This window comes from Ovis aries, chromosome 6, assembly GCF_016772045.2.
Source record: "Ovis aries strain OAR_USU_Benz2616 breed Rambouillet chromosome 6, ARS-UI_Ramb_v3.0, whole genome shotgun sequence".
NCBI classification, from domain to species: Eukaryota; Metazoa; Chordata; class Mammalia; order Artiodactyla; family Bovidae; genus Ovis; species Ovis aries.
The window spans coordinates 70853174-70997352 of record NC_056059.1 but is presented as its reverse complement, the minus strand read 5'-3'; the positions used below and the strand labels follow the sequence as shown (position 1 = coordinate 70997352).

The 144179-nt window shown below is 41.2% G+C and overlaps 1 protein-coding gene across 3 annotated transcripts; it reads right to left on the bottom strand.

The window, feature by feature from the left end:
• Window positions 1–49582: 49582 nt before the first annotated feature.
• On the bottom strand, window positions 49583–131902 carry KIT (KIT proto-oncogene, receptor tyrosine kinase). 3 transcript variants are annotated; one of them, XM_027970729.2, is made up of 21 exons: window positions 131766–131902; window positions 96218–96487; window positions 92860–93141; window positions 91649–91785; window positions 87238–87409; window positions 82412–82601; window positions 80175–80290; window positions 65806–65920; window positions 63923–64116; window positions 62613–62719; window positions 62392–62518; window positions 62015–62119; window positions 61820–61930; window positions 60327–60477; window positions 58295–58389; window positions 57710–57837; window positions 56570–56692; window positions 53549–53660; window positions 53350–53449; window positions 52897–53002; window positions 49583–51802 (listed from the first exon to the last, which is right to left on the bottom strand). In XM_027970729.2, the coding sequence occupies exons 1-21, from the start codon at window positions 131830–131832 to the stop codon at window positions 51674–51676; spliced, it is 2937 nt and encodes a 978-aa protein (XP_027826530.2). In that variant the 5' UTR covers window positions 131833–131902; the 3' UTR covers window positions 49583–51673.
• Between the last annotated feature and the right edge of the window lie 12277 nt (window positions 131903–144179).

The window sequence follows — 144179 nt, the reverse complement described above, 5'->3', positions numbered from 1 at the left end:
CGCTGCAGCCAAGAGGGAGGCAGAAATGCAACCGGGCTGACAAGAAGCATTAGCCCCCACTTCAGGCTGGCCAGGGCTGTCTTTCAAGGAAGGAACTGTCCAGGAAATGCACTATATTTGGAAATGACCCTAAATTTAGAATAATTTGAATGATGGACTGGCTTGAGCAGGGAGAGAAAGTTTGAGAGATGCTTAAATGTATTCCATAAGCGTCGAAGGCATTTGTGGAGTATTTATCAGAGGTTCTGAAATGAAAGGCGTTTCTGAGTCCTTCTATTGGTCCAGCACCTGGGGTTTGCAAAGAGCCTCACATTAACTTTCACTTCACAAATGAGGAAATGAGGCTCAGAGAGATCAAGTAAACAGTGAATGTGTGTGTGGGTATGCACACAGTTATATATACACCCCAGGAATATACACTGTATTATACACACAGCTGACCTGTAAACAACATGGATTTTGAACTATGCAAGCCCACTTACATGTGTTTTCTTTCAATAAATATATTGGAACATTTTTTGGAGATTTGCAAGAATTTGAACAAATTCACAGACAAACTGCATAGCCTAGAAGGATCAAAGAAAAGAAAAAACTATGTCATGAATGCATAACATGTATCGAGATACTAGTCTGTCCTTATATAGGCACCAGATGAGTGATAGTTAAAATGAAATTGATAATGTTCTAGTTTTCTTATGGTTTTTTAACTTTGCTTTCAAATAATTAAACTACTGTACATATGCCTCTCTCTCTGGAGAAAGGTGAACATTAGCCTATCAGCCTGGGTTAGTGTAACAATGTTTTTAATTCACTGAAATATGACTGTATGAATATGACTATAATACTGTATGTCATACAAATTTTATAATGATTCAGTTGTCAGCATATAGGCCAGGCTGCCATGAAGCAACCATACTACTACTTCTTCATTATCAATGCGTGAATCATTTTACCTGTAAATAGACATGAACTTCTTATTCATATTATCTTTTCATTTTGATGTCTGGTATTAATAATACATATGACATCTACATTGTTTTGAATGATATAAGACAATATTGATGTGGGTAGTGACAGATGATTCCTCTTGTAAATGTAAGCACTGTAGATGTATTTTCTCTTCCTATGATTCTATTAATAACATTGTATTTTCTCTAGTTTATTTTAAGAATACAGATTATCATACATATACAAAATATGTGTTAGTTGACTCTTCATATTTTTGGTGAGGCTTCCTGTCAACAGTAGACTATTAATAATTAAGTTTGGGGGGAGTCAAAAGTTATACACAGGTTTTTGAGTGGTTGGGGCCCCTAAACTTCATGCTGTTTGAAGTACAACTGTATTTTATGTCTCCTATAGTATAGTGATATATGCATATATGTCTATATAAAGAAACATAGCATTTATTCAACAAACATTTACTGAACAATTACTAGGTCCTAGGACCTGAGTAGCTGCTGTCTTGACAAGGCTAAGAGATACAGGGATGGCTGCAGCTCTCGTAGAACTTGCAATTTAACTGGGAAGAAGGCATTCCATAAATAATTGTAATCTAAATACGTAATTAGAGTCTGTAAGTACCACAAGAGAAGGGCATGGCAACCCACTCCAGTATTCTTACCTGGAGAATCCCCATGGACAGATGAGCCTGGCAGAGCCTACAGACGAGCCTACAGTCCATGGGGTCGAAAAGAGTCAGACATGACTGAGCAACTAAGCATAGCGCAGCACAAATATTACAAATGAAAAGCACAGGGGTCCTGAGAATGTATAAGAAGAGGAGTCCGGCCCAGCCTCTGGGAGAGGACTTTGAGCTGAGATGTTGGGATGAGCAGTCACTAACTACAGTCTCTACACTATGTCCACTGAGGATATGGACGTAAAAAACACAACTGCAGTTTCACCATAGACAAGGCAGAAGGTTCTCCACAAAGTTCCAGTTTCACAAACCTCAATCCTGTCTTCAGTTCAGTTCAGTTCAGTCACTCAGTCGTGTCCGACTCTTTGTGACCCCATGAACCACAACACACCCGGCCTCCCTGTCCATCACCAACTCCCAGAGTTCATCCAGACTCATGTCCATTGAGTCGGTGATGCCATCCAACCATCTCATCCTCTGTCGTCCCCTTCTCCTCCTGCCCTCAATCTTTCCCAGCATCAGGGTCTTTACAAATGAGTCAGCTCTTCACATCAGGTGGCCAAAATATTGGAGTTTCAGCTTCAACATCAGTCCTTCCAGTGAACACCCAGGACTGATTACCTTTAGGATGGACTGGTTGGATCTCCTTGCAGTCCAAGGAACTCTCAAGAGTCTTCTCCAGCACCCCAAATCAAAAGGTAGGGCTTCATGGAAAATGAGGTTGAAGTCCTGCCAATTCACTAAAAACTAAGAATGGAATGTAACATAGAAAGGGAAATTTGCGGGCAGGCCCTTGTTTGCTGCCCTTTAAAGTTGCAAGAAGAACAAGTTCTAGCAAGAAGCACAAGTTCTGGCACCCAGAGCTCACCTAGTTTTGATATGGTCTGTTCTCTTCTCTCCTTCTTCACTTTAAATTAACAGATTCATGTCAGCTAGCCTATTCATCTTGACTATAAATAGCCATTTTTTCATATTAAATGCTCATCAGTTGTCTTCTAGATTTCAACATTTTTAAACGATATACAACACAAAGCAAGTTTTATTTATATTTGCACATGCACACACAGAGAGTAAAATAAAAGGGTGCATAGGTAAGATTAGAATCAATTCCTAGTGTTTACCACTTCAGGTCACACAAATTCTAGTTAGCTTAGCCTGGTTATCTAACTAACCTTGAGGGTCTTCTTAAGCAAATAGTAAAATCATCGTAATATCACAGCCATTTTCTCAAAAATAACGAGTTTGAATTCTTGCTGTAGTCATTCCTAAATGAAGGAGAGACTTCCTGCTCCTGGTTGCTCAGATTCAGCAGTTTCCAGGAGGCAAGGATGCCAACAATTTGGCAAAAGCAGAAAGAAGAAGAAGAAGAAAAAAAAAAAAAGGCAGTAGTACCCGCATGAAGTTTCAACACAGTGGTTGCCTTGGAGCCCATTTGGGGGTTAACTTGAGCTTGTCTCCCCAGCCCTTCCTCGCTTAAGGAGACTTGTGCTCCAATTCCAGCAAACTCCAATAAAATGGAGATAAGATGCCCTGGAGGCTTGAAGGCAGCCCTGTGGGTGTGACATAGTTTGAGTGTTGGCTCTTTTTCACTTGCCAACAGTGGGACGTTTGTTCTCGTTGTTCAATAATTAAATAGGCAGTTTGTATTTATTTAACATACAGACTCTAGCCAATTCCTGCTGACAGCTACCAAAATAACCCCACATTTCCTAGCTCGGAACGGCTCCGAAGATTGTTCACTGACTGCGGGGGCATCCCCGCAGACTGAAATTCTCCGCTGAGTCTCTGAACACCGTTTTTCATCACTTCAAACAATAAATCACTTCACAGCATGTGACCCAAAAACAAGCAGCCCAGGTTTATTGGATGAGGGTCCTTCTCTGAGGCTCTTCCTGCTGCCGGTGCTGAGCTGTCACGAAACTGTTTAGCTAGGGCACAAGAAAACGCTGACAAGTTTTCCTCATTTGTGCATGTCCACTAAAGAAAGTGAATTTTGACCTAATGATTTTAGAAAGGAAGAAGGGGTGGTAACTTGGAGCAGAAAGTAGGGAGCTTGGGAAGAAACAGGCCAATCAGGGAGTCAGGAAAGGTGACTATTGAAAGGCCACACTGGGTATCTTTGGAACAACTGACGGTAAAGTTAAGGGTCCTGGCTGGTCCCCTGAACAGGGAGAGGGAGAGAGAAAAAACTGAGTGGTGGAAGACTGCATTCTTTTCCGTGGTGAAGGGCGATGCTAAGAGAGATACTGGGAATGTGTCTGTACTGTTAAGGCTTTCCCCTGTCACGTGTGCAGAAAATGGTATTAGAGGAGACGCAGACCAGACCCCTGTTGAGGTTTCCTGGAGTTCATACATACCTGGGGTATTTAGGCTGTACATGCTAAAGAGGGATCTTTGGTAGGAGTTTAGGTGGGAGAAGGATGCTATTTGCCATGTCCTATTTGGTTATCAATCAGCCAGCAGCAGGGCAATGTATGGTACCACCACACTGTACCACCTTTCTTCTGATGCCTTTACTAAAGTGGGCCTCAAAGGGTCACACTGGGAAGGAGCAACCAAAGGTATGAAGCAGCAGTCAGGGGGAAGAAGATTCTTTTCCTTCTCAGCATTCTACCCACACCCTCTCCCTGGCTCTTGAAGGGCCCCTCTACTGTGCAATTTGCCTTTGAGTGACTTGTGACTCAATTTGCCGCTGAGTGGACTTATGGTGTCCACTCCAGTATTCTGGCCTGGAGAATTCCATGGACTGTGTAGTCCACGGGGTCACAAAGAGTCAGACATGACTGAGTGACTTTCACTTTGGGCTTCCTTTGTGACTCAGCTGGTAAAGAATCCACCTGCAATGCAGGAGACCTGGGTTTGATCCTTGAGTTGGGAAGATCCCCTGGATAAGGGAAAGGCTACCTTAGTATTCGGGCCTGGAGAATCCCATGGACTGCATAGTCCATGGGGTCACAAAGAGTCGGACGTGACTGAGTGACTTTCACTTGATGGTGCACACTGTGAAGGCCTCTGTGTGGTCAATATTAAAACTAAGCACTGAAGAGTCAAACAGCTCCACTTTGAACTATTCAACATTAGCAGCACTGCAGAGATTGGAACTCAGGTGAAGAAAACCATTCACACAAGAAGGAAGCAGCCTGTTAGGGTGACATCCGCATTTCACCTAGTATATAGTATCTGAAGAAGAAGTCTCTCTCCCTATTATCTGTGCATATCCAACAGTCTGAACTCAGTTTTCTCATCTGTAAAATGGGTCTGCCCCATTGGTTCTTATCAATGCATTGTTCTGGAGGTTGAAATGGAAGTATTCTGCCCTCTGTTACTTACCCTTAATCCTTTCCTTGTAATCCACCCTGAGGATTCATTTCGGCCTCTTCCAGAGATGTGAAACTATGGATGTAGCCGTAGAAGTTGAAGTCAATTTTTAAAAATGTTATCATTCTGTACCTCATTTTCTCATTTGTGAAAGGAGGAAAAAAAATATTTTTTGACTGTGCTGTGCAACTTGTGGGATCTTAGTTCTTCAACCGGGGATCAAACCTGAGACCTGGTAGTGAAAGCATGGAGTCCTAACTGCTGAACTGCCAGGGAATTCCTGAGGAGGAAATTTTTTAGTAAGCTCTCCAAAGTTTCTTCCAACCTCAAAGAAAAAAGGGCAGGCAGTCCATTCAAAAATATTGGTTGCAGAGTCTTGACCACCTTTGGAATGAGAAACAATGTCTAGGTAAACTCAGCCTAGTATACTAATAGAGTATATAGAAGCAGGTATTCTGGTGTTGGGTGTCTCAGGAGTTGGGGCAGAGATCCTGGCATGTTTCTGAAGCATAATCAAATGGGTGTGGATAACAGAGAAGTCTGTCATCCTGCTCATTATCTGGGGCCATATTCCTAGGAGGCTGATTCAACTATTCACAGCCAAGAAACCTCTTTTATCACAGTCTCAAGTCTCCCATCAGAAACCTGCTCCTGGCATGTCACCTACACTGCTGTAATGCTTTCAATTCCCTGGATCATGAATCAAGTGACTACTGTCAAAAGCAATGAAGTTGCTCACTGTGTATTTTCTGGAAGGGTCCCTCACCTCTCTTTGCATATGATTTCTTCTCTTCTCCCCTTCTTGCCTTACTCCCAGAACCCTCTACAATCTTTATCATTCCTTTTCTCGCCTACTTCTTTCCTTCCTCTCCATTTTCCCTTCCTCAGCACACCTCCATTTTTTATACTTCAAAGCTTCCACTGGGATTGACACAGTCTGTTTCACTCCTGTTTCCCTCCTCCTCTTCCTTCCCTGTCCCATTCCAGTTCCTCATCATGGAGGACAAGAGGACTGTGTACAAACTGGGACTGAATACAATCTGCAAAGAACTTAACAATCTAAGCCCCACAGCCACAATGCACTATATTCTAGTACAATATCAGCAGGTCACAGGATCAAATAGCATGCCCTTATTAGGATGGAGCATTGTTGTTCCCCATGGAGAATTGGCCTCTGTCGATGGAATCCTTTGATATCCACAATACAGAACTGGATAATGGCAAAGAGAAAGAAAATCACAAATTGGAGGTTATAGGAAAGAAAGCAGAGAGAAACCAAGTTACTCTAAAAAAAAGTGAGGGAAGACAAAAAGCTAAATGAGATGAAGAAGCATTTTATGGGCAGAGAGGCTGTTGGTGACTGGGCAATCAGAGTAATACGGGGTGCAGAGACTCAGGTGGAGAAAAAAGGGGAGACGAGTAGTGTCGCTAAGTTATAAGTTGGATCCTCATAACCTTTTTGAAAAAAGAGATACAGTTTAGAAACTGGGTTCCTTCTTGATTACTTTCAGCTGTTTGATCTATAAATTCTTGAATAAAAGTCTCCCTAGAAGCTGAGACAGGTGGGTGAAAGAGCCATACAGTTTGCATACCAGAGTTCATAGAAATATAGAAACTTCTGAGTTGTCTCTGAATTAAGTTTAAACCACTGAGGTTTAGAAAGAATGATATTTGCAGGAATTTCCCCTACTGTAATCTCTCATCAGATTTTTCAAAGGGCAGTCATTTCAGCAGAATAAGAAAGAGATAAATGGCAGCCTGTGCATTTGATATTTGATAATTCTTCTTCCACTGAGAAGTTAATGCTTTAGTTCTAACTTACCTGAAGTCATCAGGAGACATCAGAGATGTCAAACTCCCATGCTATGCTGAAAGGAAGTAGGTTTTAGAGGCAAAAGGAGAATTGTGTCTCTCTCTGTAGTTCAAATGGCATTTGGAAATCCAATTAATGTTTGGTTTTTAAAGCAGAATCAGTAACTGTGTTCAAAACTGCCGACTGTTCAGTTTGATAATAAAACAAGCTACTCTAAAGATGGCTTATAGTCATTAGGGAAAGTCTCGCTCTGTAGAATAAACTTTCTCTTTGGAATAATAATATTTTATGTTTTATGATTTCTTTCATCCAAGAATTTCAAAGCATTTTAAAATAGTTTGGGGTGATGGGAAATGTAATGCTTCATAACTTAAGCTACATATGTCAATACTTTGCCTGGGGACAGAAATTAATTATTCCATGGAAGTAATGTTGGTACCTAATTTTATTTCATTTATACTATAAAAGTATCATTATTAATAATTATGATAGCTATTATTTATTGAAAGGAGAATGCTTGTGTTAAATATTTTACATGCATTATCTCATTTAATCTTCATATAGATCTAAATGTCATTTCAGTATGATCTTTGAGAAAAGCACTACTTTTATCCTTCTTTCACAGATAATGTAATTTAGGTTCAGGAGGTTAAGTAATTTGTTCATTGTCATGAAGCTAGTGAAAATGACCGTGTGTCGTTAGTGGGTGAGGATTAGTTAGCGAAAGTTCTGGTGGTCGGTTTCCTTTCCACTTGTCATCTGAATCGCATTTTATGCAGCCTCTTAGATCATGAAGAAATGTTTTCCTTAATCCTAGAACTGTGTGGCTGCAATCTTTGCTGATCCTTGAATGTGTCAAGAGTTCTGTTGTCCCTTGACACCTAGCAAGTAGAGAAAACTCAAGGGTGATTAAAAATATTGTAAATGACACCCCTTCTCAACTGTCAGCCAAGTCTCTAGAATTACAACTACAAAATGTACTGTAGCCAAAAATTCCAGGATTTCAAGATATAGGGCCTTTACCTTTCCCCTGGATTGTTGTGATGTTCTCCTCTTAATTGGTCTCTCTGCTTCTACGCTTGTCCCCTATAACCTAATACTGATTGAGTATCCAGAATAATCACCTCAATATGCAAAACCAAGCCAAGTTCCCTGCTTCAAATTCCCCAAATGGTTTCTCATCATATTTGGAATAAAACCCACGGTTAAATGCTCTCCATGATCCATCCAAGCCAAGCAATAATCTGATCTCATCTTAACATCCCTGTCTTCCTGGCACACTCCATTTCAGCTTGACACACTCAGCCTTTTTCAGATCTTCAGATACACCGAGTTTGTCCTGCCCAAGGGTCTTTATACAGGCTGCCACCTCCTACTGAAACCACTCATCCCTGCTCATTTTTCCAACTCCTCCCTCCTGTTTCTCAGGACTCAAATGTTATAGTAAGTCTTCAGTGATACATACATCCCTCCCCACCACCATCCACAGACACACACCACATCGAAATTTCATCCTTGCTACATTTTCTCCTAATACCCTGTGTTTTTCCTTCATACCTCTTATTCATATTTATCATTTTTTTAGTACTTCTGTATCAAATGAGTGTCTCCACAATTGGGCTATAAGCTTCATGAAGGAAAATTCCTTATCTCAAATACAATGGAATTGTATTTGATCACCAGTGCCTGAGAACTTGTGTGTATCATGCTAGGTACTGATGAAATATTTGATATTGAGTAACTCTAAGTTTGATTCCTTATCAATCACCTAATTGCTATGTGACCTTTGGAAATATATTCAACCTCTTTTCTAAGTCTCAATCTTTTCATCTGCTAGATGGATTTCGTAATAACCTTGTCACAGGATCCATAGGGAGTAGGTACATGATAATATATACAAAATGTTTTGGAGACCATTACAACTTTTATTATAAAATTTCAAGCTTTAGATCCAGCACCATCTCTGTGGAACAAAGGGCATTGCCTCTAGTCTACTCCGCTAAACTTGCAGAAGGAGGAAAGCTGTGGACAACACGTAGGCATTTTTCACAAGGCTTGTAACTGGGCTCCAGGGCACTCAGAGGCTCCATAAAGAATGAAATTAACACAGCTCTTCCTCCAAGGAATAAACTGGTCCCTTGACTGAGCCTGTGTGTTCATGTTGCTGACTTGGGCTTCATAAACTCAGCTACCTCCTGTCTGGCCTTTTGTCCTCTTTCCTAACTGACTTCTCCTCCAAAGCACACAGCCAAATGGAAACCCACAGGGGCATGTGTATGGACAGAGCACATACCCTTGTAGGATCAGAGTGCTTGGTGATTATTTTAAGGGACAGAAAAATGGAGAAGCTCTGTGGGCACATAACGCATATGGTTCTCACCTGTGCTTAAGATAGACATCACTCTCTCAAATGCTTAAGGAAGGAAAGGCTGTGTTCAGTGTAGGATAAAACTTTTCCCAGGGGTTTTATGAAGCTCTTCTGTTTTGTTGATCTAGATTTGATAAAAGCAGTAGTATCAGTAACTATGTTAGGGGAAAGGTCAGGATGGCTAGAGTCCATCTTATATGGGAAGGATCAGAGTAGGTGGAGGTCACAAGGTATAGCATATTTGTCTTCCTTTGGCTTCTTTCTTCTCAGCAGTGAGCAGATCAGTGACCTAGGTATAAGCATCCTTGGAACCTTTGAGAAGCTCTCTAATCTATTCTAGTATTTTGAGACAGAGTGTCTCAGACCAGACTACATTCAGAGATCTTTCATTTCCCATGGTTTGTCTTCTGAAACAGGTGAGAAAATAAGCCTCATTACAAGTGGTATTCCGAATAGCTATTTGGGATTCTTAACTGGTATTATGTGACTGGTGATGGAAGTAAAGTCTGATGCTACAAAGAGCAATATTGCATAGGAACCTGGAATGTTAGGTCCATGAATCAAGGCTAATTGGAAGTGGTCAAATAGGAAATGGCAAGAGTGAACATCGACATTTTAGGAAACAGTGAACTAAAATGGACTGGAATGGATGAATTTAACTCAGATGACCATTATATCTACTACTGTGGGCAAGAATCCGTTAAAAGAAATGGAGTAGCCATCATGGTCAACAAAAGTGTCCAAAATGCAGTACTTGGATGCAATCTCAAAAATGACAGAATGATCTCTGTTCGTTTCCAAGGCACACCATTCAGTATCACGGTAATCCAAGTCTATGCCCCGACCAATAATGCTGAGGAAGCTGAAGCTGAACAGTTCTATGAAGACCTACAAGACCTTCTAGAACTAACCCCCCCAAAAGATGTCTTTTTCATTATAGGGGACTGGAATGCAAAAGTAAGAAGTCAAGAAACACCTGGAGTAACAGGCAAATGTGGCTTTTGAGTACAGAATGAAGCAGGGCAAAGGCTAACAGAGTTTTGCCAAGAGAACACACTGGTCATAGTAAACACCCTCTTCCAACAACTCAAGAGAAGACTCTGCACATGGACATCATCAGATGGTCAATACAAAAATCAGATTGACTATATTCTTTGCAGCCAAATGGGGAAGCTCTAAAAAAAAAGACTGGGAGCTGAATATGGCTCAGATCATGACTCTTTATTACCAAATTCAGACTTATATTGAAGAAAGTTGGGAAAACCAGTAGACGATTCAGGTAGGACCTAAATCAAATCCCTTCCAATTATACAGTGGTAGTGACAAATAGATTCAAGGGATTCGATCTGATAGAGTGCCTGAAGAACTATGGACAGAGGTTTATGACATTGTACAGGACACAGTGATCAAGACCATCTCTAAGAAAAAGAAATGCAAAAAGGCAAGAGGGTTGTCTGAGGAGGCCTTACAAATAGCTGAGAAAAGAAGAGAAGAGAAAGGCAAAGGAGAAAAGGAAAGATATACCCATTTGAATGTAGAGTTCCAAAGACTAGCAAGGAGAGATAAGAAAGCCTCCCTCAGTGATCAATGCAAAGAAATAGAGGAAAACAATAGAATGGGAAAGACTAGAGATCTCTTCAAGAAAATTAGGGATACCAAGGGAGCATTTCATGCAAAGATGGGCTCGATAAAGGACAGAAATGGTATGCACCTAACAGAAGCAGAAGATATTAAGAAGAGGTGGCAAGAATACACAGAAGAACTCCACAAAAAAGATCTTCATGACCCAGATAACCACGATGGTGTGATCACTCACCTAGAGCCAGACATCCTGGAATATGAAGTCAAGTGGGCCTTAGGAAGCATCGCTCTGAATAATGCTAATGGAGGTGATGGAATTCCACTTGAGCTATTTGAAATCCTGAAAGATGATGCTGTGAAAGTGCTGCACTCAATATGCCAGTGAATTTGGAAAACTCAGCAGTGGCCACAGAATTGGAAAAAATCAGTTTTCATTCCAATCCCAAAGAAAGGCAGTGCCAAAGAATGCTCAATCTACCACACAATTGCACTCGTCTCACACACTAATAAAGTAATGCTCAAAATTCTCCAAGCCAGGCTTCAATAGTACGTGAACTGTGAACTTACAGATGTCAAGCTGGATTTCGAAAAGGCAGAGGAATCAGAGATCAAATTGCCAACATCTGTTGGATCATCAAAAAAGCAAGAGAGTTCAAAAAAACCATCTACTTTGGCTTTATTGACTATGCCAAAGCCTTTGACTGTATGGACCACAACAAACTGTGAAAAATTCTGAAAGAGATGGGAATACCAGACCACCTGACCTGCCTCTTAAGAAATCTGTATGCTGGTCAAGAAGCAAAGTTAGAACTGGACTTGGAACAACAGACTAGTTCCAAATTGAGAAAGAAGTATGTCAAGGCTGTACATTGTCACCCTGCTTATTTAACTTATAGGCAGGGTACATCATGAGACATGCTGGACTGGATGAAGCACAAACTGGAATAAAGATTGCCGGGAGAAATATCAATAATCTCAGATATGCAGATGATACCACCCTTATGGCAGAAAGTGAAGAGGAACTAAAAAGCCTCTTGATGAAAGTGAAAGAGGAGAGTGAAAAAGTTGGCCTAAAGCTCAACATTCAGAAAACTAAGATCATGGCATCTGGTCCCACTAATTCATGGCAAATAGATGGGGAAAAAGTGGAAACAGTGACAGACTTCATTTTGGGGGGGCTCCAAAATCACTGCAGATGGTGACTGAAGCCATGGAATGAAAAGATGCTTACTCCTTGGAAGAAAAGTTATGACCAACCTAGACAGCATATTAAAAAGCAGAGAGATTACTTTGCCAACCAAGTTTCGTCTAGTCAAAGCTATGGTTTTTCCAGTAGTCATGTATGGATGTGAGAGTTGGATTATAAAGAAAGTTGAGTGCCAAAGAATTGATGCTTTTGAACTGTGGTGTTGGAAAAGACTCTTGAGAGTCCCTTGGACTGGAAGGAGATCTAACCAGTCCATCCTAAAGGAAATCAGTCCTGAATGTTCATTGGAAGGACTGATGCTGAAGCTGAAACTCCAATACTTTGGCCACCTGATGCAGAGAGCTGACTCATTTGTAAAGATCCCAATGATGGGAAAGATTGAGGGTGGGAGGAGAAGGGGATGACAGAGGATGAGATGGTTGGATGTCATCACTCACTCAATGGCCACGAGTTCGAGTAAGCTCCGGGAGCTGGCAATGGACAGAGAAGCCTGGCGTGCTGCAGTCCATGGAGTCGCAAAGAGTTGGACACAACTGAGTGACTGAACTGAACTGAACTGATATTAAAGGGGGAAAGGTATTTTTTCAACCTTATGAGGAACCCCAGTGTCTACTGGCCACTGGGAATGCACTCTTTCCTTTCCACCACCTTGCAACCCCATCCCAGGACTGTTCCTGACCCAGGGCCCTGTCGTCTCTTGCCTGGGCCACTGTAACAGACTCCAAAGAGGGCTCCCTGCCTCTGGTGTGGCCCTACTCTACCCTCCCCCATCCATTCTCCACTTTTCACCGAGAGTGACCTTTCTGACATGACCCAATCCTGCAGGTGGCTCTTCTGCTTCAAGCACCTCTGCAGTGGCCCATTGCCTTTGAGGTAGAATCCATGGCATCACTTGGCCTTCGAGGCCTGACTACTTCACCAGCATCAGCTCTTGTAATTCTTCTCTTCAATCACCACCCCCCACCCCCACCACATCTGCCCACCTCAATTGCCAGCCATTTTTCTCTGCCAGTAGGTCCCAAACTGGCCAGGTTCTCTCTCAGGACTCTGGGTTTTCATACATGCTATTGTCCATGAATTACAAAGTCCATCTTCTCACTGTTGTTTATTCCCAATATTTTCCCTGAGCCCTGACACTGTGCCTAGTACTGTCTTTGATAATGCTAATGAATAAACCAAAATTCCTGCCTGAGGAGATCGCAGTCCAGTAGGGCAGATAGGTGAGTAAACAAGTTAATTAAGAGTCCAAATGTGATTGAGGGAAACAGGTACAAAATGACAGGAACCCAGAGGAAGGGGCCACTAAGTTGGTCAAAGAAGAGTCAAGGAAAGTTTCCATCAGAAGGAAACTATAAGCAGAAGAATACAAATGATAATAGTTTGTTTTTATCGAACATTTCCTTAGCTCTGTGCTAAGTGCTTTGATGCTTTTGAACTGTGGTGTTGGAAAAGACTCTTGAGAGTCCCTTGGACTGCAAGGAGATACAACCAGTCCATCCTAAAGGAAATCAGTCCTGAATATTCATTGGAAGGACTGATGTTGAAGCTGAAACTCCAATATTTTCGCCACCTGATCCAAAGAACTGACTCATTTGAAAAAACCCTGATGCTGGGAAAGATTGAAGGCAGGAGGAAAAGGGGACAACAGAGGATGAGATGGTTGGATGTCATCACCAACTCAATGGCCATGAGTTTGAGTAAACTCCGGGAGTTGGCGATGGACAGGGAAGCTTGGCGTGCTACAGTCCATGGGGTCACAAAGAGTCAGACACGACTGAGCGACTGAACTGAACTGAACTGAAGTGCTTTAGGAATATTACCAAATTTACATAACAATCCAATGAGAAGGATGCTATCAGGAGGCAAGGGAACATAATGGTTTAAACACATAAGCCAGACCTTGGTTCAAACTGCCTCTTTCATGTGTAATGTTTAGGGCTTTGGGTGAGTTATTTAATGCCCAAGGCATTGCCATCATCTTTATACAGAAGACGATAAGTGTAAAATAAGTCAATGCTGATCATGTATATTATGAGAGAAGACTACATGTAAATAGCAAGGTGCCTGGCACTAACTAAGCAAGGGTCCATTGAAAGTTGGCTACTACTAATATTCTTCTTCTGGGTCTACAGAGAGTTTAAGTAGCTCTCCCAAGTTCACACAGCTAGTAAATGCCAGAGCCAGGTTACAAACCCAGAATTGTCTGAGTCCAGAGTGCGGGCTCTAATCCAGGATGTGAGCCTGTATAATGAGAGGAATTTGGGGATGAGTATCATGGAAAAAGGAAAAGGTTGTTGTATGGAAGAAATCAACACAATATTATGAAGCAATTTTCCACATTTTTTTAAATACAAAAATTAAAAATTGTTTTAAATATTAAAAAAACAAAATTAAAATTAAATTTTTTTAAATTTTTTTAAAATTAAATTTTTTTAATATTAAAAAACCAAAAGATGGTGTTGACACAGCACCAGCTTGGGAAGAGTTAGTTGGATCTGAAATCTGCAAAACAGTGCATCCTGCCTGGAGAAGAATGCTCTGAGGCTGATTCAGCTCAGGTACGCAGTGCACATGCAGGGCAAGCAGCAGCAGTTCATACTGGGCCCAAGGCTAGCTGTGCCGGGCTGGGGTGGCCTCCGGGAATGCAGAACCAACTCTCTCCTCCCTCCTTCCCTTTACCCAGGCAGCTGCTGCTACTAGGATATACCTGACTGCAAAACAGTTCCCTCCTTAAGTACCAGCTGGGCCTCTCCCTGCTACTCAGACCTGCTGTAATAGGAGCCGGAGGGATGCATCAGCGAAAGAGCAGGGCCAGACCTCCATCCCACAAACTCTAATTGCTCCAAAGGAGTGGTTACGGCAAAACCCCTAATTATCTGTTAGCCCAATGAAACAAGTTTCAAAGGGCCCACGAAGACCTATTAACCAAATGTGTAATCTGTAGTTACAAATCATCCATTGGGCAATCAATGGACATTTTAAGCCACCATTTGAAAGTTTATGCCCTTCCATGGGAAACGGTTTTCCTGAGGCCTTTTATGTTGTTTTTAAACTGAACTACACATAAAAAGTTGATCATGGGTATGGAACCATTTTTATGGAACTCACACATCAAGATGAAATATCTGATCTCTGACGAGTTTACCGAAATAAACTATGATGTTGACAACAGTCCCTGAATCATACTAAAGGCAATAGATCTGAGGCCTTCAAAACTGAAATTGAGTCTATGATAATAAAATGCTCGTTGTGACCCAAGAACCAGCAGCTTTCAGTGTGTCCCAGCCATGAAACCAGACCATAGAGTCCAGACAAAATGACTCTGGTTCTTGGGCTGAGTGACACCCCTGTGAGGTGGTTTCATTCATATATTCGTTCATTTGGCCAACAAATTGCTCCCACTGTATTGTGTATTGGTGAGGATTAGATGGACAAGGTCCTGCTCCCTTGGAGGTTATACTTGGAAGTAGCAAGAGATAAGTAAACAGATATGATAATTTCAGAGAATGGTAGCTACTGAGAAACTAAAAAAGGTAATGGGACAGTTATTACCCAGTAGGAGGCTGGAGAGGGCCTGATTTAAATGGAATAGAAGGCTGATTTTGAGAAAGTGACTTTTTTTTTAGCTGGAGACAAAATGATGGGAAGCATCCAGAGACATCCAGGCAGCAAGCTTGCCATGTAAGAGAAATAGAGGCCAATGTGCCTGAAACATAGAGAGCAAAGTGGTCTAGGATAGCAGTGGAGGGACTGGCAGGGACTAGCTCATCTGCAAATTTGTCATAGAAGGAGTTTGTATTTTGTTTTTCATGCAGTGAGAAACTACATGAGCATTCAAGTAGAGTGATGACATGGAAATATACATTTTAAAAGAACATTCTGGCTGCTGAGTGGATAATAGATTATGTAAGAGCAAGAGTAAACAGGGAGACAGCTAGGAGGCTATTGCAATCATACAGATAAGACCAAAAATAACAAAAAAAAATGTGCTTCAATTACAATGAGAATGGGGAGATGGTGAGAAGTGGCTGGATTTGGAATCTATTTTGGCATCGACTCAAGAAGACTCAGTTTATGTGGAAAATGAGGGAAGGTGACAAATGAAGACTAACTTCTGAGATTTTGATCTGAGCAACTGGGTGGATGATGAAGGTAGTCCCTAAAATATGGGAAGATAGATGAAGAGGCAGTGTCAGGAACAAAGATGCAGCAATCAACCATTCTGTTTTGAAAATGAGTTGCAGTGCCTGTTGGACTTCTAAATGAACATGTCAAATTACTCTGAATGACTTAGAGCCCAGAGGAGAGGTCAAGACTGGAGCTTTAGTATATTGAAAATCATCTTCATTTTAAGGAAACTGAGACCTCGGAAGGTCAAGGGACTTCCCTAGGACCATGTAACTTATGGGCCCCAGGATGTGGTCTCCTGATGTCCCATCTGCCACATCCATAGCCCCCAGGCCTGTGCTGTCAAACGTCCAGCCACAGAGACTTTCACTCCAGTTCTCAATGGGATACAGTTGTCTCCTGCCTTGGAAATTTATGCACAATCTATCTTCTGCATGTAGTCCTCCATCTACATCTACCACAATGTCCCCTCTTGGAAAAGCTTTTCCTGACCCCCTGAGATAGATAATATACCCCTAAAAATATGCATTTATGGTTCCTTTTATGTGTTACATGTCATAATATAATTTGAATATGCATGATTATTTGATTAACTTCTGCTTATGTACTACAATAAGAAGCTTCATGAGTGGTCTCTTACTAGTGTTTACCCAGGAGTGGGGTAATCAAGAAATATAAGTTGAAATTGATTATTGATAAATAGTGGTAATCAATTAGTATATGTTGAAAGAATGAATTATTTTTTAGAAAATTAATTGATTATTAGATAGATAGATGGATGATTTTATTATCTGGATAATGCTGGGAAATTATTTAGCTTATCCCCATCTTCTACCAGATGTGTAAAATTTAACTGAGAAAACAACAAAGATCTACTTATAGCACAGGGAACTATGCTCAATATCTTGTAATAACCTATAATAGAAAAGAATCTGAAAAAGGATATATATATATATACACACACATAACTGAATCACGTTGCTATACACCTGAAACTAACAAAACATTGTAAAAGAAATTAAAATCGACACATATTCTTTATGCTTTTGGAGATGTTAAAAGGCTAAAGATAAAGCGCTTTGCTAGCTTGAAAATAAGACATATAAATACAGGGTATTTTAAAATCCAGAGCAAATACCAAAACATCAATTAGTTAATAGCTACTCTATTTTACCAAACCTTTGCTTAGAGTTGCAAGCAAATCCATTTCAGCGGATTCCCATTTCCCTTCCCTCTATTTCTTTGTTCATTCACCTTTAGGAGAGAGAAAAACTTTTAGAAAATGTCTCAACTAAGAGTAGCCAGGAATGTCCCAAGTAATCCTCTAATAACTGTAAAATTAATTTCCAACCAGAGGTTAGAAAAGCTAACTGCATTTTTCTCTCCTGTTACTTTTTTCGTTGATGACCAAATGACCTGGGACCCAATAAAGCCTTCATAAGGCATCTGTGGGCCATGAGAAAAAGTGTCATTTGTAACTGAGCCAATTGTAACTAGTCCAGCTACTCTGCTGCAAAGATCATGTGCAGAGGGAGAGATCCTGAAACTACATGAAGAGTGAGACAAAGGCCCAGTCATCCCAGCATTTCAGCTGAGCCCAGTCTTCCTGCCATCCCTACCAAGTTACCAAAAACGTGAGAGACCGAGGCTGGAGATGTCAGTCTACCAACCCCTCAGGACTATAGGCACAGCTGACACCATATGTGAAGCAGAAAAACTGCCAAGTCAGGTCCCATAATCATGAGAAATAAAAAATTGTTGTTGCTGTTAACCTTCAATTTGTGAAGGTGTCTGTTAAACATCAATAGATATCAGAAATAGAAATTGCTACTGGGAATGAGATGCTCCATAACAAAAGCCTGAAATACATGGCTTTGAAACCAAATGGCAGGTTGATACTAGAAGCACTTTGAGAATACTTTTAGTAAAGGCTGTGTGGACACTAAGAGCGTTTTTTATTAGAGCCTAAAGAAAAGGTGAACTGTGTTAATTAGTTGTAGAAATGTTGGTGAAATTGTTACCCACTGTCACAGGGAAGACAGGAAGGGTATGTAATTAATTAGTAGGTGGTCAAGGAAATTTCCAGGCAGAATGTTAAAAAGTGTCAGCTTGTTTTATCTAGCTGCCTATGATAACATAAGAACAGAGAGTTTAACTGAAGAAGGAATCGTGCAGTTTTCATGCGGAATTTAGAGGAAACATAGAGTTCCCAAAACAGTTTTTTTCAAACTGAAAAAGGTTCCGAGAAATTAAAAAATGTTCTCAAGCAAAGATCAAATCCAAGTTACTGCCAGTTAAAAATGGCCTCAGGGTAAATTCAGATCAAACATGGGGTAAGACTTTTTGTTATGACTCTCAGGAAGATATAAGGTAGTCCCTCACAGCTCCTCCCAGCTGGAAAAAAAAAAAAAGAAACAAAAAGACTTTCATTTTTTGAGCACTGGGAAACAAAGGAAAATTTTTTGTGTGTGTAAATGGTGAGAAGAAAGAGATGCTTCATAGAAACTCATTTGGAAGTAGAAAGCAGGATGAAAAATGCTGAGAAACAAAGAGACCAAATAAGAAATAACTACCTAGGTGTTGGAGACTTCCTTCTGAAAAATATTCTGTTCTTAACTCTAGAAGAATACAGAAGATTCAGCACCTACTGTAGTATCTAATACACAGTAGACATGCAAGAGCTTTTGCCAAATGAGCGTATGAATGATTCAAAAATGGGAATAGCCTAACGCTCACAAATGGCAACCCACTCCAGTATTCTTGCCTAGAGAATCCCAGGGATGGGGGAGCCTGGTGGGCTGCCGTCTATGGGGTTGCACAGAGTCGGACACAACTGAAGCAACTTAGCAGCAACAGCAGCACAAAGACCTAGTTTCAAATCAGCGCATTGGATTAAGGTGATCCAACCCTAATCTAACTGCTTGCAGAAGCAAAGGCAAACCTTCAAAATATATAATGCAAAATCTGATACAACTGAAAGAGGAAACAGAAAGATTCACAAACACAGGGAAAGATTTTAACACATCTTCCTAGTTATTGACAAAATGAGTAGGCAAATATAAACATATAAAAAGATTAACAATGCCACTAATAAAACTAACCTAATTTATAAATATGTGCTGTATTGCGCTTAGTTGCTCAGTCGTATCCAACTCTTCATGATCCCATGGACTGTAGGCTGCCAGGCTCTTCTATCCATGGGGATTCTCCAGGCAACAATACTGGAGTGGGTTGCCATGCCCCTCAAGAAAGTAGGAGAAAGAAAATGATAAAGATAAGAACAGAAATCAATGAAAGAGAAATAATATAATATACAAGAGATTAAAAGTTGAATCTTTGAAAAGACTAAAAAATTTTATAAACTTCTTGATGACTGATTAAGAAACAAGAGATGATGTTCAAACAAATAATATCAAGAATGAAAACATGATGTCCCTTACACTTTACAGACACTGAAAATATAATAAAAGGATATTATGATCAATTTTTTGCCAATGAGTTCAAAAATTCAGATAAATTAGACAAACAACTAGAAAAACAAAACCTACCAAAACTGATCCTGGAATAAAGAGAACATGTTAACAATTCTGTATCTGTTAAAATCACTGATTCTGTAGAAAAACCTTCTAGATGATGTCTTCAGTAAATGCTTACAAATATTTAAGATATTTAAGGAAGAAACAACATCAAATTTAAACTCTTCCTGAGAATAGGGGGAAAAAAGGAAGCACTTCCCAACTTGTCTCATTAGACCAACACAGCTTTGATAGTAAATCCTAATAAGCACATTACAGTACAGGCCAGAGTGTTTCATAAATATGGACACAAAATCCAAAGAAGGTTATTAGCAAATTGAATATAAGAAAGAAAATACATCAGGACCAAGCTGGGTACATTCCAAGAATGCAAAATTGACTTAATATTTGAAAATCAATAGATGCAATTTACCACATTAATAGAACAAAGAAAGAAATAATATAAATTATCTGAATAGAAGCAGAAAAGGCATTTCACAAAATTTAAGTCATGCATAATAAAAACCTTTGCAAACTACAAACAAAAGTACACTTCCATAATTTAGTGAAGTTATCTATAAAAATCCTACAGAAAATATATCTTGAAATCAAGGGAAAGAAAAAATGCTTACTTTATTACTTTGATTCAACATTATATTGAAGATTCTAGCCAATATCATATAATGAATGCAATAATGTAATAAAATGAAATAAAAGGTAAAAGGATTGAAAGTCAAGAAATAGAACTGTCAGTATTTATAGATGATGTGATTTGTATTCTTACCCAAGAAATCTCCATGTAAATTATTATAAATAATAAGTTAAAAATTGAGTAAGATTAAAAAATAAAAGGTCAACATAAACAATTATTTGTATTTTTATATACCAGTCACAGTTAGCAAATGAATTTTTTTCAAAGATCATTTACAAAAGGATCAGAACAAATACCTAGGTATAAATATAATAAAAACTGCTCAAGATAAACATCCTGAAAATTATAAAAATTTCCTGAGAGAAATTAAAGACATTCTCAAAAATTGAAGCATATGCCAATTTTCATGAACCAGAAGATCAATATTGTAATGATGTAAATCTCCACAAGTTGATCTACAAATTTAATGCAATGTCACTCTAAATTCCAATAGGTCATCTCACTGAAATTGACAAGCCAATTCTAAATTTTATATGAAAATACTAAAGATCATGAACAGCCCCTTGAAAAATTGTAAAGAAGATCAAATTTAGAAAACATGGATTATCAGGCATCTAGACTTACTATAAGCTCTGGTAGTAAAGACTATGTAATATTTGCACAAGGATATACAAATAAACCAAAGGAACATAATTGAGAGCACAGAAGTAGATCTATACATATACGAATACTTTACTGATAATAAAATTGGCAAAGTAGAGCAGAGGGGAAAGGCAAGTTCCTTTCCGTAAATGGACCCTAGCCAATGAAATATCCATTCAGAAAAAATGCTATTAATACTTGACTCTTACCTCACATAAGTATCATTTCCAGGTGAATTCTAGTTTTAACATGAAAGGTAAAATTTTTAGAAGATAAAATATGAAAATTTTTCATGGCCTTGAAAGAGAAATAATGCTTTAAACAGAACACAAAGAGTAATAATCATAAAGAAAACAGTTACTGTATAGATTGTATTGAATCTCTGATTCATCAAAAGATACCATTAAGGGAATAAAGAGGCAAGCAACAGAATAGAAGATATTTACAATATAGAAAACTGACAAATAACTTAGTCCAAAATAAGCATAGTCCTCCTACCTATCAATAAGAAAATCTCAGAAAAAAACAATAGAACAATACCAAAAGACTTAAACAGAAATGTTACAAAAGTGAAAGGCCAAATAGCCAATAGGACTAAGGAAATGTCCTCAATAGGAAAGATGCATATTGAATCCATAATGAGACTGTGTTATTAATGCACCAGATTGGTCAAATCCTTAAATTATAGTCAGTAAATTATAAGTTTTAGGTGATATGTGGAACAATGGGAGCTCTCACATACTCCTGGTGTGAGTGAAATTAATATAACCACTTTGCAAAAATATTTGGCAAAATTTACTTAAGTTGAACATACTCAAAGACTCTGATACAGAAATTTCACTCCTGGGAGTATGCCCAACAGAGGTGCATACTTTTGTTCAAACCTGTTCATGACTGTGCTTATTGTTAATAGTCCCAAACTACCAACTCAAATGTCAATCAATTATAAAATGGATATATTGTGGTTGCATTTGTATATGGAATATTTTACAGCAGTAAGAATGAAGGCACTACATCAACAATGCTGATGAAACTTAAAATTGAGCTAAGATGGTTAAGAATTCGCCTGCAATGCAAGAGACCTGGGTTCTATCTCTGGGTTCAGGAAGATCCCTTAGAGGAGAGAGTGGCTACCCACTACAGTATTCCTGTCTGGAGAATTCTGTGGACAGAAGAGCCTGGTGGGCTGTAGTTCATGAGGCTGCAAAGAGTTGGACACGACTGAGTGACTTTTACTTTGCCAGCGTGGGACAGATGGCCTTCCTGTGCCTTCAGATGTGGGTCCTGAGATGAGCACATCATCACTCAGTAGCAGTCCAGTATGGAATGCAATTAGAAACCCAACCTTTGGGAAACATCACTCAAATCCCAAATGAGGAATAACCTACTAAAAAACAGGAGGGGAGATAATAGTATTCATCAACATCAGAGTCAGGCAAGACAAAGAAGGGCTTTGTGGAAACGTTCCAGATCAAAGGAGACCAATGAGTCACAATAAGTTCAGTTCAGTTCAGTTGCTCAGTCGTGTCCAACTCTGCAACCCCATAGACTTCAGCCTTCCAGGCTTCCCTGTCTAAATGCAATTCCTAATTCTATGCAAGAGGAGTACAACCGTGAAAAGCATGAGGTCAAAGGAACTAATAATTGAAAAACAGATGGTAGTATTCTCATGAAAGTGTTTAGGTATAAAGAGTCATAATGAACACAAATTACTTAACTAGTTCAATAAAAATTTTATATATGTATAGTGTGTGTATATATGTATATGGAGAGAAAGAAAGAGGCCATAGAAGGCAAATGGGGCCAATATTAACAACAGGTGAATCCAGGTCAGGACTGTTAATTGTGTTTTACGTACTATTCTTATTCTTGCATATTTTCTCTAAATTTGTTTTGAAATAAGAATTTTCAAAATACATTGACTTATTGGACAACTTCATTGCACTGACACTAGTTGACATGGATACTGAAGTTACAAGTGTTATGAATAAATCAACAATTAAGCAACCTGCACAGCCCATTCTATTCCATTCTGTGTTGCTGAGACATGTACCAATTCTAATGGTACAACCAGATTTCTTAAAAAAAAAAAAAAAAAAATATATATATATATATATATATATATATATATATCTCCACAGTGACCCTGTTAGACTCCTGCCAGGAGAACTAGCAACAACTTGCAAGTCCCTTTTAATATCCCTTAAGTCTGGAAAAAATGTAATGTCTGGGACACTTGAGAAATTTTCAACACCATTTATCAGTTCAATCACTGAGAAAGTCCTATGCATGAGCTGACCCTGGTATTAGGCACCAAGGCTAGTGCTGAAAAATAGAGAACATATATGCTTCCTGAACTCAAAAAGGGAACTTAAGAATGTAACAGGGAGAACAAGATGGTGGAGGAGTAGGTGGATGTAGAGTACATCTCTCCCACAGATACATCAGGAATATACCTTCAGACACAGAAGTGCATGCAGAACGCCAGCTGACAGCAGACAGGAGTACCTGACCAGCGGAAAGGAACATATAAAACATGTAAAACTTGGCAGGACGAAGGAACTAGGGGGAAAACCAGAGTGTCAGTAGGACTGGACCTGCCCTCGGCGGGTGGGGGAACGGAAGCAGGGGTCTGATCCCCACATCAGGGCGATTGTCTGAGTCAGAGGAGAAACATTAAAGGCTGAGAGTAAAACAGCTGATCTGTGGCGGCCTAAACGGAATGAGAATGACAGTCCTTGCCACAGCCACACATACCCTGGACACGCACAGGTCCCCTGGAAGGGGCAGCAGCTAGGAGCTGGAGTTTAGGGATTGTAGAGCAATCCCAGGGCGAGGGCTGCTGTTGACTGTGGAGAGACGGATCAAGGGGATATGAGGGAGGAGACTGTGGTGGGAAATGCTGGTGGAGGAAAGCCAGGCAGCCATGGAAGCAAGGTGATACTGTTGAGTTGCACGTAGTGGGTGGAGACATCACCACAGCCTCTTTCACCCCACACACCAGCATCAGCAGCTGAACAATAGAGAGGCTGGCCCATCAAACACCTGACACAATGAATCACAGAACAGGGCCCCACACAGGCTGCTCCTTCAAGTTTCTATCTGCCAAACTACAGGGTAGGACCCCAGCTGGCAGGGGCGGCGGGGGCAGCGGGGGCGGGGGAGGGCCCTCCATGTGCCTGGCATGCCAAACAACAGAGAAGGACCCCAGGCAAAGGAGCCCTCTAAGTGCCTGAACCAGCAGAGGTATGGAGAAAAACTGGCCAAAGAGGGCTTCTGATTGCCAGCTCCAAGAGGCTTGAAAAAAGACTCTGAAAGGGCCTTAACTCCTGCGGCAGAGGAAGTCCGTGTCCTTGGCACACTTGGCACAGCCAGGGTCCCTGCAAGCCAAGCATCTGTGCCACCTTCACGCCCAACTCTCACTGGGGCACAGCTGCCACAGGCAAAAAAAGGTCTTGTGTCTGTTCATGCAAGCTCACTTCGATCATGACCAGCTCTTTGGAACCCTAAAGACGGTGGCCTGCCAGGCTTCTCTGTCAGGGAGGGGGGTTCTCCAAGCAAGAATCCTGGAGTGTATTGCCCAATACCTGGTGCTTCCAGAACCCCTGCTACCCAAGCAGCTCTACCACCTCCACACCTGGCCCTCACAGGGGCAAACCCAAGTCCTCCAGGGCAGCCTCAGGAGCAAACCCCAGTGGACGGCCCACATACAAAGGTGGAAATAAAACCACAACTGAAACCCAGGGGCAGTGTGGCTAAGGAAGAAGACTCAAAACCTTCCCACCAGTACAAACTGCAGATTAAATCCATACCATCAATTAGGCAGATTCTGTATCTATGGAATATATAAAAGGACATTGAGCACTCCCACAAAAGAAAAGGCACTAGTTCTGATAGCTATGGACATTGAAGGCAAGAACACACAGGAACAGGACCAGATTAGAATCTAGCTGCCCACACAACAGGTCCAGAGATCAGCACAGAGTTGGAGGGCATCCTAGGGAGGCGAGGTGGACTGTGACTCCCCACGAGGGAAAGGACTCTGACAGCAGTGACAGCAGAAAAACATTTATTATTCTTATGTTTTGACTTGGTCCACAGATTCTTTTGTACTTTTTTTTTTCCTCAGTCTCATTTTTTATTGTTGTTAGAAACCTCTGCCTCTGAATTGGACTTTAGCAGTTCTGTGGAGTTCTCCTCTTTTTTTTTTTTTTTTAAATTTCAATTTTTAATTTTCTAAACCTATTATTATTTTTTCTACATTTATTCCTTGGTTTGCTTTTCCTACTCTTCTTTTCTCCTTTCAGTTAATCTTTAATGTATATACATCTTCGTTATCTACCTCTATGTAACTTTGCATATCTCTTCTTTCTTTCCTTTCCTCTCAACATATTTGTTAGTTTTATTTTCATTGCTTTATTCCCCATTTGGCACCTTGTGTTAGTTTTGTTTTCCAGTTTGTGCTTTAGTTAGTTTTGTTCTAACTGGTAGATAAAAATTTTGGCTTTCTTTGTTTGTTGGGTCAGTCTACTGTACTTTATGTTTGTTGGACTGTTTTGATTTTGCTTATGGGTGTATATGTGTATATTCAGTCACACTTTTTATTGTTGTTATAAACCTCTGCCTCTATGTTGGGTTTTGCAGTTTGGTGGAGTTTTCTTTTTTTTTTTTCTTTAATCTTTTTTTAATTTTAATTTTTTAAACCTGTTATTATTTTTTCTACCTTTATTCCTTTGCTTGCTTTTCCTACTGTTCTTCTCCCCTTGTATATAAATGTGTATAAATACATTTTAATGTATATATATTCTTTAATGTATATAAATATTCTTTATCTACCTCTATTTAACTTCGCACATCTCTTCTTTCTTTCTTTCCTTTCCTCTCAACATATTTGTTAGTTTTGTTCTCATTGCTTTATTCCCCAATTGGCACCTTGCTTTAGTTTTGTTTTCTAGTTGGTGCTTTAGTTAGTTTTGTTCTTAACTGGTAAATATAATTTTTGATTTTCTTTGTTCGCCAGGTCAGTCTACTGTGCTTTTAGTTGGACTGTTTTGACTTTGCTTATGGATGTATATGTGTGTATTCCATTATTTGAATTATTATTTGCCTGATTTTGTTACTGCCATTTGTCTGGGGTTCATCTTTGGTTTCTCATTTTTGGGTATTTGTTTTAATCTCACTTAATGCCATAACAAACCACTTGTGGAATCATCATTCCTGACCAGAGATCAAGACCTGAGCCTCTGGAGTGGGGGCACTGACTCTGAGACCCCAGACTACCAGAGAACTAACCCTAGGGAGTATCACATAGTGAGAATTCACACAAAGGAAACCACTTGAATTCAAGACCCAGAATCACCTAACCACCAGTAGCACTCTATGCAGGATGCCTCTTCTAAACAATAAACAAAACAAAAATACAAACCCAATCATCAGCAGACAGGATTACCACCTCACTCAGCCTTGCTCATAAGAAAAATCAAACAAACAAAAAAATTCAGCACAAATCTCACCCTATATGAAGCTTACACAAACCACTGGACCAACCTTAGGAGGGCAGAAACCAAAAGGAAGAAAGAATTCAACCCTGAAGCCTGGGAAAAGAAGACCTCAAACACAATAAGCTAAAAAAATAATGAGAAGGCAGAGAAATACTATACAAATGAAGGAACAAATTAGAAACACAGAAGTCCAAATAAACAAAGAGGAAATAGGCAAACTACCTGAAAAAGAATTCAGAATAATGATAGTGAAGATGATCAAAACCTTGAAAACAAAATAGAGAAAATGTAAGAATCAATTAACAAAGACCTTGAAGAATTAAAGAATAAACATACGAAGACAAACAATACAATTACTGAAATTGTATTACTCTGGAAGGAATCAGCCAAACATCTGAAGCAGAAGAACAAATCAGTGAGCTGGAAGATAAAATGGTGGAAATAACTTCTGAAGAGCAGAATAAAATAAAAAGAATGAAAAGAACTGAGGATAGTCTCAGAGACCTCTGGGACAATATCAAACACACCAACATTTGAATTATAGGGGTCTCAGAAGAAGAAGAGAAAAAGAAAGGGTTTGAGAAATTTTTTGAAAAGATTATAGTTGAAATTTCCCCAACATGAAAAAGGAAATAGTCAATCAAGTCCAAGAGGGACAAAGAGCCCCATACAGGATAAACCCAAGGAGAAACATGCCAAGACACATACTACTCAAACTAACAAAGACTAAACACAAAGAAAGAATATTAAAAGCAGCAAGGAAAAAGCAACAAGTAATATACAAGGGAAACCCCAAAAACTTAACAGCTGATATTTCAGCAGAAATTTTGCAGACCAGAAGGAATGATGGGATACGTTTAAAGTACTGAAAGGGAAAAATTTACAACCAAGATTACTCATTCAAATTCAAAGGATCTCATTCAAAATTGACAGAGAAATAAAAGGCTTTTCTGACAAGTTAAGATAATTCAGTACCACCAAACCAGTTTTACAACAAATGTTGAAGGGATTTGTATAGTTAAGAAATACAAGAGAAGAAAAAAAAAATCTACAAAATCAACCCCAAACAATTAAGAAAATGGCAATAGGAACATATATATCAATAATTATTTTAAATGTAAATGTATTAAATGCTCCAACCAAAAGACATAGACTGGCTGAATGGATTCAAAAACAAGACCTATATATATGCTGTTTACAAGAAACCCACTTCAGACCTTAAGACACATATAGACTGAAAGTGAGAAGATGGAAAAATATATTCCATGCAAATGGGAAGCAAAAGAAACCTGGAGTAGCAATCCTCATATCAGACAAAATAGACCTTAAAATAAAGAAGATTATAAGAGATAAGGAAGGACACATAATGATCAAGGGATCAAACCAAGAGGAAGACATAACAATTGTAAGTATCTATGCACCCACTATAGGAACACCTTAATACATAAGACAAACACTAACGGACATTAAAGGAGAAATTGAGAGCAACACAATAATAGCAGACTTTAACACCCTACTCACACCAATAGACAGATCATCAAAACAGAAAATTAATAGGGAAGCACAAGTCTTAAATGATACATTAGATGAGATGGATCTCATTGATATCTTCAGGACTACAGAAGACTACAGAAGACTACACCTTCTTCTCAATACACCTTATGCAGAAGACTACACCTTCTCAATGCACATGGAACATTCTCCAGGATAGACCACATCCTGGGTCACAAATCAAACCTCAGTAAATTTAAGAAAATTGAAATCATATCAGGCATCTTCTCTGACCACAATGCTGTGAGACTAGATATCAATTACAAGAAAAAAAAATGTGAAAATATACAAACACATGGAGATTAAACAATGCATTTCTAAATAACCAACAGGTTACTGAAGAAATCAAAAGGGGAATCAGAAAATTTCTATAAACAAATGACAATGAAAACATGACAACTCAAAGCCTACGGGATGCAGCAAAAGCAGTTCTAAGAGGGAAGTTTATAGCAATACAATCCTACCTCAAGAAATTTTAAAAAAAAAAATTGAATAAACAATCTAACTTTACACCTAAAACAACTGGGAAAAGAAGAACAAAAACACCCAAAATTAGTAGAAGGAAAGAAATCATAAAGATCTGAGCAGAAATAAACAAGCAGGAAATGAAAGAAACAATAGTAAAGATAATAAAACTAAAAGCTGGTTCTTTGAGAAGATAAACAAAATTGTCAAACCTTTAGCCAGATTCATCAAGAAAAAAAGAGAATAATCAAGTCAACAAAATTTGAAATGAAAAAGGAAAGGTTACAACAGACAATGTAAAAATATAAAGGAATATAAGAGACTATTATGAACATCTATATAGCAACAAAATGGATAACCTGGAAGAAATGGATAGATTCTTAGAAAAGCTCAATTTTCCAAGACTGAACCAGGAAGAAATAGCAATTATGAACAACCCAGTTACAAGGACTGAAATTGAAGCTCTGATAAAAATCTCCCCAAAAACAAAAGCCCAGGACCAGATGGCTTCACAGGAGAATTCTATCAAACATTTAGAGAAGAGCTAATGCCTATCCTTCTAAAACTCTTTCAAAAAACTGCAGAGGAAGGAATACTTCCAAACTCATTCTATGAGGCCACCATCACCCTAATACCAAAACCAAAGACAACACAAAAAACGAAGACCACAGGCCAATACCGCTGATGAACATAGATGCAAAAATCCTCAATAAAATTTTAGCAAATCGAATTCAGCAACACATCAAAAAGCTCATACACCATGATCAACTTGGGTTTATTCCAGGGATGCAAAGATTCTTCAATATATGCAAATCAATCAATGTGATACACCATATTAACAAATTGAAAGATAAAAACCATATGATAATCTCAATAGACGCAGGAAAAGCCTTTGACAAAATTCACCCATTTATGCACCCATTTGTGATTAAAACTAAGCATTTGACAGTGTGTATTACAATAAACTGTGGAACATTCTGAAAGAGATGGGAATACAAGACAACCTGACCTGCCTCTTCTAAATGCAGGTCAGGAAGCAACAGTTAGAACTGGACATGGAACAACAGACTGGTTCCAAATAGGAAAAGGAGTACGTCAAGGCTGTATATTCTTACTCTGCTTATTTAACTTATATGCAGAGTACATCATGAGAAACGCCGGGCTGGATGAGGTGCAAGCTGGAATCAAGCTTGCCAGGGGAAATATCAATAATCTCAGATATGCAGATGACACCACCCTTATGGCAAAAAGTGAAGAGGAGCTAAAGAGCCTCTTGATGAAAGTGAAAGAGAAGAGTAAAAAGGTTGGCTTAAAGCTCAACATTCAGAAAAGTAAAATCATGGCATCTAGTCCCATCACTTTATGGGAAATAGATGATGAAACAGTGGAAGCAGTGTCAGACTTTTTTTGGGGGGGGGATCCAAAATCACTGCAGATGGTGACTGCAGCCATGAAATTAAAAGACGCTTACTCCTTGGAAGGAAAGTCATGACCAACTTAGATAGCATATTGAAAAGCAGAGACATTACTTTGCCAACAAAGGTCCATCTAGTCAAGGCTATGGTTTTTCCAGTGGTCATGTATGGATGTGAGAGTTGGACTGTGAAGAAAGCTGAGCACCAAAGAATTGATGCTTTTGAACTGTGGTGTTGGAGAAGACTCTTGAGAGTCCCTTGGACTGCAAGGATATCCAACCAGTCCATTCTAAAGGAGATCAGTCTTGGGTGTTCATTGGAAGGACTGATGCTAAAGCTGAAACTCCAGTACTTTGGCTACCTCATGCGAACAGTTGACTCACTGGAAAAGACTCTGATGCTGGGAGGGATTGGAGGCAGGAGGAGAAGGGGATGACAGAGGATGAGATGGTTGGATGGTATCACTTACTCGATGGACATGAGTTTGAGTAAACTCTGGGAGTTGGTGACGGACAGGGAAGCCTGGCATGCTGTGATTCATGGGGTCACAGAGATTCGGACACAATTGAGCGACTGAACTGATTCAGGAAATAGTCATAGAAGGAACCTACCTCAACATAGTAAAGGCCATATATGATAAGCATACAGCAAACATTATTCTCAATAGTGAAAACTGAAAGCATGCCCCCTAAGTTCAGGAACAAGCCAAGGGTGTCCACTTTCACTGCTATTATTCAAGATAGTTCTGGAAGTCCTCACTACAGCAATCAGAGAAGAAAAAGAAATAAAAGGAATCCAAATCAGAAAGAAGTAAAACTCACTATTGGCAGATGACATGATACTGAACATATAAAACCCTAAAGATAGTATCAAAAAATTACTAGAGCTAATCAGTGAATTTAGCAAAGTTGCAAGATACAAAATCAATACACAGAAATCACTTGCACCTCTATATACGAACAATAAAAAATCAGAAAGATAAATTAAGATATCAATCCCATTCACCATTCTTATTCTTTTTATTGCAATAAAAAGAATAAAATATCTAGGGATAAACTTACCTAAGGAGACAAAAGAACTGTACACAGAAAATTATAAGACACTAAAGAAAGAAATCAAAGATGACAAAACAGATGGAGTGATATTCCATGCTCCTGGGTAGAAAGAATCAATATTGTGAAAATGACTATACTACCAAACACAATCTACAAATTGAATGTGGCCCCTATCAAATTACCAATGGCATTTTTCACAGAGCCAGAACAAAAAATATCTCACAATTCATATGGAAACACAAAAGACCCTGAATAGCCAAAGCAGTCTTGAGAAAGAATGGAGCTGGAGGAATCAACCTTCCTGACTTCAGATTATACTACAAAGCTACAGTTGCCAAGACAGCATGGTACTGGCACAAAATCAGAAGTATAGACCAATGGAACAAGATAGAAAACCCATGCACCTATGGGTACCTTATTTTTACAAAGGAGGCAAGAATACACAATACGGAAAAGACAGTCTCTTCAATAAATGGTGCTGGGAAAACTGAACAGCTACATGTAAAAGAATGAAATTAGAACACTGCCTAACACCACATACAAAGATGAACTCAAAATGGATTAAAGACCTAAATGTAAGACCAGAAACTACAGAACTCTTAGAGGAAAACATAGGCAGAAGACTTGATGACATAAATCAAAGCAAGATCCTCTATGACCCACCTCCTAGAGTAATAGAAATAAAAACAAAAGTAAACAAGTGGGACCTGATTAAACTTAGAAGCTTTTGCACGGCAAAGGAAACTGTAAGCAAGGTGAAAAGACAACCCTCAGAACTGGAGAAGATAATAGCAAATGAAGCTACTGACAAAGGATTAATTTCCAAAATATACAAGCAGCTCATACAACTCAATGCTAGAAAAACAAACAACCTAATCCAAAAGGGGGGAAAAGACCTAAATAGACATTTCTCTGAAGAAGACATACAGATGGCTAACAAACACATGGAAAATGCTCAGCATTGCTCATTATTAGAAAAATGCAAATCAGAACCTCACTGAGATATCACTTCACACCAGTCAGAATGGACATCATCAAAAAGTCTACAAACAGTAAATGCTGGAGAGGCTGTGGAGAAAAGGGAATGCTCTTGCACTGTTGATGGGAATATAAATTAATACAGCCACTATTGACGACGGTATGGAGATTCCTTAAAAAACTAGGAATAAAACCAGCATATGACCCAGCAATCCCACTCCTAGGCATATACACTGAGGAAACCAAAATTGAAAAAGACATATGTATCCCATTGTTCATTGTAGCACTATTTACAACAGCTAGAACATGAAAGCAATGTAGATGTCCATCGACAGATGAATGGATAGAGAAGGTGTGGTACATATACACAATGGAATATTACTCAGCCATAGAAAGGAACACATTTGAGTCAGTTCTAAATAGTTGGATGAATCTAGAACCCATTATATACAGTGAAGTAAGTCAGAAGGAAAAAGATAAATATCATATTCTAATGCATATATACAGAATCTAGAAAAATGGCACTGAAGAATTTATTTACAGGGCAGCAATGGACAAACAGACATAGAGAATAGACTTATGGACATGGGGAAGAGGGGAGGAGAGGATGAGATGTATGGAAAGAATAAAATGGAAACTTACATTACCATATGTAAAATAGATAGCCAATGGGAATTTGCTGTATGACTCAGGAAACTCAAACAGGGTCTCTGTATCAACCTAGAGGGGTGGGATGGGGAGGGAGATGGGAGGAGGGAGGTTCAAAAGGGAGGGGATATATGTATACCGAAATGGCAACCCACTCCAGTATTCTTGCCTGGAGAATCCCATGGACAGAGGGGCCTGGTAGGCTACAGTCCACGGGGTCGCAGAGTTGGACACGACTGAGCGACTTCACTTACTTACTTACTTACATGGCTGATTCATGTTGAGGTTTGACAGAAAACAACAAAAGTATGTAAAGCAATTACCTTTCATTTGAAAAATAAATAGTTTTAAAAGGATTGCCAGGAGAAATATCAATAACTTCAGATATGCAGATGACACCACCCTTATGGCAGAAAGTGAAGAGAAACTAAAGAGCTTCTTGATGAAAGTGGAAAAATAGAGTGAAAAAGCTGGCTTAAAACTCAATGTTCAAAAAACGAAGATCATGACATCCAGCCCCATCACTTCATGGCAAATAGATGGGGAAACAGCGGAAACAGCGACAGACTTTATTTCCTTGGGCTCCAAAATTGCAGATGGTGACTGCAACCATGAAATTAAAAGATGCTTGCTCTTTGGAAGAAAAGCTATGACCAACCTAGACAGCATATTAAAAGAAGAGACATTACTTTGCCATATAGTCAAAGCTATGGTTTTTCCAGTAGTCATGTATGGATGTGAGAGTTGGACCATAAAGAAAGCTGAAGAATTGATGCTTTTGAACTGTGGTATTGGAGAAGGCTCTGGAGAGTCCCTTGGACTGCAAGGAGATCCAACTGATCCTAAAGGAAATCAGTCCTGAATGTTCATTGGAAGGACTGATGCTGAAGCTCTAACACTTTGGCCACCTGATGCAAAGAACTGACTCATTGGAAAAGACCCTGTTGCTGGGAAAGATTGAAGGCAAGAGGAGAAGGGGATGACAGAGGATGAGATGGTTGGATGGCATCACCAACTCGATGGACATGAGTTTGAGTAAACTCAGGGTGTTGATGATGGACAGGGAAGCCTGGTGTGCTGCAGTCCATGGGATTGCAAAGAGTTGGACACAACTGAGTGATTGAACTGAACTGATAATTGAGGACACTGGAGCTCAAAGATCTTATGAAATTTGCTCAGAATCATACAACTAGTAATTAGCAGACTCAAAAGTCCAGGCAAAGCTGTCTGGTTCCAAAGCTCATCCTACCAGTTTGTATCTCCAGCCTTAACTACTCTCCTGAGTATACCTGGAATATACAGATGTCTGCTTTATATTGTCACCTGCATGATGATGGCCATCTCTAGGCACCTCTTCCATGTCAAAATGAGCATGTCCAAAATGAATTCTTGATGTTCCCCCTCCCTCTTTACCCCCAGAGTCCTCTGTTAGTAACTTTATCACCATACACCAGATTTTCTCAATGAATAACTACAGTTGCTGTTGATTACTTTCATTCCCTAATCCCGTAATGCTAATTCATCAGCAAGTCCTGTTCACTTTGTCTCCAAACTACATCCTGAATCTAGACCTCATGTACCACCTTCACTGTAAGCACACTCAAGTCAGCACTGCTCCTACAGCAGCCTCCTGCTTTCCCCTCTTGCCCCCTAACCATCCACCTAGCAGCCAGGATGACCTTTTAATAATGTAAAGCAGATCAAGTCACTTCCTACTGAAAGTCCCTCAATGACTTTCCGTTGCACTTAAAAAGCTAACTCTTGCATGACAGAGGTAGGCATCAGTCATTTCTCTGGTTATCCAGAATCCTATCCTACTTTGCACATTAGAGAAATTCCCTGACTTTGGGGTTTTGATGGGTGATAGGTTTTACATCCCACTCAAGAATGCATCAGATACTCACTTTCAGACTCTTTTGTGAAGTGAGTAAGTGACCACTTAACCAATCAGCTCTCCTTGTCCGCCATGATGGTTATCTTTATTTGTCAACTTGACTGGGCCATAGGATGCCCGGGTATTTGGTGAACCATTATTCTGGGCGTGTCTGTGAGGGTGTTTCTGGATGAGACTAGCATCTGAATCTGTAGGAGTAAAGCAGATTGCCCTTCCCACTGTGCATGCTCAGTCATTTAGTCATGTCCAACTCTGTGACCTCATGGACTGTAACCAGCCAGGGTCCTCTGTCCATGGAATTTTCCAGGCAAGAATACTGGAGTGAGTTGCCATTTCCTCTCCAGGGGATCTTCCCAATCCAGGGATTGAACCCAGGTCTCTTGCATCTCCTGCATTTGTAGGTAGATTCTTTACCACTGCACCACCTTGGAAGCCCCCTAGACTTCATTCCATCACCAAAAACTTTACTTGACCAATTGTCTGAGAAAGGAAGAATTCCTTTTCTCTGCCTGTCTTCAAGCTTAGACACTGTCTTGCAGAATACTGGTCTTCTGCCTTCAGGCTTAGACTGAAATTTATGTCATCTGCCCTCTTGGTTCTCCAGCTTGCCAACTACAGATCTTGGCACTTCTCAGCTCTATAATCATGTGACTCAATTCTTTATGATAGAACAGATGATTGGTAGATAGACAGATAGACAACTCTCATCTTGTTGGCTCTGTTTCTCTGGAGAACCCTAATATGCCCACGTACCCACCATTTGACGCAAGCTTTGGTGACTACAGGGACTCAGTGCAGATAGCAGCAGTGGCGGCATTGGCTGCCATCCAGCGGAGTATCCAGTGACAGGGATGATGGCAGGAGCACCATGTCAGTGTCCAGCTGCCGTCCCTTGTTCTTGCCACTTTTCTACACCTGTCCCTGACAATCCTGTGGGCTATCTAAGTTCCTTCCAGTAAATTCCTTTTCTGATATAATTATCCAATCATTCTCTACTACTTACTGTTACTTACAGAAGGGTTTATAAATGTGGCTAATGAAAGCTGGTCACTGCTTCCTTCTCTAGTTTCATCACATACCACCTCCCCACTCAGTCCCTACACTCCATCCCTTGGAGTCTTTTTCTCCAAACTCTTCTCATCTTGATTCTTGGGTCTTCCCTGGGTATACATAGAGGCTCCTTCTTGTTATTAAAGATTCAGCTCAGTGTATCTCTTTCAGGGAGAACTTTCCTGACTGTGTGACTTAAGGCAAATCCTTCTTCATCAAAGTGCATTTACTGATTACTTTGTTTTCTTTATTGCACTAGTAACTACCTGCAAGTTTATTAGTCATGCTTTTACTTGTTTATGGTCTATCTCGCCCATTAGAATTTATCCCAGTGGAGCAGGGACCCCTTCTGTCCTGTCAATGCTGCCTCTGCAGAACATGGAGTGGTGTCAGGCACATAACCAATCTGTAGGAATCATTTGCAAAAGAGAGAAAAGGGAGGCCCCTTGAAGGAGAGCCGTGGCGGCCAGACTTCTCAGAGGGAAGGGATCGCTCTTCATGCTTGAGCATTGATTTCTAAGTGCAGTAAACTCATGAATTTTGTCTTTCTGAGGATCCAAGCTTTGCCCCCTCAGGGTGTCAGCAGGGGGTGGTTCTGTCCATGTGGATTGCTGCCATTTAAACCCTGAAAACCGCTAGAGTGTTTGACAGTAAAAAGTTAACAGGCCAAAAGCTGCAATCACCCCGAGCTACAAATGTCATCAAGAGAGCCCTGGCTGTGTTGTCAAGAAAGGGCACCCGGGGGTACTTTTCACTGAGAAGCAACAATAACAACAAAAGATTTATTTCTTTGCTCTGGTCTGTCTTCATCTCTTCCTATGCCTTTTGCATAGGAAGGGGCGCGAAGAGGAAGGGGAACAAAGAGCAGAAGAGGGTCTGGTTTTCCAGGCTTTGGAGCAATGTCTATAGGGCCATCTTGGCTGACATGGGCAGAGGGTGGAAGACGAAGGTTACAGGGAAAGGAGGAGGGGAGAGAAAGGGTGGATGAAAAGAACAGACCTCAGGGGACTGAAGGGAGCTGGAGGGAATGAGAGGAGGGAGCAGAAAGGACAAGGAAACAGAGGGAAGTAGGAAAGGATGGAGAAGGGAAAAGGGGAGGAAAGGAAATGAAAAGGAGGGGTGGGGAAGAGCATGATGCTGGGGAAGGGAAGGCAAATTCCGGGGACTGTGGATCCCAGGCCAGGTTTTTATTTTGTTTTTGTTTTTTCTTAAATGCTGATAAGAGCAAGTTCCATCTGGGAGTTACTGAAAGGAACGCCTGTGCTTTTAATCTGGATCCCATCTTCCCCTCCTTTCTCTACTCCTTCCAGTGAAGTGAAAATTGCTCAGTCATGTCTGACTCTTTGCAACCCCATGGACTGTAGCCCACCAGGCTCCTCTGTTCATGGAATTCTCCAGGCAAGAATACTGGAGTGGGTTGCCATTCACTTCTCCAGGGGATCTTCCCAACCCAGAGATCAAACCTGGGCCTCCCACATTGCAGGCAAGTTCTTTACCATCTGAGCCACCACTCCTGTTCAGTACCCATGGTAACCAACAGGCCCATGTACTGCACTGACCCACCGACCTTGCACCAAATATTGATTTACATGTGTTGACTCATTTTTGAAAAAACTTTATTGAAGTATAACTGATTGACAATGTTGTGCCTTTTTCTGCTGCACAGCAAAGTGACTCCGTTATACACATATATACATTTTTTCATATTACTTTCCATTATGATTTATCACAAGATACTGAATATATTGCCCTCTGCTATACAGCAAGACCTTGCTGTTTATCTATCCTATATATAGGGGTTGGTGCATGGGGATGATCCAGAGAGATGATATGTGGTGGGAGGTGGGAGAGGGATTCAGGATTGGGAGCTCGTATACACCCGTGGTAGATTCATGTCAATGTATGGCAAAACCAATACAGTATTGTAAAGTAAAATAAAGTAAAAATAAAATTTAAAAAATAATAAAATAAAATATCCTGTATATAATAGTTGGCATTGGCTAAAAATCTTTGTTGACTCTTAATCCTCAAAGCAACCCTAACGAGGTAAGTTCAGTACTGTTACCCCATTTTTTCAGATGGGAAAACTGAAACACAGAGGAGGTTACCTAACTTGCCAAAGTTCACACAACTAATGAAGTGAAGGAGCTGGGGTTCAATTCTAAGCAGTCTACCTCCGGAGTCCACCTTCTCAAATATCCACTCATTCACTACATATTTATTGAGGAGATACTATATTCCAAGCACTATAAAGTCTCTTCCAGTCCTCCAGGCAAAGCTAACTGTTCCCGTCTCTCTGCTCCCAAGACACTGTGTGTACCCTGATCCCACAGTAATAAGTTGTACATAGGCGATTTGCCACCCCCAGGAACCCAGACATTTCCTGAAGTCACCATCCATGGCTTGTTTTTCACCCAGTCCTCTGCTTTCTACAGAGCAGGTACTGAGAAAATAGTTGTTGCATAAGTGGGATTCAGCGATTGATTGATCAATATTATTTGGTATGACTTTGGAAATAGTTGCCCCCGAATTCTAGAATTGCAGGCTTCAGGTAGGGAAAATGGCAAAACAGCAGCTAAGGCAGCCAAAAGAGAAAGCATATATGTGCCTGTCTGAGTCCTGATTCATCTGCAGCAAAGGGGTGCAGCCCAAGGCAAGATTGGGGTGGGGGAGGGGGAAGCAAGGAAGAGTGATCTTGAAAACCAGGGTAGGAGGCATTTTGCCACAATTCCTAAGGAACTGTGCACATCCCAGAAGGGTTCAGTTCTGATGTGGTGTGTCTGGGTTCTGAGTCAGGGCTGGGACTGCACCTATTATTTGCTTACATCTAGGAAAGGGCCTGGGTGGAATGACACACAAGAGAAAGGTCATCACCTGTTCTCAGCCAATTCTGAGAATCTGAATTGCAGGCCCTAGAGATCAACCAATCCAGTGGTTTTTACAACCTTTTTCTTACTTTGGGTAGCAGACCTTTCTTCTAACCAGATATATAGATCAGATAAACATCAGATAGCTCTGGGTAAATCAAGGGTGGGGACTCAAAGTCCCACCCACTCCCATCCCCATGTTTACTGAGTATTTCGAAAACCACTGATATATCATGACCATCTCATTTCAAAAATGGTTGAGTCCAACCCCACAGAACTTAAATGACACCATCTGAAGTCACCTTGGTGCCGAACAGCCTATGCGTGGGGTTCAACAGATCTGAAGAAGTTTCCTCCATTATGTCCTTCTGCTTCTTTTGTAATAGATACAAGCGCACTAAAAACAACGATGAGGATGGTACCCTGTGCTGTCCAGCATGTGGTTTGCAGGGCACTCTTTCGGAGCCCACGGCTGAAACGCTGCTGCTCACTGGGATGTCAAGAGACTTTTTAGACAAATAACGAATCCCTGAGTTATACTCAGTGCACTTGTCGACTTGTTGGCAGATCGACAAACTCTTTTTCAGATGTGGCAGTATAATTTGTTGGAAGATTAATTTGTGTGACAGGCAGGAGCTGCCAGAAGACAACATTCCCTCCCTTTTGGAGCCTTCATTTTTTAAAGCCTAGGTTCATAGAAGTCATTATGCTAGCTTTTCCTAGAATGAATGAGGAGGCAAGTGGGGACCTGCCAGGGAGGCTGGGGATGTAACTGGGGAGACTGCTGGAGACTCAAAGGGTGTAGGAAATGGAAAGCCTGGCCCCTAGGTATCTAGACCCTCAGCCAAGATCAGGAATTGAGTACCGGCCTGCTAACACTTAGCCTGGATTATCTTATTTAATTTTACAAACAGCCAAAGAGCTAGAAGCTGTTCTTATTTCTATTTAATAAATGAGGCAGCCAAGGCTCAGAGAAATTACATGACTCACCTGAAGTCTTAAAGTTAACAAATGGCAGAGCTGAGATTAAAATTCAGGTCTTCTTGACTCCAAACATTCATCACTATAATGTTCTTTTTACAATTTTCTTAATCTAAGGTAGAAGCTGATGGAATACTCCGAAGTATAATTCGGCAAAAACATTTCTGGGGTTATGGTTCAATATAGCCTGTCCATGCAAACAACTTTCTTATGTTCGTGGAGAGAACTTACCTTTCATAGGAGAGAAGAGATGAACTTATTATCCTTTAGATGATTGTGCATAAGCACTGTTTCCAACAACTAGTCTTCTGATGGATTTGGAATGTCAGGGAGTTGGAGGTTATACGGCTTGACAGCTATTGGTGTGCAGCTATTATATTTTGATTGTTGGTTATAAGCAGGCTAATGCTTAACTAATCAGCCCAAACAGGGGTAAGGATTGACATTCTTATGAGTAGGGGAACTGCAATCATTGGAGAACAGTTCAAGGAAGAAGTGATACCTCATTGCTATCTGAGCAGTGAATATCTAATGCAACCCTGGTGTGGTCTGGCTTTATTTTAATCATGGGCAGCTGAACTGTAGATGCATGTGTATGATTGGAAAATACCTCCTTTTCTTTCAATTTCCTTTAGACATCTAAGAAACGCTAATAATCTTCCTTTTAAAATTCACTGAATAAAAATCAATCCAGGCACACTAATGTACCTTCTACTTTCTCAGCCTCTTTTTACTTACTAAAGGATATTATACTTTCAGATTTAATTAACCTTTAATGAACACACACACCTTACCTGGCATTGCTCTAGGCCTTCTCATATGGATCATCCTTATCTAATAAATTGACTAAAATCTACTATCACATACTTCCCCAACTCTGTTTTTAACCCAAACAAACAAATGCATATCAGCTTCTACATTTGTTAGAGGTAGGCCCCAAAATATAAGGTCTATAAACTTTCGGTAGCTAAAGTGATATTTCTTATCTGAAAACGTCAGGTTTTGGTACGTCCATGCAATGCAAAATTTTAAGCTTCATTTACATGTGGTGATCTAGAGTGATAATCATGATACAGTATAAGTTAAAAACATAAGTTGAAGAATATATAATTTCCCATTTCTTTAAAGAACAAGAAATACGTATATAAATATATATGCGAAGAGAGCTAGACAGATGATAGAGGTAAAGATATATATTTGTATAAAATAAAAAGCTATGGAAGGAATCATATCAGAGTTGACCTAAGAGGGATTAACAATTAATTTGAAAGCAACAGCCTTGGTGCTGGAGAGGACTGGAAAACTTGCAGACAAGGAGGCTGTACTTCCTCCTTTATCTTCCTGTTGAGTCAAAAGAGTGTCTATTTAATGGCTGAGAAATGCTACCCAAATGCCCCCAGACAGGAAACCTTCTAGTAAGAGGAGCTATCAGCTAGTCAAGCACGTGGAAATGCGACAGAATTTTAAGCTACTGAAATGTAGGGAACTTCTATGGTTTCCCAAATGTGGTCTGTGATGGACTAGTCAGGGGTGACTGTAGAGAAGGGGAATAAGAGTCTGCCAGGCACACCTCTGGGACCCCATTGCCATGGAATGTTTTGCTTCCTAGAATTTCCTTTTAACTGGGGATTCAGCAGCAACCCAGCAAAAGTAGAAAATTTCTGATTCCATTGAGAGAGACTTTGGAGCCAAACAAAATTTGCTTAAATTCCCTGGATCTTAGTTTCCTCATTTGTGTAATGGAGACCAAGTCCTACCTCCTAGGACTGTTGTGAGGATACAATGGAACAATGCAGGACTTCCCTGGTGGTCCAGTGGCTAAGACTCTATGCTCCCAGTGCAGGGGGCCCAGGTTTGATCCCTGATCAGGGAACTAGATCCCAAGTGCCACAATTAAGACCTGGCACAGCCAAAGGGGGAAAGAAAAAGACGAAATAATGCAAGTAAAGAGCTTAGCACTTAATAAATGGTTGTCTAAAAGAAAAAAAGTTCACTTGAGCTATAAACAGAACCACAGGTAGGGCAAGTGATGGGCTTGGAATACCTTTCACAGTATCATTAGCTTCAACTTTCCCTGTCAGCTTTAAACATTATGCATTTCAGAGACCTGAGTTAGCCTGGACTTGTGGTTTATACCCACACATGTTGAGCACCTGGGAAATTCCTCCTTCTCATCCTGGGGACTTCCACCTCCGCTGTGACTCATGAATAGATACCTTCTTGTATCTGAGGCCAAGGGAAAACATGTGAGGCTTTTACTGAATGAGGCTAACCCATGTCGTCTGTCTTGATTGAAATAGGACAATAGAGGCAGTCTGACACAGTGCTTTAGAACCAAACTCCAAAGCCAGACTCCCTGCATTCAAATTCTGCCTTGGCAACTTACTATGTCAAGTTACTTGACCTCTCTATGCTTCAGTTTCCTCATCTATAAAATATTAAACATGGTCATTGAGAGGATCATATTAGTTAATGTATGTAAAGCACTTAGAACATAATAAGAGCTATATAAAGGGGTTATGTGGGTTAACAAATAAACAGCATTCCCCATACCCATGTCCAGGCAGACATCACTAATCGACAGCAGTATTCCTTTTCACTGAACCTGTTTGAGGTTCTAGTATCCTTCTCGAGAAAGCCACTTGAAGAAGTTATTGATAGATTAGGTCATTGAATGAAAACCATTTTCACAGACTAATATCATATCAACTGGATGTAAGCAGTAAAGAAAGTCAGTTTACCCGTACCAGTTTTTTAAACCACCCACCCCTCTCAAGAGTAAAGCACACCTTGATTAGAGCAAATGATGCCATATAAGGAAGGTTTGGCACTCAGGTCTGGTGACTTGTCATGTCAACATGAATGTTTTCAGCTGCCCTAGAATATCTATTCACATCCTGAGACAAATAACCACTACAAAAGTGCTTGCCTGTCCTCATTCTTCATTAGCTATAGAACAAAAGCAGCTGCTAAGCCACAGACCACAGAGAAAAAGGTCAGCCTCATACAATACACCAGGGTCTTGCTGATGTGCTTGAAAAAGCACGCACACTTCAAAGCCAACGGTGGACAGAGATACCTAGAAGAGCCACTTGAGAACATGCATTTCAATTAGGAGCCTTTAACCCTAAGGACCCAGCCCTTGAGAGGTTAACACCGCCTCCCCCCACAACCCCGTCAAATCTACATCATGAAAGCTGCACTTATCCAACAAAAGTGGAATCGACAGTGGAGGAGACATATGGGCGACAGCTTGTTAATTTATAAGCAACAATAACAACTGTTGGAGCAAAGGAAAGGTGGTATTTTCACCCCCACTTTCACTGATCTGCAATTCCTGATTTGCCCTCTTTCTCCAATGCTTCTCTGCATTTCAGACTCCAAGCCCCTGCTGCAAACACTATTATGTTTTTCTCACAAGGCTGGAATGAACAAGACTGTTCTTTTAAATACAAAAGGGAAAATGTCCTTGAAGGATTCGAGGAGGGTCACATGGTACACAGGTGACAGCGTAGACTGTGAACCTGGGAAGTCAGTGGTTGATTCTGGAGCCTCACATTAAGTTTGACTTCAACCACCATTCTCACCGACATTCAGAGGAGATGGTATTAACAATAGGGAGCAAAATGGTTGATTCACTTTCTCTTTCTTTGCAAAATTGAAGGTGAAATGAAATGGCTAAAACCTCATCCAAAGCGCAGAGGATACACAGAGCTTGCCTGTCTATATAACAAACTAGTTTATAGTGACATTGCTGTTTAAAATTCAGAGATCAAACGAACTAGAGCTTGCCTCTCAACTCGACCGCTCCTAGCTGTGGGGTTTAAGGCAAGACAGCAAGCTTCTCAGAGGCAGTTTTCTGATCTTTAGCTGGAGATAAATCATCCCTACCTCCTAGTGTTATTTTGAGGCTTAAATAAGGTAATCTGTGTAAAACATCTGTTGAAGGACAGGGAGAATAAAAAATACCTATGAACTAAGAAGTTATCCTGAGACCAAAAAATGAGTCAGGCAGCTCCATTTAATCAATGAACCAGTTTATTATAGAGTAATTTACAGGATGGATTGGAGAAGGAAATGGAAACCCACTCCAGTAATCTTGCCTGGAAAACACCATGTACATAGGAGCCTGGCAGGCTACAGTCCATGGGATCACAAGAGTCAGACACAACTTAGCGACTAAATCATCCACCACTACAAAGTGGATGTATGCTTAAAGATAATGCGTGAAAAGGATATTTGCCATACACTAGCTAGGTTTTGGAGAAGGCAATGGCATCCCACTCCAGTACTCTTGCCTGGAAAATCCCATGGATGGAGGAGCCTGGTACGCTGCAGTCCATGAGGTCCCAAAGAGTCGGACACAACTGAGCAACTTCACTTTCACGCGTTGGAGGAGGAAATGGCAACCCACTCCAGTGTTCTTGCCTGGAGAATCCCAGGGACGGGGGAGCCTAGTGGACTGCCATCTACGGGGTCGCACAGAGTCGGACACAACTGAAGCGACTTAGCAACTTAGCACCACAGGATGGATTGACCAGACAAAGACCTGGGAGCATTTGCAGGGCACCCCACACTGCTGAGGGGCCACTGGGACAATTTTATACATAACCTAGGGTATGGGGGTACTTGCTTGGCATCAGAGAGTGCATTCCTAAGTCAAGATTTATGAAAGGGTAACTAGTCTCGCGGAGAAGGCAATGGCACCCCACTCCAGTACTCTTGCCTGGAAAATCCCATGGACAGAGGAGCCTGATAGGCTCCAGTCCATGGGATCGCTAAGAGTCAAGCACGATTGAGCGACTTCACTTTCACTTTTCACTTTCATGCATTGGAGAAGGAAATGGTAACCCACTCCAGTGTTCTTGCCTGGAGAATCCCAGGGACGGGGGAGCCTAGTGGACTGCCATCTACGGGGTCGCACAGAGTTGGACACAACTGAAGTGACTTAGCAGCAGCAGCAGCAGCTGGTCTTGTGGGTACTAGGAATACGTCAACAAAGGCCTTTGTCATTGTTTGGAGACTATCGGAGCATAGAGGCCACCTGGTTGTAATGGTTATAAGAAATATCTATTAACTACAAAGCTGTTAGCAACAAAGAAGGGATTTACCACAGAGCACAGTCCTGGGTAGGAACAGTGGAAGGACAGGAGGAACTGTGTGGGTCCAACATGGTGTCAGTTATGTTAACCAGCCATAGCATCCAATATAGACCCAGGTACATAGTAGGCATTCAACAAATGGTAGCTATCATTACCATCATCACCATTGTCTGCATCATCACTGATAATATCCAAACAAGGCAACCTATCAATTATCACTGTTATTTGATCAAAACATAGAGATCCCAGCGATCTAAATAACTGAGTGCATTCTATGGGAGTCAAATATGTGGTGTCACCTTACAAGGCAAGAGTAATCAAAAATCAATTCATTAAAATTATTTGAATACTAAAAAATAAAAATAAAAACAAAAAAAAATTATTTGAATACTCATTAAGTGCAAACAAGCATGAGATAAATTTTGGAGAAAATGTTCTAAAACTATATCATGGGGATGGTTGCATAACTATAAATTTAATAAAATCACTGAATTGTATACTTACAATGAGTAGATTTTATGGTATGCTAATTATACTTCAATAATGGTGTTTAAAAAAAAAGTTCTCCTTGGGCAGTAGCTGAAGGGGGATTTAGACAACAAGAAGAATAAAAATTACCTTGTAAATAGTGTAAAAAGACAAAAAGAAGGGAAATATGATGAAAGATTTAGTGACATGGAGGGTAGAGTGAGATGCTCTAAGATGCAGCGAATTGGAATTCTAGATGGAGAAGAGAAACAGGATGGGCAGAGTCAATTTTAAAAGAGCTAAGAAATACCCGGTATCCATGAAAAACATCAATCCATAGATTCAGAGTCCAAAAAAATCTCTAAGAAACAGAAAGAAATTTGATCTCTGGCTGTTTCTGTTTTGTAAGTTCATTTGTATCAATCAGAGCTTAGACATTTCATAGTGAAATCAAAGACAGGGTTAGAAGCAATAAAGAAAAAAGATAACTCTCTTCAAAAGAACAATATATTGATCTGACTTTTCAACAATGACAACAGAAATCAGAAGAGGGAATGGAAATAAGGATGCTGAAAAATTTAACTGCCATTCTTGAGTTTTATATCCAGTGAAAAATTTTTTCAAGAATGAAGGTGAAGACATCACCTTTAGACAGCAAACCCAAGGAGACCTGACATCTATAGATCTTCACTAAAGTAGAGTTCCTCCCCTGGTTTTTTACAGTCATCAAAACTCTTCATTCTTCCACGTGCTGGAGTTTGATTCCTCAAATCTAGACAAGGGTTATCAGATTTAGCAAACAACATATAGGGACACCATTACATTTGGATTTCAGATAAACAAATACTTCTTTAGTATCTATGTCCCCAATATTGCATGGGACATTTAACTGGGTGTCTTCTATTCTGTCTCACAACCCTAGTCTATACAGGGAGAGAAATTTCAGACAGAGTTGGAATCATCTTACCATGAGAGCCATATCCCAGAGATGATATGAAATAGGTCAGGGGTCGATGGGAGCATATCAGATGAGAGAAGACATTAAGGACCAGATCTTGTACAATTCTGATGGTTGAAGGGGTGATGGAGGAAAACAGGAGGAAGATGAGGGGGGCAAGTTCCAAGGAGGAGCGTAAAGTTTCCTTCATTCAAGAAGTATTGAGTGTCTTCTACAGACCAGGCACTGTTCTAAATAATAAAATAATTGAAAAGTGTGCTCTGAAATTGGCATTTTGGAGATCATTTTCTTAGTTTTTCAGAGAGCCAATTTCAGTATGCTAGTGAGGATCAGGTCACCTGCTACAGTACAGAGGATTTTTGAGACACTTCTGCTATGGACTGAATTGGTATCCCACCAATTCATATTGAAGTCATAACAGTGACTTCCAGGATGTCAAAATTGACCTTACTGGAAATAAGACCATTGCGGACATAATTAGTTAAGATGAGGTCATACCAGAATAGAGTTGGCTGACCCAACATGACTGCCATTCTCAAAGAAAGAGGAAATTGGACACACACACACAGGGAGAACACCACATGAAGAAAATAGAGATCTACAAGACAAGGAACACCAAAAATGGCTAGCGAACCACAGGGAGCCAGGTGACAGGCAAGAAACAGACTGACAACCTTCAGAAGGAATCGGCCTGACCCTGCCAACACCCTGATCTAGGACTCCTAGCCTCCAGAAGACAACGGATGTCTGTTGCTTCAGCCTCCCACTTTGTGATACATCATTACGGCAGGCCTAACAGACTAATACACTTTCCTTTACAGGTATCCACTGGAAGGCTGCCCAGCTGGTACTAGTCAGGCTGGTCCCAAGGCCCCTCCTGGGAGTGGGTGTGCAGGGTGTTTCTTCATGGAGATGCTGGCCTTGCTGGGACCTCCCAAGTTCAAGTCTAGGGTGTAGGTCTCCTGTCTTCCTTCTGTGCCTCCAGCCCAGCCTCCTGGGCTGCACAAGAGGCTCCTTGTAGCCTCCACACTGCATGAGAGAACTTCTCTTTCCCTTCCTCCCCAACCCTGCCCCAGCTACCTAAGCCCTCCTTTTCTCTACTTCTCTTCTCCTCTTTCCCACAAGGCAGCTGGGTGTTCCTCAGTGAGGCTGCCAGAAAGTTCTTAGTTCCCCTTCCCTCTTCTCCCCAAAGCCTCAGCCCTAGGATGAAATGAAGCTGCCTTTCCAAGGTGCTGCTCTCGGTAAACTTTGTACATTTCCTGTCTTTCCAAGACCTATTTCCTCCCAGACGGCTCTCCCTTACTCTGTGCTGATGGAATGTTTAATTATTCATTCAAAAAAGATTAATTAATCACTCATGAAACATTGTGCTAGAAGCCTCAGGAGCATCTGAGAACACCTGTTTCTCAAGAAATCTTGAAACGTGGTGATCATTTAAGGGTGACGGGTGAATCTCTCCTTAGGCTAACTCCCACTGACAAGTACAGGCTTCCAGAGAAGCTGAGACTAAGGCATCTCCGTGGGACAGAGTGCTGTGATAGAACAGGGGTGACTACACGAGCACAGATGGGGAGACGCCAGCATGGTAAGACCAGGTACTTGTCACCATGCAGGTACAGAGACTCCACAGACCACTGAGTGAACTTGGGCTAGTCTTCACTCCTAGCAACTTCTCAAGCAATTTAACCTCTGGAGTGTCTAATTAAATACTTTAACAAGTGAATGATAACCTGTGAAATCAGAGACCTTAGCCCATATAGGTCTGCTAATTCTAACACTGAATATAGTACAGGTGGGGAGGAGCTAACACAAGAATCAAAATAATTATAGTACCAGGCAGAATCGATTGTAAGAGTAATAAAAAAGGACGGGTATCAAGTGTCATAGGGATTCAGAGGCAACTTCCAATGAGATTATTTATTTGCCCAGCCTGGAAAGCTGGGGGCTTGCTGGGAGAGGAGACAACATGAAGTCGGAATGAATGGAAACATAAGTGTGGGGCATGTTTGTGAGTCTATGGTAACATGAGAGAAGAATGGAGGGAATACTGGAGCAAAAATAAGAGCCTTGAATTCCTGATGATTTTAATATAAAACAGAGACATCTCTCTAGCAAAGTCAAGTTTCATGGCAAACTAATACAGTTTTGTTTGCATTTTAGAGGAAGACAGTAGCTGGAAGCACATTTTTGACCACAGAGTTCGACGTGGGGTACGTTGGTAGTTGGTACAGGAGCATCTTCTTCCTTCTTAAGGAGCCTAATCAGTCATGACAAAAGTTACCATTTTTGAGTGCTATTTATGTAATAGGCACATGAACAGACTTCAGTTGAGTATAATGAGGCAGTCACCACTGTTACGGGAGATGAGATTTCAAGAGCTCATCTGTTCAGTGTCACAGAGCAGTAAGAGGTTGGGACAAGGCTGGCACCTCTGAACCCAGAACGTTGACACCAAGCATCTCCTTGATTAAAGCTGGGTCAGTGAAGGAAACACCTAGACTAATAGAACAGGGCTCTGGACTGCTTCTAACTCGAGAGTGCACATACATGAGAAAGTCTAAATGACACTGAAAATATGTATAAAGGATTTTCTTGTTTTGTGGTCAATTAGCATTCATTCTTATCTGTAATAAAATAATGGAAAATGCTTAACTGAAATGCGGGTCTATTTTTCATTGATTATTGATATGTTTCTGGTCACACCATTTCACCTCAAGACTTTAAAAGGATTTCTCTTCATTACAGGTCACCTTTAACCCCTCTTCCCTCTCCTTTCAGGAGTTACTTCTGCAGGAGTAGATGCCATGACAGCAAAGAAAATAAAAACTGATGGCGTCTAGTGTGCTTACCTCATCTTTAATAGGATTCTGTGGTTCAGGGCGAGTCTTTATTTTAAGCTGGAATAACTCTTAGGCTCTATGCAGGGTTCACTGGTCTGGACAGCCCTCCTGAATACAGAGGATGCGTCAGTCACAAAACATACTGAATTAAGTAATACAAGTCACCTCCCTCCAAGCAAATGATAGAATTTTGTCCCAGAAACAAGTGAGAATAAAGACTAAAAGGTGGAGCGAGAACATCTCAGGACGGATGTTCAAAATCTAAGCCAACAAGAACACAAACCATTTTCTCAGGATTCCTCATGTCAACCTTGTGAATTACTTCACTGTTCATATTAATTTTTAGACAATCTCTTTTAGGAGGAAACAAGCTAGTTATATCAGATTGAACCACATAAAATTGCTGCTAACCAAGATGGGTCATTTCCGAATGAATCAACTTAATAATCATCTTAGCAATGTTTTCTATATTACTTTTCAATTTAAATGGGGATCTTGGGTTGTAAAAATAAAATGAGAAAACAGCACATACAAATTCTTAATAAATGTTTATTGAATCTTTAAGTATACAAATCCTAGTGATCTGATAGCCTTGCATGGATCTTACACGCACACATGTGCGTGTGCTCAGTCGCAAGGTCATGTCTGACTTTTTGTGACCCGTGGACTACAGACCACCAGGCTCCTCTGTCCACGGGATTTTTCAGGCAAGAATATTGGAGTGGGTTGCCATTTCCTTCTCCAGGGGATCTTCCTGACCCAGGGATCGAACCCAAGTCTCCTGCATTGGCAGGCGGGTTCTTTACCTATGAGCCATCTGGGAAACCTCACCTTACACATACTAGGTACAAACCATTCTAATGTCAGGGTGAATGCACTTTAACACTTTTAACACTTTCAAGTTTAATTTCACTGACTCTGAAATAATAAAATAAAAATTCCATTTGACTTTATATTTACACTTTTATTAGAATTCTTTAGAACTGTGAACAATTGGACAACATATCAGGAAAAAACACATAGAACATCAACATCCTTTAAACTTGCACCGCTTACATATTTACACATAAAGTTACTGTATATATAAAAAATATTTTCAAGGACTCATGGGCTTGGGAATATATTCAAAAGACATTATTGCTACATTTCAATATTTACAAAAAAAAAATGCCACAAAATAATTTCAAACATTAAGCTACTGCAAAGAAACATCAGATGTAAAAAAAAAAAATTATAAAAATATAAACTTTCAAGAATATCCAAGACAAAACTCTCAGTGAAGTGCCCCTGAAGTACCTAGACATCTACAATTAACAACCACTTTTCTTACTATAACCAAAGTCAATAGAAACGCAAAGGAAATTTTCAGACAAAGTGTGGCAAACAGCAAAAACGTCTTACATTAGCAACAAAACGCCCCAACCTGTTACCTTTGGAAAGGTGCGAGAGCATAGAACTCCAGTGCAAATGGTTACTTTCAGATAAATGGCCACAGTTCTCTAAATGAAAGCAGAGAGACCTAGGAGGGGAAAACCACGAGGGCAGCATACCTGAATCTTGCGAGACAACACACAAACCCTGCCATGTACCCATGGACTCTTATAATTGGGTAGAGGCAAAACAAAACAAAAAAACAGGTAACACTAAGAATAATATCCAGGCTACAGCCTAAAGGGTAGAATTGAAATGTTTCAGTAGGAGAGTAGCATTAATAAGGTCTAAGGAACAGGTACAGTATGTTGAGTGTAAGTAACAGAGTGCCTTAAGTGCAGGTGGATTGCAAATAAATATGGACTTAAGCACGCCTCTATGTAAGCTTTTGGTAAGCTTCTCTACACAGCAAGGTGAAGTGAAACAAAAGCTGGGCTGCTGCTGAAAGCCAGGCTACTTCTTGGGTGCTGAAGGACCCTCCTGGGCTCAAGGCAAGACTACTCCCACAATATTTTGTCTACAAGCATACATACACACGCACACATACACACTTATATAGATACTGGCCAGGTGTCCAGGACATGCCTGTGATGGAGGCTGAATCTAAAGTTTATTTTTGGCTACAGAAGAATCCAAACTAAGATAGCACTGGTTGTCACTCCTGCCAGAGTCATGCAATAAATCACTTTTGCAAAAGGCATCAAATCCACTGAACACGATGACATTCTGAAGCTGGTCGGCTTGTTCTGGACAATCTCTAGAGCAAGTTCATCGGCTACAAAAGGAGATTTTTGTTAAGACTGTGCTTGGCAATAATTTTTTTTTTAAAGCACTGTTTCCTTCAAACTTGTTCTGGCTCATCAGTTATTCCTATACACAGCAGACTCAAGCCAGAATTGTATTCAGAAACTACACCTTGTGGGTTCCCCCCCCTCAATATGTGAATGTGTACAATTTATAGATGAGTATATACAAAATGTGGGCTGGGAGGCCATCTCTCCAATTCAGCTACTATTAGTGAATTTGACTTAGAAACCAGGTCAGAAGCACAAAGGCTCATGCCCAGCAGTCTTTATTCAGGAGCAGAGAGCATTTTTCCATGGCCTATGTCTTACTCCCAGCATGAAATACTAGATTTCTTGAGCCCAGATATTCATAGGCTTCTGGCCTTTGAATAACATTCTATTTCCCACATCAAAGGATAAGGTTTCAGCTTCTAGCCTTGCTGCATCATCATACCATCATGGGTGATTATGAGGAATGAAGGTGACTACTGCTATGTACTCAAAACTATCAACTACATTTTTCGGATAGAAGTTGGAGAAACCTTGGGAAGGACTCAGTGTGTCCAGTCCATCCCACCCACCCTTTCTCCAAGTCTGAAGTTTCCTCGTTAGCAGGGGCTAGTGTGCTATTAGGAACATAGGCAGCTCGATGGTAGCTGATGACAAAAATCATCGGCCACTAAAGGGTGCTCATAAAGACAGGGTGTCCACTACCCTTGAGTAGGATTCGAGTCGAAGGAAAACAAAGGAACCATTGTAAAAACCAAAAGAGAGGGGGGCCGGGGTTGTTCAGGAGACCCCTGGATGCAGACTCTGCTTCAGACATCTTCGTGGACAAGCAGAGGCTGCGTGGAGGAGGCGCTGCTGCCCACAGAGTTGATGCGCACAGAATGGTCCACCGCGGGGTTCTCCCGGTGGGGGCTGCAGTTTGCTAAGTTGGAATAAATCTGAGGAAAATAAATCCACAGTCAATACGCCAGTCCCCCACAAGGAACAAAGGGGCACATGTGCAGCTTAGGAACTGCAAATAACTTAGGAAGATTCTTACAGCCAGGAGGTTGACAAGACCTTACAGCCAAGAACTGAACCACACTGACCAAGGATAAGCTTTGTTTTATCCCTCATTTTCCCATGGTCTGATTACATAAGAAGTGATAGTCCAAAATGTGCTTTTCTGCTGGGATGCATCTAGGAATGAGAACGACCTAACTTTTTTTAAAAGGTGCATAAATTTCTATAGCCAATTCCCATCTAATGGCTGATGTCACTTACTAAGAAATTGGTGGTTCTTCCATTGAGAACCAGGCACTTGGGTGTGAAACGCTGTCTAATTTGAAATGTGCTTTGACACCCAGAAGAGCGAACTTCAACCTGAAAGTATCAATGGTATAATCTTAAGAAAAGATAGCTCCACGCACAATCCAGAAGAAAAAAGCAGGTTAAAAAAAAATCTGAGTCGAAGTAAGGATCACTCATTCTTCCTTAAAAGCAAAAGAAATCATGAATTTGAGTTTTGAACTCCCCGCTTCTCAAATCACTGGGAGGGATCCCTCAACTTCAAGCAACTCTTCATTCTCTACGGTTTGCGGCCATGAAAGCTATCTGCTATATTGTGGTTATACTTACTTGAGCAGAAGGTTTATTTTACTGCAGGGAACAAGCTGTTTTTTCTACGTGCCCTACCGCAACCCTCCAAAGGCTGAATGGCCTGACATGTGAGACAGAAAAGATGCAAACTCCCATGACCAACACTTGGGGTGAAGAAGGAAAAGTGGCAAATCGTTATGGAAACTTCTATGCCCACACTTCTGAGCGTCAAGCCCTCTACTCTTTCCCCTCTTCATCTCATATCCCTTGGCTCAGAGTAGGGGGCTAGGCAAAAAGAACTTGTTTCCATTGCGTCACTTTCCCACTCAATTTATAGCCTAAGTGAAGGAGAGAAAGGGTGGGTAGCTTAGTCCTCACCCCCAGAACCTGAGGAGGAGGACATGCTTTGGAACCGAGAAAATGGAGGTCCTATGCCTGGCTAGAGTATACTCACATGATTGGTGCTCTCTGAGATCTGCTTCTCAATCAGCTGCACAATCTGCTTAAATGTTGGCCTTTTCAAGGGATCTGCATCCCAGCAGGTCTTCATGATGTCATACCTGCAAGACCAGGGCCAATTATCACTCTGCAATGCCCTTAACTGATCAGCAGATATATGCCATTCAACAATTTCAAACTTAATTCCAGGGTTACACAACTGGACATACTGAATGACATGGGTATAAAATAAAACTGTGTGTACTGAGACTCCGCCAAAACTTTATTTGGTAGTGAGTTTTATGAAACTCAGCGACAGAAATAACATTTGCCCAGGATGTCATTACAAGGAACCAAATGACATTTCAAGCTATGCTTAGTGAAAACCCTCAACATACGGGTTTCTGTCTTTAAAAAAGGAAAACAAAAGAGGAAACGTTATCTGAAGGAAGGACATCTGGGCCCTTACATTTCCGCAGGTGCATGCTCGGGGCTGAGCATTCGGAAACCTTCCTTGATCATCTTGTAGAACTTAGAATCGACTGGCATTCCAGGGTAGGGGCTGCTTCCTGAGGCACAAACAGTTTGCAAATCAGCATGACAGTAAGCAAGGAGAGCACTGGTAGCTCTGAGTGTGATTAAGGTGCCTTTGGCAAGGCTCACTTTACCTAAAGAGAACAGCTCCCACAGAAAAATCCCATAGGACCAGACATCACTTTCAAATGTGTACACACAGTTGAAAATACTCTCCGGTGCCATCCACTTCACAGGGAGTCGAGCCTGCAATGGAAGCATGGAAGATCCAACAATGTTAATCACATTGTGATTAACAAATCAAAAAAAATCAAAAACTGAATAGAAAATATTCCTATAGAGAGGTGGGGTGAGAACTTGATGGGCACCTCACAAAGACCTTCTACCCATATGACCTCAGAGGACCCTGATTACGTCTGAGAATTATGTTATGTGTGATTTTTTTAGTTTGGGGTGGTTTTACTTTTGTGGGGTGGAGTGGGGTATACATGCCAAGCAGTGGGCAGGACCTCAGTGCCCTGACCAGGGGCTGAACCCAGGCCTTGTCAGTGAAAGCCCAGAATCCTAACCAGGGGACCAGCAGGGAACTCTTGTGAATTATGATTTTTTACTTTTTTTCTGACTACCTCTGAAATATGTGGATCACGAGTACAGCTGACCCCTGAACAATGAGGGTCTGAACTGCATGGGTCCATTTATACAAGAATATTTTTCAATAATAAATGCTACATGATCCATGCTTGGTCGAATCCAAGGACGTGGAGGAACCATGGATATGGAGTTCTGGCTTTCATTTATACTGAGATTCACCGCTGCCTTGTGCAATGGTCAACTGTAATATTGTCTTCTGGAGTGGGTTGCCACTTCCTTCTCCAGGGGATGCTCCCAACCCAGGATCAAACCTTGGTCTCCTGTACTGCAGGCAGATTCTTTACTGTCTGAGCCACTAGGGAAGCCCCAGTACTATCTTCATTTTCAACATGGGGGTCACTGAGTCTGTACAGCCTGGTGGTTAGGAACATAGTTGTCAGAGACAGATACTTGGGTTCTAACCTGGGCTCCACCACTGGCCTTGTGTAACACAGAGGTTAGTTACCAAAGAAGGGTAGTTACTCTTATCCTTTAATAGAAATGTGGCTTCCCAGGGTAAGGACTACATTGCCCAGCTCCTTCATAGCTGTGTGCAGCCATGTGGCTTGGTTTTGGCCACTAAGTATTGTATGACAGCTTTTGGAAAACTTCCTTAATATGAAGTTGGCATGTGTCCTGTGGCCTTTTCCTTCTTGTCTCCTCCTCCACTGTCTTGTCTTCTGGATATGTTGGCTGGCTTTCTTGAGGCCGTCTTGGACCATGAAGCTAAGGCCCACACCAGGGATGGTATAAAATGGAAAGGTTGAGGAATTTGTTCCCTGGTACAGAACCTCCATACCAGGCCTGGCCTGCAACTCCTATACTTATTTTACTTTCCTTTTGGGTGTTCTGTCAAATACAGCCACAGTTATCCCTTACTAACACACTGGGAACATCACATACATCTGTAATAGAAGCCTCAGGATATTCTTCTGTAAAGCAAAAATCAAACCTCAAATTCCATGAGTTGTCTTGTGGATTAAATGAGATAATGTGGGTACCAGTGCTTAGTTCGGTATGGCTGATTCACTAGGATCTGGAAAATTGCCCTGTATAACCAACCACTTGATAAAGACAGCAGTGGCTTATGCTGACTATGACTATTCCAAGGTGGTGAGTGGCAGATTCAGAGTTTTAAATTCAACAGTTGAACTTCACATCCTGAACTCCTTCCGCTAACATCGAGCCAAACTTTCTGTGACTATTCCTCTTAGAGACATTTCTGGATTCTTGGATCTTAATTTACCACAGAAAGCTAAATCAACCCTTCCCATAATCCATTTAGGACCCAAAACTGGGAAGACAATTTTTTTCTGGTCTTAAAGTTATTTTAGTCAGTAGGAAAAAAATAAGAATGCTTTCTAGTATCCCCTCCCAGATTTTATGCTAAAGTTCTTATAGGGGCTCTTAACTTGGGATCTATTAATAAAAGAAATCAGAGGTGCTGGGGTCATCTTTACCAAATACAACACACTCACTAAATGATAGAACCAGGTTCGAACTCCGCAAGACTGGGCCCGGAACCCATTAGCCTTTTGTCAATATTCAAAGGCCTGGATAGAGAACCACCTTTCATTCTTCCCTCTAGTAGTGCACCAGGATGGTGGGGACTTGGTGTTATTAACACTCCTAGCCTTAGCGAGTTATTATTATAGAAACACATACTGTCATCAGAAAGTAAACCCAGCAACATTTCTACAAAAACCAAGTCTAGTACAGCCCACCCACAGAGACGCCTTAGTGATGGAGAAGGAAATATTACATTATGTGTAGGCACACAAATAGCTACCTCTAGGAATAGCTCTGGACTGGAGATATGAGCCTGGGAAAATAGATGGAGAAAAATATACGTTCAGGACTACTGGCTTCCCATACTAATGGGATATTGCTCTGGGAATCATAGGCTCTGGTTTCAGCCTCTACTGATCCGTGTCATCTCAGATAAATATCACTAAAATACACTGTGCTTTTAGTTTCCCCAACTTTTAAAATGTGAAGACGCTGCATTCTAATGCCAAGGGGTTGCCCTGTCGATACAATGAAAATTGGCAATGAAATAAAGCACTTTGAAATAAAATCACTATGTCCCATAAGCCAATTATTCCTTAAGAACGTCTTTAATAAGCTCTCTTGATTATAAGATCCAAGATTCTATATACCTAACTCTGAACATTATCTTAGATTTTAATCTTTTTCACATAGCCTGTCAATCTCAAAATAAAATTCTCCTGCTGTGACCTTCAGGTCCCCATTTGTTTCACTTGAACAAAATCGAGTTCATTGCTATTCTCAAGCTATAATGAAAATTAAGGCTATTTCTGTTTCCTTCACATGCCCTATAATTACACAATTAGAATTAGGAATCCTATTATTGGAATTTTGCTAAAGTATATTTAATTTGACTGCTAAAATGCATGATATCGCAAAGGTAGGATTTGCATTACAAAAATCATAAAAAGACAATATTTTTTAAAAATTGAAACAAAAATCTTTTGCTGGACTGTCAAGAGAGAGTGGGTACTCACGTTTCCTTTGACCACATAATTAGAATCATTCTTGATGTCTCTGGCTAGACCAAAATCACAAATCTTTGTGATTCGACCATGAGTAAGGAGGATATTTCTGGCTGCCAAGTCTCTATGAATACACTATTAGAAGAGTAGGAGACAAAGAAAACCATTTAAATTTATTTTAAACTTTTTAAAGAGTGAAAGCTATATTTAATGCTAGAATGCCGCTTATGTTATATAGAGCCAATAGTTTTGCTTTACATTTAAACTATTCGGTGCACCAAAAATAAATATCTAGATTACGCTTTGAACGATGTTCAAATTTGTGTTTTACATTGTTAGGACTTTAATTACTATAATTGCTTTCAAAACCAGCTTGAATAAATGCTTTTTTCCCCCCTTAGGACTGCTTTAATTTTACATGCTTCTCTTTGACTATGTCCTTTTAAAAAGAGTTTCTAAAATGTCTGCAACTTGAATTTGACCCCTCCAAAGGACAAAGGGAAGAGGCTCTTTATTTCAGCCATCCTGTATCCTCTTTTAGTTTGGTAATTGTTTGGAAATGTCACCAATGACACTTAAGGGTAGGATCTGTAACCTCATCCTATTCTGTTAGCCTGGTTTCGTAAGAAATTCCTCTCACCCTTCTAGAGACCATGTTTCTTGTTTTGGTTCCTTCGTTCTCTTCCTACCCTCAACCTTCTGATCAAATGTTTATTACTCTCTCTTGATTCCTTACTTCCCCAGCACTTGGTAAACCATACATGCAATATTTGAAGTCTAACTTCAAAAAGACTCAAGTACATGCTTCATCAAGCACTGCGACTACAAGAGATACCCTTTCCTTTGGCTGATAAAATAACTATCTCTTTATTTTCTAAGAGCAGCTCCTACATCCTAAAAGCCAAATTCTAAATGAATTCATTGCATATAAAAAATATATTCATAGAAAGCTCATTTAGACAGGCTTGCACTTTAAAACTTATGAGAACAGGAATTTCAAAGAGACAGCAGTTGGAACATGAAGAAACTATATTTCCTCTGCTTTTGGTTACCACACTTCAAGCGACACTCTGCATTCTGAGTATGGCTCTAAATACTCCTTGGGGGCATGGGGGCAGGGACAGGACCCTTCTGAGAATCACCCCCACTTACATTCTTTGAGGCAAGGAACGCCATGCCCTTTGCCACCTGGTAAGAAAAGCTCAGCAAGTCCTCCAGGTCCAGGGCCAGCTCATCATCTTCCATGATAGCAGGAGTCACGTCTCTTTCTATGTATGAACCTGTTAGGAGAAGAAGGATTTTCTTAGCAATTAAAATCTTTAAGACAAGGAGAGTAAAAGACAGTGACAACAACACCAAGGGCTGGTAATCAGGGAACTGATGTGAACTTGCAGGCAAATCCTCTCCCCAGTGTTAAGGATAGGAAGGTGCAGAATCACAAAGTTAATATTCCCAATCCTGGGCTAAGTTACAAAATCTTTAAGGAAGAAGAATGGTGGATGAACACAAAAGTCTCATATTTTTTATATGTATCTGATGTATTTTGATATTCATATGTTATCATATATGCAACAAGATGCTCAGATACAATAACACAGGCTCTGACTCCAAATACCTGCTTACCCTGAGCCTATTGTAAAGAAGAACAGGTTACTACCAGGAATCATGTTAGATTCCACGGTGGTATGAGAAACTCTGAGTCAATGAGGTTGTTCTTATTGTTTGATAGGTACCCACCTATTCTTGCAGATCTCCTCTTGTCTGCCGCCTTGGTTGGTACAACATAAGAAACTCCAGGTTTCATGTCCATGTACTCATTAGTACTATCATTGCTGGGAGAAATGAAACATCCATCAAACCACGAGTAAATAAAATGGGAGATGGGGGAGCATGTGAGAGGCAGGCTATCTCTCCACTCCCTTTTTTACATAAGAGGCTGATTTATTTAAAGAAAGTATTGCCAAGTTTGAATGAAGAAAATCTTGTTCAGTAAGATATGAGTTTTTAATATTCAACATTGGGGTCTAATCCCTAAGAATTAGATGGCCTTTTTTTTTGTATTCAACTGTAGAGGGGACTCTGGTTAGAAATGTCCTATCTCTCGACACCAGGGATTTAATGAGAAACAGAGAACCAAAACCATTATCCCACATCACTTCTAACTCTCTAAATTAGCCTCAAGAGAGATAAAATGAAAGAGACAAAGAACCGGCGCTCCTGAGATGTGTTATTAGTGGGGGAAGACAGGGATCGTTAACATATAGCGACTGATGGAAGATAGTTTAAAAAAGCCAAGTTTGGTTCAGATAAACACCAATAATTTGGATGATTTTCTGAACCATCTGGACCTCTTGAATCTGTAACATTTGGCTGGAGAGTCTTCAAGATTTCTAGTACTTCCTGCTTCTGATTAGCATAGAAACACCATGACAACAATCTCCTTCAGAGCGTGCTGGTGGTTCCAATCCCATATGGGATCCCAAAGCACAAAAAACACTACACAGGATTGAACTATTTAGGCCATTATTTCAGAAAATCAAAAAATATGTGTGGGGCCAAGGTTTTAGAAATAAGGCAAAGTGGTTCATTTATTCATATAAAGAGCATATGTGCTAGAGAAACAACCAAAGGTGGTTTGGTTTATATTGTATTTTACTGCCACTTGACACCACTCAAAGTTTACAGGATTGAAAAAAAATAAAAAGCTTCATCTAGGGTTTAAAACTTCAACCAGAGGTACAGAAAAACACTTTTATGAGGTAATTGCCCATCAACCATATTTAAAGAGGTCTCCTTCAGGGCCTGGGGTTAAGTTCAGGAGACAAAGTCTTGCCTTCTCAAAATATAGGGGATATGGTAAATAAAAAGGAAAGAGGAAACCCATCACACAACTGCAGAGATAAAATGTACAAGGGATTAGACATGATGACTATGATTCTGTAGGGCTGCATAAATCTAGAAAATCTTAAATGGTGGATCTTAAACACTTGGAAAGAAAAGGCAAAGATGGCAGAGAATTCTATTCTGATTGTAAACTACGCAACTTCTTAAAGGAACTTGAAACTCTTGACATATTCAAATTCAGAATGGTATCAAGGATAAAAGAGATGAAAATAAGGTGCAGAATTTTAAAAAAATATGCTACAGTAGTTATGCCTCTTGATAACCTAAGTTAAGGAAAAAGAGGGCAAGGAATACAGAAATAATTCGGAGGTAGATGGTGAGAAACCTTGGTGCAGAGAGCTATTTGGAGCTCTCTGCCATTCTGTTAAAGGTTTTAAAGGAATTCACTGTGACAACTTGGCAGCCTTCCCCATGTTCCCTATAAACAGTGTGTCTCACTCTAAAGATGCATATAGGACCCTATCGTATAGTATAAAGAGAATCACACAAGAAAGAACCACGGTAAGAGAAACAGGTACAGAAATTATATAGGACCCTGGCTCAACAGTATAAAGAGAATGACCAACAGGAAAGAACCATTCTAAGAGAAACAGGTACAGAATTCATTCAACTAAACAGAACTAAAGTTCAGAGAACACTAAAGATACATTTTTAAAAAGCAACAAAAATTTAAGTTCAAGACTATTTGAATCTCTAAAAACAGTTTGAACTTTCTAAACCGTTAATCACATTTAAATGATTTAATAATTCTGATTTTGCACCCCAAAGTACCTCAGTTCACTTTTTTAAAGAATCAGCCTTGATTGCAAACCCTTATGACCCCATGAACTGCCTGTCAACAGCTATTTATGTCAATCAGTCTTACCAGGAAGACTCCTTTGAATGAAGAAGGTTCTTATAAAGTGCCACTTCGGCATGATCTTCCTGCTTTGAGCAAATAAATGAATCACGTTTTCTTCTCAAAAAATTCAGAAGATCACCATAGCAACAATATTCTGTAATGACCAGGGTGGGCCCTATGAGCATTTAAGAGAAAATTAGAGGGAGGTGAAATATACAGACCATCCAGTCTTCCATAAAAATACTCAAGGGCGATCACAGTCATTCACATTCAGGGTCAATGCTAAGCCTACCAAGCACGAGTACAATCCTATCTATGAACATTGCTTAGCAGAACTTGGGATTCTGTGGAGTAAAACCAAACAACCTTTGTAACCTGAATTTCTGCCTGATTAGGGGTCAGGCATGACTGCTGGTTTTAGACAGGAGTTATAGCCTTCATCATTAGTTATCAAGCTTCCTATGTGAGTCCTCTGATTCACTTCTGTTTACAGAGAGGGCTTCACGCCTTTTGTAATGTCATTATGGAAATGATGATGAGCATAAGCACAAACGGCAGCATAATAGGAAAACCAACCACTGGAACCACCAGCTGAGACTGGAAGGTGCGGAGAAACCCTGAAAAGGAGGGCCATCACGTGTGTTCGGGGCCCTATCAGTTGAACTTCTGTTTTCTTTCCCTGTTGTAAAAGCCTAAAACACTATAGCTCTGAAGTTATTTAACAACTAACTAACTTGGGCAAAAATCTCTCATGAACAATTCATGATGTCAGTGAAGCAACATTTATGGGGGCTGTTTTAAGAAATTACAGAAAGCTGTCAACTTGACCGTGGATCTCTCCAGATCTTGAGGAATGGCTCATTTTAATACATCTTTGTTCCTTTGGACCAAAATGTTTTCTGGAAACATCGTAGAAAGTCTTGATGGGAGGACTAATGAATGCTTCAAAACTGGAAATTTCTTTTTTTATCGAAGTGAAGTCTTTGCTCTTTTGGTGTAGATTTGAGGGCTGGTAGGCTTGGAGGCCTATTTTCAATGATAGCATGCACATGAACATTAACTCTTTAGTGGCTAAAGAGTCATCCAGCCTAAATAAAAGCTCGCAAAATAAAAGAAAAGCTTTCTGGAGGAGATGAGACATTCTCAAGATATTCAAGAGGTCAATGTTGGTGTGATATACACGACAGTAACTAGGTACGTCCTCCTGGGTGTTCTACCCCACGATGATAAACACAAAATATAATTCTTAAGAACAAGACACATGAACCTGGGTCTCCTACACTGCAGGCAGATTCTTTATTGTCTGAGCCACCAGAGAAGCCCCATATATTCTTATAAACATTAAAATATACATTCTTAACATTCAATGGGGTTGGGGGGAATCCAGCAAAAGGTTAAACATTTGGGTCAAAATCCTGCAATGAGCTTATAATCAAGCATTGTCAAAAATCATATCAAAATCTCCCACCTTTTGATAATTTGACCAATTACAAGAGGCAGGTTGGCCATGTCCTTACCTCCAATGGTGCATGCTCCCAGAAGATTCACAATATTCATATGATTACCGAGGTAACTCAAGACTTTGAGTTCAGACATTAGGGCTTCTCGTTCTGTTAAATGGGCGCTTGCTAAAATTAAAAACATCTTATTTTAGAAAAAAGCAAACCTGGGACACTGACGGTGAGCACCCATAACAGCCTGCAGGAACTTACGTTTGAGCATCTTGACAGCAACAGTCATGGCTGCATCCGATTTAATTAAGCCGTAAGCAGTGGCCTCAACGACTTTCCCAAAGGCGCCAGCACCCAAGGTTTTCCCTGTAGGAAGGAAGACAAGGGAGTGAGTGGTGGTGGTGGAACTGAAGAAACATTTGTGTCATTTCAAAACCAATAAGGGAATTAGGGACAAATGTGTCAAGATACACTTCCCTAAAGTGTACCTGATACTAAATCTACCAAAGGCAGCGAAATTGCAGGAAAAACCTTATTGTTTCAGGTGAAATAAAATAAAGAAAGCTATTGGGATTCCCTAAAGGCACTGCTATGTGAAAACAAAAAGGTGTCATGGAAAACCCCTGTAGCATACTGACCAAAACTCAGCCTGTTCCTGGGAAACTCCCATTTGTGATCATAAGGAAGTTGTGTTGGGTCTATGTAAACATAATTGTTCCCATTTATCTCCTCGACAACTTTCCACTGTACTTCATACATGGGCTTCTGGTGGAGAGAGAAAGGGAAAGAGGAGTCATCTTTTAATGGTTAATGGTTCTGCCATTACAGCATTTGAGGGAGAGAACAAATAAATGGTTACCTGCAAATATTTGTATGTAAGAATCATCACGAAGATACACATTAAACCAGCTGCGATCACAAAACCAATCAGCAACGGCGTGAACAGGGTGTGAGCATGGATTTGTTCTAAAATCAAAGAGGGATGTGGAATCACAACCTATTAGCTGCATCAGATCTTCACACAACACCTCTCACCTCCAACTCACCCACCTCCCACACTACCTACCACCCATCACAGCAGGAGTCAAACCAGGTGCATCTGAGCTCCCTGCCTTGGCTATTATCTTACTCTAGGAATCTTTTAACATGAGCACTTTCAACCAGAAAACTGTGGGAAAGAAGTTGAGATTTCCACAGCACAAGAATAACGTTAGGCAGTTTTCCAGTAAAAAGTGACATCTGAGTGAACTTTGTACTTCAAATTCCTGCCTTGAACTTTAAGATGTTTCCTTTATGGATGTTTTATTACTTTATTCTTTATGCTTTCCTGTATTTCCCAAATTTTCTACATGGAGCATTGAGTGTCTTTCACAACTGAGAAAAACATTTTTTAAAGTGTTCTTTTCATTGCCCTGCCTGGAAAAAAAAAAAATCCATGATGAAGAACAATATAAGACTCTTCTCCTCATCACTCAAATACCGAACAAATACTACTTTTTGGCACTTGTCTCTGCCAACTGAAGAAAACAAAAACCGAATCCTACAATGTATGCACCCAGTTCTTTTGTCTTCCAACTTCATACCAATTCATCAATTTGTCTACAGGATCATTTAACTTATGTTGGGAGAGCTAGTCATTCATGAATCAGATTTTAAAGATGTTAAAAGAAAATAGCTCCTTAACATGATTTCACAAAAGGTAATGTTAACTTTCTAACAAGGTATCTGGCGATGTGTTAAAATAACTGATTTTAAGTAACAATGTAAATGATTTTTAATTGAATTTAAATTTAATTGTCCTAATTCTGTTTCTGTTTGGGTATAAGGTAAATCTACTTCCCCTATTTTATTTCTCTACCCTTTTCTAATGGAAACAGTTGGAAATACATGATTAATTTTATACATATACACACACGCATGCATACACACAGGCATACATATGTGCACACACGCATAAAATACATAAAACACATAAAGTGCATGGTTACTGCACACACTTTATTAACAAACTAGCACAGAATGAAACTTAGTACGTTTGATGACAATCACATGCGTAATGTAGATATTACCGGAAATGACATGCCAGTGATGGAATGGACTTAAAAGTCATGATTGACATGGCAGGCAGAGTCTAAACATCCCCTTAAATTGGATTAAAAAGAAATATACCTTTGCTGTTACCTTTAAATGCAAAGTTAAAAGAGGCAGAACTCTTGCCCACATCGTTGTAAGCCCTGCATTCCACCGTCCCATTGTGTTTGAATGTGCTGTCATCAATGGTGCTATAAACCACTAGTTTTCCAAATGGTGAGACAGATGAGTTTTGGATCTGTACATCCACTGGCCCAACAGGAACAGAACACCTAGGTGGGAGAAACAGCAGCCCAGACTTACTCTCAGAGAAGATCAACTGAATGCATTGGATACGGCATACTTTTAAAACCAAGTCAGAGATTCATAATCAGATATTCCCTTTTACAAGTGGAAGTGTGATGACAAATGAACATGTCTGTGCCACCGAGAGCAAGAAAAGCACTTGGAAGAGGAGAAAGAGAAGAGGTTTTGAGGTGAGATGTGGGTTTGAAATCCAGACTCAAACACCTACTCTGTTGACTTGTGAGTAGTACTTAAGTCTCCAAGACTCAGTTCCTACAGCTGTAAAACTGGGGTAGTAATACCCATCTTGGAGGGTTACTGAAAGGATTAGAGATGAATTCAGTAAGACCGCTGGCTCCCATCCCTGCACACAGCAGCCATTTATAAATCAAGTAGTTGTGAACAGATGTATGCAAGGTTGAAAAGGAAGACGGTGGAGGAGGAAAGCAATAAAGTCTATAAGGATGAAGATAGGGCCACCCCCACACCCTGGAAGTGAGGATGCTCTGGCTCGAAGTGCCATGGAGGGAGATGGAGACAGTGCCTGCTGGGCTGAATGAACTCCAGGTGGCAAAGATCACCAGGAACCGGACTCAGATGACTCTATTTTAAATTATCCCCCCCACATGCCTAGCAATTTTGTTCCCATACCTGGTTTTACTTTCTCCCTTGGCTCGTAACACCTGCATATGGTAGTTGTCAATCTTCTATCCGTCTCTCCTCACTAGAATATAAACTCACTAATGGGACTCAGGTGTGTTTTGTTCACTAGACCCATGTCCAGCATATAGTTGGCATTCCATAAACATTTTCTCAGCGAATGTCTACAACTACTGGGGCTGTGTCCCCTGCGGGCAAGCTTTCCAGGGGTCTTGAACCTCCCTACTTCTCCCCCAAAGAAAACACTCAACTAAAACCCAGCTGAGAACAAGTCTTACATAACCTCTCCAACTTGCTGTTTATTTTTTTAAAAAAGAGCTGTTCTGTGAAAAATGAAATTTCTATTATTACTGTAACTACTCAATTGTGATGTTACACTGGGCTTTAAAGCCTGAGCGTAAAATAGCATTTGATGGATAAAAACAGTGAAGCTGACCCCATTTTCATCTTCAGGTAATGCGAAAGGACAATTTAAGGCTTAAGTGTGGATTGTGAAAGAGAGGAAGTACAATTCCAGATGCGCTCTGCTCAGGGGCTGGGCACCTCATCAAGGAGAAAACCTTTTTAAGACATGTAGCTCCCCAGCGCCATATGTATGGTAATTGTGCGATCATTACTTTTTTGGTAACTTGGCAATTAACTTCTGAGGTAATTTTTTTCATAATAACTACAGTCACATTTCCCACACATATTACCTCCTGTGTATATATTGGAAATCTAATTACTCTGTCCTGGGAAATTGCTTTATCTACCTGCAGGCTGGAAATTGCATGATAAATCCAAAAGATAACCACCAAAATAAAGATGTCGTTCAGTAATCATGTTTCAACAAACAAAATTAATGTCTACCAAGAAAAATATAGCAATTATGCTCTCTAAAAAGCCACATGGATAGAAAAAAATTAATCAAAACAAAGTTTTAAAAAAATAATAATACTTTGAAAACATATTTGAAATTCAACTGAATTGCAGTCTTCCTGATGAGTGTTAAGTGGTATCCAAAATAATCATCTCACCTCTGCTCGGTTCCTGGACAAAAGTACCAATCAATGGTTGGCTCTGGGAACCCTGCGGCCACGCACTGTAGCATGCCATTCACCAGCCTGTCATGCGTCAGAATTTCTGGTTTTGCTGGAGGAAGAGAGAAGCGGCCATATGTCAGACTGCTAGAAAACCTCACCAAGGCTCCCTCCACAATTTCTGAATTTTTAAAAACTTTCTCAAGGATGAAAGGGACCCTAAGGGAACATGTTGCTCAAAGGGGAGAATGTGAACCAGTGAATGGAAGGTACAGGTAGAAGGATGTGAAGGTCTGACCACGAAAAAGGCTTTCCTGGTTAAAGCTACCCAGCCCCCGTGTGGACTGTTCATCCTGTGGATGTGGGGGTCTCTGAGCTCTCCCTGCCTCAGGGATGACTGAGGTTGCAGGACCACCTGGCAAGGTTTCTGTTCCCAGGGATGGGGAACCTGGAAGATGGGTTCTAATCAGGATTCTAGGGTTCCCAACTGTCTAACAGGTGAAAATGCTGAAGCTCCAATACTCTTGGCCACCTGAGGCAAAAAGCTGACTCATTCGAATATACCCTGATGCTGGGAAAGATTGAGGGCAGGAGGAGAAGAGGGTGGCAGAGAATGAGATGGAATGGATGGCATCACCGACTCAATGAACATGAACTTGGGCAAACCCCAGGAGATAGTGAGGGACAGGGAAGCCTGGTGTGCATGAGGTTGCAAAGAGTCAGATGTGACTTAACAACACTGTTTATTAAAGTATTCCTGCCATCAGAATCTCATTGGAATTTCAAGTTATTGCAAGAACTAGAAGAAATTAGGAGGAGTTACAGGAAGAGATAAGATCCGCCCCCTCTCGAAAATTTCCCTCCTCCTTTTTTTGATGGGGGTGTGGAAGGGATGGTGCAGACGAGCAGCTGAATCACCCCTTTATAGAGAAGCCAAAACATCAGAGTAAAACACAATATGGGCTTTTAACTCCAAACTTTTATTTCAAATGCAAAATAGGAATAGAAAATTAGAAGAGGAAACCAGCCCAAGAGTTTTACTCATACATATGTCTAAACCTGAGTACAATCACTGAAAAAGTAAACTGTATCAGCAGGAATGCCCTAATTTGACATTTCTGTGTAACTATAATAATCAACTGATATTCAATCAAAGGTACCCTGCAAATTCTTGAGATTAGTGAACGGGAAAAGAACTTACATTCAGCTGTTCTACTGGTAATACACTTGAAGGATGTGAACCCTCTAAGAATGAGTAAACTATACTGGAAGCATCTGACGGCAGGGACAGTGATGAGTTCATCCTGCATCCCTGGCACAGCATCGCGGGTGCCGCCCCCAAGCCTGTGCACAGAGCTGTGGGTGGCCCTGTGTGTGGTGGACAGAACTGTACCCAAGCTCTGGCTTTTGGTGGCTCTCTGCTGTCCACCAAGTCTCCGGGTATCCAATGGGAATAACAACAGTAACAACAGGAATTCTTCATAGTGATGTTGTGACAATGAAGTGAAATGATTCTTGACAAAGAATCAAGAATGATTCACAGAAATCAAACAGTAAAAGCATTAATTAATGGGACTTCCCTGGTGCTTCAGTGACTAAGAGCCTATGTCCCAGTGCAGGGGGCCTGGGTTCGATCTTTGGTCAGGGATCTAGATCCCACATGCTGCAACTGAAGATCCCACATGCCTTGACTTAAGACCCAGAATAGCCAGTAAATAAATTTTCAAAAAAATTTTAAGTATTAATTACTACTTTATTACTACTCATTTATTATTTTTTCTCCTTAGAGTACCCACCCTCCTAGGTTAATCAAGTTTGGTACCAATTAAGTTAACTGTATTGGTCACTCTACATATTCTTTTCAATATATAAAGATATTAGATATTGAAGAGAAACTGCTTAACACAGCATGATAACATGTATGTGTTTTAACCCAAAGAACTGGGAATTTGACATTGATTACATTGCAACTGATAGGAAAAATAAATATATTTGGTCAGAGGAAAAGGCCAACAGGTCAGAAACTAATTTCTTCGAAGGAAGGTAATGCTGATAAATGACATCTTTGTAGAACAACCTCTCAGCACCTCATCTCCTTGCAGGCAAAATGGCTTGGCAGGGATCAAAGTGTCTGCATGCATGGCACACCCACCTGTCATTCAACCTGGCCCTGCTGATGGGCAGGCCATTTGGCTAATACACACAAAAGAGCAACACTCCAAAAGCAATCTCAAGGTAGGGGCATCCTTGAGAGTTTGGATCCAACGCCAGCTTTCACAAATAGAGCAAGAAGACAAGCCATCGTCTTGCAAAAGCGTCCATCTGGCAAGTTTCATTTAATTATCATGGGCAACTGTGTGACCAGGCTGAAAAGTAGGACATAACACAGAAAATAGTGGAACTTGAGGAGAATGCTATTTGCTGAAGACGGCAGGCGCCATACGGCAGGTCTCTCTGGACTGAATTCAAGTGTCATCTCCTTTTCCTAGCCATCCTCAACTCTCCAAAGCCAAGTTGGTTGGTCTCGCTTCCCTACTCCCGAAGCACTTTAGAGCACCTGACGCACTTCTATAATATCCTGGTCTGCCTCCATCCGACTGTTCTCAAGGGCAAGGACCATGTCTTACGGACTGTACTTCTGACTTCTAGCAGAGTCTGACCTGTGGCAGACACACAGTAAGAGCTGTTAATTATTAAGTCCTCCCAAAGAAACAAGTCCTTCAAATTCCAAAGGAATTCAGTGTCACAAGAAGGGACCTGGAATATCAGCCTATGGTGACTTTCCTGTTACATCATTTTTGCAATAGTGGGCCACGAGATAAGAAATCGGCACATAAACCTGGCCATGTGGATTTTTTCTTCCATACTGAGATTAACGATGAGAGAAGGTCCACACACAGATAGCAAAGATAACTGGATAGAATCCAACTGGACAGAATTCAAATGGGAATCAAGTTCATAAGACAGATTTCCTCATAACAACCTTCCTCTTGTCATTCATTGTTCCTGGATTTTTAGTGGAATTAACTATTACTCAGTAGGAAAAAAAAAGAGGGGGCTGAAAGGGTGCATTATATTTATAGTTGTTGTATCTGGGTAGTAGAGTTATACATCAATATCTGTTTCATTCTTTTGACTTATTTTCTAATTTTTTTTTACAATGAACACAGCTAATAATAAACTTATAAAACACTGGAACAGTTGAAAATTACATAATCAATTACATTTAGCTTTGGTTACAAGTGCCCTAAGATCCAAGCCTTCCAGCACGACACCTGGTAGCAGCTATACAATGGCCAGGGCTGGCAAACAGTGTGGTCTGGCTGGCCTACTTGTTCCTGTGTGCTGGTTAATCAGGCACATTTTTAAGCTACTATCCCAACTATAACCTGAGGCAAGCCAAGCAGCTTTTGTCCTGTTGGCTTGTAGGCTGGCCAACCAAGCTCAGAGGGCCCCTCAAACTTCAAGGTGCATTTGAAGCACAGAGAGATGAGGTTAAAAAGCACATTCCTGGCCCACCTCATCTCCCCCAAGATTAAGTAATTTGAGAATCTGACCCAGAATGGGGTTATTTTAGAAAATCTTCAAGGGACCCCATCAGGGCCAGGACAAGGATGTGGCAAGAAAAACAGCTAAGGTGAGGAATTTAAGAAGGCTCTCATCCTCCAGGTCCTGCAGATTCAGGTAGACACCAAGAGTGAGCACCTCCTTAAATTCTGCACCCTAGGCATCTCTCTTGCCTCATCCTAATTCCAGCCCTGTCCCTAATGCTGGTGACAAGAGACTTCATTCTGAGAGCGCTAAATTACACGAGTACAGCTGGGGCTATACATGGCAAGTTGCACAAGGAACATGTTTAATGCATAAAGAATGAGCTAGGTATAATTCTGATTCCTAAAAATGAAAATCTGGGCTCATCTGCATTTTGTAAGTGCCTCAACGCACCGTCTAAGTCATTAAATATGCATTTTGCTTTTAAAGATACATAAGTCCCTGCAATTCGCCAGGTTAAATCTGAGCTGTGTTTTCTTAGATATTCTGCAATCAGCAGTATACCAAATGACACATTCCCTAAATCCTCCCAAGTTGGAGGTTTAGATAAGCCTAAGAGGTGTATAAGTTATGTATTTCCTGTAGAGATAAAAAAATATCCTTGTCTCCTTTCAAAGCACTGTGGACCTGAGTCATCTGGCATCTCCGACAACACTGATCAGCTCGTAGGCAGATTTCAGTGCTTGTAACTCTTCTGAGAATTTACTGCTCATGCAATTAAAAACCCCAACCATTTGCTGATTTATCCCACAGATATACGATCTTAAAAAAAAAATTCCTTTTCACCACCATCAGGTCCATAAGGAAGGCAAGAACAAGTTGAATTTTAAAGAACACAGCACAGATAATAGGAGCTGGGGGTGGGAGGAAGTATACAAGTAACTGGTGGGAAAGAGATGCGCATAGTTTTTGGCTTGCCCTAACCGACTCGGACACAACTGAGCGACTCACTTTCACTTTTCACTTTCATGCATCGGAGAAGGAAATGGCAACCCACTCCAGTATTCTTGCCTGGAGAATCCCAGGGACGGGGGAGCCTGCTGGGCTGCTGTCTATGGGGTCGCACAGAGTCGGACACGACTAAAGCGACGCAGCAGCAGCAGCAGCAACTGACTCCACCAAATCTTGCTACAAACACACATCTGCCCACACTCTCTAATCAGCAAAGAACTCAGACTTTAGTGTCCGTGTGTGTGTGTGTGTGTGTGTGTGTCTGTACATGCATGTGTCCAACTCTGCAATACCAGGGACTGTAGCCCACCAGGCTCCTCTGTCCATGGGATTTTCCAGGCAAGAATATTGCAGTGGGTTACCATGTCCCTCTCCAGGGGATCTTTCTGACCCAGGAATCAAACCTACATCTCCTGCATTGGCAGGTGGATTCTTTACCACTGAACCACCTGGGAAGCCCAAGTGTCCATATAACAAAACACTAAATGAAGAGGAATCACAAGGATGAATTTGTTTTTACAATTGTAGGTCTGATGATATTTATCAGCAACACAGTGATGCTTTGTAGCAATTTGTCACTATCCTGATTTGGATCTGGGTCACATCCACATTCCTGCCATAATATCATTATAATATAGGAATTTAAATCAACTAAAAAAGTATTTAAAAACTTGGGTTAACTTTTACCTATAAAAGGAGTATTATACTTTAAAAAAAATCTTCAAAACAGATATTTTGAAAGTACATTTTGGATACTAATATATACAATATAAACTATAAGACCCTATTGTATAACATAGGGAATTATATTCAATATCCTGCAATAAATCATAATGGAAAAGAATATGAAAAAGAATACATACACACACACACAGAACTGAAACACTTTGCTGTACACCAGAAACTAATACAACACTGTATATCAACCACATTTTAATAAAAAAATTAAAGAAATTACATTTTGTTTTATACATTCTTAAAGACATCTAGAAACTGGTGTGTGAGTACTTTAACAGAATTTCATTTAACTAAACAAAACTTCAACTACAGTCTTCTGCATCCAGTTACGTTTTGCAGAATCTCTATCATTAAAAAAAAAATCATTCTCCTAATAAAATGATGTCTTAAATAAAAAGTATGCTAACTTTTCATGTGAAAGGTAAAACTAAATATTTTACATTTTAGGGGTTATGAGTCTCTCTTACATACACTCAATGTAGCCACAGACATGTATGCAAATGTGCAAAGCTGTGTTCCACTAAAATTTTATTCACACGCACTGAAATTTTTTCACATCTCACAAATCTAATTTTTTTAAATCATTTTTTCACATCTCACAAATCTTGTTTTTTTAAATCATTCCTACCTCCCACCCATTCCAAAGAAATAAAAAAATTCTTAGATTATGAGCCATTCAGAAACAGGATACTTGTCAAATCTGGCCAAAAGGCTATAGTTTGTCAATCCTTATTCTAAACAGCCATTAAAAAGATCTCCCTATCTTGGAAGTTAGCTTTACAAAAAATGATGAAACTACTTGGAGAAAGCCTTCCTTAGCCAGAATCACTGTGCTCAATTTACAAGAGCACCATCATCAGTGACCCAGGGGTTGGGGTGGGGGATGTGTACACATGTTACAATGCAGCCCAACTGCTGCCTAGGAGTGCAGACATGTGATAAAGCGATATCGTTCTATTCTGTATAAGTAGTGGATTCATTTTCACACATTTAGAAGTGGAAGAGAAGGGTTAACACAATGCCCATGGAAAAATTACATACCTATTCTTGGATTAATTTAAATTTCCACTATACATTATAGGTGACCATGTATACATCTGTAACCGAAGGAGACTAATTTGATGTAAAAACACGTGGGGCTCAACTGGAAAGGAAATTTCCACAGAGCAGCAGTTCCACTCATATGAAAGCGACTATTCAGGCTATTTTTAGAAAAGTATGTCCCAGGGCCAGGGTCAATTCTAGCTGAAGTTTGAAAATGAAAAAGTGAAAGTGTCTCAGTCGGGTCAGACTCTGACCCCATGGACTGTAGCCCACCAGGTTCATGGAATTCTCTAGGCAAGTGGGTGGCCATTCCCTTCTCCAGGAGATTTTCCAGACCTAGGGAATGAACCCGGTCTCCTGCATTGCAGGTCGATTCTTTACTGTGTGAGCCACCAGGGAAGGCCCAGGAATACTGAAGTAGGCAGTTACACCTCTTCTGCTTTCACACCACACACATGAAATAATGGCCAGATCATACTAACAAAGGGCTAACGATCTAGATAGGTTACCCTGTTCTCCAATCAGTTCAGTGATTGAATAGATCCCCCAAATTAGCTACACACCCAGCCAGACCACCAACTTTCTTAGGAGACATGAAAGAAAAATCATGCCGACACACCTAAATTTTTTCAAAATATGAGACTCAAACTCTGCTTTAAAAGTAGGTTGCCACGATATTCCCTTATTCTTCCAGTTTAAATGTCTATAGCAATTCTTGCATCGAGAAAGATCCTCTTCATAAGGAGGAAATATTAAAGTGTCACATCAAAAACAACACTCATAACTCCCAAGCAATTTAAGAACAAAAACTCATTTCAAGTTCAGGAAAAGAAAATAAAAACAGACTTCAGATACTGTCAAGTATCTCAAATTACCTATAAAAAAATTAATGTAGAAAGACAAGAAACTATTTTTACGTAGATTAGCTACCCATACTAATGTTATTCCTTAATTTGGAACTGTCCTGCAAGTCAACGCAGCCTATCTTCCTAGACATATGTTCAAGATATAGGAGCATGAAAGACAATGACAGATGATAAGCTCATGATAAGTGACTTCCTGCCACTAGAGTAAGGTTGCTCATTTGAGATTAAATAATTATAAACTTTAAATAATCATTTAATAGATTTCTTTTAAAATTCATTCACATTATTTCAGAGTTTCACGATATAACACCACAATGTCTCAAAATGGTATCACATACTGGTTAAGGAAATCATGAAATATCCATGCAAGGAGATAGCAAAGTGATATTTGGGCCTCCTGGGTGGCTCAGATGGTAAAGAATCTGCCTGCAATGCAGGAGACCTGGGTTCAATCCCTGGGTTGGGAAGATCCCCTGGAGGAGGGCATGGCAACCCACTCCAGTATCCTTGCCTGGAGAATCCTCATGGACAGAGGAGCCTGGTGGGCTATAGCCCTGGGATCACAGAGTCAGATATGACTGAGCAACTAAGCACAGCACTGTAGAAGAAATATTACGGCGCGGAAAACGGCTCACAATGAATTCACTGTTCAGCACCAAAACGCAAGGTGATGCAAAAGAACTTCATTTTTGTCATCCCCCCCAAAAAAAGTTTTTTTAAGTGGTCTGTGAAGATATATTAGCACTGGTAATCCATAAAATGTAAATCAACTTTAAAAGGAAGAATTAAACTTATTTCATTCTTCTTTTTACCTACTTATAATTTCAAGTTATCATACCTGTCATATAACAATTTTCTAATATGAAAATATTGTTTTAACCTAAAAACAAATGTGTATAAGTGTATAATGAGGCACAAACCAGGCCTCATTCCGGGTATACTGTGGTAGTCTTACAGCAAACTCTGAAAAGCAAGTAAATAAATCAGAAAGGAGTTCTGATTTATTTAGCACTTATCTTTGTAGCACTAGCTTTATTTAATGTTGAAGAACTCCAATAATTTAATACATAAGTAGGTCGAATAAAATCCACCTAGCCAGAAAAAACGGAGAAGGCAATGGCAACCCACTCCAGTATTCTTGCCTGGAGAATCCCAGGGACGGGGGAGCCTGGTGGGCCGCCGTCTATGGGGTCGCACAGAGTCGGACACGACTGAAGCGATTTGGCAGCAGCAGCAGCAACCAGAAAAAAGAAAAGAAAAATACTAAAAAGCAAAGCCTCTCAAGCAAAACCTGATAAGTGTGTTAACATTAAGTCTCAAAATTTTAGCCTCTAACACAAGTAAGGTTTGGACACTCAAGTGTTTGGAAGGTCCTATCACTTTTAAAAACGGTTAAGCGGTTGGAAACATGTCCATTATCCAAAAAGGCAAAGTCCTAGTGACTCTGCTCTCTTGACTCATGAAGATCTGGAAAGGTGCCCCAAACCTGATAGCATTACTTTTACCCTAAATATAATCACTGAGACTTGCAGCCAGGTGGGTGACTCAGATGGCTGGCAAGCAGGCTATCCAAAGCCATCTAGCTACAAGGCTGTCATGACAGCCCTACACTCACCTGTGCCAAATGGTGGGCTGCCCAAGTTGTTGCAGGGTATTCCACATTGGGGAGCTTCTCCCTGGAAGGATGGTCTAGCCATCCATAACTGGATTTAACTATGACCACAAATGGGCTTCCCTGGTGGCTCAGTGGTTAAGAATCTGCAAGACACGTGGGTTTGACAAGATCCCTGGGAGAAGGTGGCTTCCCAGGTGGCTCAGTGGTAAAATAATCTGCCTGCTAATGCAGGAAACACAGGAGACGTGGGTTCAGTCCCTGGGTTGGGAAGATCTCCTGGAGAATGGAACGGCAACCCACTCCAGTATTCTTGCCTGAGAAATCCCATGGACAGAGGAGCCTGTTGGGCTAGAGTCCATGGGGTTTCAAGAGTCAGACACGACTTAGCGACTAAATAATCACAATGACCACAAATATATAAAAAGCAGCCCAGATTCTGCAGATGTGGTCAAAGGGAACATTCCCATCGAAGGCCTCATTCTGAATGATTTATTACTTTGACTGATTTGAATATACTGTATGATCCATAAATAATCGCTTACACCAAACAGGATGTTAATTATGTGATGCAGTGGTTTAGGAATAATACATTAGTTAGCATTTCCTTAAATTGTTTCAACCCCTCTGTTAACACTTTGCCATAAATGAAGGGAAACCAGTGATTCTGAGAATTTGGTGTTCAGCAGTCATGTGGATATCCAATTGAGCTTAACATCATTTGTGTTCCATATAAGCCCAAAGATGAAAGGCAAGCCCTTTCATTCTCCAGACTTTTCTTGTCCTGCTGGCCATTCTGCACCACCGCCTGAGTACCACCATTCTTTTACTCAACTAGTGAAAGTGTTAGGTCACTCAGTTGTGTCCGACTTTTTGCAACCCCACGGACTGTAACCCGCCAGGCTCCTCTGTCCATGGGATTCTCCAGGCAAGAATACTGGAGTGGGTTGCCATTCCCTTCTCCAGGAGATCTTCCTGACCCTGGGATCAAACACGGGTCTCTTACATTGCAGGCAGATTCTTTACTGTCTGAGCCACCAGGGAAGCTGAAGTAGGTCTGTCATTAAAGGACAGATCTTTGAGATTGAAGAGAAATCTCCAAATACCATTTGCTACAAATTTTAAATTCATAATGTGGATCTGGAAATGCTACCAGATAACATTTTATTGATGTAATGCTACCAGTGTCATTCTAGGTTACTGGTAAATCAAAACTACAATGAGCTATCACCTCAAATCTGTCAACCTATTTATCATCAAAAAAAAAAAAAAAAACCAAAAGATAACAAGTATAGGCAAAAATGCAGAGAAAATAAAACTCCTGGTTCCTTAACATAACAGGAAGGTGGGAACATAAATTGCTATATCCATTATGGAAAACGCAGAACTTTTTCTTATCTAGAATATCTGTACTCCCACATTCACCACAGTAATTTTTACAACAATCAGAGTATGAAAGCAATGCAAATCTCCTTCAGTGGATGAATGAATAAAGAAAATGTGGTGTGTGTGTGTAAGAGAGAGACAGAAATTAGAGAGTCAGGATTAATTAGGGTTAAAATACATGTTTGGCCTTTCATTTGTCCTAGATTTGGTAAAAACCTTTATTGTATGACATTTATTTGACATTTATTATTACCAAAGAGATAAGTTTCTCTTCCCTCCCAACTGCTTTTTTTTTTTTTCGCTAATTTGTAAGATTTCTATAATTATATTTTTTTGCATTTTAAAAAAATTTAACCTTTTTATTTTCTATTGGGGTATACTCGATTAACAATATTGTGATAGTTCCAGGTGAACAGTGAAGGGACTCAGCCTTGTATTTACATGTATCCATGCCATGCTAAGTCGCTTCAGTCGTGTCTCACTCTGTGGGACCCTATGAACTGTAGCCCACCAGGTTCCTCTGTCCATGGGATTCTCCAGGCAAGAATACTGGAGTGGATTGCCATTCCCTTCTCCAACATATGTACCCATTCTCCTCCAAACTCTCCTCCCATCCGGGCTGCCACATAACATTGAGCAGAGCTGCATGTGCTACACAGTAGGTCCTTGCTGGTTATATATTTTAAGTATAGCAGAGTATATATGTCCATCCCAAACTCCCTAACTATCCCTTCTCTCCAGCAACCATTAAATTCATTCTGCCAGTCTATGAGTCACCAAACAGACCACAGATTTCTAGTCAACCATCACAGGCTACCTAACCTACAGAATCTTGGTGTTAGCACTTTTTCTAACACCTGCAGGAATCTTGGAAAGGGTAATGCGTATTAAGAAAACACTTTGGGGTAGTTTTATAGTTCCTAAAACCCTATTTTTCACCAAATTTTGATCTGAAATGGAAACAAATGGCCATTTTCATCAAAGATATGAAACTTCCTTTTAGAATTAAGAATCTGACTTCTATATACATCTTCAATAAGCAATTCAAGAATAATTATAGCAATGCAAGTTCAAGGCAAAGAATCACCGATTTTTTTGTTTCATTTTTTGGCCATTACAAACCACCTTTAAGGTCACTGAGTCAACAGACCCATGCAAATCATGCCTTGTTAGAGAAGCTAAAAATAGTACTAAAACATTTTAAAGTTTAAATGTATATAGCTTTCTCTTAACATAAGTGATTAAAACACAAACACACACAAGTACAATATTCTCAAATTTTCAAAGCAAATGAAGTCTTCAACTACCAAATATTTAACTACTCAAAATCAAGGATTTCCTTGAGCATTTCTCATGGCTGAATCTATTAAGCAATTATGCATCCCTGTCACTAAAAGTAGCCTGAATTTCTACACTAACAGCATGCATTTATTATTCTGATTTTTATTCATTCTAGTTTCTGCAGAGCACAGTTCCTTTCACCCTTGGGGCTCAGCTTATTTACAGAATAAACCATGCAGCAGACCTACATATGCATTTGGCTCGCTAAAATAATACGTCAAAATGGACACAACTGGTCCAACTTTAAATTTTAAAATTATTTTTAGCTTTTGATTTTAAATTTAACATTAAAAAAATCTTTCCCCATGATAGCATCAACTAGTTTTTTTTTTTTTCAATCCAAAAAAATAAAAAGTCAGCAAAGAAATTAGCTAATTATATCTGTGAAGGGCAACTGGGACACAGTTCCCAAGAAACAGATAAAGTATTCACACAAAAATGCTACCTCTGTCAAAGCATCTAGAGATCAAGAACTCCAATGTGTTAGGTAAAGTGAAGTAAATGCCTTTAGTCAGCTTAGTGTCTGAAGCGACTTCAATGAATAGACCCCTGAAGAGCTTAGCCAACGAGAGGAGACACTGCACACCATCATCCTTGTGCCCAGTGCTTGAAGCAGGAGCTCAGCACATGCTGGAAAGTATTTGTGACCCAGGCCCCAGAATTATAGGGAATCCAAGAAAGGATCATTGGGAAGGTTCAGGCCATTTCCTCTCTAGCCTCAAATAAGCATGAGTTCACCAGCAGAGATGATCAATATGGATCCTGTTGGATGGCAAGTTAGGCTGGTAAGTAAAAACGTAGCAATTTTGTCACCCAGAGAAAAGTAAGGGTGACTTCAGAGATGTCTTTCTAAGGTCAATGACTCATGACTGACTGGCAGGCCACATACTGGCAAATGGAAGCAGGAAAAAGGGGGAGAGAGATTTTAATGAGCCCTTGACCTTGAAGCCAGGGAAAGAGAGATGGATACAAATGACACAATGTTAGAAAATTCCCAACAACTAAGCTTCTCAAAGGGAGGCCTGTCGAGTAGACCACGGCCACAATCTACTAATTCTGGTGCACAGTATGTAAGCACAGAAGCCAAGACTAAGCATTGAGAAGGAGCAACTTCACTTAATTATATCTGTTGAGTCTAGTAATAAAAAAAAAGATCCATTCTGGGATTTTATATATCTTTGTTCTTTTCCATCTCTCTATTCTAGTGACTGGTTCTTTCTGTATTTTGTTAAGGAGTATTGATTCAGAACAAATTGGAAACTACAAATACACAAGGTCCTTGGGAATAGGTTGAGAAGCACTGCACTAGACACCTAAAATAAGGTTTTGTATAGACAGTAATGCATATGATGTTTGCAAGGATATTGATTCACCTGCAATCATCTCCTCAATTACTTGAACATGAAGATTTCTCAGAAGCAGGCAATTTTGCCCATGCGTAATACACTAATCTCTGATTAACATCTGAATTAATCTAGAGATACCTGAATTGCAGGCCAATGAGAATACCATGTAATCAAAACTGTTCTGAAGAACTGAGATGTTAATTAACAAGTTTCCCTTGGAAAAGCAGTTTTGTGGTCATACAAATTTGAGATATATGCTCAATCCCACGCCTCCTTCTGAGCAGGCAAAACATACATTAGCGTATTAAGGATGCTGAGAAAGTCTGTAGCTCAGAAAAATCTGTATGTGGCTATGATGCTCTTTATCTAAATACACGTTAACACCTTTTTTTCAGGAAATACAATTTTAGAAATGCTGGAACAGACAAAAGACTCCAGATTAGCAACCAAAAACCTGTCTTGAGTATCACTCGCTAGCTGTTTCCATTTGTAAGGGGATCATGCTTCCCACCCCACCATGCTGGTGAGCGGCACCATCAGGGAGTTAACGATGGAGAATCACTCCACACAGCAAGTAGGAAGCTCCTGGAAGATGGGGAACTGGCTCCCCTCCTGCAGCGCAACACATATGAAGGGCTCAGCCATTACTGAGCTGTTTTCCAGGGAACGTTCCAGGTTGTCATCTCACCACCGCCCCCCCATACACCCCGGATAGCTAATTCTGCTGGTCGTTTTGTGGACAGTCCCTTGGAATCCCATGTCTTTGGAGGCCTCCAGCCTTTGGTCCCCTGCTGGTATGGTGTGGCAGGCACCTGCCCCTCTTTCTGGGAAATGCAGGTGACCCCACAGTAGAGCCAAGAGCAGGTCATGCACTTGAGAAAAGCCCCAGCTGGTGAGGACAGCCCCTGCGGCTCAACCTTTGTACAGAGACGTTGTGGGACATGGACCACACAGGGCTCAGGTGTTCAGGTGTCCATGGCCATCCTCCCACCTTAAACCACCTGCTTGCTCCCTTCTCCCCCAGTCCATGCATGGTACACAGCAGGGACACTCTGAGCTGATCAATACTGCGTTCATTTCACACAAAATAATACCCTAACCCTGAAAGAAAAGGTGCTGTAACAAAGAAATCATTTGTCGGGGCTTGATAGCACCTCTTTCCCACCTAATACCATAATCCAGCTCCTATTCAACCTCCAGCTCCCCATCTTGGCAATCAATAATAATACATTCTCCCTCGAACTGTTGTTATTTTTAACTTCTATGTCTCTTCTGTTGACTTCAAAGGGCAGCACCCAGCATCTGAGCACCAGCTCAAGGTCATGTGGTCAGCGAATTGTAGGACAAGGAATTGGTTTTTGTACACATCCTTCCAACCACCAAACCACGAGGTCTTTGTTAAGGTCAAAATTATCATGAAACATTATTGACCCAGTACACAATGAACTCGGGGCGGCAGCTGTTGCAAACACCAGCCACAACTTAAAAGAATAAAAAATAAAAAGATAAGGAACCATTTGTTCTACTCACTGTTCACGTAAACATTAAATGTCACGGAAGAATTGACATCAGAATTGGACACGTGAAATGTGTAAGTGCCTCCTTCAGTCCCTTTTAATCTGGTTAGATGAAGTTCATTTACGTATCTACAAAAAAAGAACAACCCATCAGTCACCTGTGGATCACCTACCTCGAAATGTGTGGCTTTTTCACAGTTTCCATCCGAAATCCATGCCTGTTTTAGAAAACTACATCCCATGTAATTCAGTGTTAACAAAATCCACGTTAACAAATGCAAACACACACATATATTTCATTGAGACAAATGTCTGGTATATGAGAACAGAGTCAGGAAAGGCTTTCTCACCATAAGGCAACCTCGCCCTCATCCTGTGCTGTCCTTATGGCCAGCATCCTTCCCCGCCCTGGTCCTCTTTTCAGCCTCCCTCTCACCAGTGTCCTGAACTCACCTGCCCTACTTTAACAGCACCTGCCTAGCAAAACCCCAGACTGGCAGTCAAGGTGTCTCAAAGCAGACACTTCAGGGCCATGCAGCAAGGTCAACACCATGGCGCTCACGTTCATTCTGACACCAGCATCTCCTGGTTCTCCTCCTACCCCTGCTGCTTCTTCCAAGTGTCCCCGGGAGCATGTGCTACCTGGGCTTCTGTTTTACACCAAGGTTATCACAGGTGGCTGTGTTCAGCACCACCATCAGGGAGTTACTGACATGGGCTCCAGTGTGGACGGAGCACTCTGGGTGGCCCTAGACCCCCAAGGGCCACAATCAACTCTGCACGGGGGGTGGCTTGTTCAGGCTCCTGTCACACTGCATACATTCCCTGGGCATTCACGCTCCCCTGAACTACTTACTGTTGCTTACAATGTTCAAATCCTGACCTCTAGTCCAACCTCCCTGTCCTACGCCTCTTTCCTCTCCAGACCTATGTTCATGGCCCCCAGTCCAAAGAGCCCCTAGGATGGGACCACAGCTCACCCGCATCCTCTTTCCCTCCTTTCCCCCTCCCCACCCTACCTCCCCAACTCTCTGCCTGGTCTCTCTCTTCTTAATGAAGCCCTTGCCTGTGAATCCCACTCTCAGGAGCTGCATCCAGGGAACCTGACCTACAAAACATCCTACCTGAGTATCTCCACTCAAGATCCCACAGGCAAGTTCAAATTCAACAAACTCCAAACTCAGGTCACTGGATTTGCCCCTCTCCCTCCCACTGGAACGGCATCACCTCTTATCATCCAATCTGGCTGCCCCAGCCAGACTCCTCCCTCTTCCCTGCCCCTTCAGTCACCGAGTCCTTTAAGGACGAAGCCTGGACAGCACCCAATCCATCCTCTTCCCTCCAGCCCTTAGACTTTGGTCCAGGACAATATTCTCTCTCACCCATATTTTTACAACAGCCAAGAGCTCCCAACTAGGGGGAAAAAAACACCAATTGTAACTAGGCACCAACCTCTTATAAGCCACTGGCTCTTGATGAGATTACTTAACTCATCGAAGTCTCAAATTCATCTTCTAAAGAAAGGAGGGACGTAAGCGTGCCTCCTCCTAGCATTTGTGAGGACTAAAATTATTGAGTTAATGTACATAAGGGAATGAGAACAGCGTATGGCCAGAAACAAGCACATACAACTTATTTGAGAATCGAATGAGAAGTCTGATGTAAAAGAAACTTGGGTTCAATGCTTGGCCCAAAGATGCTTAACAATTCTTAGTTTCCTTCTAGCTTTAAAAATGTAACTAAAGGCACTAACATGCCTCTTTCTCTGAAAAGAATTATTTACTGTGGCCCTAGTGTATGCTAGTCACTGCTCTGAACTATCCTCAGAACTCTAGGACCGGACTCTCCTCTAATTTACAAATGAGACAGCCGAGGCATGGAATTTTCTGTGCGCTCTAAACACATGGCAAAATGAAATGACGACACAGGGAGCCGCCCCAAACTTCCTTCTGTATCAGCTGTTTCCTCATACATTGACGGTTACAGAAATAGGATGAGGTAGCAGTTAAGAATCCACCTACACTGCAGGAGATGGGATTTCAATCCCTGGGTCAGGAAGATCCCCTGGAGAAGGGAATGGCAACCCACTCCATTATTCTTGCCTGGGAAATCCCACGGTCAGAGGAACCTAGCGGGGCTACAAGGCCATAGGGTCAAAAAAAAAAAATTCGGACATGAGTTAGTGATGAAACAACAAGTGAAGGGGAAAGGCAGAACTGCATAATTGCCAGTAAAAGGCCCTTTTCTTACCTGATGTTACTTTCATTCTCAGACTTGGGATAATCGTCCCACTTATCAGTGGAGGTCCTGTTCATATATATCCACTGTCGGTGTTCAGGTTTGGGATATGCCTCATACTCAACAACCAGATCCACATTCTCTCCATCATTTACAAACACTGTTGTGTTCATCATAGGGAAGATATTAATGAATCCTTTATCTAACCACAGCAGAACGAAACAGAAAGAAACTGTTACCGCAAAAATCTTAATAACACAGCTTCATTTTTGGATTATAAAGGTAACTGACTGATTTCCAGTATTAACTGGTAGTGCCAAGTAGGCTGGTAAAGAATCCCCCTGCAATGCAGGAGACCCTGGTTTGATTCCTGGGTTGGAAACATCCCCTAGGGAAGGGATAGGCTACCCACTCCAGTATTCTTGGGCTCCCCAGGTGGTTCAGATGGTAAAGAATCTGCCGGCAATGCGGGAGACCTGGGTTCAATCCCTGAGTTGGGAAGATCCCCTGGAGAAAGAAATGGCAACCCATTCCAATATTCTTGCCTGGAGAATCCAATGGAGAGAGGAGCCTGGCGGGGTACAGTCCATGGGATCACGAAGAGTTGGACAAGACTGAAGTGACCTAGCACACCCTTAGCACTCCAACTAAGAATTTTAACTAGCCATTTTACATTTTGTTTTGCTCTTGGAGAACCACAGTCATAAATGAGAAAGAACACACATTGGAAATGTTTACTCTCTTATTTTTATCTCTTAAGCAACTCTGTTAAAGATCTATCACCATGGAATAAGTCTTTTAGAACTACTAGTCCTGATGCATATTATGCGAAAAATTATTCGGACTATGTAGCCTATTCCTAGACCCAATATAATTGTATGTGATAAGAAGATGTCATAAATCAAGGAGGGGAAGATAGCCTCAATGTTCAATAAAAATATTGGAAGAATGTAATTTAGTATTTAAAGAAAACTACACTTAGATCTCTTATATCATACATCACAGATGATTCAGAATAGCATTTTAACAATTAAGCCTTATTTTTAACTAAACAACAAAATTGACTTCTATTAAACTTTGACCAAGCTGGGGGTGGAGGTGGGGGTGGGGCAGTTTTCTAGGCTTTTCAGAAGCAATCAAAAAAATAAAACTTATAAAAGACAAATCTGAATACATAAACGTTTTCAAATGTCTACATATAGAAAAATTAATTAAGGTAATAGGAAAAAGAAGACATGAAAATATAGAAGGAAAAATAAGCTAGTAATTTAAATAGGGGATCCCTTTTCACATATTAAAAATAGCAAAACTTCAATAGAGCTGTTAAAAATAATGTATATCCATTCTATGGAAAACTAGCAAAGCTAATTTGAAATAAACATAATAATTTTGCAAGTGTAATTAAAGTAGCATGCTGAATTACACATTGTAATTTGGCACAACTCCTTTAGAAAGCATTTCTAGATTAAAAAATTATCTATTTTTCAGTTTAACACAGAGAACTCTTCTTAGTGAGGTAGATAGCTACATGCAAAATAGAAGTGCTATTTACCCTAGTCATAATAATCTTAAAAATGAGAAAAGGGAGAACTGGTTAAGTAAATAAAGCAGCCCTTAGAAATGGTTATATAATAATACAATGAAGAACTTGAAAAAGACCATAATAAAATAATTGCCAATATTATATTTATAACCTCCTTTTATGAAATGTTTACTATGTTCCAAGAACTGCATTAAGTTCTTTAGCATATTTTATTTAATAATTATGACAAATATTTAATCTTACAGCAATACTGAAAGAGAACCTTGTAACCCTTAATTTATAGATGAGAAAAGAAACCAAGTCCTGGAAAGCCATATAGCTGGCTACCCAAAGGCAGAAACTAAATGTGAATATACACAGTGAGAGGCCAAGGCTGGCTTCTTTGTAGCATACCCTAGAGCCTCCACATACTTTAAGTGAGAAAGAGAACCTAAGATTACATGTATAATTAAAATCCTGTTGCAGTTGGAGAAGACTCTTGAGAGTCCCTTGGACTGCAAGGAGATGATTTTCCAGGCAACAGTACCGGAGTGGATTGCCATTTCTTCTCCAGGGGATCTTCCCAACCCAGAGATCGAACCCAGGTCTCTCACATTGTAGGCAGACGCTTTACCATCTGAGCCACCAGGGAAGTCCATAAACCACATACCAAACCCTAAAAATGGTTATAGCAAGTTAGTGGAATTATGAAGGAGTTTTAATCTTCTTGTTTTATTTCTTTTTCAAAATTTAAGATGGAATTATAACATGTAAGACTGTCATTCACTATCTCTGGTACTATTTAGTCAAAAATATTTACACCCCAGGCTTCCCTAGTGTCTCTGTCGGTAAAGAATCCACCTGCAATGCAGGACACACAGGTTTAATCCCTGGGAGGGGACGATCTCCTGGAGAAGGAAATGACAACCCATTCCAGTATTCTTGCCTGGAAAACTCCACGGATAAAGGAACTTGGTGGGCTAGTCCATGAGGTCACAGAATTTGGACACAACTTTGGGACTAAACCACCACCACCTACTGAGTAGATATCCTCCGGAGAGCATCTAACATGCAATTGGTACCCCACAGGAGGTTGCCATTAGAATATTTACTGTTTAGTTTCCTACAGATTCAGAATTTTAAAAGAAATGGTATTCAACTGTCCTTTGTATCAATGGAGAAACATTTTTCAGGTGAAATTTTAAAAAACATCCAAATGAAATCAAGTTGGAAACCAACAGCTTGTTCTAATACCTGAATCATAAATGGTGCCCCTCTGTCATTCTTTAAGCTAATTTAAGTTAGTTTTGAGGAAATAAATGTTTTATCTGAAAGCTACATTAAATTTTCAGGTGCTCAAGGTCATAAATTCAAAGATAAAACACAATGCAAAATATAGAAATATCACAGGCAATATTATTTGCACTGATTTCTGTCACAATCATCATGAATAAAATACTAGTTCCTCCGGAGTTTTCTACAGTCTAGTCTGGTCAATATGGTTTTATGTCCTATAATAGAATGGAGTTTCAAATTCATGAAGTGTAAGAATTGTTAGAATCAAAAAATCCTATCTGGCTTGTTATAAAGGATGGTTTAAGAAACTGATGAGACATTAACAGTTAATCAAGTACAAACACTATACCAGGCACATCTATAAAATCTGTTGCTTTTCTCCCTTCTACAGCCTTGGGAGTTAGAGGTTGTGTGTCTCGTAAGAGAAAAGAGAGGCAGAGTTAAAGTGGGGTGCATTTGAAATTTAAGTGGTAGAGCCCCAGTTCAAAACTAGGTAGGGGTCATCCTAAAGTCTTGTGCTGCACATCACTCCACTCTGTGTCCAAATTCTGCTCCCAGCCCCTAAAGATCACTTTTCTCTGTCTCTTCCTACTCTTGTCCCATTCCAACTCTCTCCCGAAACAGTACAGATTCAGATTACATGGCCCCAAGTCTTTCCAGTTATACAGTTATATTCTTGGAAATTGATGAATGGATTTTAAAAATCTGATTACATACAACAATATGCTCAAAACATCCTTACTAATTGCTTTCTGGAGCTGAAGCTGATATATCAGCATGCTCCCTAATCAACTTAGCAAATTAGCACTTATGGAGTTTAATATTTTAAAAGCACAGCCTTTTATTCAAATTAATAAATGGTTCACAATTATGTTTAGGGACAGAATAGTACCCTTTCTCTGGGCTAGCTCTGTAATTGCAAATAAAGCATCTTTTTCACGTTCATTTTGGTGAGACACTTTCCATTACAACATGAGCAGAAACACCTAACTCATATGAGATAATTGTAGGATAAATTGCAAACCTCTAACACTGCTACATAAATTATTGAAGAAATATGGGAAAGAGAGAAATGAAAACAAATATATAATTTTATTATTGATAAAATTATGAGGAAGAATTTCACCACTCTACAAGTACTTAATCAAAATCAAGCCATGAAAATACGGTGGCATCCCCCCCCCAAAAAAACACCAAGAAAATAGATTAAATGCAAACAATACTGAGAGCCCAAAAAGTGTAAAAGAAATAATTATAAAATTACTATACTTTCCAGTAACTCAAAAACATCATGTACTTTACCAATCTGCTCTCATTAAGTAGATGCTTGGGAAATAAGTATTTAATAAGATTGCTAGATCAGGGAAAACTAAACCAGTTGTGTATACCACTTATGATATAGGTTAGGGCACAGGTTAACAGGTTTGTTTATGCTCTGTAGAAACAAGGAGCCATGCCCAGTGGGCTGCCTTCCTGAAGGTTTATGTTATAGCCTGTAGGGTCAGAGGACAGGGTAAGGTGAGGGGCATACTGAGAAGGAAAAGTCAGTTCAGCCCTTTCTGCTGCCAAGTGATTAGAGCCCATGAACTGTAAAACAATAAACCAAAAGGCCAAAGAACCTCACCAAAAGATCCAGAGAAATACACTGAGGTCTAAGCATACGTCTTTCTCCAAAGAAAAAAGTCTCCATCCATTTCCAAACTCAGGTCATTGGGCAAGGAGTAAAATTTTAGGAAAAGCTCAACCTACATTTGTTGGGGTAGGGGGGTTAAGCAGAGAATGACATGTTCAAACACCTTCACAGTTACAGCTTTTCACTTGCCTCTATTAAATGGGTAGGATTTGCTTTTGTGCTCTGGTTGGAAGACTTTTTTTTTTTCATGTATTCATTCATTCTTTCATTCAGTGATACTAAAATCCCTAAGAATCTGTTAACATTCCATTAACGTAAAAAGGAAACTATTAGGTAATTTCTTCATTCACTATGCCAAGTAATTTACCCATTCCTAGAGATATTTACCTACTACTTCTAAGGTTGTTGTGACATTTGCTGATCCAAAAGTATTATTGGCGTAACACATGAACACACCGGAATCATTCACTCTTGCTGAGCTGATAGTCAGCCTTTCCTGACGGAGATAACTGAAGTCACCCTGATGCCAGCTATTCTTCTTCGTCTGTGCTTTACTCTGCTGCTCTCAGAAGGGGAGGGGAAGAAAGAAATCAAAGATTACCATACAATTTATATTCAGGATCTTTCCTAGATAAATTAAAAATAGCAGCAATTAACTTCTCCATATTAGCATTCATTATACACTACTTAAGTAAGAATAATAAAACATCATGACAAGTCTGTCACTGGAACACTTCATATTACAGGATTATATTGAAAGATAGTCATTATTAATAATTGGAAAAAAACATGAAAATTCATTTCTTAATAATCACAGCATACATAATTCCAAATTCTCTGCAGTGCTAAACATTTTCTTAAAAAACAGTGCCAAATTTTAAAAGCTAGTATATAAGAAATACTACAGGATACTGATATTTTACAAGTCAGCATACCTGCATCCTATCAATATTTCCTGTTTTATATACATATTTGGAGAAGGCAATGGCACCCCACTCCAGTACTCTTGCCTGGAATTTATGTATTTTCTATTCTATAGCCCAGTGATTGAAAGAAAACACATCACTACTAACAATCATGTTCTATTTTATTAACATCTATATTATTTTCATTAATAAAAGTAAATTTACAATGTCTAAGATTAACTTGAAAATTCATCCTATTGTTCTTATCCAGCAGAATTTTGGCAACTATTAAAGAGCATTCAGAAATACACAAGACATGTAAGACCAAACCCCAAATTATTTACACATGAGCTGAAGAAAAAAGGTTGTGTATTTACTCTTGTGATATCACCATCCTACTGTTAATATCTGTCTGCACATAAGACATGGAGAGAGTTCTTGTATGGAAACCTCATGGGGAAAAAAACCATAATATAAACTACAACCATTCTCTGAAAAAATGAAACGGAATAGCATAGAGTTTTCTGCATCTTCCAATTTTTTTTTTTTTTTTACACATTCCTATTACTATGGGGAGGGGTAGAAGGGAGAGGGAAAACAACTAAAAAAACCCAAAATAACAGCAGATATTGACCTGGAACAAGATCAAGGGTGACTCCCTGTACAGGCTATGGTGGACCTATTAGCATTAGACCATTTTGACAGCACTGTAAAGCAGAACAATCCTTCTGGAAAGCAACTAGGAAGCATGTTCAGAGCCCTGATCAACTCCAGCAAATTTATCTCAAAGAAACAACTCAACAGGAAACAAAAGCTTCAAGATATTTGCTGAAGTGAAAAACTAGAGATGACCTAGTGTGTACCAGGTATCAAAAAGACTATGAATACATGAAAATTAAAAATGCTTATTTTATGTAGAAAGGGTAGAATGAGTATACCTCAGTAACCATGTGTTCATACATATGCATGGGGACAGAGAGAAAAGAAACATGGGAAAAAATGTGGGCAATATAGCATTTATAAGGACTAACCACATAAGACTGCAAGCACTTGAAATGCAAACTGAAGGGTGTTGTAAATATAAAATGTGTCCCAGACTTTAAAGACTTAATATGAAAGAAAGTAGTATAAAATAGCCCATTAATAATTATGTTGATTGCATGATAAAATACTTTGGATACATTGGACTAAATACATTAAAAATTGATTTTACTTTGTTTTAGTGTCATGTGCCTACTAGAAAATTTTAAATTACATTGGAGGCTCACATTCTATTTTTATTGCACAGTGCTGCTAATGTACAGTGGCAGAATTATAGCTATTTCTCTTTTTTCTCATGTTATTATATTTTTAGAAATTTTTTTTTACACTAAAATAAGCACACATAAAAGCTGACTGCCAAAGCTAAATGTTTTGAAATAAAAAGAAGAGAAACCTGCTTGCTTAACTAACTGTGAGATCTTGGCCAAGTCAAGGATGCCACTATGGTCTCAAATTTTATTCCCAAAAATGAATAAGAGAACAAAAGTCTTTAAAGGCCTTTCTAGTCTGGGAGCACTGTGTTGATTTGAAGATACTCCCTTCTAAGAGATTCTTCTAATAATCGCCAGAAATCTGACATTTTTGCTGCCTAACAGCAATTGTTAAGAAGAGACGAAGGGGAAATGACATTTTTCTCTGGCCTCTCCTAGTCCATCATGTTACAGACTTCTCCTCTGTAAAGGCAGAGGACGATGGACAGGTCACATACTATATTCTACATTTACCAAATCTTCCCTCTAGTTTCTGCAAGAGCCCAAGAGTCCATTGTTAGGGAGCTAAACAGGACAATGAATACACTGGTGCTGGAAGGAATAGTTTGTCAATAATTGATACAATATCAACATCCAAACCTGGAGGCCATAATTTAGGATACTATCAGAGACCATGATTAAAAGCAGTTAAAATATGAGAGTTTATAAGCCTTAGAAAAGCTAACCAAGATTTATAGTGTTGAATAAACTCCAAGATTCTCTTACATTTTAAAACAAACAATTGCAAAAACTCTCCAACACTCAATTCACCCTAAATTTCATTGTGAGTTAAACTTATCCTAAATGATTCAAATCAAATTCTACAGATTTTTAAAATAATTTGATAGTGCTATAATAGCACTAAGTATTCCAAATTAAGCCAAAGGATGTCAGCAAAAGATTCATGGATGAACTCTGGCATTCAGCCATGAGCCCCATCTGCAAGTCACACGTTACATAGTGTTCGCACGTGATTTGGTTTTCCTTAACCCTTGGAGGTACGCACTGGGATTTCCCCAAAGAGCTCCCAACACTGCAGCCTTATCTACCAGTGCTAGTGGATTAATTGGGAATGGCAAGCAGGGCTCCTGGGAAAAAATGGTTCAGAACAAAACTGCCTGGGGCGATTTATTTCTCATCTCAGAAAGGCTAATTTTCAAGTTATACAGAGGCTCAGCTACACACACAGTCTAAACTGTTTTCTCATCTGAAATCAAGGATCATAGAAAGGCAATTAATATGGGATTGTGTCCTATAGGGTTAGTCAAAAATCCATATGTAAGCTATTGTTTTTATTAGGTTATATGATATGAAAACTAGGACTTCTTTCTCGGAGACATTGGTTCCATTCTCCTAGTCAATAGCAGACTTCACTTAGCAAGGTATCATCCATCACAGGTCTGCAGGAACACCATCATAATGCTTTGCATTATGCTAATCGCCACGGTTACTTATTTAGCATAGGATTCTCTAAACAGGCATAAAATTGCCAATTCAGAGCATGAGGAGGAAGAAGAGGAAGAGGAAGAAGAAAAGACAGTATTTTCTTCCTTCCATGTAATACATACGTGTGTACTGAAGAAAAACTACTATGATAGCAAATTAACTAGATGGCCAAGATTATACAAACAGATATTATTGAAAAATCAGTCAATGGGAATCTTAAAAGCAAAATACTAGGGAAACTGGACATTTCAAAGTCCTTGCTATTAATGTGAGTGAATTCAGAGGGAAAAAACCCTTCAGATATAACTAGCCAAAATTTATTAAGATATGTCTAACACAGTATCTGACATATAGTAGACATTCAATATGAATTTGTCAAATGAATGATAACCTAAACATGTCCAAATGCTTCATACTGAAGACAACCATTTTATTAATAGCAACTAAAACAAATAGAAAACCATTAGCAACCTGATCTCAGGTAAGCAGTCTCAAAGGAGGAAATCAGACCCATATACAAAGAAATCCATTTCTCAAATGGACAGGCCTTTTCATGGGGGAGGGAAGGGCTTCCTGGTTAATATCTAAGATCATGTTTCTTAATATGGAAGGGGAAAATGGCAACTTTTTACAGTATTTTAAATAATCTGGCCTGAGTAGTTTCCATAATAACTTTATAAAAATCAAGGTAGCTATTCACTGAACTGTTAATTTTTAAAAAAATTTTCCCCACTAAAGTCATTCAGAGAAACAGTATAGAGTAATAACAAGTCTGCAGTTTTCAATTTTCTCAAAATAAATTTATAAAATGACATTTGTTTGTTACTCATAATGAATGTACACGCCTGCATATGGTGCTATGAAATGGAGAAATACGCATCTCAACACACTCCAGACAGTTCCACCTCTGACAGACACACCAGCTGAGCCATCCTCAGGATGATTAATAGACTCTCTCAGAATTTGAAAAAGAATGCATATATATGTACTACTGAATCACTTTGCCGTACAGCAGAAATTAACACAACACGGTAAATCAACTAGACATCAATAAAACACATTTAAAAAAAAAAATAACACTTCTTTAAAGAAAAGCCTTCAAACCTCCCACACAGCATGCTACACTGAGGAAAACGGGGAAGACAATCCACTCACCTGGCTGTTTTCCTTTATCCACATAGAGTCCACGGAACTAGACACGTCTTTAATCAAGCATGTCACTGCAAATTCCTCTCCTTCCCTGAGAAGATAGCTGGTTTTGGACACAGACACAACCGGCACAGCTTTGATGGCTAGAATTAAAGGAAAATTGGCCCTCAAGCAACTGGTTGCACTGTAACTTAACATTTTAACTTACCATTTTTCCTAAGCCATGCCCAGCTCACTCTGTGGTCTTTTAAGTAAAATATAAAGTATGGCACTAACCAATCTGCATTATTTGTGTACCTGAAGAAATCAGGAATTAAACTGTGTGTCCTTCAAGTAAATTAATTAATATAAAGTGAAAAAGAGAGAATGTCTACTTTGAGATGATAATAATCCTGAACAAAGCTAGGTAGAAACCCTAGCATAGTGAAGCTGCCTTTATCTTTATTTCACGTGATGACTTCATGAGGATGTGACCAACAACTAATTATATCCTTGTAACCAAACAGGCAACTTTCCCATGTACTGTAAAATTAATATCTTGATTACTTCTTAAAATAACAGGTCTTAAACAATCAAACTTTCCTTAACTCCAAAGAGAACCCTTTTCAAAAGCCTTAACAGTAACTACTCAATGGCTAAATGCCCTCTGGTATTGAATTAGTTGTTCTCTGTAATACAATTCTAGGTATCCTCCAGCTACCAAAATATTCTATCTCATGTCAAATTCATAACAACGTCCATTGTCAGCTGGTACTTTCTTTCTCATATTGTGAACAGTCTAAGAAGGCATTAGAATTAAATATTTAAGGAGGAAGTCAGTTCACAGATCAACAGTGAATCAAGGAGTGAATAATCTGTATGCTAATCTTTTCAAACAGTGTAAGGCTTCCCAATAAGTTTTCCTTGAAAGGAACACTGTGCATTTACGAAACTTTGGGATGTCCTGATGTCAGCAGGTTTAATGACTATCCCCAGGACCATTGAATTACTCTTCCCTGGTAGACCCACCCAGCTGGAGGTGGGTCTTGGGCCAGTCATATAGTATGAGAAATGTGAAATAAAGAATTTACACGCAGCTGGCATTACTTTGAGGCTGGGAGAACAGATCACAGCAGCCGCCTGAGTGACCAACATACTAAGATGGACCAGCGAGAAGAGAAGTCTTTTAAATCAATGGATGTTCCAACACCTAGCAGAAAGCAAACAAGGGCCTGTACCTGCCCGTACTTTCAGGGTGAATTTCTTCGACAGCATGGACTTGCCCTTCTGATTCGCTGAGCAGTGCAGACAGAGCCGATGGTACTCGCGCTTCACATTTCTGATTGTGATGCCTGCCTTGGGGTCAGCCACAAATGTCAGATCCTTGGGGAGAGGTTTCCCCTCACACCCCGTGAGAGAGTAATTGGTCACCTCGGGGTCTGTCAGGGGACAGCGAACCAGCGTGTCGTTTTCTTCTTTCCCGTACAAGGGAAGGTCAATCAGGAAAAGCTTCTCAGGGTCTACGGCATAACCGACAATCAGTATTTCAAACAGCACGTATACAAAGTGACAATAAAAACACTTTATAAAGATCTAAGATGTTGCCTTTCAGGGACTTCCTTTGTAATCCTGTGGTCAAATGCTTCCACTGCAGGGGGCACAGGTTTGATCCCTGGCTGCAGCTGCTGCTGCTAAGTCATTTCAGTCGTGTCCGACTCTGTGTGACCCCATAGACGGGAGCCCACCAGGCTCCTCCATCCCTGGGATTCTCCAGGCAAGAACACTGGAGTGGGGTGCCATTTTAGGGAATTAAGATTCCACATGCTGTGTGGCTCGGCCAAAAAATTTAAAAAAAAAAAAATGCTCTCACACAGCAAAAATCCCCAGTAGCCCAAATGGCTGCAGACTTTATTCTTTGCAAATGAAAGTAGAATTTATCTGAACTATACTAATAAGGTAAAGGTAACACTTAAACCATATGTCAGGCACTAAGATTGGACCATTACACATTTACCTTTCTCATTTAATCCTCAAAACACCTATAATGTGATGGGCGCTATCATTATCACTATTTTACAGATAAACCGAAGTCTCAAAACTAGCAACTCTCCTTAAGTGATGTGGCCCAGAAATGACCAGAAAGAACTCAAACCCAGGTCTGACTGATACCACAATCTGAGCTCTTCAACTCTGGGAATATTTTACTATAATATCCATAAATATAAATATTACAAATTTTATTTTTATTTTAAATTTTATTTTTAAATTATAAATATAAATATTTATACATATAAATGTTTCACTATATTTATGAATATAAATATTTGTAATATTTATATAATATTTGCTTTCTTTCTAAAACGGATAACACTGCAAAGAACATAGGCCAAGAATAGGCAGCCTGATGACATCTAGTAGTGTGGGGAAAAGTGTTCTCCACTAACCCGAGTGACCTTCTTTCCAGAGTTCACAGTCTCCAGGACCCTCCAGCTTCTGAAAAGAATCTAGAAAACCATTAGGGGGCCACACAGTACAAATAACACGTGGTCCGTGCTCTATTCTATTCCTTGAAAGATACACACAAACAGAATTTCTGGCAATCAAATAAATTGATATGCACAAAGGAAGCTTATGAGGTTCAGCAATGCTGTGGTAAATACATGATTGTCCAAACCAGGACACTTGGACGTGAAAGAGGTACAATTAGCAATTATGCTGCGATACCTGGCATGGACTGAGAAAGCCTTAGGCCGACTGGGACCTCTATACAAACCTCATTCTGTACACACAATATGCTGCCACCTCTACACTGTGTAATGATCATACAGACGCATGGTTGAGCCAACAGGTTATACTTAAAACGTTTTTTCATCTTTTGGCCACACTGTGCAGCATGCGGGATCTTAGTTCTCCAACCTGGGATCGAACCCGTGCCCCCTACGCTGGAAGTGTGGAATATTAACCACTGGATCACCAGGGAAGTCCTTAAAATGTTTTTTAAATGTCCTTTCCACATGCAAATTGAGTGCTCCACATAAACCAATGACATAATTGAAATCCACTTATCATATAATTTTGACCAATTTTCAAAGAGTTTTCTTAAATGAATTATGCACCTCCCAGCCTAACTAATTTATTCTGCAAATAAATTATCTCATAATGGCTGAAAAATGGTTTGAGGCTATAGTTGGTTATTTTCCCACTTAATTTTTTCTCAGTCACTTGAGCTAATGCCCCGATTTCCTTAACTGCCATAAGACAAACTATATAGGCATCTAAACATCTTAAACTGGTAATAATTAAATATAGTTCTAAGTTATTGAGGATGACTTCCCCTATAAAGAAAACCTGAGCACTCTGTGAGACTGATTTGGCTAATGCAGCAGTTTCCCTATTTATTCAGACGTCTATCCATCCTATTAATAAGCAGAATGACACTTCATTACAACCTGGAAATTACGGAGTACCTTCTTGAATGTCAAAGAACAGAACACGGGTGGCTCAACAATTATGGAAACATACCCAGAGGCTAGCTGTGGCTTGTGAACGTGTATTTCTTTTCAGCTATCCACCCAGGAAAGAGTAAAAGATGAACTAAAGAGAGGCAGTTTCAGTTTCATGGCGACCTTCTTCATAGCGAACAGCAGAGTCAGTTTTACTAACCTTCCATAGAGCTAGCATGTGCATTAATTCTGTCTCCCTGAAAACAATTATATAAGGAAGACAGAGCAGGTGATCTTATCCAAGTGTTGCTCTGAGGAACTGTGACTCCAGAGGTTACTCAGATTCACAATCTAGGACAAATTTATTGGTCTTCTTCCACAATATCATAGACGAGGTTGCAAACCCAGGACGAGAACTGAAACTATTTCTCCTCCTATAATCTTGGTATGTCTCGTAAGCTTTAAGTATTCTAGTTTTTATACCAACAAAAAGACCCCTCCCCTACCCCTTCCCCTGGCCCCACCAGGAAACCTCCTTCTGACAAGGTTATTAAAAGCACAAACACAGATGAATCACTGCATTCATCACAGGAAATGAGGTACAGAAATCCAACCATCACATTTTCCTTTTATTTCTCAAAGGTCACAATTTTTTAAATGAATGAACTGACTACTATTAAGAACTCAGGAAGGACAGAGGGTGCTTAACCAACTGAACTGTTTCTGGAATTTACTCTCTACAAGTGGGGCAATTCATTTGAAGCTTTGGTCTGTTTGGGGCCTTTAGAGGCCTTTAGTTCCCTGAAGTGTTTTTACTAAGTAGGAATATCTGGGATCTCAAAGCATTAAAATGCTGTCTTCCCAAAGGGCCTAATTTATTCTCAGGGTTTACTGACACCACCAGGACAAATGGGCTAAACCATATTGTAACCTCATTAGGAAGAGCATCACAGCCTTACAAGACCTTCAGCTGGAGTTAGACCCGAAGCCACTGTATCAGAAGATGCAGGAAAACTAACCAAGAAAATTGTGTTTTATGCTTTCTAGACCCAGCCATATTTTATCCATGACTCAGCTATCTATATGTCATCCTTAATTAAGGACAGGATATAAAGTTCTCTAAGCATAGCATCAAAGAAAGCTGAGCATTTACCTCTAACAAACACATAAATGGAACTGCTCAAGCCGCCTTTATTGGTGCACGTGTAATTGCCTGTATTTGTGGCCTCTGCTTTCTCGGTGATCCATTCCGGGTTTGTCTTCTCACTCAGTTGACCCAGGATCTCAAAAGTCCACTTGACAAATCCTGGATCAGTGCATAACAGCCTAATCTCGTCGCCAACACTGACAATTAACTCTGATTTTGCTGGATGGATAGATGGTAGAGACAGTTCCCCTGGACTCACAGATGGTTGAGAAGAGCCTGCCAAGAAAAACGAAAATCGTGTTGAACATGATCTTTTTCTTGGGCGAAATAAAGCATTTTTTCCAATATTGATTTCCATCTTCTGTGTACTCGACAATAAAAATAGGACAAAGCTGCCCAGCTATTTATGGTGAGAGAGTTCTGTTTAAAGTTTCTAAAGTTCATCTAGAAAATTAAGCTATTTTCAGCAACTCTCAATTAATCCTGAGGGTCACCCTTGGTATGCAAGCCAAGACATGCTGGATGGCATTCTCTGGGTTAAACACACAGGGTCAAGTTTCCACTCTGAATACGGGCCACTGTGATGACACTGACATGCTGACACCCAGTCTAGAAACAACAAAAACAAAACCTCACATGATTAAACACCACAACAAAAAAACTACCGGCCCATCACTCTTTAGGCAAAATATACAGGATCATTTTAGCCTGGCTTTTCTTACAGCTTTGTGAATTCAGTTATTTCTCTTTATTCGGTGATGGTCATTTAAAAAAAAAAAAGAAGATCTTTGTGTTTCAAATGATAAGGCAGAAAATGAAAATCTTATTTTAATGATCAGATCATGAGATTTCATAGCAGACATTGGGTTGCAGCCTGATCAACCTAATGCCTATAGAAATTTGCTACATAGCAAACTAAAGATACAAAAACTAAAAGGAGTGCCTAAATAGCTCAGTTGGGAGAGTGTCAGACTGAAGATACAAAACTAGAGACTCTGAATATGAAACTGGAACCTTAGAAAATCACAGCAGCCAATCCATTCATTGTGCATACAAGTGCATACATGCATCCGTTGCATGGAGGTAAGTATCTGTTCATTACTTATGAGCTGCAAAAGCACTGTGTTAGATGCTGGGAGAAAATCCACGTAGAAGGGACACAAAGTCCTTACACTCCAGAGCTTAAAGTACACAGCGTTCAATGTCAGAATAATGAAACATAGATTCAAGACAGCTTCAGGCTACAGAGAAAGAAGTGGGCTGGATTTCCACAGTATCAGAAGAGGAGAAAGAGCAGACAGACAGATACCACAGACAGACACCAGAGACACTCGTGCACAGTGAGATACCCGAGGTCAACTAGACTCAAGGAGATCAGTGAAAAGTTCTGGCCCTCAGGCCAGCAGAAGCCACAGAACTGACAGTTAAGGATTTAGACAAGAGGACGATGTGAGGCGGCCAGAGAAAGAGCACACTAGTGGTGACGGCGCCATGAAAAACACAAAAGGTTGACTCACGTACAATCCGGGCGAGGGGGGCGAGGGCACCAGGATAACAGAGCTCCCTGGGGGGCTTTCAGCCACTTCTGCAGGATCATGGGGGAAATGGTTCATGTGCCTTGGAGAGGCACAAGCTCCCCTCCACACATACAAGGTCAGAGACAAGAACTGATGTGGGTTCTGAAGGAGCAGCAAAAGCCATCCAAGCCAGTGGAGGAAGCAGCGGGTGGGCGGCAGGGGCCAGTGGGAGGCAGGGGCGGCCAGAGGAAGCCACAGCAGGAGCCTCTGCACATGTTCAGGGCAGGGATGGAGAAAAGGTGAGAAAGGGGCAGAGATGGGAGAAGCGGGACACCTGCTCCCAGGTGCTACACCTGGCCAGCAGGTGGACTTCCCACCACCAATTCAGATGGTAAGAAAGGGACAGAGATGAGAGAAGCGGGACACCTGCTCCCAGGTGCTATACCTGGCCAGCAGGTGGACTTCTCACCTGATGATGTGAAATTCAGATGGTGGGGAAAGAGCAGTACCTGTGAAGTTATAAGACAGGATCAAATAATCCAAGGAAACGGTTTTGTAAAAAAAAAAAGAGGGACACAATGAGTACTGGTCGCAGAGTTTTTCCAGCTAAGAGTGGGTAGGAAAGAGCCAAGACAGATTTTTTTCTTTTAATGGGACCATCAGAAAGGAGGGGGAGAGGCTAAAATAGACAAGGGAGGCAACACATCAAAAGGTTTCCAAGAGAAGGTGGATGGGTCCCAGGGCAGATGCTGAGCAAGATCAAAGGGAGCGAACACAGGTCCCCAGATCTGGTTAGGAAGACACCACAGGAAATCCAATTTCAGTTGAGTGGGAATTTCTGTTGGCTTCAAGGTTAAGCCTGCAAGTGTAGACCTCTTCCTGGAGAACTATGGCAGGAGAAAGCACAGAAATAGATCTGTAGTTAAAATTTCAGTAGCAGTTAAAAGGTTATAAGTTTATCAAAAAAAAAAAAAAAAATAGGAGGCATGCTGACATCTGAGGATAGCAGGAACAGAATCCACAGAGAGGGACAGCCCAAAAGTGCTCTACAGAATGGCTGAAGTTGTCCCCTGAAGGTGTGTATAAATCACCAGTCTCAGTTTAGTTATCCAGACAAGTATTTCATCTGAGTGCCTTCCAACCATGCCATCAATTATAGCCCCATGACGTCATGCAAAGTACACCCCAGATCAGAAGATTCTGGGCAGCCTTGAGTCATGAACAATAAGGTGAATTAGTCATCACATGTTACCGAGCACCAAGAGTAAGAGAAGTGCTATGGCCCAGACTGTGTGTGTCCCCAGACTGAAGCTCTAAATGGTGGAACCAGACTATGGAAATAAAGTAGTTGGGGTGATTTTTAGTCATACAGACTGTTAAATAATGAAAATGGGCACAGTGGTAAGTGAAGATGCTGGTTTTTCAAGTAGTTATCTCCTTTAAAAATGAAGTACTTTCAATTTAATTCAAAAATTCTTAAGAATTTATACTGCAAATATATTTCATTCTGGGCTTCCATGGTGGCTCGGGGGTAAAGAACACAGCTGCCAATGCAGGAGATGCAAGTTCAGTCCTTGGGCTGGGAAGATGTCCTGGAGAAGGAAATGACCACCAGGGTCCTCTGTCCACGGGATTTCCCAGGCAAGAATACTGGAGTGTGCCGCAGTATTTCTTTCTTCACTTAGTTACTATAGTGAAAGCAGTAAGGCATCCTAGGTAAGAACTTGACTCTCTTTATTTTTTGAGGGTTCTAATTTTTTTTTAATTGAAGTATAGTTGATTTACAATTATGTGTTAATTTCTACTATAAACAAAGTGATTTGGTTATATATATATATTCTTTTTCTTACACTTTTCCATTATTGTTTATCACAGAATACTGAATATAGTTCCCTGCGCTATACAGTAGGACCTTGTTGTTTATCCATCTAACTTACTTCCCTCAGTACCATCACATTTAGAGATATGACTGTCCAGATTTGCATCTGCCAGAATGCAAGCGTGTGATCCTTAAGAAAGTTACCAAGCATCTCTACCTTGGTTTCCTCATCTGGAAAGTGGGGACAGTAACAGCACCTAATTCATAAAGCTGTTATGGAAAGCACCCAGAACTGTCCTCAGGCATGCAGAAAACACGTAATATGTACAAGACACGATTACTCTAGAAACAGTCTCATCTTCCCTCCAATCAGTCCTGACATTTCCTATGGAAGTAACTGGGCCCATCATTTCCCAGATTTCTGCCTGACTTCTCCCTCCTTGGCAATAAATCATACCAGTCATTCCCTAGAGCCTGTCACACATCCCTGTACGTCTCTCCACTCCTGCTGCGCTGATCCCAGACGTTATTTACAATGTCCAGAAAGAAAATCCTTTCCTGAAAGATCTCCATGTCTCCAGCCTCCACTTACCCCACCCCCAAATCATCCTGCCTCATAACCCTGAGATCCGTCAGCCTAAAACACTTTTTCAACAGCCCCAACACCAGCCTCAAAAACCCTAACAGAGGCAAGCAGCAGCTAACGCTGACATTATGCACAGCTTACAGAGCACTCTCATGGTGTTAATTTCTAGCTGTTTCCTCTGGACCCAACCTGCTTCTCCAATCCTTTTAGCCTAAGGATCCTGTGAACGCTCTTCATTCCATGCTATGCCCACCTCTCTGTCCATGCACCCAGGACATAACTACTCCATCATTTTGCCTCCTTATCAAGAAGAAAGCCCAATCTTCATGGATATTGTTTGCTCTCTAACTATTCCAGGTCACGATCACCTGTTCCCACTAAACTCTCCAAAACCTTCAGCTCCATCACCCATTTGGCTTCTGATGTACAACAGTGGTCTACATCTAGACCTTACCTCTGCCTACTCTGGGGTATTAGGGCCCTCAGAACAAGGATCACAAATCCCACTCCCTCTCCACCCCAGCACAGTTACACAAAAGTGCCCTTCAATCACTGACCATATAAAAGATTGGAGGAAGGACAGGTTCTGAAACACCTAGCCCCAGTAACAGATGTCAACAGTCTACTGACCTCTTCTCCAAAGGAGAACAATGTCTATTCTGCTGCTCTACTAAGAAAAAGTAATGGCTTGATTCATCCATTAAAATTACCATAGGTACCACCAAAAGAAAAGGTTCCAAATTTGAGATCACTAGCTTACACTTTTGGAGAAGGTAATGGCAACCCACTCCAGTAGCCTGGAAAATCCCATGGACGGAGGAGCCTGGTAGGCTGCAGTCCATGTTGTCACGAAGAGTTGGATACAACTGAGCAACTTCACTTTCACACATTGGAGAAGGAAATGGCAACCCACTCCAGTGTTCTTGCCTGGAGAATCCCAGGGACGGGGGAGCCTGGTAGGCTGCCGTCTATGGGGTCACATAGAGTCGGACACGACTGAAGCGACTTAGCAGCAGCAGCAGCTTACACTTTGCTTTCAGAGTTAAAAGAATAAATTTTTAAAACAGTCACCACCAGAGGCATTCAGGGTTTTCTTTTCAAAATAAAATGTAAGTTCAACCCACAAACTTGAGCATATACTAGAATGTGGCTGCGGATATTATTTATTCTCTTTTCTCCAAACTATCTTGAGTGCTGTTATAATGTTCTCTCTCTTACACATACACACACACAAAGATTAGAGGTTCATGTTAAATATATATATATGTATATATATATATATACACACACCCACACACATACATACAAACACACAGTATGTGTGTCTGTATGTGTAAAAACACAGACATATATATATATATACACATACATACCTTTATATTTAAAAGTCAATATCAATAAATTAGTCCAACTGAGCTTTGAAACTGCTCTGGAATCATACATTTTGAAATGTATCTGTATATAGCAAGTTCTCAACAGACATTTGCTGAATGAGGTTTTATCTATGTCAGGACTTTTTGTGTTTGAAATGTACTTCCCTAATGATGTTTGACTAATAAAAACACTTGAGTTATTTTCTGTTTCCTGAATATGTTAATTAATGAGTCCCCCAAATATGACAGATGGCAAAACCCACCATTCTGAGGACCAACTAATAGAGTGAATGATGGCTGGGGGCTAGGAACTCCAGGATCTATTCAGAAAATATTCATTCCAGCTATCCTGGTAAGTGCTGGACCTAGGAGACAGTCCCTGATCTCAAAAAGCATAAATAAGAAAGGAAAAGGGCACTTACGAACAGTCAACAATGCAAGATTTTAACAGTTGTTCAAAACAAATACCAACGTACCCTCTATAATCTCTTTGACCAGTATAAAATTAACCATACCCAAAAGAATTGAAAGCAGGAATGCAGATACCTGTACACCAACATTCATAGCTGCAGTATTTACAATAGCCAGAAGGTGGAAATAACGCAATTGTCCATCAAACAGATGAATGGGCAAGTGGTGTATACACAAAACAAGAGTTAAAAAGGAATGAAATTCTGACATGCTACAACATGAACTTTGAAAACATTACGCTAAGTGAAATGAGCCGGACACAAATGGTTAAATATTGTATGGGTCCTCATATACAAGGTACGAGTAATAGGCAAATTCATAGAGACAGAAAATAGGAGAGAGGTCGCCACGGGCTAAAGAGAAGAAGGATTAGAGAGCTTTTCTTTTAATGGCTACAGAGTGTCTGTTTGGGATGATTTTCTTTAGGACATGGTGACGGTGATACATCATTGTAAACACACTTTTTTTTTTAGTTTTTTATTTAATTTTAAAATCTTTAATTCTTACATGCGTTCCCAAACATGAACACACTTTAATAGCACTGAATTAGACACTCCTAAATGGTACTTTTTATATTATGTATATTTTGCCACAATTTTTTAGAAACTGAAAATCAGTAATTCTTAGATTTAAAATCAATAAATCAATAATAATTAAAATTGATCTAATTTAAAATCAAGGCCCAGGTGAAGCCTCAAACTTTCTCAGCCTCCTTGGCTCTTTCTTATCTGACCACTCAGACCTTCAGTAGCAGCCTCTGTGAGCCCCCCAAATTTATCTTAAATCCACATCACTAAAAATTAATCAGTTATTATTTTTATTCATTCCACATAGTTGTGCTTAAGGGCATGAACACTACTTTTTCTTCCTAGCTTTCTACTACCTTATACAAAGTAGGCATTCATAGCAGAAACTCTTTAACTCTCTGGGCTGAATAACCCAAAAGTTTTAAATCACACTGACTACTGCCCAAGAGACTTGAATGCCCAAGGCTACCAGATTCTTCTTCCATCTATTTTTCCTTCTCTCCTCACACTATCTGAGTCCCTTGGTTTTATTTTCAAACCTGTTTATAGAATTTGGACTTGACAGTATATTATATATAAATTGTGTGTGTGCTAAGTCGTTCAGTAGTATCCGACTCTGTGTGACCCTAAGGACTGTAACCCGCCAGGTCCCTCTGTCTAATACTAGAGTGGGTAGCCATGCCCTCCTCCAGGGAATCTTCCCAACCCAGGGATCGAACCCACGTCTCTTATATCTAAGCACATGTTATGAAAGTTGATGAAATATGAGTATGTGTTGCGGGGAAAGCTGTCGATTCTCTGATAACTAAGCAACACTCTTACAAGGGTGGCTCAACTGGGGAAAAAAAAAACAAACCCACAAGTACTTCAAGTTAAATGCGGGTGAAACACTAGAAGAGTGAGAGAGGGCCTCCAATTTGCAAACACGGGGGGATTCTGCATTCCAAGCTAAAATTAAAAATTGTGGGTGTGGAGGACAGCAGCTCAGCATGGTCTGAGAATGCCCATCAGTCAACCCAAACTCAGGAAAGGTTTTGCTTCTCCATCAAAAAGAACAAAGCTATCAATTTTTCTTTTCTTAAGCGAAATAAGCCCATTCGAGGTAGACCTGCTATTTTCTGTAATCTTTGGATTCAAAGACTCATTGAGAGTCCACACTGGACTTCTAGAGGAGGCTCTTAATGACCCGCATAAGTAGGGGTGACTTGCTTGAGCACAGGAGGCTCCCCAAGCATCTACAGTAGTGGCTGGACCATGTCAACTGTTTATTCAAACAAGTCTCACCTGCCCTCCTTCACAAATATCTAACATATCCTTCACAAATATCTAAAGCTGCCAAAACCAGATTTACAGCTGAAGTTCAAAGTAAGGAAGTCAGTACAAAACCTTCTCCTTTTTGGACACAAATATAAGGAACCAGGCAAAATAATGGCACTGAAGACCCACGTAGAGAGGCTATTCTAGTTTTGGGGGGAAGTAAAGGCAAAGTGCAAAGCTCTACTGCAGTTCAGCTACTCTTTGGTTCACATACTATTCAACCACAATTCGTAATAAAAGAGCTAATGATTTGTATATCCTACTGTTTCTGACATACTTTTATATTCCCACAGGAGCAAACTGGATAAAAATCAAGATGGAAGGATTGTAGTAATTGCCCACAACACCCATGAGGCTTTAAAAACAAGTGGATCATACTGGAAATAGAATAGAGCTGGGGGAGGGAGGTATGAGCTCAGTGAAAACCACACAAGTCATTAAAAATGCTCTTGCCCAGTGGTAGGGAGAGTGTGAATCCACTCTGGATCCTCATGCAAACTGAAGGAAGCCCTGCCCTGGACCCTAGCACAGTCCCCCATCCCACAGTGGTGAAGCCATGCCACCAGAACCATTAAGAAGTCACTGGTGTCAACATGGATCTATCGCAGGATTATTACCATGGTAGTGAACTAGATGCTGGTGGGGAACTCAGTCTTGCAAAGGAGACAAATCCAATGCAAATGAAGCAAAAGACTGAAAGATGACAAACAGGTCCCAAGACTCAAAGGAGGCAACTGTCATTCTGCCCAAAAGGAACATGAAAAGCTCCACGGAGAGGCGCTGTGAGAGCTGAGCCAGGAAGACTGCGTTTGTATGTGTCTATTTGTATGTGTGTTTGAGGAAAAGTTCATCCTACGAGGACCCCATCCCACCCGCTAAACTGCGAGCTCTCAGAATCTAAAGCAAGGTTTGCACCCATCTCTAGCCTCAAAGCCTCACGGGGTACCAGGAATACAGAAAGTGCTCAGTAAGTGCACAGTGAAGGAATGACTACATATAGGAAATGCAGAGGTGCAGGATTGGGGAAGGTAATTTAGGACGTCACCTTACAGAGCAGTGCTTTTCTCAGCTAGAAGATTGCATAACGGTCTTCTTGAAGGTCAGTTTCACTCAGTGACAAGTTACTGTCAACGTTTGTTTTATATTACAATACATACAGTAAAACAAACAAATAAAAAAATCAAATGCATCTTTTCAGGGGGGAAAAAACATGAGCTTTCAAAGAAACTGAACTACATCCCAACCACACACTTCCAAACACATCACCCAAATCCTGAGTATCTCCAACCTTGAAGAGCACCCCCACAGGTAAATCTGAGAACATTACTAAATGGATCATATGAATTCCAATTTATAATTGTTCTGTTTCCGATGGATTGTTGCGGGGGAGGAGGCGGGTAAGAGAAAAGTTCAGAGTTATCTTTAATTTTGTAACATAGAGATTTAAAGGACTCAACTGAGTAGAACTCACTGCCTAAATCTACTTGGTTTTAGACTTGAGATGAATAAAAGCTGACAAAACTTCCTCACCATCCTTTAAGTCTCTCACTGTAATATTCCCATGTTTGAGGACTGAAAAAACATTTCCTTAGTACAATGCAAATTTGTACTTAGCTTTTGAAAATAAAAGAAATTTTCTCTCTGCATGCTAGGTCTTGGTACTACTTTAGGTCCAGGATATTCAGGGATTACACAAAATCTGTTTCCATGTTCGAGACGGTTTAGGGTTTCAAGTAATAGCAATAGACCATTGTAAAATGATCAGCCATTTGAAAGTCAGTTTAAAAATCACAAAATAACAAAGATTTCCTGCAGCACAGCTTTTTTTTTTTAAGCAACTCAAGTGTCTTTCAATGTTGGTCTAAAGATTATGAATTAATTGAAAGAAAGAAACCAAAGGGCAGAGAAAGAAAAGCTGGAGTGTTAGTCATTAATCGCACAGAGAAAGGGCTCAGAAACAAAGCCAGTGCTTCTGAAATGTGTGTTCACGGATGCAATGGTAATTGAGCGTCTACTATTTCGCCTGGGTGGGGCCAAGGACCAGGAATACAGAGCAGGGGATGGCAGCGCAGTGGGGAAGCTGGACTCACACAGATAACAGTACAATGAAGGCAAAAAGGGCGATGGGGGCGGGGATGGTAAGAAGAGGGGTCAGAAAGGATTCCTAGAGCTCGGATTAAAGAATGTGTGTGACCTGGCCAGGCTGCATGCAGACAGAGCAAGTCTATCAGGTCAGGGACCACAAGAGCTAATGTCACAGAACCAGTAAGGTGCACGCTTAGAAGTCATGTGTTACTCAGAATCCCTGCAGGATCGGGGTGTGTAAGGCCAGAGACCCAGCAGGGTCTCTGTCGTGTTAAGAAAGTGAGCCTGCCCTGATGGGAAGCTACTGGTGCATGTTTCGGGGGCACCCCTCTGGCAGCAGGGGAGGACAGTACTGACAGAACAGGACTAGAGACAAGAACAGCCAGGACACTAGACCCAGACCGGAGCTGATGAGAGCATAAGCCAGGCGTGGGGATGGACAGGAGAGATGGGCTTCCTGGGTGAACACGGGGCCTTGGGATGCGCTGGATCTGAGCAGTGAGGAAGTAAGAGGAAGGAGAGAAGACACCCCAGTTTGGGGCTTACACCTATGAGAAGAAAGGGTGCCAAAAGACTAGAGGGGGATAAAACTGATTTAGAGATATGTGGACCAGCAGGCGGTCGCTAGAAGGTCCCGCAAACCGAGAGGGGGTGGTGCGGGAGATCAGGGCCAGAGACATACTCATCAGCACCCAGTGGGTGGTCAGAGGGTGTGGTATGAGGGGTGTCCATGAAGTCATCCACGAAGGTAGTGGAGACTACAAAGAACAGAGGGGCCAAGAAGAAAGTGACAAGGCCCAAGGTGGCTGGAGTAGGGTAGAGATGGCGAAGACTTGATTGGTAAGGAAGAAGCAGGAAACTCCAAGCTAGATGGTGAGGAGAGACTCCTAGAAGGATGCTAGATTATGATGGGGGGGCGGGGCAGGAGCAGAAATGGTCAGAGAACCAGTCTCAGAGTCTTCAGCACAGAACTGATCACTGACAAAGGGAGGAGGGATGAGTCATAGAACTTACACCACTCATTCGCACTCCTGACTGCACACCAGCACCCCAACCTCCCAGCCCTACACCACGCCAATTCCTGCAGAATCTCTGATGGTACTGCAGTCATAGGCTATGGGAGAAGAGGAGCCCTGAAAGCATGGCAAGGGAAGGAGGGGCAGGAGGGGAGGGATGAGTGGGGGAGATGAAGGGGGAGGACTGCTGAAGTCAGAGAGTAGAGGAGGCCCCTGTGAAAAGGTGGGAGGATGAATATCCGCAGGAGCAGGCAGCCAGGGTGAACAGCAAAGGAAGAGGGAACGGGAAGAAGAGACAAAGAGGAGAGACAGTAGAGAAGGTCCCTCGACAGACCTGATGGAAGCACCAGGGGAGCTACTGCCTGACCGCAAGGGCTGATGAATGTGGCCACGAGGTGCACGAGGCAGGGTAAACACTATTATTTTTAAGCCCCTCTTTCTTTGGACCTGTTCTTTTCAGAAAAATATTCATGCACAAAGGAGCCATGGGGCCACATGTGGGTCCCACATTCTGATGGACGTCTGAGCAAGAGTGATTCATTCATGCTAGGAAGGGATGTCCCGTTGTGAACGGGGGTGCCCTTCTCCAGGAGGCAGGATTATATCCCCACCACCCCCTTCACTGGCTCACCCTTCTGCAGGCTTTCAGCCTGGGTGGATTCACCTGTGGTTTGGGCTCTTCCTGCCTCTGCTCCCGAGAGTGGTTTCCTCCTGGGGCCAGAGTCAGCCCCTCTATTTTCTGCCTTAACCACATGGACTAACCCAGAACTAATAAATCACCTGTGTTGGTCACACCTTTCCTGCAGTGCTGCCATTTTCTGCTTTTCTGGCTGTGATTATGATCCTGGGCCATATCATGCAGGCCTGGTGCTCTGCTATAAAGCATGTCCCCACTCAGATCCACCAAGTCCCCAGCTGGGAGCCTCCCCGTGCTTGAACCCTCAACTCCTTCCTTCCATCAGTTCTCCACTCACAAGTGTGCCATCTGGTGGCAAGAGAAGACATCCTTGGGCTGTTTCTGATGTTTGAAAAGCACAGCCAAGATCAAGGAGATGTTAGATGTTCTGCACACCTGTAAGGAAATATACTAAGAGGACTCAGCATCAAGGACTCGAACTTTCAATAAATGCCTTTTAAAGATACAACACCTGTCAAAGCTTTTCTCAGGTTGGAGGCAACAAGCAAAGTTATTAATTGGCTGGTATCTGCTAAGATATTTATTATCTGTATGTTTTAGATGAAATGTGTAATCGGATATTTTTCCTCTGAAGCCGTTCGTGAAGGATGTGAAGAAAAAATGTAATGGTGGGGACATAGAGAAATTCTAGGTTCTAAATCTTGAGCAAGTCCACAGGCCTCTGTTTCCTCTTCTGAAAAACTAAAAAGAGGGCATCGAAAGCCATCAAAAGCTCTAGGATCTGTACCTAATCAAATACTTAGGCCTTAAAAGAGTCATGATTTTTTTAAAAAGTATAAAAAAAAATCCAGTAGCTGGACATAAAAAGTACTCAACTATTTGTGGCAATAATGAACAGCAACGATTCTCTTATTATGTAAGTAATACAATTAATTGCCTGCTTTGTTTTTAAACTACTGTTTGAACACAGAATTAGAATAAGGGCCTAAACATGGAATTCAGTTTCTAGGTCTTACATCTTACAAAGTGAACAGTAAGCATGTGTCATTCAGAAAGGAGGATCCTTCTCATCTTATTATCCTGCAAAATCTCTTCCAGATACACACACATCCTCCACAGCAAAGGCTTTCACAAGGCTACTTAATATATTTCCTACTCACTTATCCTAAGGAAAATACAACCTGATTGTTTGAGGAAGCAGAACTTCCCCTTCTGATCTTAGACAAAGATCTGCAAGGCCATTATGAAGTGTGTCTTGGGGGAGTCAGATAAGGTCTGGACTTGACAAGTACGATGTATCAGGATCCACCCGGGCAGCAGAAAAGAGGAACTTCCTCATTTCCAGTGGGTTTTCCCCAACAGCCTAGTGCAGCTCTTGTTGTAAATATGTAGATGTCCATGTTTTGAGTTCTGGAAAGCAATTTCAGAAAGAAGCACCAGATAAGAAGCAGAAGGACTCAAATCAATAAACACCAGAACAAGACCCTTACCATCTGTGACGTCTGTGGTTGGGGGTGGAGGTGGGGGAGCTCTTGATTTCTTTCAATGTTAACTTCCTCGACTTAAAGAACAAATATTAAATATCTTAGCAGACACAATTAATAACTTTGCTCATCATCTCCAACCTGAGAAGAGCTTTGATAGATGTCGCTTCTTCTAATGGCAAAGTGAAAAGGAACAGGGCAAGAAGGGCATGGAAGGTCGGCCATGCCAGTCAAAGGCCAGCTTCACCCCAGACCTACCCAGGGCCACGGAAAACTGCCATGCAGGCATCTCACTTCTAAATAGACCCCCCTGGCTTCACAGAGGGCAGGACAGCCAGACTCTTGAAGGGACCTGCTGAAGGACCTGTCAGACAGAAACTGACTTCACGCCAGCGCTGTCCTGGACATGTGCGGTTGAGAGTGAGTGTGGGCATAGAGTTCTAATCTAATCACCACAGCTTGTCCACCAGCCAGGAAACTGACAATTCCTCGAAATGCCAATTCCCAGGCTCAAATGGGGAAATGAGGCAGAGTTAAAAGCAAATGAAAGCTTATACAAAATAAAAATGTGACACTTAGAAGTTCTAGTTTTAATTCTACAGCATCTCATTCTAATGACATCAAACTGTTACCAATAAACAAAGGACTGTTATATATAACGTAAATATATGCCAATGGGGGTATTTAGAACATTTTTTTGTTGGCAAAATATATGGAACATAAAATCTATCACTTTAACCATTTTTAATTAAACAATGGAATGGCAGTAAATATATTTACAATGTCATGTGACCACCACCACTACCCATTTCCAGAGCTTCTTCATCATTCCGAAGTCAAAGTCTGCACCCATTCAGGAATAACTCTCCATTATACCATCACTCCCACACCCCAGCCCCTGGTGACCGCTATGTTACTTGCCGTCTCTAGGGATCACACGTAAGTGGACCCATACAATACTTGTCCTTCTGTGTCTCACCTAACTCAGCATAGGGTCTCCAAGGTTCTCCTACGTTGTTAGTGTGTGTTAGAATTTCTTTTTTAAGGCTGAATAATATTTCACTGTGCGTATTATATTACATTTTAGTTTCTCCATTTATCCTGATATTTGGGTTGTTTTCCTGAGGCGCTTTTTAAACTCTGTCTTCAAATGTGATCTATATTTTTGAAAGCGCTCTCTCTGCTTTTCTAGCTCAGAAAAATGCTTGGAATAATACATGGCTTAAATAGATGTTTAAGCTAATTTTCACCATAATGTGTAAGTCAATACATTTAATTAGTGATTATACTCTGAATTCTGCTTTTAACAGACCTGTCAGACAAGGGAAATTGCACCGTCCCCTCTATCCCAAACACTAGGAGGACAGAACTTTTTCCTTTTGTTTCCACTTTCAAAATGTCATTTTATAGCTGGTTTAAAACAGAGGAAATAAAAACAAAATTATTGATTTAAAAAAAAAAAAAGGAATTTTATCTGAAGCACTTGCCAGAGAAAAGGTAACCAGCATTGGTTGTGTCCAATCCTTTGCGACCCCATGGACTATAAAATAGAGTCCATGGAGTTCTCCAGGCCAAAATACTAGAGTGGGGAGCTGTCCCCTCCTCCAGGGGATCTTCCCAACCCAGGGATCGAACCCAGGTCTCCCGCACTTCCAGCAGATTCTTTACTAGCTGAGCCACAAGGGAAGCCCCAACTCTCTTGAAAACAGAAGTCAAAGGGAAGGGGTCAAATAGTTTATCTGCAGCCCTGAACAAGGTAGAATGAAACCCCATTCTCCCCCTTTTTCACAAAGTAAGTGGAAACATGAGGAACCCCTTTTTATTTGCCTATACTAGGTGCCATAGAAGAGGGTTTGTTGGTTATTTGCTGAAGAGAGCCCATTTTCAAAAAGGCAGTTGCATGGGTTTTAGGATCTAAATTAAAGGACTGGGACTAAGGCTGAGGGCAAGAGTGAGCTGAGGCTCCCTGCTTGGGGCGGGTGAGGGGGGGGGGGGGTGGAGAGGGTAGAACCATATGGATTGGGGCCAGAAAAGGAACTCATCCTGGGTGGCCTCCATATTCTCATAAGCCCAAGGCTGAGGCTCAGATGGGTTTTCAGGGAGGCATATTAGCAACTTAACTCTCAAAAGAGTAAAAAAAAAAACCTAATATGTATATACATGACAAAGCAAATGTGGCGAAATGTTAATATGTGAATCTAGGTGAAGGGTATCCTCAAGTTCTTTGCATTCATCTTGCAACTTCTGTAACTTTATTCAACAGTATTTTAAAGTCTAGAATCCAATTCAGAGACTGGAGATGACTCTGCTTTTCTGAGCTTGGATGAGCAAGGGAGGCCACAGGAATAAAATGGAAAAGGTATGGGTTTTAGAGATCCCAAGTTGAATGATGTGAAACTTGGGGAAGTTATCTGACCTCTCCAAGCTTCAGAGTTCCAACATCTATAAATGAGCTACATCAGGATTTAGACATTATCTCTAAATCCTATACCCACCTTATGGTCAATAAATGGCTGCCAATGAGAAATAGTGTTTACGGTGTTTGTTCCAAAATTTACTGTGTTTATTCCGTTTCACCTTATCTATCAGGAGTTTACATTGGGTATGAGAGTATGCTGAATCCCAGATGTAAAATAAACACAAAAGTGAAGTGGGTTAAGTTGCTCAGTGGTGTCCGACTCTTAGCGACCCCATGGGCTGCAGCCTACCAGGCTCCTCCGTCCATGGGATTTTCCAGGAAAGCGTACTGGAGAGGGGTGCCATTGCCTTGGCAAATACAGAGAGCAGATTATCAGCTTCCTATATCAAAAGCAAGAGTGCCAACAAGCCACTCTAGATATTGAAACCACCATCTTTAAAGAGGATTTAAGTTACTTCCCTGGCTGTCCAGTGGTTAAGACTCTCTGCTCCCACTACAGGGTGCACCAGTTCAATCCCTGGTCGGGGAACTAAGATCCCCTGTGCAGCACCCCCCAAAAACAAATGAGCCCTCCTCTAAATATGTGTATTTTTAATAAATTATATCCATAGATGCTATTGCCAACCCTTCCACTGATTGTTACCAAGGCTGACTTAGTTTCTGATTTGAGGCAAAATGCTCCCACTTTGAAGCTATCACCTCTGGGAGGTAACTCGCATGTTGTCACCTTCTACAATAGGAATGAAAAATCCTAGCTTTATCTAGGCCAAGACAAATTGATCAAAATGAGGCAAAGGAGTGCGTGTGAATTCTATCAAACAGATCTGAAAGTGGGTGGGGAGAAAGATGGTGCCCCAATATCAATTCTGTGAGCAGAGTGAGCAGGTTTTCCTGGAAGCCCTGAGGGAACAGAGGACAACAGTCATTTCCCTGAACCCCCCCCCCAGGTGCCACCTTTACCACTCAGGCTACTGGCCTGTGTATTATGAATATCTCCGTGATCAGAGGATTTCCCCCCTCTCCCACATTCCTGAATGCATAATAGTCAAGAACCTCTCTTGGGCATCCCATAAGCCAGATTCCAAACTAGAAATCATGAGATTCTGCTCCCCTGTGCAAGGGACTCCCCCTTCCAGCAGGATTAGATGATGGTGGCAACTGGTCTTATAAATAAAACTCACTAGGTGACACACCATCAAAATTGCATACATTAACCATTCCACATGTCCTAGGGATAAAAATGGGACTACTTCTCCCTACCTTTCATTCATTCATCCAAAAACTTTTCTTGAATGTTTGCTATAGGCTGGACCCTTGGGCAGCAGTGAAAAAGGCAGGGTCTCTCTCCCCCTCACGGAATTTATATTTAGCTGCACCGGTCAACCAGTAATTGTCCAATCACACAATTACAGTGTGCAGAGTGGGGAGACATGCATCATACAAGGTTCCCTGACCTGACCTACCCTAGGGGGTCAGAAAACAAACACGCTCGCTGGGGTCTGAAGGGCACCAAGAAGCAAGGAGAACTGGTGCCCCTGGCAGAGGCAGAGGGGCAGGGAGCTCCAAGGAGCAAGGACAGCTTCAAGGAGGGAAAAGGAGTGAAGCAAGCCCTGAGAACAGAAGATGCGGCAGGTACTGTGTGCAAAGTGGAGATCAAGTGGAGCCACCGGAAGTCTTGGATGGGTCTACATGGACAGACTTTACTCCAAGAACACTGAGAAGTCTCTGAAAGGTTTGAATCAGAGAGGAACACAATCACATTTATTCCTTTAAAATACAATCCAGAGGGGCCTTTCTATCACCATTTCCCCACTCCCACTTCCATGAACGACTTTTTTGCAGCCTCTACCAGGGGCATTGTCCCCCAGAACTGCAATTGTCTGCTTTCCTATTTGGAGCAACTGAAAGGCCTATCTATCTTTTCAGTGCAACAGAAAGAGAACAGAGAATTGCACACTGTTCTAATATGCAAGAGGCTACATTAGCTTCAATTTATTTTAACTATCTCAGCCCAACACTGTAACAAAGCTCAGTCATTTTTATACTCAGGATTGGTGGTTTTAAAACTTTACCCTACACCAGATACAGCTGGAGAGCTTGGTAAAAGGGACCACTGGGCCCCATCCCCAGAGTTTCCAAATTTGGTGGGTCTGGGGTGGGAAGGGAGTCTGCACACCCCTGAAAAGCCCCAGGTGATGCTGCTGCTACTGCAGGTCTAGGACCACACTTGGAGAACCAACCATCCCCTCCCCGACAAGGTAGTCAGTTACCAGGAGAAACCTATGGCATTAGTGCAACAAAAAAACAAAATCCTTTTCAACCAGCATTAATCTGGATCTGTATCTTGGAATTTAAAGCAAACCTGCAAAAACAGATTTTCTTGAGTGAGCAAATCTGCCTGGCTTTTACACCTAGAAATCGGCCTCGTGCTGGGTCCCCCTGACAAGCTTTGGCAGCCACTCGGGCACAGATTTCTCGAATCCCCAAGCTTTAGAAGTGGGAAATATTGCAGAATTCACCAGTCACAGCTACAGGACTCCGGAAGAGTGACACAGGGTGGCAAATACAACTTCTGCAGCACACCAGACCTCAATCTGGTGCATGGCATGCAAGAGCCCACATCCACAGCCCAGGCTAACCAGTGACGACCTCAGGGCTCCCACCTGCAGTGGGTCAAAGACAGACAACAGCCCAAGCCTGTCCTTAGACTGTGTGTGCTCCTGCACAAAGTCCTGTGAAATGCCAGGCACTGCTTGGTGAGTAGTCAGATACCACTCACCAATTTTCTAAATTGCTAATCAGATAATTACTGCAATCATTAATTCTGCAGCCAGTCTACATTTGAATACACAAAATAAAAAATAATTAGACCAAAACAATCACATTGGTCTAAAAGCACACTAATGGACAAAATTAGTTTATTCAAATTTGTTGCAACATGTATCAAAACACTTGGCTGGTCAATCTGCTTAATGAGTATTGACTTTTCCCTTAATTTTTCTTGGGTGACATTCAATTAGAGCTATACATTAAGCCTGCTACCCTTTGCAAAGGATTCTTAAAGACCAGCTCCATTTTGAAATGATTTCTTCTCAATCTCTTCATAGAAAACCAGAAGGAAATGTCCGAAAATGATCTTGCTCTATTTTCCAGAATTAAAAAAAAAAAGTCTCTACTATGCCCATTGAGTAAGTTTTACTTCTTTCAATGGCTTTAGAATAATGGTTGTCCCTAAATACAGGAGGAAAAGGGGGCCAATTCTAAACTGTCACCTTTTAGCATGTAATTTAAATCAATGGCCAACTGGAGGAAACTCAAATTGGAGGAAGGAAATTTTGTATTTTTGGAAATCTAAATTAATATTATGTCAAATCCTGGCAGCATTTTTTTCAAATGACTATAATTAGAGATATGCAAATTCTTCACTGGGGGGAAAAAAAGCTCAAAGAGAAAAATGCACCTAATTAAGTAATGATTTTATCTTTATTAGATGGCATTAAAAGTGCAAATGTGGTTTAATCCTTTTAAAACTATAAAATAGAATTGTCTCCTTTAGAACTCAAGGAATATCAACCCAAACAAATAATGGCAAAAGTGGGTGGCTCTTTACACCTTTTCCTCAGAAACAACAGCCCAGAGATGACTTCCTGGTCCTCAGATAATTCCAACCATTACATTTTGTAACACTAAGTTTAGAATATGGCTTACGTAGCCCATATAGTGGCCAGTTTGCAGATAGTTAGAAGCACTAACTTTTCTATCACACATTCTTATATTTTGAAAGAAAATTACTTTTAAATAAGGCAGCTATTATTAGTGATTTAATGTTTTAAGACTTTGCTATTTTGCTAGCAGACCCAAAGGTTATCAATTTCATGTTAAAAAGCCCATAGATATTCTGGCAAGATGGTGGTGGGAGCATAATTCATTGAATCTCCCCAATTCATCCTAACCATAAAAACGGACAAATAGAGCAGCACCAAAAACCCATAGATAGGAGCTACAACAAACCCAAGTGATAAGGTGTCCCCAGGAACCCTGTGTATGAAGGAAATGGGACAGACCACCAGGAGCTTGAGGAACAGCCACCAGGTGCTCACTGGAAAGCTCCAAGTCCCCATTCTGGAACACCCACAGAAGCTGGCAGAGTACTCTGCAGGTTCCAACTTCCCTAGGAAGTGTAGAGGGATTGTGTCCCATGTATTTCTAATGTGCGAGGATGCTCTGGGCGTGAGGGAGGTCTAATTCCTATGAACTAACAAACTAAGCCAAAGCTCCACACTGCGGAGAAACTGCTAAGGATGAATCCAAGGTGAGTAAATTGGGGCAAAGGAAAGATTCAGTCAGGTAAGAGCTGGGGACAGAGACCAAAAAGTTAAGATCTTAGAAGTGGAAAAGTCAAGTCCATTTTTTTAAACCACTTCATGAAAACAATGTAAGTGGGTTCTTTAGAACTGTGAAGCAAGAAGAGCTATAATGGTTCTACTAAGAGTATACGAAAACTAAAACTCATAGTGAACAACAGAAAAGAATCACAATTGAATTCCAAATGTTTTATTTAAAGAAAGAGTAAGGGACAGAATCACATCCCTAGTATAGACGATAAAATCATGCCAGAAAAACACATAGGAAAACTATAATACTTCAAAAATGAGCTAAAAGAAATTTTAAAAGTTATAAAAAATAGACTAAATAGGAATTTTAAAGTCATAAATGAGCTGGTTGATTAAATATATATATATATATGTAACTGAATCACTTTGTTGTATACCAGAAATTGACACAACATTGTAAATCAGCTATACTTCAATTAAATAAAAAAGAAAAAAAATGAGCTGACTGGAGAAAAGATTAGAAAAATGGAGATAAAAAACTAAGAAAAATGAAAGAAAAAATCATTTTAGAAATAAAGGGTAAATAAAAAGAACACAAGAGCAAATAAAATGAATAATGCCTCAAAAGAAGTAGAAGAGAAGGAGGAAAATGTTTTAATTCTATCAAATTATGCAGATATTAAAAGGGTTTGAGAGAAAAAGGTCAAAATTAAAGATGGGCAAAGAAGATCTAACATGCACACAATGGGAGCTCTAAAAGCCAAGAGGAAAAATAGAACCAAGAGCAAAAGCTGCACTGTAAGCAATTTAAATTTATAGTCTGAGCCCAGGTCCCCTGCATTGTCAGTGGATTCTTTACCAGCTGAGCTACCAGGGAAATAGCACATTATGTCCCGGGGTGGGGGCGGGCGGGAAATCAACCCAGAGCATCTAACACTACAGAACTATAGACTTCAAAGAATAAAGGTAAAAAAACAGTCCTTTGGGTATCTAGACAAACATATCAAGCTAAATATGAGGGAAAGAAAATCAGATTGCCAGCAGACTTTGACAACACTTTATGGCAAAAGACAATACAGTAAAATATTAAAGATCCTTGAGCAAAGAAAAGATGAGCCAAGGATTTACATCAAACAACCTGACTTTTAAGCGTAAAAAGCAAAGGCTACAGACAAGCTCCTGTGAACATAATTCAGGAACTACTTCCCATGAGTGCTTTCTGAGGTACTTGAGAGAATGAGCTATAGAAAACCAAAATGTCAGGAAAGACAAGACATAAGCCGTGGTGGCAAGCATTAAATATACATTTACTTGCAGAACTAAGATTAAATGACGATTAAAAAAGGAGATAGCAGAATATGTGACTGCTATACATTGTGATAAAGTAATTTCGGTGTAGTTTCAGAAAAGTTAGGGGATGGAGGAGTATCTGCAAAGCAGAATATGCTTGCCGATTGCCTTATAGACAGTAACTGGGAGTACAAAAGTATCTCTTCAAATCCCAAGCTAGGAGAGAAAAGGGAAAGAACACACTAGTAACTAATTTAAATGTTGCTCAAACAAGGCAACCAGTAGGAAACTGGGCCCAGAAAGAGTGAACCAAGAGTATTATATAAAGGTATCAGTGTAAATGCAACCATTAGAACAAAAGCCAAAAACTTTGCAAGTACTCAACAGTATATCCAAAACAGAGAAAGAAAATACAATTATAGAGGAACATACCATCTACTGATGTTATCTTGGTAAAAAAGAAATCAAACTTGAGTCTGATCATACCTCGATATGACAAGTTTACGGAAATTCAGGGAACAGAACATGTTAAACAGCACCACAGGAATGCAGGCAGCAGCAGCATTTGGACTGTGGAAAACTGCACGGGACAAACCCTCAGTTTCTTCAACAAACACTGGGGAATAAAGCCTACAAATTAGAAATGACTGAAAAGGCCGTTATCAACCAATTGACAACGTGGCTCTTGTGGGGATTCTAGCAAAACTTTATATGTTCACCACATATGCTTTCATACTTATTTTCAATAAGGGAAATGTAAATCCTGGACACTCAATGACATTGTGGAACTTTACTGACTTTGAAGGCTGTGACACCGCCATCGTTATGTCCAGAGAAGGGAATCTATTTTAGAACTACATACTGGAAACATTCACAAATGAATTTCTACAATGCTTGAGATATGCTTTAAAATAATGGGAGGACAAGGTGGGATGGATTCCCTGGCAGTCCAGTGGTTAGGACACAGGCTTTCACTACCGTGGACCCGGGTTCGATTCCTAGCCAGGGAACTAAAGATCCCACAAGACACATGGCGCAGCCAAAAAGGAAAAACAAAATGGGAGGACAAAATGAAAAAGAAGACTGCTACTGATCCAACTGCTGAAGCTGGATGGATGGGTAGATGAGGGTTCGTTCCATTTGTCTCCATGTGTGAGATGGTCCCATAATTATAAAGATGCCTGTGTACAGGCTATGTCAACTCAGTCATGTCTGACTCTTTGTGACCCTACGGAATGTAGCCAACCAGGCTCCTCTGTCCGAAGAATTCTCCAGGCAAGAGTTCTACAGTGGGTTGCCATGCCCTCCAGGGGATCTTCCCGACCCAGGGATAGAACCCACATCTCTTAACATCTGCTATATTGGCAAGTAGGTTCTTTACCACTAGCACTACCTGTGAAGCCCCAGTATATATATATACATACATACAAACACACACATATATATACACACTTAAATTTCTGTGTATTTTAAAGGTATATATTTATATAGTCTTTAAAGTTATTGTGAGATCCAATTCCTCCATCTTGAAATAAAATGGCTGCTAATAAGTTTTCAAATAACCCAGGAAATAGCTGAGAAGTCACAGGCCCCTCTCTTGTTTTCTTCAACCCTTCCCTAGTCAACTGAGAGCAAACTTGAAGTGTATTATATTTAGGCCCTGATGTTCTCACCCAAAACAACAGGTGCTGATGAATGATGATGACACTGGATTTTTATTTTATTTCTATTCTCAGCTTAGAAACACTAGTCTTCCGTCAAATCTAGACGAAGCGCTTTAAAGCAACTGATTTCATAATTACTTAAGCACCCGCACTTGTATACCTAAGGCGGTTAGTTTCACCAGAATTGTTAACTGACACTGTCCCAAGCACGTGAGTACCCACCTTAATGCTGTCATTAACTAACCACAGCTGTAGTCAGGGGGGAGGCCTTCTCTGCCACACACAACTCCTGGGGGTACCACTCGCCGTCCCCAGTCTTCATCTTGGATTCTTTTCTGAGGATGGGCACCACCGCCACCAAAGGCAGCCCGAGTCCTACTCAGTGCCCAAGAGTGGACAGAGGAGGAGCTTTCCTGTCCTGTGTACCCAGAGTCTCCATTCTCACTGGGGGGAGTCCTTGATTTGAAACGGGAGGGCTTATCACTTCATGGACCTCTGAAAGTTCATCCTAAGGCTAAAAGGCAAAAAAGTCATCCTGTCCTCTCATCCACGCTACTGCAGTTAACAGTGGAGTGGATACACCACGCCCAGCATGACAAGACAGTGGCTGAACTGTGTTTTAGCTTCTCCACGACCTGCGCGCTTTGTCAGACTCAAACTGCTAAATACAGGTATCATTAGAAACTGAAGATGGTCAATTTCAACAACAAAAAAAAAAAAAAGAAGAAAGAAGGTGAAAAGGAGGTACAGAGCCTCCCGTCCTTGGAGACAGACTGGAGAGCATTCAGCCTGCATCCCTGAAGCATCTCTCTCAGCTGTGAAAAACCATTCTGGTCCATTCGGAGGAAAAAATGGTTCCAAACCTACAGACGGATGACGGACTTTTGGCACATTCAAGGCTCTGCAGACTCCTGAGAAGTGAAGACATTCCCTGGCATTGTGGACACTTCTGTCACCCACTCTGGTACCTCCTTCATCAGTACAGTCTCATACCTGCTAGAGGCTGAAGTTACAAAGACTAGAGCCATAACAAGCTGGGAGACTGGTATGTGGGCCACCACAGAGGCAGACAGGGCTCAGGAGACAAACATCTCACAAAGCTCCTCCTGAGTTGTCGCAACCCGGTTCCCTTCCCACACTCCCATCTCTCTCCATTTTGCCTCCTCTGGCCCCTCCTTCCCTGTGACCCCCAACCCTCTGAGAAATCTTGCCTTTCTTTACTTCCTTTTTCAATTGACCCTAATGCAAAACTGAAATAAATCTAAATAAAGCTGCTTTCTCGCAGAGAGACCCTAGACCTTTTCTTTCTTCTGGGCTCTTTGTAAACCTGGGCTCATGAAAGGAAAAGAATTCACTAGAACATAAGCCCCAAAAGGACAAGGCTATTTGCCTGTTCATGGCTATGCCCCTCAAGCGTATCAATAATTATTTGTAAACAAATCTACAAATTCCTGGTAGATGTAGGGTCCACTGAAAAGATACTGAAGGGATGAAGAGAATGAAGCTGTAAACCTTAAGCACTACAGCTTTATGCCCAGAGGTGCTGTTCCAAGATTTCCACATGGAGAGAGAAGCCACCTGCACCTGCCTGGATTGTGCTCACCTGCCTGGATTGTGCTCACCTGCCTGGATTGTGCTCACCTGCCTGGACTGTGCTCACCTGCCTGGATTGTGCTCACCTGCCTGGATTGTGCTCACCTGCCGACGGCAGGCTGCTCACTACCGTAGCACTTTCGGCATCCTGGCTAGCCTCTCCTTAGAAGGCACTCATTCTGAAACTAAAGTGATCATTTAAAATAATATCCCTTGAAAATGCTGGAATGGAAATTAGGCTACGCATTCAGATCTCCTTAAAAAATTCATAAACCCTTCTACATATGCTAGTTTATTTTAAAAGACTGGAAAGAAGGGTTCTTTTTCATGAAAGTGAGCTAGAAACTTGCCTACAATTTCCCTGTAGTAAATATACTATACTAAAATAACAAGAAAACCACTTAAACATCCCAATTAACTGTTTTCAAGTGGCGATTCTAATGACGTATTTTTAGAGAAAGGACCCTAGTTTAATTTAACTAATGACGAAAAGCCTAAAGCCTGTGCGGTTTTACCAGGCTGTTTCTTGAGATGAAAATCTCCCATCAGCCATTGAAAAAGAAATCTACATTGTGAAGAACATGATGGAAACACATTTTTAACATTTTACAAACTATAAAACATGCTTTAAAAGGAGCCATAGTCTTTCCAAGTAGAATAATTCCCAATTTTTTAAACCACTTAGTCTTGTTTTCTTTAAAACATATCCTAGCCAAGTAGAAAAACAGCCAAAGGCTACACAAAACCACTAATATTTTCCCCAGAAGTCAAATCTACATTAGATCCGTTTGTATAAATACTTCCCACCAAACAATTAGCAAACCTGGTAACTAACGCCTCCTTTGTTCAAACCCTGCAAAGCGATTCCTCTGCTAAATCTGCATAGGCCATTATATTTAACTTACTGGCAGCCCTGATTGTTTTCAAGAATTTTAAAACGTCCTTTGAAATTATCTGAGTCACCTGGGGTAAAACCAAATGTTTTTTTAAGAGATACAAAGGAAAAAGTAAGGATTTCTCCTCTTTTCATTTACCCTATTATTTTTTAATCCATTAGGTCAAGTACAAGGAATTCCCTGGAAAATACCATCATTCACATGTTTAGCTCAAATAATAGATTTCCACCTCTCACAAACAGCTACCTCCTCCCCGAGGATCAGTGCTTTGCAAAGGGCAGTAACCGGCACCTCTCATTACCTTTTAATTACCTTCTAATGCAGGGCTAGGGAATCCAGAGCAGATGAGAATTCTTTTCAAGGATTGAGGGTTTTACTTGCTGCTGGGTTTGTTTGTTTGTTAAACAAATGAATTTATGCATATTTATGCACAAATTTATGTTACATACTTGAGTTACCATTATAATAAATATTGAAAATTTGTTAATAAGCTAAGACTCAAAGATTACCTCTTGCTACTATCAGATGTTGAGCATACAAAATCTGTGATCTTGGCTGGGGGCAGAGGTGGGTAGGTAGGAAGGTAGAGGAGGGTAATTAGCCCTGGACTTAAAAGCAACTCCAAGTACATATCCGTGGACCTACTCTGGATGCGCACTGCGCATACTGTGTGTGTGTGTGTGTGTGTGTGTGTGTGTGTGTGTGCGTGCACACGAGCACGTGCATACACTGCGCATAGTGTAGATGTGTGTGTTAGTCGCTCAGTCGTGTCTAACTCTCTGCAACTCCAGGCTCCTCTGTCCATGGGATTCTCCAGAGAAGAATACTGGAGTGAGTTGCCATTTCCTCCTGCAGGGGATCTTCCCAACGCAAGGATTGAACCCAAGTCTCTTCACCCTCCGGCATTGGCAGGCAGGTTCTTTACTACTAGCGCCACCTAGCAAGCCCACAATATATGTAATACCATGCAAAAGTGAGATCTACACTCTTCCTAAAATTACTTCTCTGAGTAAGCACCTACTTGACCAGATGACACTTATAAAAAATCTCATCACATATGGCATTATAGGAAATACTGCAATTACTGAAGAAAAACCCAGGTGCCCTAAAACTTATCCTATCTCGTATTCTGTTAGTCCCCACAGAGATTGTTTTCTACGGGAGTCTTTCAGCTGTCACCCTCTGCGTCTATTGTTCACACCCTGACCAATCGCCCCACTCTTCAAGGTTTAACTTGGCTTCCAAATCTTCCTTGCAATCAGCTATTCTACCTGAAAAGTGAAACCTAGTCCTTCAGCCCAATGCTATACATTATGTGTCTTACTTAGCTTCTGGACCCCAACTGTTAAAGTCTTATTATAAATTTTACTACATTAGCATCTACCTCGCACTTCTGTTTCCATAGATTCCCGGCTCCTTCAAGGCAGGAAATCACATCTCAGAAATCTTCATGCATGACGACATGACAGGTGTAATGATGTAATCAACGAGAGACTGCTGAATTGCAGTTCCATACCACATTCCCCGGCTGGATGGTCGGCTGGTTTAACAACTGCCACTGAACCATGAACACCAAATGACCAAAGGGAAGGGGCAGATGCGAAGGGAAGTGAGAATGCTGGGCCAGCCCCAGAGCAAACAGTCCATCCCTGAGTAATCAAGGGGAAAGGGCTCCTTCATCCTTACAGACCTCAGCCTGTGTGCAGCATGGCTGACTGTGTCTCAGAATCACCAGTCGGTGGAGCAATCACAGAGCACAGCCATTCTTAGGTCAGGGCTGATTATAGATTACTTTAGACCTCAAACTTCCTTGTTTTTATTCTGGCCCTCAGCTTAAGCTATAGCACTGTACAATTCATTCTGTGGTTATTTTCACCACCCCCACCTCCAATACATCAATCAATAACCCAATTTTAGGTGCAAGTTCTTTATTAGCTACCTTCAACATAAGCAAAAATTGTGAAGATCCTGTTAGTCTACTCAGAATGGATGAGAAACCCTCCACAGCCACGGCAGTGAAGGGGCTGGTTATTTTATTTAGCAAAGATTTCAGGTAGGCCCCTAAAAAGTCATCATACCAACTGAGGGGTGCAGGACGTAACCATTTAAAGACAAAAATTACTTACTTGGCTTTTGTCATACCTGCAGCCAAGACCCTATAACTAGTTCTGGTAACACAATAAAGTCTTTCCAACCTTTCCAATCAAAGGATTTTACACACACACACACACACACACACACAACAAAAAACCTGACTTCCCTTCTGGGGCAATTTAAACTAGTCTTATTTAGTCCCATTCTTCACTCATATTCTGCAAATATTTGAAGACTGTCATTCACTAAACCTCCCTTCACGTTATCTTCTTCAGGCTTAATAAATCCAATTTCTTTAAGTTGCTTTCAAAGGGCCTATTTCCCAAAGCTTTAATCAACTCTATATCCTCTTCTATACCTAAAACATCCATTTTATTCTCTGAGAAAACCAATAAACATACTTTTTAAATGGTCTAATGCAGAGAATAAATGCAGAATTATCTTCCTGTCATCGATTTCTTTTCAGGAAAATTTACTTTTCATTACATGACTGACTGGTACACAACACACAATTCTTTCTAATCCCCAAAACCTACTGTAACATTACAGAGCCATGTTTTGTTGACCTTTGGAGCTTAAGTTTTGTTTTTCACTTGGATCTGACCCTAAGAAGAATTTCATTTATATCTGTCGTAGTTTCTGTGAAATTGGCCTTCAAGAAAATGCAGTCTGTTAAGTAACCAAAGAACAACATAGCATCACATGCCCTCTTTCAAAAGGGCTCATCCTCTTAGCTTTATTTCTGTGAATTCCATAGCACCCCCAGTGCTGTTACCACACCCACAGCAACTTCTGTTCCCCCTCCTCACTATCTCATCAGTGACTGGCAAATCTGAGATTCCTGTAAATTGGCCAAGTGAATTAACCAAGTCTGCCACCTTTATCTTCCTCTTATTTCTAAAGTGTTTCTCTTTCTCTCCAGAGCATGCACTCTAACACCCAAGTGCTCAGTTCTTCATCCAAAGACCATCTAATCATCTAAAGCGTGTGACTGATGGACCCCTGCCCAGCTCCCCACTAACATATAACGCTCAAAGGCTTAACTCCACTCTAACAGAGGCTCAGAAACTCTCCCTTAGGTATTTGTACACCCATGTTCATAACAGCATTCTTCACAATTGCCAAAAGGGGGAAGCCAAGTGTTCACTGATGGATGAATGGATAAACTGTGGTAGACACGTCCATGTACATGCACTGCCTTCCTTAAAAAGGAAGGAAATTCCGACATGCACGACCACATGGTGGTGGTGTAGTCACCAAGTCGTGTCTGACTCTGCAACCCCATGGACTGTAGCCCACCAGGCCCCTCTGTCCATGGAATTCTCCAGGTAAGAATACTGGAGTGGGTTGCCATTTCCTTCTGCAGGGGATCTTCGCAACCCAGGAATCGAACAAGGCAAATTCTTTACTGGACTGAGCTATGAGGGAAGCCCTGAACCTTGAAGACAGTATGCTAAATGAAATAAGCCAGTCACAAAGACAAGTACTGAATGATTTCTCCTATTTGAGGTCCATGGAGCGTCACAGTCATACAGACAGAAAGTAGAATGATGGTTGCCAGGGGCTGGCAGACTGTTTCATGGGTTGAGAGCGCTAGGTTTTTGTAAGATGACAGTGTTCTATCTTAAATAACAATGTGAAGATAATACCACTGAGCTGTACATCAAAAAATGTTTACGATGGTAAACTTTAAGTGTATTTTACTAAAACTTACACACACACACACACTCCTTAGTTTCAGCTGCCCACAGCAAGGGGGTGCCCAAGTTTTTGGAGCTGGCTGAGGAGTGTGCATTAGGACAAAATGGTGGAGCAAACGGCCCTGGACTAGTTAGCAAAGCTGGGAGGGCCACTACTGGGTCAAGTCTACCGTAGCCTTGACTACAAAAGTATTTGCAGAATCCGGACCAAACCCAACACTAAAATGACCCTCCCCCACCAATGATCCTTGAGGCTAACCAAAGTCCACCTTTCCAGCCTCTTCCCGCCAATTCCTTCCCCCTAGTCCTAACAGGAATTGAATCTTCAAATAAGATCTTAATCTCTTGCTCCCTCTTTCAGCAGTTTTTTTTCCAATACAAGCCTCAGACACTCTGCCCTCCTTTAAAGTGTAGAACTTAATGTCAAATATTATCTCCCATATGGACACTTTTATTGATCCCTGATCTATCACATGCCCACCAAGATGTAAACTCCTCTCCTTTGAAATATTGCCTGGGTACTCTGCACTCATGACACCAAATTCTACTTTGAATTGATGGTTCTGCTCTCACTTTATTCCTCCGCAGCCCAGGAGTCCACACGTACAGTACCTGCAAGGACCAAAGCATAGGGATTGATCATCCTTTGCCAAACTGAATCTGAAATGTTGACTGAGCAAAGCTCTATACAAGTGCTGGAGAACAGGCGAGAGTTCAAACTAGTATTGACTCAGCACTGCTGTGTGTCCAGTACTGGGGGCAACGGACAAGCCCAGCTTGGTCCTTCAACGGCCAGAGAAGAAACTCTCACAGTCGCGGAGGAGCCTCTCCCTCTCAAGGCTTTCTCTCAATGCCACTTTACAAGCCATAGGATTCAGGGACCCTCTGTGAGCTATACTTACTTATTCACATTGAGAAAACGGCTATCTACAGAACTTTCCCCTCCTAAACTTTTATCCAGAAAGCTGCACCCCCTTTTATAGAAAGCAGCTATGAATAAGGTTAAACAGAATCAGGGAGGGAACTACGCACAATGCTAACTGAATCTTTAAAAAAAAATTTTTTTTTAAAAACCCAAGACATTAAATGGATAAGCTTCAGGACTTCCCTGGTGGCCCAGTGGTGAAGACTCCATGCTTTCACTGCAGCGGGTGCAGGTTCCATCTCCGGTCAGGGAATTAAGATCCCACATACCTCTCCATGAGGTCTAAAATATACATATAAAAGTAAAAAAATAACAGTAAATGGATAAACTTCATCTTGATCTGGGCTTCCCTGGTGACTCAGATGGTAAAGAATTTGCCTGCAATGCAGGAGACTCGGGTTCAATCCTGGGTCCGGAAGATTCCTTGGAGAAAGGAATGGCAACCCACTCCAGTATTCCTGCCCCATTCCAGTATTTCTGGAGAATCCCATGGACAGAGGAGCCTGGTGGGCTACAGACCATGGGGTTGCAAAGAGTTGGACCCGACTTGATTAATAACTTGTCTTGATTAATACTAAGACAAACCCCTCTATATAACTTGGGTTTAAACCATTTCTGAATTTCTTTCCTAAGAGACAAAGCTGAAAAAGAAACATTAAAATCAGCCTGGTGGTGGTGTTCCCATGCTTTCCCTGTAAGGGACGCTATGCAAAATGTGTTTTCTACATAATCTAATTTTCTCCTTTTAGTAGCCCTATGCCATCATTCCCATTTTACAGGTGAGGAAATGAAGCTTGAGCGAGAAGGGTCTCATCCCAGGCCACAGAGGTGGAACTGAATAAAAACCCAGCTTGTCAATTTCAGAGCCCAAGCTCTTAACTGGGATGCCATATACCCTGAATAGCAATTTCGCATAAACTTTAAAGTTCGCAAACGCCTTAAAAACATAGCTGTCAGAAAGGTATACAGCCAAAGATATCTAGCAAAATAATTTCATAACTAAAAGGTAAGCATAAGATGAATGGAAAAAATTAGGAGGGATAAATATTTTCACTGGAGAAATCTGGGGTTTTTTTCCTCCTGAGTAAAAAAAAGTCCAAGATCTGTTCAATCTCTAAGACTAGTGATTCCCAACTGTTATGTCAAAAGCTATATAAAATTCAAGACAAAAATTAAAGTTTATTTCATTTTAAAATTTGTCAAAATCTGTTGGTATCTGCATGCAAGGATTATAAAGAGAAATAGTCAAATTCTACACATTTATGAAGTTTCTTCATTTGTTAGGTGGCTATCCCATCCCATACACTGCGCCAAGTATTTTTACAATAATTTGTTTCTAATCTTTAAAGTAATCATATTAGAGAAGGCATTAATCCCATTTTAGGGATATCAATAATTTGTAATTTATAGATAATTACGTATTAAACTTGACATGTATTGAGTTTGTACCATGAGTGTGCCAGGCAGCACCATGCTAAAAACTTTATATGTAGCCACACACTTACTGACACAGAGAGGTTAAGTAATTTTCCCAACGTCACACAGCTAAAACTAGGATGAAAGAGGGAAGCTCAGCAACAGTAAGCAATTTGTTCCAAGGTCACAAAGCTGTCAGTCATGGAGTCAGCAGACTAAGACAAGGCTGTCTTCATTGCTTAGGCCTGTGCTCCTTCCACAAGGTACCTGCAATATCCCACCTGTGCTCACTGGAGCCCAAGGCTAAACGCCTAAAAGCCTGACTGGCAGTGGAGAGGGATTGTCTAGGTCCCATGTAAAGAGGCAATTTCCAACTCTTCAAGAGAATTGAGAAATCTAGATTTTGATACAAATTCTCCATATTTTAAATACTTCCCCAGTATTTTCTAAAAAAGTATTATGTGAGCCAAATAAAACACATCCAAGTAAGGGCTATCAGTTTACAATTAAGTGTCTGAAGTCAAAAGATGGGCTGTCTCAGGTCCAAAATGTCAGAAACCAGAGCTGCTAAGCCAGGCTTATTCAAAAGTCCTCTCTACTTTCAACAATGATTTACACTGAATTCACCCTATATTCAAACTTTAACTCCCTTGTAGGCCCTCTTCACTCTGGATTTGCAGCCATAAAAATATCTATTCAAGTTACAGTGACCACGTGTGAAATTTTGCATGCCTAAGATTTCTTCAAATGTCTTTCGGTGCCTGTTTTTAAAAAGACACCAAACATGAACACAGCAACATTTAGCACTTCCCTAGCCTGTCGGCTGTTAAACTAAATTCATTCTGGAAAATACCGCTGCAGCCTTGACCATTGCCTTGAGGGGTTCCCGCACTGCAGTTCAGCTTCAAGAACTCTGCTCAGGACACCATGGCTCATTTCCTGGTATCCTTTAATCAGCTGTGGAGACTTGAGGAAATGAGTCAAAATCCTAAGGGCAACTTTTAGTGGCCGTCAACAACAGCAGCAAAATCCATCACAACAACATCTGTACATAAACGTGCTCCAAGGGAAGCCCACAGAATAATCTGGCACACCATTTGTTTGGGGGAGAGAAAGGTTTTGAGTGGTAAACTAACTGCATTATAACTCATGGTGCTCATCCAGGGTAAACGGCCAATGGTGTTATCCACCACTAGGGGTTTTCTCTCTCACAAGTTCACCACAATTATACAATGCAAAGACCACTTTTTTTTTATATATACAGTGGGGATGGAAAAAACATTTCAACTAACATGCATCATCATTTTAGAGACAGCGCATCTTCATTTTGGAGGGATTCTAACTGGAACAGGACAGTTCACACCTAAAACCCTCATGCTGTGCTAAGTCCCTTCAGCCATGTCCAGCTCTTCTCGACCCCATGGACTGTAGCCCGCCAGGCTACTCTGTTCATGGGACTCTCCAGGCAAGAACACTGAAGTGGGTGCCCTCATACCCAGCGTCAAAAGGGGAGCTATCATACATACATATCATACATAGCCCTGGGGAGCTATCACTGAATAACACCCCCTTCGATGAAACTTCCCTCAAATTGAGAACTCTAACTCAGACACCCTGCGACAGGCAATTCAAGGTCTTTTTTCACCAACACTGGGAAGGTAATAATCTTGACCAGCCTATATTCCCAGAACCTCCAACAATGCCTAGCATATGACATATAATAGTTTCAAATAAATCTCACTTTACAACTGATTGAGAAATCATGTGAATGGATATACACCTGGGCAGATGGGGCCAATCTCAGGCTTCACCACTGATTATTGTGGGAACCCTGGGTTATTCTCAGCCAGTTTCTCCAGATTTGGTAGGGATGGTAACAGGACTACCTCCAAGGCTTATCAAGGGGACTGGAAATTTCAGGCAATGGAACCCAACACAGGACCTGGCACTAATGTGAAATTTAAGGCACACCAGAAAAACGTGTTGCAATAACACAGCATGAGTGATTTATAAAGTCTTGAGGGAAAAAAAAAATGTGTGGATGGGTGGGAGAGACCAGAGAGGGCATTAAATGAATTATCTGGGTTTCCTGTATGAAACCGTCATGTTATTTCCAGCAGGATAATAATCCAGAATGTTCTGTGTCCAGCTGCTGAGAATGACTCTAGCCTCACACCTGCAGGAGCGAGGGCAGGGTATGATTCACTATTCCTTGCAGGTTCATCCTGCTGGGTACAGGAGCTGTAAACACTGCGGGGGGACGGGGGGTGCTGGAAATGGAGGATCCTGCAGAGTGGGCACCTCCTAGCCCTCAAAGGGAAACTGTAGGCGAGCATGTGAGAGAACACACACCTCGCTGCTTTAACCAGAGGCAGGCGAGTAGGGTACCACCAAGGAGTCTCTGTGACCAGGAGAGGCAGCGGAATTTCAAGGAGGCAGGAAGGATTCAGGGAAAGAGCTCAGAAGTAGAGAGTCTATGCTCACGACACTGAAAGAGGAGAATTTGGGACCCAAAGGATCCTTCATGGTGCAGATCCCTCACTACCCTGTGGAGGACCCTGTGCTCCCCTGAGTTTAAGGGACTGGCACAATGGCAGGCAGCCAATAAAAGCTGAGAAAGAACCAGAAAGGCAGCACCAGCCTTTGTCACTAGACCACACTGCCCCCCGTGAGCCAGACCTGAAAATCCCCTCTGCCAAAAAATTCTCTAGGATGGCGCAGGCTAATTCTGAGGAAGAAGGAAGCTATTCATTTAATTTTCTAAAAAATGGGAAAGAGTCTGTGTGGTGGTTCTTGTTCCCCCCTCAGGTCCAGTGCACATGTCTTAAATGAAATTAAAATATCAAGGCACCAGGACGTAAGGGACTAAACATCTCATTTGAAGCTTAGGCAGTCAAACAAGCCACCGGAACCCGGCCACTCGTCATGATCCTTCCTACCTCTCTTCCCCAACAGGAAAGCCCTCACAATGCCTTAAGATTTTATGGGAAAACTGACCAGCAGAAAGAAAACTGACGAGACAGTTCCACAATAGTTCATAGCGATGCTTCCTCTGGAGCCCTTGAATTCCAGTTCAGACTCACTTTCTATCCTAACATCATCAAGTTAGCCTTAAGGGTTAAAAAAAAAAAAAATGACGTGGGAAATAGTAGAGCTTCAGGGGGTTAGCTGGGCGACTTGCACTCGCTTGCGCACCAGAGACACCCAGAAAAAGAGAGAGGGGGCAGGAATGTGATTGAGGGCTTCCAGGAATCTACAAATCCTCCTCTCCACCTGAAGACCCAAGTTCCCGCGCAGATATAACCGATTTTCACAACAGCTTTAAGATTTAAGTAAGATTTGCTCAAAGTTCCACTCCATCTCCCACCCCCCACCTCGGGCAGCCGTTGAGTAAATCACGCGAGAGGCTGTGTTGCGATTCTCAATATTCCCAAAGAAAACAGGGACCTGGGATTAGAGGTCGCAGACACCGAAGGGGCTGGCAGAGCCCCGTCAACCTGGCCTGGCGCGGGCGGCGGCTGGGGTCGGGGACCGCAATGTCTAGGCGCGCCATCCCTGTCTCCCCCGGGAGCAGGCAGCAAACGCAGCCACCAGCCGCTCCGAGGCGCGCTGCAGGAAAGAAACGGCACGCGGCAGAAAGGGGCGAGCCTCGGGCACGGGATATACAAAAGCAAAGTCTGCAACCTAGCGGCTGCTTTCCACACCCCTGCCCAAGTTGTCTCCGGAGCCGCACCTCCAGGTTCGCGGCCACAGAGCCGCAAGCTCCCCCCTGCTAAAAGCGTAACCCGGGAACCCGAGGACGCCGCAGCCTTCGACTCCGGTCCAGCGTGGCGCCTGGAACAGACGAGGCAGCGGGTGCGTCCCCGGCTCTGGGGCACAAAGAGCGCCGCGGTTTGGAAGGCAGCCGCTGCAGAGCAAAGAAAAGGCTCTCCTACAACTTCGCCCTCGGCGCGGCTGAGAACCTGCGGGCCGGTTCTCACGCACAACTTTTAACAAAAGGATGCAACCGCCGCGCCTCAGCCGGCGGAGATAACGCGCTGCGTGAGAACTCCGTCGCCGCCCGCCTCTGACCCCGCTCAGCTCGCCCTCCTCACAAAAGCAGCCCTAAACTCACACACAACCCGCTGCCCTCAGCGTAAGCCCCTCGCCGCCCGCCTTCCTGAAAGACTCGCAGCTCAGCGCCCCCACCACCGGCTGAGGAGGGCTCCCGGCGCAGGTGAGCAGGGCAGGGCGCAGTAGAGTCCTGGGGCCGCCCCGAATCTTCCCGAAACTGAAACGCCACCGGCAGCCACCTCTCCCCAGCCACCCCAACGTATTCGGACCCTAACGGGGCACAGGCTGCGCCGGGGGGATGGGGAGGCGCGGTCCGAGTACCCGCAGCGCCCTCCCACCTGGCTGGACGAGGAGCAGGAGCAGCAGAACGAAGAGGAAATCCCAGGCGCCGCGAGCGCCTCTCATCGCGGTGGCTGCGCTGGGACCGGAGCTCTGTTCCACGTTCCGGCTCTAGCCCGAGTGCCGGGAGCGCGGCAAAGCCGAGCCCCCAGAGCCGCGAGCGCCAAGCCGCGGCCGCTCCTCCCAGCGCCCTCCCCCTGCGCGACGGCCACGCCCCTTCTGCGCGCCCCTCCTCGCCTTGGTCTGGGTCTAGCTCCCTGGTGGCGGTGTCTGACCCCTGTTCTTTCGAGGTGCTGATCCCCGGGGACTGAGCCCGCGGGGAGTGGTTGAGCACGTCGGCCCTCGCCCCGCGCTCACGACCCCAGAGCCCATACCTCTCTCCACCTCTCCTCCCCGGTGATGTTCCCGGACGAGAGTGGTGTTGCCCGCCGCGCGCTTTGTGAAGCTGGGCACCGCGCGCACATCAGGGGATCGGCCCGCCACCTGGCAGATGCTCCCCAGACAATAAAGGTCCGCCACCGCCCCTCGAGCAAGCTCCAGAGGAAAGAGGCTGGACGCCGCTGGTGGTGGAGGGGCGCGGGGAACAGGAATTTGGGGGGAGCGAAATTGGGCCCCGACATTCTTCTGTATTCCTGTTGTTCGAGGGGGACCAAGCGTGGCGCCAGGAGCTGCGGTTGAAGGCTGAGCCCAGGCGTAGGTAATTTTTAATGCTCAGTTTCTGCACCTGCTCCTCAACCTGTAAGAGCACAGTTGGTTTCTATTGGTCGGCTTGGCCTCTGCTGAGACCTTTCTGGAGACTGGGGCTTTGGGGTAGGGAGGGGCCTTGTGAAGTTTACTCTGCGAGCTCGAGTTTTTAAACCCATTTGCGCCAAAGTTCTTGTACTAAAGGCCCTCTGAGCGTCTATTTGTACTGTTTCTGTGCCTGTCAGAAGGTAGTTACAAGGGTGGGGATTCTTGTATTCCTCTTAGCTGCCCTAGCCTGTACCAAGAGCAGAACAATAGTAAAATGATCCTCTTAAGCCAAGTTTTTCACGGCCTAGAAAGTGCTTTACCCAAGAAAACAACAGTATCTGTGTAGAGTTTTATAGTTCCTCCTTATGCTGAATGTTATTTCATGCTCACAATAACAGCTTTGTCAGGTAGGTAGGTTTATTATTTCAGTTCTAAAAGTGGCCCAAGATCACACAGTTAAAAGAGGGGAGACCCAGCCATTATAAGATTGACTCCAGGTATGATGAGTCTTCCCTCTGCATTCTAATAAATCAGTAAGACACCTCTCCATTCTCTTCAGAATGGAAAATAAATGGGAAGTGCCCATAAGAAAGAGCTGTGGAATAATTTAGATGCATTTAGACTCTTCTCTAAAGTAGCAGCCAAAATTTATCATTAACCAGTTCTCCTCCTCCCCTGTATTTCATACTGAAAGCTCCCTTGTTCCATGTTTGTAGGGCCTAAACTGGTTTAAGAAATGTAACTTTCAAAGTTAGCTAATCACTTAAAAATTATCACTACTCGATCAATATGGATATATGATCACCTCTCTTTAAATATATTCATTCAGTAAGCACTTAAGTGTCTACGGAGAGCAAGGAGGAACTAGGCACTGGGAGGATCATTGTTCTTAGGTGTGGGCACCCTGCCACAATCCTTAGAGTCAAGTGTGGGAACCCACAGTCCAATGACCTAGCAAAAGGTTCAAGTCACACAGCTATGGGATGACTGAAATTCAAGGGGTACCGTACTCAGGGCCATCAGACCACATCTCTTTCTGAAAATGACAGAGATAAGGTACCACTCAGAGCAGTAAGTTTCTGGGATCTTGATTTATTTCTAAAATCGTTTCATAGTAGGGAGAAAAATCACTATGTGTTAAAATATCAACATTATGCCTGAGAGAGAAAATTTACAATTTTCTTCTTCAGTCAACTGATATTGGAGAGGATAACAAGTCTTCAGAAGACGATGAAAAGAGACCATACTGCAATTTAATTCTAGGCAGGAAACTTCTATCCAGAAAAAAAAAAAAATAGAGAATTATACAATGCTGGACTATCATTCATGTTCTCCATTCAAAAACACCTATGAGCATCTAGGTAAGCATATGCTACAAAAACCAATAAGATGGAGTCTCTGCCTAGAGGATTTTCATTCCAGGAGGGAAAACAGATACCCCAATAAGAAACTATAATATTTGTTAACAGGGGCCATGTTCAGCCTGTATGTACCCAGGGTGGCCATATTGGTTGGGAGAATATTGAAATCTTTCTGTACTCATTGAGAAAAACAAAAAACTACTTCCCTAAACACCTTCTCATCCCAACTCCCCTTAAGAACACCCCAAATCTCCCCAGATATAGCAATTAAAGGTTTAATACCAGGCATGGCAGAGAACCACCAGTCCTAGTGCCTTTAGGTTTATTAACTATTTTTCATAATATCCTCTGCTAGCTCTGTCCTAAAAGGAGGCAGGTAGAAGGTGCTATGAGTGAAATGCCAGTGGAATGCACTGTGTTTTAGATTGTGTCCAGTAGAATCATTTACAATAATGGAAATATTTTATATCTCAGGTAATAATGTATGGGACCAGTTCTGTACTATTTTGTGATAGCCCTTGCACCCTTTCATGAGTTATACTTTATATATTTTTATTGTTTTCATAATTGTATTAGTGAGGGCTCTTGATTGCAAGTTGTAGAAACAACTCAAACTGACTTATGCAAACAAAGAAAACATAAAACCTATTAGCTCAGATAACTGGAGAGTCCAGGGATTATGATGTTCCAGACTTTCCTAGGTCTCAGAGCTCAGTCATCAGGACTTGAAGGTGTGTGTGTGTGTGTGTGTGTGTGTGTATACATACATGCATGTGCACACACATGCATTCTCCTTCGTCTCCATCCTCTAGCAGTGCTTCCCTGTATTGCTTTCCTGACTTCATATGCAGGTCTAGACTTACAGCTCATTGCAGATGCAAGCAGAGCTTTTCTGCCCTCAGGAACATCTCCTACGAAAGTGCTGACTTGCCTTGAGTCACATGCTCATCTAGAACCAGTCTCTGAAACCAGACAGATGGAACATAAGGATCAGCCAGGCCTGGGTCACATGCCCAGGCCTGGGTCACATGCCTATCCCTGGAGCCAGGGTTGGGGGCCCACTTCATCCACATCACAAGGCTTCAGAATGTGGAGGACTGTGTTCTCAAAGGAAAACTGAGGAGGAATGTTGCTACACAAAGAGAATCAGAAAGGTTCACTATAGCCTCACACAGCCCAAATCTGTAATTTGAAACTTTTATATTTCTGATTGTAAAAGTAAAGATGCTTATTGTAGAAAATTTAGAAAATACCCCAAATTATAATGAATAAAACAAAACAACAATCACCCAAGGTATAATTACCAAAGAGTTCATTTTGTTATGTTTCTTTCTTTTCTTTCTTCTCTGTTTATTCTAACTTTTTTTTTCATTATATGATTTAAGATTTTACAATATTTGGTAGGTTTCTATCTAGCTTTTTCACTAATCATAACACAAGCATTGTCCCAAATCATCAATTATTTGGAAACATACCATATAATGGTAACATAATGTTCAGTCCACCCTATATATGTACCATAATTCTGGGTGTTTCATCATTCCTCTCTTTTTTCCAGTTTTTTTCCTATCATAAATTACTTGCTGATGATCTTGGTGAATAAAATGTCCCTGCCTCTGATCACTTATTTAGGATAGATTCCTATAGATGGAATTACTACATTGAGGGGACAATCATTTTCAAGTTTACTCCTTGATAGTCACTATTTCCAGTAATGATTTGAAAGTCCATCAAGTGGGAGAAATGAGTATATGACCTTTATTGGTAGACTCTGTTTTAGTGATAATGCTCACAGTTAGTGAGGACAAAAGAAGATGATGTGTGCTCTTAGTACAAGCTTTCATGCAGTATTTGTTGAACACCTACTATGTGCCAAGTGTGCTGTATTTGGTGCTAGGAATATGGAGTTGGACAAGACACAGATGCTGTCCTCATGGGATTTGCAGAGAAAGAAGAGGGATACATCAGAGGGTCAAAGATAAAATCATCATATGTGCTCTAACAGAAGTCTGCACAGGGTGATGTTTGAATGCAGAGGAGACCCTTGATCATATTGTACAATGGCCTCATGAAGCTTCCGCAAAGACTTGGCAGATTGTGAGGCATGCAGAAGAGAGGAGGACCAAGAGGGAGAGGGAGAAAGCAGGCATGCAAAGGGCTAGAGGCACGAACCAGCATGAAGCAGATGAACCACGCTGTTGTTCATCACAGCACAGCTAGGGAAGGGTGTGTAGTGCAGCACAGCTAGGGAATCAAGGCCTCATAGGAATGGAAGACCACAGAGATAAACAAGAGTCATTCCTGCCAAAAACCATGAACTTCATCCTCTGTTGAAGAATGAAGCTATGAAGAGTCACTACAGGACTACTCTGGGGCCAGATGTGATTAAGATTTACATTTTGGAAAGATAGTGGGAAGACTCAGTGAAGGGTAAATGAAAAGGAGCCAAAACTTGATAAAATAGTCGGGAGCCTAATGTGGTGATCCATAAGAAGAGTGGTGAACTGGATTAAGTTAATGGAGGTGAGAATGGTGAGAAAGGGTGAAAAAGAGACACTGAGCTGACCTTAGACCTTGATTCCCCAACTGTGCTGTGAAAGGGGAATGGAAAGAGGGATGGATTTCTGATGTCAGTTCCAATGTGCTTCCCTTCAGCAAGACACAAAAGCAGGCTTATAATGGAACGTGAAAGATGTGGAGTCGGGCCTGGTGGGTGTGAGGTGCTCATGGATGCTGTGTAAGCTAGACGTGCAGTCCTGGAGCTCAGCATGGGTCCTGGCCATAGGGAAGTGGCGGCGGCCAAGGGTTTGGATAAGGTCACCCCGATGGAGTGTCCCCCATGAGGAAAACAGGGGGCTGATGCCATACCTAGGGAAACGCCCACATTTAAGGGATAAGCAGGAAAAATGGTCTCACAAAGGATCCTGATAAGCAAGGGTCAGAGAGGCAAACAGCAAGAGCTATGGCTCAAGGAGATTTCAGGGGCATGGGCGTGTTCAGGTGTTGCCTATCTCTTAAGAAGTTCAAATAAGATAGAAATGTATCGGTTGCCTTGTAATCATAATAGAAAATGGCAGTACCTAGCAAGTTCCAAATTCTTTATGTTGATAGAAACTAACCCATTTCAACCTCACAGTAACTCTACCAGGTAGGTACTCTTGGTACCCCCCAGTTTATAGATGAGGAAACTGAGACTCAAGAAAGTTAAGTAACTTACATTAAATTTACACCAGGATTTGAACTCTTGGCAGGCTGATTCCATAACCCTGGTACTTAATTCCTGTGATAAGTCACCTCCCTACTTAACCTCAAGGTTATTGGTAACTAAATCCATACTCTGGCACTCAGACAACACACCTAGACACACACACTCACATACACAGAGTTTGTGACACCAGAATTTAGGCTGCAGTGGGTTGAGTGGTACATTAGGGGTAAAGAGATGGAACCAAAGATTTATTGCTAGATACATTTTCAAGAAATTGAGTGATATAAAAAAAAGGAGGGGATGGGGCAAAGGACCACAGGGAGATTGGGAAGCCTTGAGCAGTTTGTAGGGTGAAGTGAGAACACCAGAAGAGGGAGATTTGAAAGATCCAGCTGGTGAGAAAGGGGAGATTAAAATATAGTCTAGGGAATTGAAAAGGGGAGATGAAAATAGAATCTAGGGAATTCCCTGGTGGTCCAGTTGATTAGGACTCAATGCTTTCACTGCCAGTTGTTTCGATCCCTGGGTGGGAACTGAAATCCCACAAGCCAAGCAGGCAGAGTAGGCAGAGAGAGCCTCTCTATGTTCAATCATTCAATCAAGTCTGACTTTATGGGCCCATAGAGTATAGCCTGCCAGTCTCCTCTGTCCATGGGATTTCCCAAGCAAGAATGCTGGAGTGGATTGCCATTTCTTCCTCTAGGGCATTGAGGGTCAATTTTTAAATCCTGAAGTCATTTATATGTATATATAAATATATATATTTATGTATTTTAGTACTTAAATATATATATTGGAAGTTAATACTTTTTATATATATATATACTTTTTATAGTTAAAAAATGACACTAAAAGATTATTATACTTAACAGCAAGTACTCCTCCTGGGTCTCTGTAAAAAAAATAAATAAATAAAAATCAACCCGATAGGACCTCTTATCTAAATCCTTGCTACTTCCCAGAATCAGAAGTATTTCTAAACTTAAGAGTCACATTTGTGTTCCATAAATCTCCACAGCACATGGCTCAGGCATCTCTGAAGTCATATATCTTTCCTTGCCTTTTATTAGAATTATTTGTAACCTTGTCATAGCCTTTCCGCTAAATAATACATTCTTTGAGGAAACTGTGCGGTAATTCAGCTGTGGGTCTCACTGAAGGCCTTGCACAAGATGAATCCATGATACACACAGTCGGGACTGAATGTCGTCAAGATGGAATTACTAATAAATGTACATCTAACAGGGTGCTTTTTCCTTTAATTTTTATTTTACCAAATTTTATTTGGGCTCCAAGAAATCTGGCTTCTTTTTCTGAAATTATTATTGTTGTCATAAATTTGTGTAATCCAAGTTTGTCTTAATCGCACACTAAATGCCATGACCTTTTCACCTTTGACATTTTTCTTAGGCTCTGATAAAGAAGTCACGTTGCAGGAGAAAGGAAGGAAGAAAAACTTGCTTTAAGATTGAAAGTATTAAATGATCAAGTAAATACCAGGAGGAAAAAAGTATTTAAAACACACACAAAAAGAATACATATAAATCAGGTATCCTGATTGATGAGGGAGGGAGAGAATAGAATTATTTAATCTTCTTGCCATTCTTGAAATTTGCAACTAAATGATCTCAGATTAGGGACCTTTCCCTCATTCTTTGCTTTTTCTTTAATTGAAGGATAGTTAATTTACAATGTTATATAAAAAGTGTTCGGAGAAGGCGATGGCACCCCACTCCAGTACTCCTGCCTGGAAAATCCCATGGATGGAGGAGCCTGGTAGGCTGCAGTCCATGGGGTCGCTAAGAGTCCGATATGACTGAGCGACTTCACTTTCACTTTTTGCTTTCATGCATTGGAGAAGGAAATGGCAACCCACTCCAGTGTTCTTGCCTGGAGAATCCCAGGGACGGGGGAGCCTGGTGGGCTGCTGTCTGTGGGGTCTCACAGAGCCGGACACAACTGAAGCGACTTAGCAGCTGCAGCATAAAAAGTGTTATAAATTGTACAGCAAAATGATTCAGTTATACATATATATTATATACATATATATTCTTTTTAGGATTCTTTTCCATTATAGGTTATATAAGATATTGAGTATAGCTCCCTGCACTATACAGTAGGTCCTTGTTTACCTATTTTATATATAGCCATGTGTACATGTTAAACTCCCTTCATTCTTGATTGATAAAAACTCCTTCCATGATTGAAGGGATAGCAATATTAACATGGTCCTTGTTACTCCAGTGCTGTAGCAGAAACCATTCCCAGGGACAGAAGTGGCCCTGGTTGTGGCTTGTCTGCTGGCCCCCAGTGGTTAAAGTGACTGTGGAGATGGGGGTATGTACAGAGCAGGCAAGGGTAGGGGTGAGCATGAGGAAGGGGCCTGAGACACTCTGAAGAATGAAAAGGGACAACAGGCATAAACCAAACAATCCAGGAGGAGTGGTTATTCTAAGCATAAAGATTATAGCAACCTCTCCGCCACGGCTACCTCATTTCAATTCGGAATCAGATCTCTTCTTCTATCCCTTGGGCCCTTTAAGACAGAAATGTCTTGGAGATGTGTCTGCAGGGATTGAGTCCTTCTGTCCTCAGCTTGGAGGAGGGTGTGAACCCAGAGAGAGAATGAGAGAGAAGATGCAAGTGAAAAATCACTAGCATATTGTGGTTGACAATTAGCTTTAATTGACTTGCACATTAAAAAAAATCCTGGCCAAAATCGTCATCCTCATCATCATCATCACCATCCATAGTAATTATTATTGTGTATTATAATTATTCCTGGCATAATAACCAGAACTCCCCACCTTTCTACTATGCGGCTGCTGCTGCTGCTGCTAAGTCGCTTCAGTCATGTCCGACTCTGTGCGACCCCATCCTTGGGATTCTCCAGGCAAGAACACTGGAGTGGGTTGCCAGTTCCTTCTCCAAGGCATGAAAGTGAGAAGTGAAAGTGAAGTCGCTCATTCGTGTCCGACTCTTAGCGACCCCATGGACTGCAGCCTACGAGGATCCTCCGTCCATGGGATTTTCCAGGCAAGAGTACTGGAGTGGGTTGCCATTGCCTTCTCCCCTTTCTACTATAGAATGCCTTTAAGGCTTATTAATGGGTCATAACCACTTCCAGATTTAATAATAATAGATAATGTTTGTTGAGTAATTATGATGCTTTATGTGCTGATCTGTTTGCCTGTATTAACACATTGCTTTTCCAAGCAACCCTTAGAGGTCAATCTATCTATAGCCCCATTTTATAGACAAGGAGAGGAAGGCACTGATAGCTCAAGTGACTTAGTTATGGTCACCTGGTTAGTAAGTAGTGGAGATGAACTTGAACCCAGGCAACCAATGAGCAAACATCTATCCTGTGCTGCTGCCCTCTGCACACGGTTTATTTCACTTAGTTAGTGGGTTTTCAACTTCATACTCAACTGCTCAGAACCAAACGGTAGGGATGTTTTAATTTTACCACCTCTGTATCCTCCACAGTCTTTTGTACTTGTTGAAAGTTCAAAATTTGCTTGCTGCAAATTAACTATTTTAAAATAAGTTGAAAGTGTTAGTTGCTCAGTCATGACCGACTCTTTGCCACCCCATGGACTGTAGCCTGCCAGGTTCCTCTGTCCATGGAATTTCCCAGGCAAAAACACTGAAGGGGATTGCCCATTTCCTCCTCCAGGGGATCTTCCCGACCCAGGGATTGAACCTGGGTCTTCCACACTGCAGGCAGATTCTTTACCATCTGAGCCACCAGGTGCCTAAGTGAGTGGTAAATGGGGCAGGCAATTGGAACCCTGATAAGCTGTTTGATGAGATTATTGTTATTTTTAAGATAATAGCATTGTGCTAATATTAAAGAGTCCTTAGCCTTAAAAAAAAAAAAAAAAGAAATATTGCAGCAACATGGATGGACCTAGAGAATATTATGCTTGGTGAAATAACTCAGAGAAAGACAAATACTATAAAGGAAAAGTGAAAGTCGCTCAGTGTTGTCCAACTCTTTGTGACCCCATGGACTATACAGTCCATGGAGTGGGTGGCTGTTCCCTGTTAAGCCCAGAGTCCGAGTCCCCAAAACTGAGAGAATAAGACGTCCACAGCAGTGCAAAAGCATGAAGGGGTTTTATTTCTAGCTCGAGCTAGGGCTTCCGCCACATCCAACGCAGTGGAGTGGAGCAAGGAGCCCCGAGCCCAGATATACAGCAGTATTTATAGGTTTTAGAACAGAGAGTTGGCAAGGGCTGATTGGCTGCAGGAGTTTCCTAGTATTTACTAATTGGCTAATCTTTATTGTCTGCAGGGTTTTCCTGGTATTTACTAATTGGCTATTGGCTGCAGGGGGATGTCTTTTACGTCCTGATAAACTCAAACCAGGTTATGGGGAGTATGCTGATTAGACAAGTCCTGGCATCCTCGGGGATGACCTCACTGGGCAATGACTCAGCTTTTCCCGTGAGTCCTACCTTAGTCCCTGAAGCCTATCATGGCGTTTGTTAGGTCCCAACATTCCCTTCTCCAGGGGATCTTCCCAACCCAGGCATCAAAACCAGGTCTCCGCATTGCGGGTGGATTCTTTACCAGGGAAATCCAAGAATACTGTAGTGGGTAGCCTATACTTTCGCCAGTGGATCTTCCCAACCCAGGAGTTGAACTGGGGTCTCCTGCATTGCAGGCAGATTCTTTACCAAGTGAGCTATCAAGGAAACCCTATATGATATCACTTATATGTAAAACTTTAAAAAAATGAATGTATATACAAAATGGAAGAGGACTCACAGAAAACAAACTTATGGTTACCAAAGGGGAAAAGGAGGTAGAAGGAAGGATAAATTAGGGATACAAGATTAACAGATACAAACTACTACATAAAATAGATAACCAAAAAAGATTTACTGTATAGCACAGGGAATTATACCCAACGTCTTATAATAATCTCTAGGAGAAGGCAATGGCACCCCACTCTAGTACTCTTGCCTGGAAAATCCCATGGATGGAGGAGCCTGGTAGGCTGCAGTCCATGGGGTCACTAAGAGTCGGACATGACTGAGCAACTTCACTTTCATTTTCACTTTCATGCAGTGGAGAAGGAAATGGCAACCCACTCCAGTGTTCTTGCCTGGAGAACCCCAGGGATGGGGGAGCCTGGTGGGCTGCCGTCTATGGGGTTGCACAGAGTCTGACATGACTGAGTTGACTTAGCAGTTAGCAGTAGCAGCAGTGGAATATAATCTGCTGAAAAAAACCCACCCAAACCACTATGCTACACACCTGAAACTAACACAATACTATAAATCACCTATACTTCAATAAATATTTTTTAAAATGAGTCCTTATAGTTTAGATATATACTGAACTTAATGATGTGATGTCTGATGGAGTAGGAAATAGCAACCCACTCCTGTATTCTTGCCTGGAGAATCCCTTGGACAGAGGAGACTGACAGGCTGCAGTCCATGGGGTCACAGGGAGTTGGACACAACTGAAGTGACTTAGCATAATGCCTGAGATTCCCTTCAAAATTATCCAGTGAGTGCTGGTAGGTGGAGAGTGAGTGGGAATACAGAGGAAGCCAGATTGGCCAAGCAGCTAATGATTGTTGAAACTGGGTAGTGGGACCCCTGGGGCCCATTATACTATTGTAGATGTTTAACTTTCTCCACAATAAACAGTGTTTGGTTTTTTAAGTTGTTTGTGGTATTAAACCAAGTGGGAAAAACCATGGGAATGACTGAGAGTAGTGGGCAGCAAGATCTACACCCCAGCAAGCTCATCAACAAGCTTAAACTTGACCCAGCTCCCCTAAATGCTCTGGACGCAGCATCTTTCTCGCTTAACATGAGAGGTTTGCCCTTGACATATTTCTGAGGTTCTCCAGAAATATGTCCAGCTCCAAAATGTTGATGACTCTGATTTGGGGGCAATAGTTAAACAAACAAACAAACACCAACTCTTTGCCCTTGTGGTCAAGAGGAGATGCTATGTGTGTGTGTGCGTGTGTGTGTGTGTGTGTGTGTGTGCACGCTCAGCCCCTCAGTTATTTCTACCTCTTTGTAACCCCAAGAGTTGTAGCCCGCCAGGCTCTTCTGTCCATGGGATTTCCCAGACAAGAATACTAGAGTGAATTGCCGTTTCCTTCTCCAGGGGATCTTCTCAAGCCAGGGATTGAACATGCACCTCTTGTATTGGCAGGTGGATTCTTTACCACTGAGCCACCTGGAAAGCCCTAAGAAGAGATGCTAAAGCCTCTCACACTCTTTAAATTTCTTTAAGCACTGCACCTCTGGCTTTCATTCCTTTTTCTCCCTGGCTATGTGATTCCAGGCAAGTTATTGATATTTAACCTCTGCACCTCAGTTTTCTCATCTGTAAAATAGGGTTAAATTAGCACCCCAAGCACCTCATAGGGCTGTGAGTTAATATATACAAAGTGCTGAAAGCAGTACCTGGTATACAGTAACACACTACACCTAATAAATGAGAGATCTTTTTTTTCTTTTACTATCTTAATTCTATAGCTATTAAAACGAATTGTGATTCAATGAGGAGAAGTGATTTGGCCGAAGTCTATCCATTTTAATAAACAATGGAGCAGACACTTAAAGGCAAGTTTTCTGATCATAAATCCAAGGCTACTTCCACTCAAATTGCCCTCTGAGGGCATTATTATGAAAGATAGCAATTATGAAAAATTATACTAGATGACAATCTAGGAGGATAGAGTACTAGCCTAAGACTCCGGCAATCATCAGAAACCAAGTTAACATTTGTTGTTAACACAAAAACTTAGTCTGAGTCGCAGACTATGGGCTCTGGGTCTTGGAGCCAGCCAGCCTCTCTCCCAGACAGCCTGGAGCCCGGCGCAGTGCAGAGGGAGAACGCTGGGTAGCTGAAAGGTAAATTACGAGAGGCAACAAGAGCCAGCCTAACACAGCGGAGGGGATGGGCCATTCTTTTGTTTGCAAACTGAAAAGCTTCTTAACCAGGAACACTGGGCCCCTTGGAAAGAACCGGTCAGGCTGAACTCAGGCGAGCCGTTTATTTTTCAAATAGTAGCAAATTATGAGTAATTTTCCCAGCAGCTCCACCATCATCGGCCTTAATCTGTCATCTGA

Excerpts from the sequence above, each read along its gene's own strand:
- KIT (XM_027970728.3), bottom strand. The coding sequence starts at position 96,569 with ATGGAAATCAATATTGGAAAAAATGCTTTATTTCGCCCAAGAAAAAGA. Across the intron at positions 91,786-92,859 it reads CACCCTGAAAGTACGGGCAG|CCATCAAAGCTGTGCCGGTT; the intron begins GTACAGGCCCTT and ends CTTTAATTCTAG. Across the intron at positions 61,931-62,014 it reads TGCTGTCAAGATGCTCAAAC|CAAGCGCCCATTTAACAGAA; the intron begins GTAAGTTCCTGC and ends TTTTAATTTTAG.